Raw genomic sequence first — 137,642 nt, 5'->3', positions numbered from 1 at the left:
CCAAACTGGGTCTTTGACACGAGTGAAATAAAGTCGTTTTGCCCCTGCCCTATACCACCCCCAGCATCTGAAACACAAATGCCAGTCACTGGGGGGGAAATAGGGGGAGAGGGCTGTTGTGCTCATGTCCTGCAGGTGGGCTTCCTATCAAGGCATAAAGATAGCCACTGGGTGGGTTAAGGAAGCTGCACTAGATTTTGTCTGGCCAAACAGGCTGTAAAAATATATATATAGTCTGGAAACGGACATAAAAATATTCCAGTGGAGGGAAACAAGTCCTCTGTAGACCTAGCTACATGTTAATGATGTGATTAGTAATCACATCATGGGTTGAAAAAAATTAAATATGAGGCATGGGCAATAGCAGTTGTCTTCCTCATCCATATTATTGATAAGAGTCACTCCCCTGTGTTGTAATTAACACCAGAGAAAGAAGTTATTTTTACCAATAATAGGGACGTAGGGCAAGCCCTACCAATACTGCTGAATGTTGTGCTTCTGAGAACAACTCCCAAAACACTCTCTCCCTCTCTCTCTCTCTCTCTCACACACACACACACACATTGCATTAATTTTTAAAAGTCCCAAACATGATTAATATATTGTGTCATTAGGTTGTATTTCTTCCAGTTTCTTCGGTAAATCTACAGCTGCTGACTATTTTTCATTTCTGAAGGTTTGATCTGTCAACCACAGGAAGACAGAAGAGCTTCCCTGAAATCAACCCCAGATATAATATTTTATTCTGTCTGAGCCAGCATTTACCTATGTTAAATAGCAAGAGAGTATGTGCCAGTTTAAAAGATCGAGGAGGGAATCCTGCTACAATTCTCAGTCACATCAATGAAGTTTGCAATCCTTCAAGGACTAGAAAGTTGGATTCGGAGAATGGAAAGATTGTTATTGAATCTTTCCATTCTCCCAATCCAACATTCTCGTTCTCCCTTACGAAAGGCAGCGAAGATAAGAGGCACTCCAAAATGTTAAGTATGAGCAAAATAGCCACCATTATTATGACTGGTGTTTGAGCGGAAAGAAGGCTTGTACCTTGCAAAGGGATTCCTGCCAGTGTGGGCTGAGTCACCCACTGTCAGGGTAGGTGACTACCTTCCTTGCAGTAGCATTTCCAAAAAGATCTCTATCTTTACTTTTCTCCACAGGCCTGAATAACAACCATACTCTCAGAGACACTACTTCATGCAGTGCCTAGTTGAATTATGGCACTTGTTCCCACAGGAGGCAGTGATCACCACAAACTTGGATGTCTTTAAAAGAGGATCAAATAAAGGCTCCCAGTGATGATGGATAAGGCTCCCAGTGATGATGGATATGTTCTGCCTCTAGTGAGAGGCAGTAATGGTTCTGAATCCCAGTTGCTGGAAATCACAGAAGAGGAGAGTGCTCTTGTGCTTGGGTCCTGCTTAAGGCATCTGGGTGGCCACTGTGAGAACAGGATAGATCACTGGTCTGATCCAGAAGGTTCTTGTGTTCTGAGGTCCCTAGGTTCTAACTATGGGTGAAGGATAAGCTTCTCCCTACTCTTGTACTTTCCAAACACTGAGACTCCAGTGTGGTGTAGTGGTTAAGAGCAGTGGACTTGTAATCTGGTGAACCGGGTTCGATTCCCCGCTCCTCCACATGCAGCTGCTGGGTGACCTTGGGCTAGTTACACTTCTCTGAAATCTCTCAGTCTCACTCACCTCACAGAGTGTTTGTTGTGGGGGAGGAAGGGAAAGGAGACTGTTAGCCGCTTTGAGACTCCTTCAGGTAGTGATAAAGCGGGATATCAAATCCAAACTCTTCCTCTTCTTCTTCTTCTTCTTCATCTGTTTACATCCTGGTTACTGTTTTTGGTGCTGCTAAAATGGGACAGAATACCCTCCCTCCCCCTAAAAAAAGAAAGACTTTTTACAATAAGGAAAGTGATGACAAAATGTACTGGAAAATGTGAGATAACATTTCCTCAATGCAATGCCATCTAACTTCCCTGCTAGCAAATCAGGATTAATGTTAGATAAATAGCTGGTGTTGTCTAATCTCCCTGCAAACAGGATGAATGCTCAATAAACAGGTCATCTGGAAGTGATCAACGTCTCTGAGCATGTCAACAGGGGGTTGCGACTGTCCATATCCCCCTTTCAGAATGGAATCTTTATCCTCAGAGCACCATCTTTTTATACCACATAGCCATATGACTCTAAGATACTTCAATTCTTTTTGCACTGAAGGGACACAAGGGCAAGGCATGTTTCCAATCTTTGCACCAGAAGGACACCAACAAAATCCAGGTTTCGCTTCCAGTAACTACTGGCTTCTGCACACCAAACAAGAAAGCAGAAGACATTTCACACCTCTTCTGGTCGTTTAAAGGAACCCAGTGAGATGCTTGGCCTGCGCTTAGTCTAAGACGTCCCATATCAACTGTTCATTCCACCACCTGTTATTCAGCCTTCTCTGGTGCACTCAATTCTTTCACTGCATTTGGTCAGAATGCTTGCAATGCCCCATAATCTTTATAGGAAGGAACGTGCACTTTTTGTTTTGTTTTGACATAGTTTGTCAAAGGCTCTGAAAAGGGCGTGAGCAGAGAAATGTCAAAAAGTGCTGCTGAAATGAAATGCTAAGACACCAAATAAAAGTTTCAGAACAATACAGTATCTCTGGGAAAGTAGAAAGTGGCAGGTGATATTAAATATCCATAGTTCAGAAAGATTTTTTTCCGGTCAGCAATCACACTAATGACATAATTCTGTACATGTCTAATTAAAAGAAAGCCCCAGTGAGTTCCGTGGGGTTCACTCATTTTCTGGACTGGCTAGATCTTTGGTCTGTTCCAGCGGAACTCTTCTTATGTTCTTAAGACAGGATCCTTTTCAATGTAGTAGAAGATGCAACTGGACTTTGACCGGACAACCCTGCAAAAAGAGGACTGTCCTCTGTAAAGTAGGAGACACAGCCACCCTATCTACTGGTGAGCTCCCCACCCTCTTGCCATGTCCCCACTGAATAGTGTGTATTCCCAACTCCTGTTCTGTTAGTGCAACTTCAGTTATGCTTTATAGAAGAGCCTCCTGCATTTACATTGGAGTTGTGTGTGCTCCAGTTTCTGCAATTTCATTTTTCCCAGTCTGTCTGCTGCCGCATGCAGTTCGGTGGCACCCTTAATACCCTTACGCCTAGCCATGCTCTCAGGAAGGGACAGAGATAAGGAAAGATACTCTGAGCAACCTGGACCTTCTGCTGCCATCACAACCCGCTTCCTGGTCCTTATTGTGCAAGGTGCATATCCTGCGGCTCTTCCTCGCAGTCTCTTTGTGAGCAAGAAGAGCCTAGTGATAAGAGCTATTTTTAAATCCTTGTAGCTTTGAGCCACAGAAAGCTCATTTCCAAAAAAACAAAAAACCAACCAGCTCACACGCAATACTAGAAGTCTGTGTCTGGAATTACGAACACAGGAAATTAAACACAAAACTAGGTTACAATAGCAAGAAAAGAATCAGACTCAAACTGACCCAAACAACGGCAAACAGAGTTGACACAGGTTCTGCAAACCACATCCCACCCTCCACCCCATGACAATTTGTTTACATGAATAATGTAAATCAATTAAGGGTGAATTTATTTATTTATTTAAAAGTCTGCTTAAATTACCAGAACACTTGAATGCACTCTGTTGAACAGGTGTGGCATTTGAAGTTGTTACAGTAAGTGCCACACTTTTAACATTGGGTGGGGGGGGAGTGTCAGTACACCCCTTGGGTACCCCCAGAAAAAAACATTGAGTACAGTGTGGAGCTACAGTTTTCAGGGTGCTTTAACAATTAATCCCTCTTCATAGGCAACACTGAAAATTGTAGCTTTACGAGAGAGATAGGGGTCTCTTAACAACTCCCAGAACCCTTAACAAACTACAGGTCCCAGAATTCTTTGGGGAAAGCCATGCCTGTTTAAAGTGGTATCATGGCACTTGATGTTAATGTGACCTGATATTTTTGGAGCCAGTTAAAGATTTCCCAAACAATCCTGGTCTTCAGCTTTTCTTTCTTTTATTCTCAAACCGACACTCTAGCATCTCTGCTTTCTACTGATGCTGATCATTATTATTTATTTTGTGAGTGTGTGTGTGTGTGTGTTGCTCTTGAAAGAAAACAAAGGAACTTTGGGATGAGGATATGATGGGAGATTATTACGCTTTCCCCCTATGGTTCACTAAAAACAGGCTCTTGCGAAGCGGACCTCTTTTCTGAATGTTTTCTATAGCTCTGCAGAAGGTCCCACATCTCTTCCAGAAAAAGGGTCCACCGTCTTCAACAGAGTGTCCCCTCGCTTGCTGTTTCTGCATAAATGCGGCCCATATTGGAGTAAATAAACAGCCAGGCAGTGTCCCAGACAATGGGCCTTGGCGATGAATTAATAAACTCTGCCTCTTGCATTAGCAGAGTGTGACTGGAACTGGCAGGAGTCCCTGGCCGGACTCCAGAAACTATTATTACTAGACAGAGCCAAAGGAGACTTGGCACGAAACAGGGCCCACAGCTGGAGATTAGGTAACAGAGTCGGAGCGCTCAGTGAGCTGCCAGGGTGTTGGCCATTGTGCCTGAAGAGAGGGTCAAAATTCTGTTTCTGAAGCTCACAGCCGCACGCACACATTACCTTCGTAACGTGCAACAGTACAGCCTGTAACAAGCAGTGATTTTCTTTTTTCAAAAGGAAAGGGATCTGTTCTTCCAAACACCACAGGGTGCTTACACCAGCAATTTATCTCTGGTTTACTAAGTAACCTTGGAAAGGCTTGCCAAGGTACGCTTTGCAGTTCTCAGGTGATGCAGTTTGGTTTCAAGTGCAGGTATGTTAACTCTGGCACTCCCGAGTTTCCTAGGGAGAATCGATATTAAACGAACAATGTGGACATTACCTTTATTTATTTTTTAAGGGTAATTTTCAGTCCACCCTCCAGGGCTGGCCAAGGACAAGACAGCATTCCCCATTTCATGTACAGACTCTGGCTGGGAAAGAGGTTGAAACTCACTTCAGCGCTGTCAATGGGGCAACATCTTTCCATGCACCTGAGGGCAGTGGGCTAGTTTAGGTAGGGTTGCCATATATCCAGATTTTCCCATTTGTTTTCCCCAAAATAAGCTCAACAACTTTCCCAAAAAAGCCCAATAACCCTAATTGAGGGAGTGCATGGCACACACACGCAGGGTGTGGAATTTAGTGTAGCACTAAGTGGGGTGTGCAGGAAGAAAACAAGGTTCACTTGTGCAACAGACTTTTCCTTCCCCACTGCCCCCACAAACTTGTTCTGGGTTCCCCTGCAAACAACAACAACCAAAAACACCCTCTCTGGCAGAGGGCAGGGGAGTCTTGCTGCACAAGCAACAATTTAGCTGAATCTTGCCCACACTGGGAAAGGGTTAAGCATACAACTTGCCATTTCTCCATGGCAAAAAGCCTTCTTTCAAGGATGATTTGCAGCAGACAAGCAGCCCTCGGGACATGCAACTGCCTTTGTGAGGGAGTTTGAGCAGCAGCTTTCCAAACCTACAGTCACCGGTGTTTTTAAATCACACTGAAGATTGTAGAAGCCTGCTGGATCAGACCAATGGCCCATCCAGTCCACCTCCGCAGGGTCTAACCAGATGCCTATGTTATATTCAAATGCAGGACCAGAGCGCAACAGCACTCTCCTCTCTTGTATACTTCCCAGGAACTGGCATTCAGAGGCATGCTGCTTCTCTGACCCTGGACGTAGTCCTTCTTCCTTATGGTGGGAATGAGAATCTTGCATGAGAAAGTTTAAACTACTTATACCAAGATAAGGCACAATAATAACAAAGCAGTTAATAAAACAGATCTTGAAGGAATTCAAGCAAAATAGAGCAGGCCAGCCGTCAGAACCTTGGCCTCCTTTGTTTCTTGCCATGCTAAGCCCCGTGCTTCTTTAAACTCTGGAGGGAGCAGAATGCAAAGAAGGAATTTGGGGACATTGCTGGAGATACTTTTCACTTGGAGAAAGGGACATCACGTGTGCAGGGCCCTTTGGGCTGCAAAAGTGCAACACAGCTTTTGCCAACCTGACCAAATTTGTAGTTCAAAACATCTGAGGACACCAGGTTGGCAAGGCAATGGAAATGAATAGATCCACAATATTTAGAGGAGCAAACAGTGGCAGAACACCATGGAGAAACTCATCCATTCTGTTACCTTTGCTACAATACATGCCAACTCATCAAAAGTATATAAAAGCAGGGGCTTATGTTTCTTCCATTTCAAAACTTCCAGTGCGCTGCCCTCTGCACTACTGCCCCTAGCATAATGGTTAGGGTCCTTAAGAGCTTAATATAAATAGAGCCAGTGTGGTATAATGGTTGGAGTATTGAACTAGGGCCTTTGGTGACCAAGTTTCAAATCCCTATTGAGCCATGACGCTCACCAGGGGACCTTGGGGCAGCCACCATCCTTAAGCCTCGTAACCTACCTCACAGGGTTGTTGTGAGGGGAAAGAGAGCCATTATGCTGCACTGAACCCCTTGGAGGATAAATAAGTGTATAAGTAAAAATAAACAGTCCACCCTGCTATTCCCTAACACTGCCCACCAATTTTTCAGTCTCTCTCAGCAGCATAGCCACCACATGTAACGAAACACTGTGGTATTCTGTACATGTTATTTAGTTTGTACATTCATATTTGCTGTTTCGTGAGGCGATTTCCCTTGAAAAGCGGGATAAAAAATATTAAATAAATGAAAATAAATGTGCTGTTTAAAAACAAGAGCGGTTAGAGAGCTGGAAAGGCCTCCTAGCAAAAAGACAGGTGGTGAGTCTAGAAGATTAAAATACAAAGTGTGAAGATAAAGATATTGTCATAAAAATTGATAGTCTTCTAGCCCAAGTGGGAAAGTTGGCAGGTGTGAGGCCATCATCTGCATCTAATTGAGATCCATGGCAAAAGATCCGTTGGTTTTCATGGCTGTGGATTGTATTCCATGAGCTTGTAAAATATTCTATTTTTATCTGTTGAATATTGGGAGAGAAAGACTCTATAACCCCTCAGCTGTGCTGGAGGAACATTAGATTCTTTTCTCTTTTTTTGCGGTGAAACAAAAGTGATGAAGTTCCGTATTTATAATGAAAGGTTACATGGGGAACAGCCTTTCCCTCTGTTGGGCCCTGGCTGGGACATGAATTGTTGGAATCTCGGCACCTGGCCTAAACTCTTGGGAAAGGAAAGATACTCTGTTGATTTGCAGTGGTCCACTGACTCCTTAAAAAGGAGCACTTCCTGCCTGCCACCGCTGAAAAATGATCACCAGAAGGCATGGCCCTTTCAAAGAGGAGTCGTAAATATGGAGAAAGTGAGGCTAGATTAGGAGCCGTAACAGAACACATGCATAGCACAGAGAGAGAGAGGAGAAAGAAAACTGGCACACGTATTTGAAAATGCAACTTAATTTAGGAACCTGTTTGTGGCCAAATTTCCCCCCCAGTATATTCCCCATAAAATGCCAGCAGCGGTACAAAATACAGTGGTGCCTCGCAAGACGAAAATAATCCGTTCCGCGATTCTCTTCGTCTAGCGGTTTTTTCGTCTTGCGAAGCAAGCCCATTGACAGCTTAGCGGATTAGCGCTACAGCTGTCAAGCGGCTTCCAGCGATCAGCTGTTAAGCGGCTTATCAGCGGAACAGCTGATAAGCGGCTTAGCGGCTTAAGAAAAGGGCGAAAAAAGCGAAAAAAACCCGCGGGGGGATGCAAGATTTTTTTCGTCTTGCGAAGCAACCCCATAGGGAAATTCGTTTTGCGAAGCGCCTCCAAAACGGAAAACCCTTTCGTCTAGCGGGTTTTTCGTCTTGCGAGGCGTTCGTCTTGCGGGGCACCCCTGTAGATGCTTGTTTCTAAATAAAACTGCATGAAAAATCAATACCCAAAGGAACTAGAAGTACCTTCTTCTGAGTGAATTCAACATAAAAACACGAGAAGAGCCTTCTGGATTAGACCAATGGCCCATCTAGGCGAGTAATCTGTTCCCACAGTGGCCAATCAGATGCCTGTGGGCAGAGGCATACATAGGATCTCTTGCTCCTTTGGCAAGGAGTTCTATCTGTGCACCCCACTCCCGAAGAAACCACTTTACCGCAATAGCCTCATTGGAAATTACTACATTTTACGTGAGGAAAAGGCGAGGAGGAAGGGCAAAAAGATTCACACACCCTTGTTCCACAACGCAAGAAGGACAGGAAGCTTTTCCTGTGTTTGATCTTGCTGTGACAGCAGAGGCATGGCGCCACACACATAAACATCACACAGTCATACCTCGGGTTGCGAATGCTGCAGGTTGCGCGCTTTCGGGTTACGGGTGCGCTGAACCCGGAAGTACCGGAACAGGTTACTTCCGGGTTTCGGCGCTCGCACATGCACAGAAGTGCTAAATCGCTCTTTGCGCATGCGCAGAAGAGCCGAATCGCATCACGCACGTGCGCAGATGCGGCACTGTGGGCTGCGAAAGCTGCGGGTTGCGAACGTGCCTCCTGCACGGAACATGTTCGCAACCCGAGGTTCCACTCTACACTCCCGAGTCAGATAGGTGATTTTTGCACCATCCCCTAGCAGCGGCCGGTTTTGCCAACCCCTAGGTCATTGGCAGAGGAAGAGGAGTGCAGGGGAGCACACCGCCCCTGGCAGCGTGATCCCAGTGGGGTGCCATTGCGGCTGCCCCCTGCCCATGCTGGGTGCCACGCCCCCAGGACGCGCGCCAGCCCTGCCCCCACCTGCTCTCTGCCCCCCAGTGCCGGAGCATGAAGCTCCGCCACTGCTCTAGGTAGGCCTCTGCCTGTGGAAAGCCTGAAAGCTGAGCATGAGCCTAACAGCACTCTGCCTACCCGCAATTCTAAGAAGCCTCTCTGAACTCTTGTTTTTATTTTTTAAAGTATGTATAGACTCAAATTAGTAGCATGATAAAGAAATAAGCCATACATTACCTGAGCAAGACAGAAACTGTTGCCCTGCGGCTCTTTTCCATGTCCTTCCAGCTGCATCATTATCATGAAGTCATTTGTATTGCATTTGTCTTCGTTACAGTTGTATCTCCTGCCTTTCCACCAAAAATGTCTAGCTCCTAACTAGAGTAAAACCCGCAACCGAAGACATTACACATTCATCTACATGACAATGGCTGCTATCCTATACAGTATACACATAACCAATGAATAAGACCTGTTGAACTCAGTGAAGCTTCCTTCTAAGCATAGATGCATAGGGATGTGCTAATCCTAAACATTTTTTGTGTGGTTATGTTTTTGTACCCTTTAATAGCAATATCAATATTATCAGTTCTGGTCAAACAATCAACTATAAGGTTTGCATGATAAGTTCTACTCAGAGCAGAACCACTGGAAGTCATGAATCTCAGTTAGTCATGTTCATTCATTTCAAGGCGCCTACTCTGAGTATGACTATGAACCCTCCAGATGTTGCTGGGCCACAGTTCCCATCATTGCTAACCACTGGCCATGCTGGCTGGAGGAAGTTGTAGTATCATATGGAGGACTGCAGCCCAAGTTTTATATGTTGTCTGTAACACCCAATATATTATTTGTCCAAAGAAGATATTTTAAAAGGAGAAACAGGTTATTTTCCAGCTTTGGTTCTACTATCAGATCAGTGAAGGGAAATATTATAAACCCCTCTGATTTCATGAGATTTCACCACTTCCAAGATATTCATGGCATTGAACCAATCCTTAAATGCAGGACATCTGTGAACCCAAACAGCAACCATTTCTGAATCTAGCCATCATTTGCTCAGCTTTTCTCTAATTAAACAATCCACACTCCTCATCGGTTTCCCATTTCCTACCCCCAGACTGTTACTTTTATTTTTCCCCACTTTAACCCTCCTCGTGATTTCCCTTAATCTCCACTCTTTTCTTCTCTTCCATCAACCGTTCCTGTCATATAGGTGAAGATCTCCACAGGGTTCTCTCTCCTGCATAGTGTATGGTGCAATATGGCCTTGCTACACCAGCAGATAGCTTGATGGGATGAAGGTGCTTACCTGACCTCCCAGCAGGTGAGCCACTGCTGTTCATGGGCAGGGGGGATGAGGTGATGAGGAGGGCAATGAAATGCAAGCGTGTCAGCGTGGCTTGGCTGGAGCGCTTGCACTGCACTGACGTTGCCCCTCCCAGTAAGCAGCAGAGACACACCTGCTGGGAGGTCAGGTAAACTGCTCTGCCTCACCATGCCAGACACTTCTGCCTAGCTGCCACTGTACCATACACTGCAATATGCCTGCTACCAGATTTAATTCTTCCCTGGAATCTATCCATCTGAAGAAGAATGGGCTGTTTTATGTTACAGGATACCTACAACATACCCTCTATGCACCCCCACTTTTCTTTGATGTTTCAGGATATACCGTATTTTTTGCTCCATAAGACGCACTTTTTCCCTCCTAAAAAGCAAGGGGAAATGTGTGTGTGTCTTATGGAGCGAATGCAGGGGGGAGGCAGGTGGGGAAAGCCCCCAAGAGCCACACACAAGCTCCGTGCGGCTCTTGCGGGCTTTTCCCCAGGAGGGAGAAGGGACTGACTGGCCGCATCGGTCCCTTCTCCCACCTTGTAAAAAAGCCCGCCAGGAGCCACACGCTCTTTAAAGGGTGCACAGCTCCTGTGGGCTTTTTACGAGGTGGGGGAATTCCCCCACCTCCCGCAAAAGCCTGCAGAAGCCGCACGCTTTTTAAAGAGCACCCCTCTCTTGGGGGCTTTTCCCTGAGGAGGGAGAAGGGACTGACTGGCTGCGTCAGTCCTTTCTCCCACCTCATAAAAAAGCCCGCAAAAGCCTTTAAAGAGTACTCCACTCTTGGGGGCTTTTTCCCAAGGAGGGAGAAGGGCAGCCCATCACTGATGGGCTGCCCTTCTCCCTCCTCGGGAAAAGCCCCCAAGAGCCACACACACACTCCATACGGCTCATGAAAGGGAGCGCTGAGCAGAGCCTGGGATGCATACAGGCTCTGCTCAGCACTCCCTTTAAATATTTTTTCCCCCTTGAATTCCCCCTCTAGAAACTAGGTGCACCTTATGGTCAGGTGAGCCTTATGGAGCAAAAAATACAGTACTTCCAAGTATCAACACTTAGGTTTGTAGCATTGAATTCTCCACTCATTTGTGAGTTAGGCATACAAATGCTTTTATTATTTTCAACATAGATGCCTTCAGCTTTTTTCCTTATGTCTTCTTTTGATACTCTGCTGAGCTATGCGCTGCTCAACACGGCAGAGAAAATCTAAAGTGGGATATATGGAAATGTGCCGGGTGCATGAAACATTTCTGAAGCGTTTGGATCTGGCATTCCAAAACAAACAAAGGGGTCAAATGACCTTTCAGCCTGACTTCTCACACTCTCTCTCTCCCCCCCCCCCAAGACATTAAGAAAAACATTTCAGAAAACAATGAATGTAACCTCCCTCATGGCCTAGTTCCTGCCAAGAGCAACATTTCAATGGCTACAAGGTGTGGGTTTGTAGAAGGGAAGGAGAAAGACTAAGGGCATTTTCACACGTAAGGCTTCGTGTTAAACTCTTATTGCAAATGTGAAACTATACTGCGTTCAGTTACCCTTCTGAATTCTTCCTCCTCTCCCCACATTAACAGTGCATATACATGCTCTCACACGAAAAAGAACCCAAACCCATGTGTTCCAAACACACAATTTAGGGTCACTTGTGCAAATGCCTGAAGCAAATACTGGCTTTCATTCATCATTGGCCACCTTTGGCTGCAACAGGTCAAAGGTCGAGTCAAGAGAACAGATTATTACTAAATGACTTATTCATGTGAGTACCAGAAGGAGCATAATAACTAAAGAAGGGTGATGAAAATGTCCACTGAGGACCATTCAAGCTTGCCAGACAAAAGGATAAGGAGTATTGGGTGTGTGGTCTTAAAGGGGGAAAATGTATTTTCAGACTCTGCCAGACATCACAAATCACACTACATATCTATTGATAAGAACACTGGAAATGCCCATTGATCTGGCACACAAAGTCAGAGCTGTGCATATTCCAAAGACGACTGGCCTTTTAAGGGCACTAAGCCAGGTGGAGGTTCCACAGGCGCAGCTTCTCCCATCACAGTGTGGCAGTGGCAGGAAATCCCCACCTTGGCTGATGTTGCTCTGCTTCAAAGCTCTTAAAGGGACAGAATTTCTTTCCTTTTTGGAACAAAGCCACCTGAATTAAATCTGATTCCAGTGCCAGGTAGCAAATGCTACATGTGATGATATAGCAGAAAATCTATTTATGAAAATGTAACCACATGTTGGAAGGAGCCATGCTTTAGCACGAAGGGCGGGGGGATGCTTTTTGGACCATTTAGCAGCATCAGTTCCCACAGTGCGGACTGCAGCAGCTCTGGTGTAACATTCCCAGCTGCTAAAGAAATCAAGAGCTTTGAGGCTTGAGTTTGCTCTGGAGTCTGTAACGTTTTCTGGAACAAATCTTTGGACTGTATTTCTGCTGGAAAGGGTGGGAAGCTGCCTCTTATCTGTACCCAAGAGGGTTCCTGGTGGCTTTTGGTGCTTCCAGGCTGGTGGCTGTTAATGCTATCCCATTGCTCTTCCTCTGTAAGCTACATGGAACTGCAACTGAATACCCAAGCAATCCCCATTTTAGGCATTACCAACATGTGCACAATCATGCACACGGCGCCAAACCTGAAAATGGCCTGGAAACATCATAAAAGATGGCACTAAAAGGCAGATTTGGGGTGGAATGGGGTGTTTCAATTGCACATGATTTCACGCCAGCACACCATGACCCTGATAAAATGATGCCACTGGGAAGCGTAATAAAATGAAAATGCACCGAATAAATTGTGTGGTGACTTTATATTATTGGGAAAGTACTGTGATGGGGAAATGCAGTGAAAAGTATGAGTTGAATGAATGATGAAGGGCGTGCAAAGACCCTGCAAGCCAACCATGGTGGACAGTCATTGTCATATAACCACCCTGTAAACAGATCAGAACAAATGCTCAATGAAGACAGGACCTATTCCAGTGCAAGTTTTGTGCAAGCAAATCAGGATGATGAATTAACAGGTCATCTGGAACAGCCATAAGAAAAGACAGGAGAACCACAGAGGGGGGCGGGGAATGATTGAATGCCCCCATCATATAGTTGCCTCATAAAAAGCAAGTGAACAAAAGCACAACCATTCTGGAGTAAATGCCAAGTGCGGAAGTCAATTTTATTCGGCCACTTTGGTATCCTTGAAGGAAAGGTGCAGAATGCAATAGTAGCATTGGAAGAGTGGTGGTCCTTTCACGGGAATATAGCAAGTTGCCCTATACCAAGTCAGACTGTTAAAAAAATTAAAGATTAAAGATTATTAAAGATTTCTTAGTTTACAAAAACACGTGCATTGTCTCTTTTTTCAAGTTGTGTTTTCTACAGATCAGTTGTGAGACATTAGTGTTGTATGCAGTATTAGGTTAGGAAGGAAGGGGGGGAATGGTGAGCGGGGTGGGGTGGGGTGGTTATGCTTCCATTCTTGTACTTAGTGTATGTGTGGGGTTTTGTGTCAGCGTCACTTGTGTGGGTTCTTTTCCTATTCACTTGTGGTATTTCCTTGGTAGTGAGAGTGGTTGGGGTGGCCTAGGGTGTGGTTGGTTGTCTTTGGTTGGCTGTAGTGAGAACCAAGTCCGACTGTTGATCAGTATGGTTGCCCCTGACTGCTCCAGGATTTCAGACTGGAATTGAACTGTGGACCTTTTGGAGACAGAACATTTCAGGAATGCAATGATATGGTTTCTGTCATCTGTTCTTCAAGACCAGTAATACAAACACAAGGAAAGGACTGGCTAAATTGGGCATCTAAAACCAGCAACGCTGGGAATCTGTCCCATAAGTGGTAATCGGCATATTAGCAGGCCTTAGGTGCTGGTGCGGGAGTAGAAGGGAAGGTTAGGAAGGTTACATAAACAACTCATCTAGAGTCTTTTGTTAGTGTTCATTTTTATGGCTCCTCTGTGGCAAAGAGTTTCTCAGGAGAAACACGATTCTGTGGCTCTTCCTCTAGACTCAGTATAAACGTATTAGGCATTATTTTTATTATCTGAGCCCCAGTGAGTAATGTTCAGTTTATTAAACAGTGACTCAACCCCACGTTCTCCCTCTCCCTCTCTTTCTTCTTAATGGAACACTGTTTTTCCTCAGCGGGGGATTAAGCTGACCTGTTTCATCAGAATTTACCTAACAGTTGCCCTCATGTTGCAACAACTAGCTTCAATTTCATCCCACAAAACAAAACAAAACAAAATCTCTCTTCTATCGTATTGTAAATTATTTACAAAAGGAAAAAAAATGATGAATCATGATAACTCTGTGGCTGGAGACGAGGTATTTATAGCTTTAAATTGGTCTTTCCCACATAATAACAAGATCCCCGCCCCATACTACGGACATCTAGATTTGCCAGATTAGAAGTTCACAAAAGGGTCATTTGGGGTATCTGAAATAAGGGGCGCCCAGTCTGTTCTATGGCACTGTGGTGCTCATTAAGACTTACAGTACAAGAGGAGCATCTGGCAAATGTAGCCCAAGCTTTGGCAAAAGAAAAAAAAGCCCAACAACTTTTGTGTCCAGATTTTCACTTTTTGAAATATGGCAACCCTAAATAAGCTGAAGCTGTTAGTTGATGCCTCTGGGAAGCCTTTATAGGCCAAACTGCAGGCAGCAGATCCTGGGGAGGGGGACAAATCTCTCAAAGAATCTTGGGAACTGTAGTTTCTGCCTCATAGAGCTACACTGTAATTATCAGCACTTACCAAAATACAGATCCCAGGATTCTTTGGTGGAAGTCATGTGCACCGCATAAGCTTTGAATTTACCTGCATTTATGTGGGTGGGTGGTTGGGAGACACGCACGGCTGTATACATCAGTCAGCATGCGTGAAAACCACACAGCTGTTTACTCTGGCACTTATGTGTGCTGATGCTTCCCAACAAATGACAGTACACAGAATTTTGGGTATAGTTGTATAAGGGAAAATGTAACATATTAAGCCATCCTGGAGAGGGGCGGATCTACTATGAAACTAATGAATCTTAAATTTCAGGGCCTCTAATCCCAGAGGGGCTCCAGAAGCAACTTTAGTCCATGTTGCTTAATTTTTTGGGAGGTCTAGTAGACCCAATTTGAGTTACACAACTCAAATTGATTGCCATTCGATTCAGGAAATATAAAATAATGTTTTTCTTTTCATGCAGCACACAAGTGACTCTTAAATTTGACTCGTGATCACTGGCTTAGCTTTTAAAGAGGGGATTTAACAACTTCAGGGCAAGAGGTTGGGGCAGATACATCTCTCAACAGCTATTAGCCATGATTGATTGATTGATTTAAAAGCATTTCTAAGCTGCTTGATATTTTAAAATCTCCATGCAGCATACAAAACACAACATAAAAACAGGAATTGAGTAAGAACAGGGTTTTTGGGGGGACCAGGGAAAGCCTGAGCAAAAAGATAATGTCTTTAGTGGACACCTGAAACTGCCAGATTTTGCTTCAAGTATGGCAGAAGGTGGGTTTGTTCCTCGTACAAGGCATAAAAAAAACACCATATTGCAGAGAGAATGGCATTCCATGTGTCGGGGCAATGGCAAAGAACACAGGGTCAGGTGGTCTTTCAGGCTAGATCCTCCAGATGATCTAAGTGATCTTACAGGTCATCACAGGGTCAGGTGGTCTTTCAGGCTAAGTGAATGCTAAACTGGACCATGCACTATTAGTTACGTCCCTAAACGCCTCTGAATACTGGAGTGGATGGAGATGTGGGGGATTGGGTTGGGAGGGAGGTGATGATTCCTTGCCCTGGTTGTGAACTTCCCAGGAACATCTTTCTGACCACCATTGGAAGTGGGATGGCACTTTGGACCGATCCACTAGGGCTCTTCATCAGTGGTGCTATCAGTCTGGAACAGAAGTCCTGGGGCCCCCACACCCATCAGAATGAACAGCCTAGCTGGGCCACTGCTCTTCGTGTATTGTTAAGAATAACGGGCAGTGGCACCCTACAGCAGAGCAAAATTTGGGAGCAAATTCTGTTAAAAATCAAGGGGACAGATTTCTTTGTGAATTCAAAAAGAGCAAGCTGTAGAAACAAAGTCCTTTCTTCTAGCGTAATCTTTAAGAAATAACTACTCTGGGAGTAGGGATTTCTCATATAACTCTCTCTCTCTCTCTCTCTCTCTCTCTCACACACACACACACACAGAGAGAGAGAGAGAGAGAGAGAGAGAGAGAGAGAGAATAAATACTGTATGAGTGTTTTTCTCTGCCAAGGAAAAACTAGAAATGAAGAGGCAATAGTGAATATGAAACACTAAAACTTATGAAACTAGAAACAACCTTCTTACTGGATTTTTCTTTTCAGGATTGCCACACTTAGAGGCTGTATGGAGAATGTTCTTTTGTTTCAGGAATCCTGTGATCTGATTCATGAAACCAGTTAACATTCTGCTGAGGTGCTCAAGAACATGCTTCCATCACTGCCACCCTCAAAGGAACACTGCTATCATATAGCTGGGCTGCTGTTGCTGCTGATCCCTAATTGGCCGGGAAATTAATATGAATGATAGATGCAACTATAACCATTTCCCCACATTTTTAAAGTAATTAATTCCAAGCTGAGATGAGACCACAGCCACCGCTCATTTCACATACAGATTTATTGATGCAAAGTTTCCATAATGAAATCCTTTATCCAGCCTACTTTATGACTCATGCCACTATGTATCTGGCATGCTTTATGCACACAATCAACACACATACTCAAACACACAACATATACCATGTCCCAGGTGTCCCCTGACCATAGACAATTTCATGTACCTCGGCATGTCCAGATATTGGTGGCTATACTGTGAAAACTGTAAACAGCTGTCACAGTGATATTTCATTAGATCAGGGCCAGATTTGCTGCAATCAGACCTGATGATCTATTGAGGAAGGTCTGTTTCCTATTATCAGAACAATCTACTTTTCCTTTTCTGGATTTCTCTCTTATATTTGAACTGTGGCAGGCTGCAAATCTTATATCTATAGCAGCTGCCTTTCTCTATCCAAAACTAAACAATCCTTTTTAAGGCTTGCCTAACACACACACATTCTAGTCTCATCTATTCTGATCTAAACCTAGCAAGTAGCAACATCTGAAAATCAGGGCAGGGCAAATATGGCAAACAATATTGGGCCGGCCTTGAGAACAACATCTCTATGACAAATTATCACACTAGCAGCATGGCAGCAACCACAGTATGATCAAAGAATCATCGAATTGTAGAGTTGGAAGGGCCATCTAGTCCAATTCCCTGCACTGCAGGAATCTCAGCTAAAGCATCCATGACATGATGGGATAGTGTTTTCCTCTAGTCAGAAAGCAATGTGGGCCACCACCTGGGATAGGGCAGCAGAGAGATGTCTTCTCCTACCCTAGCTTGAGGGTGTGTGTGACATTTTAACGCAAAAGCATCATGTGGAGTCTTGCTCTGCCTTAGTTTGTGTGGACTGAAGAAGAAGAACGCCCCAAGTGGTCATAAACACTTAAAAAAAAATTATGCCTGGATAGCTCAGTTGGATCAGAGCGTGGTGCTGATAATACCAAGGTGGCAAGTTCAAGCCCCGTATGGGACAGCTTGGGGTTGGACTAGATGATCCTCAGAGTCCCTTCCAGGTCTATGATTCTATGTGTGATTTCAGTATCTGACAAGCTACAACCTGTAGACAATCTATGATGCAAATGTAGGCTCAAAGTTGGCTCTGATCCAGTGGAAGAGGCATAGCCTCCCCCCGCAACCAATTGACTAGAATAAGCACTTAATGGATGTGTTTGGACATTTATCTAGGAAGCCTTCCAAACAATGTTTTGATTGAACAAAACTACATATGGAAAATGAATACACAATATGGAGGGGGCCCCCTTTCATTGGCACGGGGCTCTGAGAACATTCAACAAGCCCAATTACCCTTCGAAGAGGCCGTGAAAAGCAACTGCACTCATGAATGTGCCAATGGAAACTCAAGGTGTGGGACACTTTATCTGCAAAACCAACATTTTGTACAAAGTAAACTGAGCCAGCAAACGGCAGTGCAGCTTGCAAATCTCGGACAAAAGCATTCGGCATAACCTATGGGTGGCCTTCGACCTTCCCACTGCTGCTGCTACGGCTGAGCCCTTTCCTTTGAGTTAGTTCATGGCCCTGAGCTTTTTAATAAGGGAGTTTCTGTTTTAGTGTATATCTGCTTCATTAAACAACCTATAGTGCACTAGACAAGGCAGAGGGTGGGCAGCTTGTTAAAGGTTTAATGAGTAAACACTCTTTCTCCCTTTCCCCCTTCAGCTTTATCCATGGCCACTCAGCCTGAAACGGGACTCTGCTGGGCAGCCGAAAAGGCTCCTGTGCTTGTCTCCAGCTCAGAGGAGACTGTGGTGCATCTCTGAATGAGAATGTCGCCACAAGGAGTACTTATGCATGTGAACATGAGAATATAAGAACAGCCTGCTGGGTCACAAAATCTCCATTAGCTTATAAAATACATAAAACAAGCCTGCTGTATCAAGCCAGTGGCCCATCTAGTCCACCATCCTGTTCTCACAGTGGCCAACCAGATTCCTGCAAAAAAGCTTGAAGTTGGGTCTGGACAATTTATATTCCAAATGGATTCCGTTTTTATGCATCCAATTGCTTCATGCTGCCCAATATTAATATCTGCAATAAAGGATACCAGTTAGATCATTACTGCTGCCTCAGCCTATACATTGTGACTGTTTATGTGCCTCAACCACTGCCATACAACCTGTTAGGAAGGGCCATGGCTCAGTGGGAGAGCACAGGCTCTTCACACATAAGGTTGCAGGTTCAATCCCTGGCGTCTCCAGGTAGGACTGACCCTGGAGAGAAGAAGAAGAAGAGTTTGGATTTGATATCCCGCCTTTCACTCCCTTTAAGGAGTCTCAAAGCGGCTAACATTCTCCTTTCCCTTCCTCCCCCACAACAAACACTCTGTGAGGTGAGTGGGGCTGAGAGACTTCAGAGAAGTGTGACTGGCCCAAGGTCTCCCAGCAGCTGCATGTGGAGGAGCGGAGACGCGAACTCGGTTCCCCAGATTACGAGACTACCGCTCTTAACCACTACACCACATTGGCTCACTGGAGAGCCACTGATGGTCAACGGAGACAATATTAAGCTAGATGGACCAATTCCTGCATTGCTGGGACTAGATGAGTCTTGGTGTCCCTTCCAACTCTACAATTCTATGATTCAGTGGTCCGACTTGGTATAAAACAGCTTCCTATGTTTGGTGATGATCAGTTTACCCTGTGAAGAAGGGGGGAAAGGGTTATGTGGATCAAATGCAGCTGGAGTTCACCCTCCCTCCCCAAACACACGTTACATTTATATGCTGAACATATTTACCCATCAAACAGAAAGCACACAATCAAACGGTGGACAGTTACTCCAGATTTCTGCAGGCCTGCTTGCTGATTCACTGCCATTTTACTGTTTGGTTAGTGAGTGCTAATGCTAATCATTTGCAGAATGAGACCCTGAGGGGCAACATATTGGCTGTGCAAAGGTACAGCAGGTCTCGGAACAAAACCAGAGGAACAAACACTCCGTCTGCCACCGCAGAGAGCTTTTCCATGGTCAAACTGCAGAGATGAAGGTGAGTTTACCGTGCAGCGAGTGCTAAGGCAGTTAATGTTTAACATGATTATTACCTCATCTTCCAGGGGCTGCTTCTAAGCATAACAAACCGATGACAGGCCCCTGATAGTTCAGAGGAGAGCAGGGAAGGCCGAAGGCGATGATGAGCGTAACTTCCCTTCCCCCCTGTTTTGATTTTCTGCTCTGTTACTCCCAAGCTTTGGCTGGGCATGACCCCTGGCTGCTTTTTCCATAATTACCAGCTCCTGCCAGATTTACTGTGGAAGTTAACGTCTGTTCCAGCCAAGTCAGCCCTCACTGACTATTACACTGCATCGAGACAGTAACCCCTTCATTACAAGGCTGGCCAATGCAAAAAAAAGAAAGGATGGCAGGCAGGGTGAGGGATGATCTGCAGGAATAAGACTCTGGAGGAAGCTGCTCTACCATCTGATGAAGGCCTTGAAGTATTGCTAACATTTCTATGCAGAGATTTCCAAGCAGATGCATGCTGGGGGAAATATTTCCCATAGAGTTTTCTAATCCTGAAAACAGTAGGTAGAATGCTGATAATCAAGGCCAAAATCTTCTCTCTATTCCCCCCACCAAGAAACCCTTTGGGTTTTTTTCCTCCCCATTGTCAAGTTATTGTGATGTTCTGCAACTGCAAGTTGTCCAAGGGAATTTCCTTCTAACCAGTGAAAACCCCACTGATTTCCCTCCAAGAGCACTGATTAATAGGATTTCTAAAATAATTCAACACACAGGGCTCTTGAACTTTCTTCGCCCCCTTGAAACTATTTATTTATTTTAAACATTTATATACTGCCCGTTGTCAAAAGATCACAAGGCGGTTTACGGCATAGAACATAATAAACAATATATGTCATTACACAACATACTAACCATACAATGCAAAAAAATAATAATTAAACAGTTGTCTAAATACAATACATAATAATACAAAATAGTTCATAATACATACTTGTACATTATGCATAATAAACGTAATGAAAATATAATAAACAGCAATGTCTAATTATATCCAATATCATCCCAGCAATAACCCCTGTAAAATGGTGTCTCGTAACTTAAGTGATTACCTGCTTATCTCAGGTGAAAGATAAAACATGATATACATCTAGGGCCAGATTCAACTAAACAGCTGTGCTAGCGGGAGCCAGTGCTAGAATTTCTGCTAGTGCAATGGGACTTTTCCCTCTCCCCTACCCCCCCCCGTGCATCCCCTCTACTCCCCCCCCCCCACTCCACCTCAGTTTGGCTCAGGGAGTCAGGAGAACTCCTAGAACAGCACACAGGGGGAAGAGAAGGGAGACGCTTCCATCTGACAAGCTGAAATGGCTATGCTGACGGTAGCAGGCTGTCATTCTGCAACGATAAATTCCACCCCTTTTAACATTAGCATTCTAAAAAAATAAATAAAAGGAGGTGGGAATCAGCTGCAGGATATCTAAAGTTTAGAAACAGTGGGCAAGTGCCTCCTCTCTGTACAAAACTAGTTCTTAATCCCCACCTCTGCAGAAAATAGCAAACTCTTTCAGCTCCCAGCTAGGAGCTTTCCTGTCCTCTCCAGGTCTCTCACCCTGAGACTCCACTTCCCCGCCTCTCTCACTCATGGTCCTTCCACCATCTATCTACAGTGATGCAGTGACTAACCCCATCTCTTCCACCAACTATCTTGGACTTGTTGTTGTTTAGTCGTTTAGCCGTGTCCGACTCTTCATGACCCCATGGACGAGAGCACGCCAGGCACTCCTGTCTTCCACTGCCTCCCGCAGCTTGGTCAAACTCATGCTGGTAGCTTCGAGAACACTGTCCAACCATCTCATCCTCTGCCATCCCTTCTCCTTGTGCCCTCCATCTTTCCCAACATCGGGGTCTTTTCCAGGGAGTCTTCTCTTCTCATGAGGAGGCCAAAGTATTGGAGCCTCAGCTTCACAATCTGTCCTTCCAGTGAGCACTCAGGACTGATTTCCTTCAGAATGGATAAGTCTGATCTTCTTGCAGTCCATGGGACTCTCAAGAGTCTCCTCCAGCACTATAATTCAAAAGCATCATCAATTATTCGGCGATCAGCCTTCTTTATGGTCCAGCTCTCACTTCCATACATCACTACTGGGAAAACCATAGCTTTAACTGTACGGACCTTAGTCAGCAAGGTGATGTCTCTGCTTTTTAAGATGCTGTCTAGGTTTGTCATTGCTTTTCTCCCAAGAAGCAGGTATCTTTTAATTTCGTGACTGCTGTCACCATCTGCAGTGATCATGGAGCCCAAGAAAGTAAAATCTCTCACTGCCTCCATTTTTTCCACTTCTATTTGCCAGGAGGTGATGTGACCAGTGGCCATGATCTTAGTATTTTTTATGTCATAGAATTGGTCAATTTCAGTTTCTTCAGCACCGGTAATTGGCGCATAAACTTGGATTACTGTGATGTTAAAAGGTCTGATCTTAGACTACGTATCCTAAAATATTCACAAGTCCCCTTGTTTCACTGGTTCAAGACAGAAGAGAATGATGGAGAAGAGTTTGGAATACCTTATACAGTCGTACCTTGGAAGTCAAACAGAATCCGTTCCAGAAGTCCGTTCGACTTCCAAAACGTTCGAAACCCAAATTGCGGCTTCTGATTGGCTGCAGGAAACTTCTGCAACCAATCAGAGACCATGGAAGCCCCGTCAGACCTTCGGGTTCCAAAGAATGTTCGCAAACCAACACTCACTTCTGGGTTTGCTGCGTTCGAGAGCCAAAACATCCGAGTACCAAGGCATTTGGGATCCAAGGTACGACTGTATTGTGACACTCACTTCACTTCTCTGGTCAGACTTCCAGGCATACAGTACGTGGGGCTGGGGCTTGCCAGGCCTCCCCATGGTGGCGGTGGGCTTCCGCATGGCAGCAGTGAGCCTTGTGGGGCCTCAAGGTCTCCTCCTGACGCATGTGCACAACGAGCCCCTCCCCATATGTCAGGTGGAACTCGGCGCCTCTACCTGCTATTAAATTTTGGGGGAAACTGAGATAGTTGCTGGGGGTACATTTAGCATCACACACAGTTTGTACCAGAGTTTTCTCTTTCTTGGTTTCAAACACTGCAGTCTATTGTTCTCCTGGTACACAGACACCTAGATTACATCATCCATAAAGTGGGGATGTCTAATATGCTTTCAGGCATTTCAGAAGTCTTAAGGAAAATGGCCTTATAATTAGTTCCCATGGAAACACATTGCTGGGCTATTAACTCTCTTTTGTCAAGTTCAAGGCTCTGGCCAACTATTGCCTCAGGGCAGCCCATACTGATAACTCTACCCACAAAAAACAGTATTTTAAAACAGGCAGGCAGAGCAGGTAAGAGGCAAGTAGCTGTTTATGTTGTTAGCTGTTATGAACATAATAAGCAGAAGGTGGCTGCACACATACGAAATAAAGCCAGCCAGGCGCTACTAGTCCCCAAACAAGTTCAGCCTCCAAAATCAGGATCAGTACCTCTAGCAAAGCAACTCCAAATTTTTTGGATTATAGTGTTCTCTTGCAAGACAAATTATTTTGATTTCTATCTTGGTTGGTCAGTGCTTCTCTGCAAGAAGGACATTGCAAGAAATCTGTTCTGAGAGGGGCAGTAGTTACACCTTTACTGAAGAAGCCTCCTCTCAACTTGGTGATTTTGGAAATTACGGACCGGTTTCAAATCCAACAGTTTTGGCTAAAATGGCTGAGCGAGCAATGAATCCGTCTCTTTATGACTTAGGGTTGACTTAGACCTCATCCGCTTCACCCACCACTTTCCCCAGGGCGAACACACTTTTTACCTCTGGACCAGATCAAAGTCAAGTGGGTTTTCTGTGGAATGATGTTTATTCTGATTTAGAGCTGAATAACAGGTTGGAAAGTCAAAAATCTCCTGGACCTGTGCTTTTCCTTCTCCCGGTGACCTATTGTGATTTGACATGTACCTTCTTTCAGCTGATATTATCCTTTAATATAGGGGTAGCCAGTACGGTACCCTCCAGATGCTACTGAATTACAACACTTCTAATCCCTGTCTAGTGGCCATGCTGGTGGGTTTGGGAGTCCAGCAACATCTGAAGGGCACCATAATGGCTGCCCCTGCATACACCAATGTCCTGCCTTTCTTTCATCACGGAACTTGAGGTTAGCATTCATGGGATTCTCAGGCAAACTCTCATCAAAGCGCGGACCAAATCCAGACCTGCTCAGCTTCAGCAACATGACTGCTTGTATCATGTGCCCTGATATTCTGCCTGCATCCCTTTCTGGAAAACAACAATCCTGCCTGGCCTGCATATCCCAGTGTCTTCTCAAACCTGATTACTATAATAAATCACCCCTTGGGCTGCCCTTGAAGACAGTTAAAAAACTTTACTGTTATGAACTTTACCAGTTCATAACATAGAGCAAAGCTTTCATCAAGTGCTAGCCAAGGGACTAAGATCTAATAATAAAAAAATAAAGAAATATTATTCCTGCTAAAGGTGACTTTGCAGGGCTTAATATAATTTTAAATATGTTTGATGTCTTTAGAAGGCTGCCTTCATGAAAACTATTCCATATAAAAAGGCCACATTTTGTTTTCTGCATATTCACCGGTTCTGTTCCCACAATAGTCCAAGTTGGGGAATTCTCCAGAGGCAACCAGTATGGTATGAGGGACTGCAGTCTGCAGTGAAATATTTCAAAAGCCCTGAAGCATCTATGTGTGTGCATGCAAGGATCTCTAGATTCCAACCCTTATTATTACTGTATTGTGAACCAGAATAATTGCTATAATTAAACAGGTATTACAAGCTCAGCAAGCTGTTTGTGCTCAGGCCTTGTTTGTTTTGTAGGTTTCTTTTTGTAAAGTCAGGAAACATCTTTTTAAAAGGACCCAGCCACAAGGTTCAAGAAGTTTCCCAGAATTAAAGGCTTTTGATAGTTTATGATGTTAGTTTTTGATCCATACTTGCATTCAGATGTTGATTTGGAAAATGCATCCACGTTGGGTCTCTCGCGGTGACTGTTATAAACAGGCGGCGACTCACATTGGAGGCACTAAACATGATTTAAGTGATTCAGTCTGGGAATCTAGCCAAACAGCAACTCCTTCTGTTTGCAGCGGAGCTTTCTCCCCTCCTTCTTGTGGCTTAAAAAAACAAAACAAGACACAAAAAAACTCCATATGCAAAATTCTTAGAGACTGTCCTGTGAGAGTTTTCCCCTCAAGCTTCTCAAAACAAGCTGCAACTCCAGATGGACAGCTGACCACTGCTTCTTTTGATGTGGCTTTTATCTCCTAGGCCAGGGCAGACTTGTCTCTCTCCCTCCCTCCCTCCTTCCCTCCCTCCTTGCCTGGGGCAGTGTTCCATCAGGGTCTCTAAGGAGCTTTGTCTTTCATACAAGTTTTAAAGGAATTGTAAGGCTGGTACAATGGCTCCACAACTTGACCTTTCACCCTTCCCAATTATGAGGGGCCATAAAGTGGAGGCCGCTAGTAACCGGGCTGGTGTCTAGGGCAGATCGTGGCTCTGGACACAGATCGAGTTTCTCGGGATTAATTTGGCCAAAAATAAATGAGAGGGGAAGGGGAGAGAATGGTCCAAAACAAATGTTTTTTCCCCATTGCCTTTGTTGTGGTTGGTCTCATCATGATTAGCTAAAATAAAGGGTGCCAGCATAGCAAAGCCACTAACAGATAGGAAAGCTACAAACTCTCCCTTTGGTATTCGCAAGAAAGGATCAATGTTAATATGGTGCCCTGTCTAGATTGCTGAAATGATTGATGGGGGAGTGAAACCACCAATTTGACTCCAACCGAAAGGACTCATGAAATTTGACATCATCTCTAATAAAAGTAGAAGGCTCCTGAATTACATAATTGAGATCCAGTTTAATGTACATGTTATTTTATATTATGCAATAATGCCTTGTTGACAATTTTATTTCTGTCTTACTGTTTTTATTCTGTTATTTTATTCCTGGGTCCAGATTCAACTGACAAGCCCTGCTAATAGAAGCCCTTGCATTGACTTCTGCTAGCACTACAGGGCTTCCCCCCTTGCCCCCCAAGGCTCGGGGGGGGGCTAGGGAAAACCCCAGAACAGGGGTCAGCAAACTTTTTCGGCAGCAGGCCGGTCCACTGTTCTTCAGAACTTGTGGGGGGCTGGACTATATTTTGCAGGGGGGAAATGAATGAATTCCTATGCCCCACAAATAACCCAGAGATGCATTTTAAATAAAAGGACACATTCTACTCATGTAAAAACATGCTGATTCCTGGACCGTCCGCCAGCCAGATGTAGAAGGCGATTGGGCCGGATCCAGCCCCTGGGCCTTAGTTTGCCTATGCATGCTATAGAACTATGTTGAATTCTGCCCCAATACTGTAAGTTGTTATAGAGCAGGGTTTCATATTTCAAAAAGTGAAAAGAACTTTTGGCAAAGTTGAGCTTTCAGCTATCGTCACCTGGACATCGTTTCAGATGGCCGAATCCCAGCCATGTCCGGGAAATTCTGGATGTGTGGCAACTCTACTAGAGAGCGACAACCCATAAATTTATGAATTGTTTGCACTTCTGTCTCACCAATGCCTGTGCTGCCTTGGTCACATACACAGAATGGAAGGTGGAAGGATCCCCAAGGATGTGATTTACAGGGAGCTGGCTTCAAACTAGGCCAGTTGGCAGACCAACTCTGTGTAACAAAGATGTCTGTAAACGTGAAATGAAGGCTGGCAACATTAACCCTGCCATGTGTGAATCCCTTGTGTATCCTTAGCAGTAATCAGAGGAGAAATGACCGCTGTGAGGAACACAGAGAAAAGAAGCGCACCTATAGCACCAAAACCAGATACCTTCATCTTCCCGGGCTACACTAAACATGCCTCTCCTGTATTGGTCTCTACAGCCACAGCAGACACTGTAACTCTCCAACAGCTTGACTGCCCCCCGAAGTCTCACTCTTTCATTGTCCCCCAAGATGGATGCCAACAAGATAATAACAAATATTTAAACCGAAACTCAGTTCTTTGATTCAGATTGGTGAAAACCTGGAAGGTTAGTCATACCATAATCCCCAAAATGTGTTTTATTCAAGAACAATCATATGAGTCTACCACCCTCATGAAGTTCTGGGTCTGTTCAATGCTTGCATGGGAACCACCTACACACTGCCTTCCATGGTTCCATGGTTAAAGAAATTGGGATATCCCCCCCCAAAAAAAAACCCTGAACACCACCACCTATATTTGGTTATACTTGGTTATACTATTCTTGGGTGTACTGTACTATACTTTGTACACTTTGTACTTGGTATACTTGGTTATGCTATACTTTGTTAGATGCCCACAAAGGCTCTGAACTCCCACTGAGTCAAACAAGGAACTCAGCATAACCCACCAGCACAAGCAGTATCTCCATTACACAGATGTATGCAAATAGAAGCCCTGTACACTCCAGTTATGAGTCATTTCAAGCCCAAAGAACTGAGGGGCTATGATATACCAGCAATATGCTATCTCTTTTGTTGTTTGCAGAGGAGAAGTATTGCATTCAGGCCCTGTGATTTAACTGCACATTACTCTCAGTTAGCGGCACTCACATGCTATATCTTCTGATTAATTCCTTAAAAGCATTTTTAAAAGAAATTAGAGATTAACAGCACAATCTTTTTCATGTTTACACAGAGGTAAGCTCTACTGTATTCAATGAGAGTTACTCCAGGTAAATGTGTACAGATTGCAGCCTGATGGCGTGCTCCTCTGCCATTAGAAATCAGTCCTGGAGTTTACTCCTTTGTAAGTGTCTAGGATTTCAGCCTAAAGCAAGCAAAGGGCCTGTTAACCCTAAAATATCTGTGCAAACAACCCTGAGATACACTCAAAGGCCACGTTGCAAGCCAGCCCACAGTGTACAATGATTACAAGTTATAACTGACACCCAGGGTGTGCACAGAAATGTCCAGCAGCTTTCAAGTGCCAAACACATTTGCTGTTGCTGTACAGGGACATGGGCATTTGGTTCTGAAGACAATATAGTTAGTGTAAAGGGATAATGGATGGTAGACCTCAAGGTCAAAGGGTCAGCCCAACAGCTGAGCCCTGAACAAAGACAAATGACTAAGAAGGTGAATCATCTTAGCAAAATATTGTGGGGCCGCCTTTTGGGCCGAGAGGCTCTGCAATGGGGCTGAAGGGGAAAACACAATCAGCTTTTTAGATGGGAATGCTGTAAATGCGGACAATATTTTGATAAGAGCTGAGAAGTGCACTTTATTGAAACTGCTTAACCCACAAAACCTCTTCTCTCTGATGACAGTGGTTTTGTTACCACAGCAATAGGCCCCTAGGCGGTCTTCGCGCTGCAGTGTCATGCCGCAAACTCTCCATTTACAGTTTTACTGCCTCCATCTCTGCTGCAGAATCACAGATGCAGCTGGCAGGAGAAACCACACACCACAGATCTGCAGGTGCGCCCAGGCCTTGTGGGGAAGAATATTAACTATTTCCTGTTAAACGGAACACAGACACGATCCTCCAGTATAAGAGCAGAACAATCCCAACAAGGCTGAGGGGCTGCACTGCAATGCACTATTGTAGTTTGAACGTACGGGAGACTGTTGTCTAGACTCTAGAGCAGGGGTGGTCAACTTCTGCATTCTCAAAGGCCCTTTAGCAAAAGTCTCCAGACAGACAGAGAGCCTGGACAATGCACAAGCTGACCCCCTCACAAGTAATAATCTTGGAGATAGCGAGCAGTAGGAGCTTCACATCTATGGAGCACACAGGTTCATCACAGAAAAATCCCACAGAGAGATTGGTGGGACTGGTAGGGCGAAAGGCAGGTAGACCGTCAGTACGTGGAGCCAGAGCCGATGGCAAGCTTAGAACCACCCCTGATAGGTTGTAAGTAAGAAGGCAAGCAGGTGGGGGCCTGGCTTAGAATGAACTGGGTTGGTGGGGCAGTGCCCCTTTTGTCCTAAGGATCAGTCTGCACTGGACTTTGGGTGAACTATTTTCTGCATGCCTTTTCTTTTCTCGCTGATGAATGAAACTATGGACAATGATGGGAACTCAAATTTCAGTAGCATCCTGTGCAATGCCAAAATTATGTGCCCCCTTGCCTCTTGCCTTCCATTCTGCATCATGCTTGTGGTTTCCCCTGCAACTGCCCTCCCCTAAATCTGCCTCTGTTATGGACAGGAGAAGCTAGTTGAGAAAAAAAAAAAGAAAGAAAGAAAGAAAGAAAGAAAGAAAGAAAGAAAGAAAGAAAGAAAGAAAGAAAGGAGTGCCAATGAGTTAAGGAGTAGTGGGTAGTTCTATCTCTGTATCTCTTCCTTCATTGTCCTTTGCTCCATTTCTTTCTATCCACCAAGAGAACATCACAAAAAGCAATGGAGGAAGAAAGCCCTAGCTACTAAAATCATAAAGAGAACCATCTCAGTGTCTGGATAGACCATTTGCTGGTTCTTACTGAGAGGCTTTCTCAAAAGTTTGACAGCTGTATACTAACCTCATTGATCTTTAGAGGTGTTTATGTACTGTATTGCAATATCTTGCCGGAATTAGAAGCTTGTTTAAGGGAGTGTATGAGAGGCAGAAATATAGCAGGTGAAGCTTTTCTTGGTAACTAGGCAAAACGGTGCTAAAAGTTTCACCTGCTAAATGCTCTGCCTGTTAGGCAACTGTAATGGCACAGGAGCACACCAGGGGGGAAAGTTGGCAATCCCAACATTTGACAAACTTTGAAGTCATTACTTGCAACCACAAAATGATGTGTGGGTAAATAATAGATGAAAGCATTTTCAATGAAAATCGGTTGTGTTTAGACTTTGCTGACAAACTATTCTGTTAACTGAAACTATCCAGGATTCTGGTTTTGGCTCACAGGCTTGGCAAGTTGTGTGGAGGATACATACAAGCCGATGAAAATATATGCCTTTCTGGGTATTATTCCCAGAGCCATTCCATGACTATGTTGGGACTGGCTTTACGTCTTCCCAGGGTGATGAAGATCACAAAAACATCCGACCATATTGGCTGGGAACTCTTAGAAAAGCACAAACAATTAAAACAATGAAACATTAAAACAAACACCTCAGATCAAACGTCTTCTTTAAAAAACAACAACACCCCAAACAGCAGAAGAGGTGTAAGAACATCACAGGAGGAGTATAAAATCAGTTCAGATTTTAAAATATCTTTGCCTGATATCAAAATAAAAGAACCTCCCACCCCACCAAAAAAGTTTAGTTATGCAATATTCACATCAGTTTAATTTGGATCATCACGACACATGATACCATTGCCATGCACAATGTCCTGGTTGACTCAGTCTAAAGCAGGTCTAATGGGTTCAATCTAGGCACATTTTGAACTAGATTAGACAATGGACACTCAGGGTGACTGATCTAGAAAATATTTGTCCAGGAATTGGGGGGCAGACATCCCAATACAAATGTTCAAGCCCCCCCCCCGATTTTCCAAGAATGCTGCCAGAACTCCTTTGTCTTTTCCAGCTTCTGATCTACCATCCTGAAGTAACTTTCTTGATGCCCCCATATTTTTGAGGGGTTCAGCTGCTGACACCAGCATCATATCCTCCAAGTGTCCCTATTTTCCAGAGACAGTCCCAGATTTACAGAAGCTATCCCGATTTCTGATTTGATCCCTGCTTTTCCTTAGAATGTTCCTATTTTCATTGGAGAAATGTTGGAGGGTATGTGGGACAGCCCTATTTTAATTGGAGAAATGTTGGCTCCTGAACCAAGGAGATAAGTAACTATACAACCTTTAGAAGACATCTGAAGGCAGCCCTCTATAGAGAAGTGTTTTTTAATGTTTATTTTTTTATGCTTTTATGTATGTTGGAAGCCACCCAGAGTGGCTGGGGCAGCCCAGTCATATAGGTGGGGTGTTATTATTATTATTATTATTATTAAGTAGGACGTCCTGTTTTTCATCAATGTTGGAGGGTATGCCCCTGAATATCAGGTGCTGGGGACAAACACCAACTTTGGCATGACAGCCCTACCATTAGGCAAGGTGAAGTGGCTGCCTCAGGCATTTGATTTCGAGTGTCGGGAAATGACAACAAATTGTTAGTGACTTAATTTGTCATTGTTTTTACTGACAGGAAAAGGGAAATAGAATTTGACCAATCTTGGGTACTGCGCACCTCACTTTGGGAAGGGTGGAATGTGCTGCTCTGCCTCAGGCAGCAAATTGTCTTGATCTGGCCCTGAGGTGAGGCCTTAAGAGTTTCCAGAGACACCTGGCCAGCTGCCATGGGAGACAGAGCGCAGGACTTAATGGTCCCTTGCCCTGATCTAGCCAGGGACTACTTCTGTCAGAGAATAACCCAACATAGCGTCAGCAGGAATTTGTTTTGTTCTTTTAGTTTCTTCTTTGTTATTTGTTCATCCTGAAAACAATGAAAGAGGACGAAATAAGATTGTTTATATCAAATAAAGCCATTTTTTTAAAAAAAAGAAAGCCAGCCCAAGTTGCACCTTGGACTCTCAGCTGTGTGCTCTCCTGTTCTGTCTGCTCTTTCACCTTTTTGTAACACTAAACTCCTGAAAACTTTACTGCGCTCGCTCCTTAAGAGGGGCTGCACTCTTTGCCCAGCTGTTGACTTGCCTGAAGGTGAGACCTCTACTTAAATTCATGGCTCCAGCTGTCAAAAGCAAAGAAAAGCAGCTTTTCCTTGGCGGCTCTCTGCTTTGGGTAGAGCTTGACATCTTCCTCAGTCAGCAGAATTTAATCAGCAATGAGTACCCACAGCTTCTCAGCTCCACCACAGCTCATTTGGGAGGGAGGTGGAGGTAGGGGGCAAACCCTCACTAATAGAAAAGTGGGGGGGGGGGGAGAGCTGAAGCCATGACATGCCTGAAGGCACGTGCTCACCCAGTGCCTGTAGGAAATCTAAAGCCTAGTGCTGCTGTCTAGAGGCAAGTCCCATTATGCCTTTTGATTTAGTAATTGCTGCTTCCATTATCCACAAAAGTGAACTCCCACCAGATTAGGGAAGACCTGCCTCCCTCGCAAAGAGTTTGCTGTGGTTCCATGACCTGCTTCAAGTCGCTCGTGAAATACTGCTTTAATTTGCAGATCGTGGTGATAACGATGAAGCAATTTTAAGAGAATCTCCCTGGAGCCACCAAAGAATCTCACTGGGTTCTAATCAGAGCTGGAAAAGCTCATGAAGACTTCTATTGTTTTTTTTTTTTCTTATTCTGATCAACTGGGTTCAGAAAATCCCTCCCCTCCTTGCATAGTTGACCTTGTTTTTTCACCCCTCTTCTGTCCAAGCATTGTTGGCACCCTCTGTCTTGGAAGACAATGGAGTTGTACACCTTTGGGGGTGAAGTCAAACCTTTGGAGAGTTACAGAGTCTGCATTGGCTGTAGGGGAGAGACATGTTTTGTTGCAGCTGGAGCCGATGAAGGCATCTGGTTGTGCTGATGCAGGTGTACCATGGCGTATCTCCAGGCACTGCAGTTGACCATAAGAGATTCCCACATGGTGGGGTTGATGTTGCCAGCCTTCATGTCTCATTTGCAGACATCAATATAACACAGAGTTGGTCTGCTAAGAGACCTGGTGCCTGAAGCCAGCTCCTCATAGAGCACATCCTTGGGGATCTAGTCAAGCCTAGCGCCATAACTATGGGTGATATTCAACTAAGCCCTACTCAGAGTAGACCCATTGAGATTAGTGGATCTAATCATTTCCATTAACTTCAGTGGGTCTGCTCCATAGCTGTCAACTTACAAATTTAAAAATAAGGGACCAACAGCCAAAATAAGGGACCTGCAGCCTCACCTGTTCCAGGCACTCCAGTCTTCCTGTCCTGCAGTCTGGTCAAACTCATGCTGGTAGCTTCTGTCCAACCAACTTTGTAACCAGAGGTTCAACTGAATAGAATCTGAATCACATGCACCACAAGGCCTATGCAGCCTCAACTTAAGATGGCTCCTCGGTCTGGCTTTGCATTGCAAAGTTTGCAGCAGCACGTGCAACAAAATGGCGTCCAGCATTCAAAAAACCCCTCAGCTTGCATTAACTAGCCACACACAAGGCATGCAAGCTCCACCCCCCAGTCGTTCTTAGACTTCTTATTGGGTGAGCAGCACAGTTGAAGCCTCCCTCCTCCCTGGCTGGCAGGGAGGGAGGGAGGGAGAGGAGCTGCTTCCTTTGAAATTTAAGGGACATCATTTAAGGGACATCTATCAATAAGGGACAGCGGCGGGACATGGCGCTGGAATAAGGGACTGTCCCTTCAAATAAGGGACACTTGACAGCTATGGGCTCTGCTCTGAATCAGAGTAGCCCTGAATACTGCCCTATGGGCAGGGTTCACCTAGTGAACCCCATCAGTGGACTTCGACTTGCTCAGCGCCTCTTTCCACCCTCTCTTCCCCCTGCAGACCCACCACACCCACAAAATTGGCTCTGGGAAGGTTGGGAGAACCCCCAGAGGAGCCTGTGGGGGGAAGGAGAGGGGGGTTGTTCCGTCTGGCAAGCACAACACTAAGTTGCACCCCAGGTATACTATCATTAGTCAGCACTGAAGATACTACAGGATGTGCAGTTTTGTTGAAAATATGCATACGTTGACCATGATCAAGGAAGGCTCAAGATATACTTACTGGCATCCAGTGATTGCAGAAACTGTGATAGTGTGGTTGCTACTGGTTACAATCTATACACATGTTATAAACGATGTGTAGCTTTGTTCTTGTAGCTTGCTTTCAGTAAATTTCCACAGGCCCAGAAGTACTGGAAGTACAAAAGTTAAACTGATCTTATCAAGCGCTGCCTAACCCACATCCTCCCCATAGATTTGGTGCCAGCTCCGCAACTGCTTTTGCTAAATAAATGTACAAATAGTAGGACCGCGGGGAAATTCTACAAGGTCGTAGCTCATGAGCTCATTCTTCAGTTCAAGACTTTAAAGAGGATATTGAACTAATTTTCAGTGGGATGGTGTCTGTGGGTTTTCTCCCAGGACAGCCAATTGGGAGAACACCTGACTAGCTTCTCAGCCAAACCCAATCTCTGCTTAATCTGATTTTCCCCCTCCTAAATCGTTTTACCGTTGTTTTAAGTTGTTGGTATAATTATTTTCTTCATGTCTTTATTGGAACCTTGGAAAGAACATCTTGTCTCTGAAATGGCCTTATTCCTATTCTTGTTCTGTTATGCTCACATGTTAATTTCTTTTGTTTTGTTGTACAGTCTGGGTTTTATAACCCCTAGTAAACTGGGTGTTTAAACAAGGCTCCTGGATTGTTCATTTCTCCAGGAGGCCACATGGAACAAAACCTTGGGAGAGGAAGGGAATATCTTTCGATGGGAAACACTCTTCAGAATTGCATGTAATAGCTCTGGGAAGAAGTGTTGTGTTATAAACCTATCATGAAATAACAAAATAGAGCAGAGATGGAGAACCTCAGGCCCCTGGTGCCAGAGGCTGTCCTCCAAGTCTTCCTATCTGGCCCTCAGGACTCTCCTCGGGCCTTGCATGCTCCCAAGCCACATCTCTCACTGGCCCTGCTCTGCATCCTCCTTGAGTGTTTTTGCCTGGCTGGAATGTGCCTTAGACCTCTAGCAACGCTTGTTTGCCTGGTTAGAAGACGGAGAGGGAGGTGTAAGTGTATGTAGAAACTAGGTGAGCACACAAGGGTAAATATACATTCAATGCCCTGCTCACTTTGGCCCTGCCCACTAAATGCATTGAAGCCAATGTGGCCTTTGTGCTGAAAAACGTTCCTCAGCTGCGAGGTAGAGGGCCAGTTTCCCATTACAGCACCCTCCTTCCTCCCTTAAAGGAGAGGATAATGGAAACTGATATTTGAGTTACATGACCTCCCAGATCCCTTGATTCTGTGGCTAGCTTGAAACACTTCTGCTGTGCCAGAACTCAACATTTTGCCTGTTGTTGAGTTAGGCTGTGGAGGGCTTGAGTACCACATGTTTTGAAGCAAAAACGAGTCCAACCCCAGGTTGTCTTGCAAAGCTAATGAGGGGGGAGGAAGTGCACTTTCAGGAAGAATCAGCAAGCAGGTCTTGGACCCCCTGCCCCCTGCCCCAGTCTGCCAATTATCTCCTGCAAATGCCACCAAGCCGCTTTTAGCAAACCAGTCATCCTAGCTAGGGGGAAAGTGGCTTTGGGGCAGGAGGAGAATCGGCAGGGCGAATTAGTGGGCACGGGATTGTTTAAATATCACCTTCTACCCCCTCCATTTCTCCCTAAAAATCTTCCCCCTGTGTTACCTGAGGAAACATGGATTTTGGAACATGCACCTGCCAAGGTAGCATGTAGGTCCACCTGCGAGTGCAAGCTGCCTGTGAATCCTCTGTACAAACTTTACCAAACCCATAAACTCACTAGTTTGCCTTAGAGAAGTCACTACTCCTTCAACCTGAGCCCCCAGAGAGAAAATGACACTAGCCAACTTTACAGGGTTGTTGTATGGACTAAATGCTAGGTATTATTTCAAAATACAAATCAAGAGATTTCTGGAGCTATTTTAATAGCTTTCTTGAGCTATTTTAGTAGGTTGGGCTGGGTGAGCAGGTCTGCAGGCAGCTTGGCATCCGTTAATCAAAATTGGTAAGAAACTCAAACACACACAATTAACAATCTGAGATACACTGGCACATCCATCACCGTAGTTATCTCCCAGAAATGCAAACTGCCCTGAAGTTCTGCACTGCCAGGCAGTCCAGAACGGTTTGCCTGTGGCATGCACACACATAAACCTCTGTAGATGGACATGCACCCCTCTTAAACTTCACAGGCCATCAATTAAGTTCAGTGGGATACACAGTAATGAGCTATGTTCTATTAGTCCCTCTCTGTCCTGTCTATTCCTCCTCCTCCTCCGAGCAGCGATGTTCTGCCAGCACACTTGTCTTGGCAGGAGTAAATCACCATAAAGCAAAACTAAATCCAGCTCCAGCTTGTTCCGTGATTCACACAATCTCTGACAGTTCTCTTCGCCCCCACCCGTGAGAGACAAGTGCAGATTGCGAGATACAAAGAACAGACACAAGCAGCAAGGATTCTGCGCAGCCCTCCAAACGGCACTTCGTAAAAGGATTTATACACTGAGCTTGCCTCCCATAAATCAGGGCTTGCACCTCAAGCATAGCTGTAAATGTGTGTACCACATTGACCGAAGTGCCAAGGACCCTTCAGTTCGGCGCTGAGAGATGACTGGTCATGCACCATCAGTTCACGAGGCAATTTTCCTTCCGGAGGCATCTCTTCGCACCTCTTGTTAACTAGTTATATACATAAGATAAAGGTAAAAGGGATGCAGGTGGTGCTGTGGTCTAAACCACTGAGCCTCTTGGCCTTGCTGATCAGAAGGTTGGCAGTGTGATGGGGTGAGCTCCCATTGCTCTGTCACAGCTTCAGCCAACCTAGCACTTCAAAAGCACAGCAGTGCAAGTGGACAAATAGGTACCGTTGCGGTGGGAAGGTAAACAGCGTTTCTGCGCACTCTGGCTTCTGTCATGGTGTTCTGTTGCACCAGAAGCGGTTTAGTCATGTTCGCCACATGACTCGGAAAGCTGTCTGTGGACAAATGCCCACTCCTTTGGCCTGAAAAGTGAGATGAGCATTGCACCCCATAGTCACTTTTGACTGGACTTAGCTGTCCAGAGGTTCTTTCCCTTTACCTATAAGTAGGTCACAACTAAGGCACTGATCAAATGAGAAAGGGTAGGTCAGTGGCAAAGCAGACTCTTTCCATGCAAAAGGTCACAGGGTCAACTCTCAAAAGTCTCCGGGTAGGACTGTGTTGGCCCCCATCTAAAACTGCAAAGAGCCACTGCCAGTCCTGAGTGATATTAGTACACTTCCATCTTGGGTCCCCAGACGTTGTTGGACTACAACACCCATCATTCCCAGCCCACTTACAAAATGTTCAGAGATTACAGGAGTTGTAGTCCAAGACCATCTGGGGACCCAAGGTTGAAGAATGCCCTGTCACCTGTGTGCTCCTAGCTCCCGCTTCATATATGGATAGGACAGGTATGGGCACTGGGCAAGGGGGTGGGATACACATGGAAGAGCCATAGCTCAGTTACAGAGAAAGTTCATTTCTCAGTGGTAGAGCATCTGCTTTGCATGCAGAAGATTTCAGGTTCACTCTCCAGGTAGGGATGAGAGATCTACTGCCAGTCAAACTTGGCCCACCACAGGTCCCAATTTGGTCTACGGGGCCAAACCCCATCCACTCATTTCTGATGTCAGGTGTGGGGCAGGAAGAAAAGCAGTTGGATCAGCTGCAGACCTGCGGGGAACTTGTGTGATCACACAGCCAACCCCTGTAGAAAGCAGCTTTGCCAGCCCAATGCTTGGCACTTTGTTGGGCATAGGGCCCGCAAAGGCCATTGTGCTGCAGTTCCCAAGCACCCAACATCCAATAAGCTGTTGGACACTTGGCAACTGCTGTGCAGGGGACTTTGATGGGACAACCCAACTGCCAAAGGTCCCATCCACCTGACAAACTTGTAATGGAGTAGTGGGGACAGATGATGATGATGATGGTTATCTGTCCCCTTTGGCCAAAATGGTTCCCCACCCCTGGGTTGACGGCCCAATGGTGTGACTCAGTATAAGGCAGCTTCTTATGTCCACGGCATCCCCAATATGTAGGTCTCCAGTCTTTGCTTAGAACCCTGTTACAAAGGAGAGCCTGTTGTAACATATGGGATCTGGTACACTCATGGCCAAAATGGTGGAAACCTTTTGGAGAAAGTGTATTTCTGAGGTTTGATGGCTCATAACACCTGATTGGCTCTCTAAACACTCATGCTCATTGGCTACATTCAAATGAAGGAAAGCTACTGTATATCAGCCTAAGCAAGTTGTGCTTCCTTTTTCTGGTTATTTGGCTATAACTTTTGATAGAATACGGGACGCAGGTGGCGCTGTGGGTTAAAGCCTCAGCGCCTAGGACTTGCCGATCGAAAGGTCGGCGGTTCGAATCCCTGCGGCGGGGTGCGCTCCCGCTGCTCGGTCCCAGCGCCTGCCAACCTAGCAGTTCGAAAGCACCTCCGGGTGCAAGTAGATAAATAGGGACCGCTTACCAGCGGGAAGGTAAACGGCGTTTCCGTGTGCGGCTCTGGCTCGCCAGAGCAGCGATGTCACGCTGGCCACGTGACCCGGAAGTGTCTCCGGACAGCGCTGGCCCCTGGCCTCTTAAGTGAGATGGGCGCACAACCCCAGAGTCTGTCAAGACTGGCCCGTATGGGCAGGGGTGCCTTTACCTTTACCTTTGATAGAATACAGATAATTGAACAAACTTTGTGGCATCACATTCTTCATTAATTTATCTTTCCATTGATATATAATTTTATGGTATTACAGTACTCAAAAAAAGTAGTGTTATGAGTCATCAAACCTCGGAAATACACTTTTTCCAAAAGGTTTCCACAATTTTGGCCACTAGTGTAGTTGTAAAGTAAGTGCAGTTACAGTAAGTGTCACTAGTTGGCGCGAGTGGTAACAGAGCTATCCAGCTCTTTGGGGACTACAGTTCCCATCATCCCTGACAACTGGTCCTGCTAGCTAGGGATGATGGGATTTGTAGTCTAAAGAAGAGCTGGAGACCCAAGTTTGGGAATTTCCAGTATAAGACATACCAAATGTGTTATTCAGCAACCTCAGAGTGTGTTTGTTCCTTCTTACATAGCACCAATGATAGAACATTACACACCCCAACTGTGAGGAAAGCTTTGAAGCATGCTAGGCCAATAGGCCCTCTTTTTTCTGCATCTTTGGGATTCCACCTTTCCTTTATCCTAGCATTTCCTTCCTTCCAATCTTCTGTCTTGTTACATCCGCAATTGCCCATTCATATATGGAACTTGTCACCTGATGTTGGCATTATAAACATGCATGTGTGAACCAACCCACATGTGTGAAAACAGGGAGACGTGAAGAGACGAATCATCTAGACAACATGAAATCACAGTACCAACTCTCACCTGTGGCAAACCTATAACCAATTCCTCTGAAAAGAACTAGAAGAGATGCTTTAGGCATGAAGTTTCATTTTATTTATTTATTTTTTAAAAATATCCTGCCTTTTCTTAAATATACTTCAAGATAGATAATAACCATATATTTAAAAAATATTCTGCCTTTTCTCAAAAATACTTCAAGATAGATAATAACCATATATTTAAAAAATATCCTGCCTTTTCTCAAAAATACTTCAAGATAGATAATAGCCATACATTAAAAACTTTACCATAAGAAATAAAAAGCAGAAGTTAAAACAATAATCAAAACATATCCAGCAAAAAAGTTTCAAATGCTTCCAGTAAATTTGAAACACTTAATCAAAAGCTTTATTGAAAAGGTGAGTGGGCTTGACTAGCCGAGGAGATGTGCTCTTGAACGTAGGGCTGCCAACTTTTGTTCTGGCAGGGCTTCTTTGCTTTCAGCAGCTGAACAACAAGCAGAAATTTAGCAAGTGACACTTTCACAGCATCAGCAAGCTTCTCCTGGCAGGAAGAGCATTGCCTGCAAATATGTTTGCTTGGCACAGAGCTGTTAAAGTCACAGGAGCCCTACTAAAGGCGGGAGTGGGGGAAAGGGCTGCCTTGCATGTGGCCCCCAAGGCCTTTTTGAGGCAGCCCTCTGAAACATTTGACAGCCCCAGCCCTCATGCTGCCTTCCCAAAGCTGGGTAAGTGAGCCACTGGGCTTTGGGAAGGAGGTGGGAGGGCTAAGAGGGGCATCAAATGTTGACTTTGCTCCTCTTGCCACCTTGCATGACAAGGCCGTGTGTTGCCCATGAGTTCTGTGTCAAAGTACACTTGGTATGAAAACCTGGACCACCCTGCTGTAGATCATATCCCAGCTTCATTACCAGGGTGGAGTGGGGTGACACGCCATTATTGCTCTGCATGTTGGGCTGGCATAGCTTTGACTCGAAAGGAAATTGTTATAGCTAATAATGCAGATCTACACTGACTGCTTGGCCAAAAGACTGATTTAGCTCCAAACAAACAAAGGGCAGACACGCCACAAATACACACACACAAACACACTTTTAAGCATCTATTTAAAGAGGCTTGGGCCTGGGTAAACAAGTTTAAGAGATGTATCCAGTGGTACCTCGGGTTAAGAACTTAATTCGTTCCGGAGGTCCGTTCTTAACCTGAAACTGTTCTTAACCTGAAGCACCACTTTAGCTAATAGGGCCTCCTGCTGCCATTGCGACGCCAGAGCATGATTTCTGTTCTCATCCTGAAGCAAAGTTCTTAACCTGAGGTAATATTTCTGGGTTAGCGGAGTCTGTAACCTGAAGCGTATGTAACCCGAGGTACCACTGTATAGACATGTGTGTGATGTCCACTTTGATCTAGCATGCTAGAAGAAGGCAGCACAAGAGTTCCCACTAGCCAGCGGTGAATGACGTAACACATGCGACACCTCCTCAAAAAACCAACCAGGTCGACTTGGCCTGCCACCCCCTGCCCACCGCCAGACGCCTAACTTTTGCGAAAGGGACATCTAACTGCTGCAGCCCTACAGACAACTCAAGCCTTCTACAGACAGGCTGGCTCTGAAATCAGGCCCTGGTGGTTGTCAGTTCTGAATTCCGATACGGAGGCTTAAGAGGAAAACTCTAGCTTGAAGATCAGTGATAAGCAAGGAGGGAAAATATTATTGTTCTACGTGACTCATATATGCACCCCCCCCCCAATGTACACTCAAAAAAAGTCAGAAAATAAAACACCAGCTCCCACTCCTTTTTCAGCACCTTGCGTGCCTCACTTTCCCACAACTGTTTATTTTTGCAGAAAACGAAGCAGCCAAGGTCTGAGTCTCTTCAGGAAGATCAACTGTAGTCTGAACTGTTGTGAAATGCAAGCCTTATTTCCTATTCGGTGATCAATGGAGAGCAAGGAAACACTGAGGAAGTGTCTCTCGCATTCCCAATCCATTCGGTGGTGCTTAGTTTTTCAGGCCTGTTAATTGCTATGGGCAAATTTAGGGGCAGGGGGAAATAGCTGGCCATCATTCTGACAACCGCATTCAATATATTTGTTGTTCCGTTGCACACACAAATAAGTCAGGGGATTTATATTCCCAGTTTTCCATCACATCCCATTACAACACTGCGTGCCGAGTTCCACTGTGACATTAAGAGAATACGAATAGAATATATATTTCATTTATGCCGCTGATTCCATCCTGTTCCATAATGAGCGCCAGAAGACAGGAAGAGGTCGAGCAGCGCCCTTCCCCAACAAGCAGTTATTATTATTGCTGAAGCATAAACTAAAATGTATGTATATACCATACATTTAAGCATTATTGTGCCACTTTTAACAGTTACAGCTTCTCCCAAAGAATCTTGGGGACTGTAGTTTGTTAAGGCTGCTAGGAGTTGTTACGAGACCCCTCACAGAACTACAATTCCCAGAACCCTTAACAAACTACAATGCCCAGGATTTTGGGGGGAGCGAGGGCCATAACCGCTTAAATGGCATAAGCGTGTTTTAAACGTATGTGTAATGGATATATGGGGTTGCTCGTGCGTAAGTTGCCGCCACTCCTGGCTAGGTAGCCTGGTTAAACCTTTCCTGGCTAGACAGCCCTTCACTTTGTGGCTGTTCAGTCGCTAGCAAAATCCGTCAGTGGGCGTTTCTTGAACTTCTTCCAGCAAAGAAGTTCTTTGACGCCAAGTGTCCGCCTACTTTCCCTGCGTGGAAGTCTTCTGCGCAGGGTGGGTGTGGGTAGCGGAGGACCTGTGCTCTCCCCGCTGGTCTCCAGTGAAGAGTCCTGGAGCCCCCTCTCCGATCCCCCCATCTGCCCCCCTTTATCCCTGGTGTTACGCTGATTCCCTTCCCCAGCTGCTGAGTCCCCTCTCTCCCTGCTTGGCCCTTCTCCGGCATCGCTTGGGAGCCCTGCCTCCACTTCTGGCTCCGATGTCAGTTCCCTGAGAGTATGGCATGGATGTGACCTCAAATAAAGCAGCAATAAAAGAATACAGTAAAATTGTTGTGCTACAGTTATTTCTCTTTCAGAATTCTAATGTGGGAGCAAAGCTTTTCCTCCCGCCAATGCACTTTGCCTCTTACGTGTCCCCAATATATTTTTTCCTGACGCTCTGCCTATGCTGTTCCATCACCCACTTCACTTGATCAGTTGCACAACTTGGGCTGGACGAGTCATGAAGGGTTGCACGAAAATAGAAATGGAAAGGACGTGAGAGACAGTCAGCAATGAAAGAAGAAAGAAATCAAATATTAAAAGGGGCGGGGGGAGGGAAAGCAGAAAGTATCCCAAAGCTATAAAACAGGTTAACAAACAGGGAGCCCAACACAGGAGTACAACTGCAGTATTTGACTTAAATCCCCCAAAGTCCCAATACTTAGTTACGTCTCCTCTTTCAATATCAGCAACAAGGCATGTTTCCTGCAATAGCAGAGGACATCTCTGTGTCATGTATTCCACTTCCATGCCATAAAAACCCAATAGCGGTCATTTCTTCAAAGCAGCAGCATAAAAAGGTAGGATGCCAAAGGGAAAGGAAGAACTGAAAATATTTTATTGTTCATCTACAGACGTTTGTTGCAAGGACTCAGCTATACAGCTGCAAATAAAACGCTTTGTGTGTGTTGTAAAGTGCATTATGCAAATGCGACACTAGATGGCGATGGTGAGCTCTGGCAAATTCAATACATAATTTGCACCATAAGAGGTGGAGAGATTTAGGAGCCAGGAATAGATTATTGAAGTCTAGCAGGGGGAAATGTTCATAGATGATGTTCCTGGGTCACATTCCCACAGCAGCAGCAAAAGCAGGAGGAATTTGGGGAAGGTTCGCTTTCGCTGTCCTTTCAACCACAGATGTGATTCCACAGACACAATCCCACAGGCAACAGGTCTTCCCTCATGGAGTTCCATAAGCTTCCCGCCTTCCAGGAAGCAGAAACTTTATCTACAGTGTTTCCAAATCTGTCTGCTTCAGAGGCCAAGGTCAGCCCTGACATCTTTCATCACAGCGAATTGATTTAAATTTCTGCTAAATATCCCGTCCCTTCGGCTGGCCAATATTTGGAAAGCATGAAATTGTGCACTGTAAATGGAAAACCACTTGACCTTTGTAAGGGGTTGGGGTCTTGTCCCAGGCAGCTTCCAGCCACAGACTGTGCTGCAGGAATCATTTGTCACTTAGGCAGAGGCCAGGCATTAGATCTGCTAATCTCCTTCAGATTTAAGAGGCTCTGCGCTGCCAGGACTTCTCTGCCAAAAAGATAACTTTACAATCCTGATAATAAGGCACTCAGCTATACTTAAATGTTGGCTGCTTGAGTTTGTATGAAAATCTGTATTCTGACAAGCTTAATAATAATAATAATAATAATAATAATAATAATAATAATAATAATGGAAACTTTTTTTTGTTGTCCTTTCAGATAGAGAAAAACAGAGGCCAAATCCTTTTACCCAAAGGTGCCTGGGTGCTACAGCCAATATGACAAGAGAAGTAGCGGGAAAGAGACCAAAGAGATCTCCCAAAGGATCATGGTCCCCCCCCTGCAGTAATAAGCAGCTGCATTGTAAAATAAATATTAAATATATACTTGACTCATTTACGATACTCAAAGGTAGAGGAGTATAAACGGGCCTGGACAAATGCTCCAGTTCTGGCATTGCACAGCAAAGTTTTCTTTTTTTAAAAGCTAATTTTAAGTAGGGACATAGGAAGCTTTCTTAAACTGAGTCAAAAACCATTGGTCCATCTAGCTCAGTATTGTCTACACTGGCAGGCAACTCTTCTCCAGGCAGGAGTCTTTTCTAAACCTGTCTGGAGATGCCAGGGATTGACTGCTGGCACCTTCTGCATGCAAAGCAGTTGTTCTACCACTGAGCTATAGCTTTCCTCCCATGCATGCATATAGCCTGTTCAAGAAGTCAAGTGTTCCAAAATGATGGAGATCTGTGAGATTGCCTTGCTGACATCTGGAGCTTTCAGGCAAGGCTGGGCTTCCTATTTACTCCACTGTGGGGGCAGCACCAGCATACCCTCCAAATTTTATACATCACTTGGAAATTTTACACATCACTTGGGAAGACAGGCAAACTAATACCAGTGTATTGGAAGAAGCAAAGATCACCAGTGTTGAAGCAATGATTCTTCAACATCAGCTTCGTTGGACTGGTCATGTTGTGTGGATGCCTGATTATTGTCTTCCAAAGCAACTCCTCTACTCCAAACTTAAAAATGGAAAGCGTAATGCTGGTGGTCAACAAAAGAGGTTTAAAGGCTGTCACAAGGCAAATCTAAAATAATGTAGTATAAACACCAACAATTGGGAAACACTTGCCGGCGTGTGCTCCAATTGGCGAACAGCCTTTACCAAAGGTGCCATGGGCTTTGAAGATACTCAAACTCAGGACACAAGGGAGAAACATGCTAGGAGGAAGGCACGCTTGGCAAATCCACACCGTGATCAACTCCTGCCCAGAAACCAATGTCCCCACTGTGGAAGGATGTGTGGATCCAGAATTGGCCTCCACAGTCACTTACGGACTCATAGTTAAAACCGTGTTTATGGAAGACAATCTTACTCGGCTATGAGGAAGAAGAAGAAGAAGAAGAAGAAGAAGAAGAAGAAGAAGAAGAAGAAGAAGAAGAAGAAGAACCACCTCCAAGTGTCCTGATTTTCCAAGGATAGCCCCAGAATTATGAAAGCCACTCTGGCTTCTGATTTGATCCCATAATCTCCCTATTTTCCTCGCCAGTGCTGCTGCTACCAAGCTCAGGGAGAAGGAGGAGCTGGCACTTGTTGTGAGTGAAGGAGCATCCCGTTGCCTCTCCATGGCTGCTGCTGCCAGCCTCCTCCCTTGGGCAGCTCATAGCAGCTGCTGGAGAGCAGGCCCCGCCCCATGTGATGCACTGGCTCTGAGGGGCAGGCATTGGGCAGGGCTGCCCTGGCTGGGAAGAAAGGGAGAACAGAGTACAAGAGTCTTGATTTTTGTTTCTTTTACAAATGTTTTGTGTGTCCATGTCTAATCTTGCCCCTTTCTAAAATTTATTTTTGTGTGCTTTTCTTTTTGTAAATGTACCAAAGAATACAATATAGCTGTACCTTGGTTCTCAAAGGAATCTGTTTCGAAAACGTTCAAAAACCAAGGCATGGCTTCTGATTGGCTGCAGGAGCTTCCTGCACTCAATCGGAAGCTGCGTTGGATGTTTGGGTTCCAAAGAAACCGTTTGCACTTCTGGGTTTGCGGCGTTTGGGAGCCGAAACGTTCAAGTCGTAAGGTGTTCGACAACCAAGGTACGGCAATCCAATCCAATCCGGATTAAGGGGTTTTCTCGGGGCACTGGAGAGAGTGTGTGCTGTGTCCCATTGGTATAGTTGTGCTGGCACTTGCCCTTCTTCTGCTGGGAACTGCTTTGCAAGGGGCAGATGGGGGTTGAGGAGGATCAGTCTGGCAGGAAATGAGAAATGTCCCTATTTTCATGGGAGAAATGTCTGAGGGTATGCGCCATGTGTCCAGTGACGATTTGCATGTGATCTCACTGAAGTGAATGTGGAAGTTTTTGCTGTGCGAGTGAGTCAGATCCTCCCTTGTGTGCAAGGAGCTGCTGGGAGGGAGCAGTGATGTCCTGCCTTAGGGCAGGTTCCTTGACTGGCTCAGCCACAGCGGCTCTTCCGGCCAGACCTTGTTTTCTCCTATAAATATGCTACGAGCAACAAGAAGTTAAAGGAATGTGCAGGCCCATTAGGCAGCATGAAAGGCAGGTTAATAACTGATGGGGGAGGAAGGAAGAGCATGAAAGTGTTTGGCGCCTTCTTTCCTCCAGATCGTTTCAAAATTACAACCAGCTGTTCTGTACATTTGAGACTAACAACAAAACAGTAAGGCATTTCCAACAGGGGAAGTACCCATCAAATATACAGGGAAACAATATCTATGATTCAATTTGTGGCGGCATGGTGAACGGAGATCGTTTAAGAGGCACCTTTGAGATCTCAGGCAACACAGGTGAAGTCCACAAGAGCTGGGGAAGAGTGAAGACGTTAGTAATTATTAAGGGGGGGAAATGTCAGAAGGACCTAAGAAACTGCAAACCACCAAACCTTGATTTCTAGGGTGGGTAAATTAATAGAATTAATAGCAATTAGGGCAACAGACTGCACAAATCCACTTTGCTTGTGTGAATCTAAAGTTCTGGCCTGGCTTAAATCCCTTCCACAGAACAGCAGCCATTCAGAGGCAACTGTAATCAAGAACGAAAGGAACAAATGGTTTTGAGATGACTGAGCCAGATACATTGGATGAAGTGGCCTGTAGACGACAGGTCTGCGGCATACTGAATTTGTCAGCCTTCTAAAGTGCTACAGGAAGCTTTCGTTGTTTTTGAAATGCAGGTACGATATCAAGGAGGCACCATATGGAGATCTGGATCACAGGGAGCCATGATGAACAGGGCAAATAGGGATAATTGATGGCGCCTCCTGTTGGGCTCAAGCCTAAAATGCCTGCAGACAGCAACCAATCGGGGGTCCACAGAGCATTCTGTGGTAGGCAGGCATCAAAATTCAAGATGAAACTCTGGTTCAGGACAGGGCCCAATCAAAACAATATGCAGGCACCTGTCTTATTGCACAGGAAGTTAAAGTAAGCAAAGGGAAGTGAGGAGGTTGCAATGTTCATGTTTACATGAACGAATTCATGTTTACAGAGCTTAAAAAGTGTTCCTGGGCATTCCTGGGCAAGGCCATGGAGTTACAGCCAGCAACCTTGCATGTGAGTCACGCTGCCCTCAGCCTGGCCTTCTTTTTCCCTTCTCATGTCACTTTAACCTGATCCCTAATCAGTTTGGAGAGCACCAGGAACATTTGATTTTCTCTGCACCCTCCCAGCTGAATGTTCTCATTCCATAATGATGCAACACCGTCTCAGTTTCTGATGGGTGTTCCATAAAACACAATAATGCTTTCTGAAAGGGAGCCAAGAGCCAGCAGGACTGTTTGTGATGATGTTGGGGTTCTTTAAGCTGCTTCTTCTTTTTAAAAAAATGAAAAGACATTTACAGCCTTTTGTTCCACTCCTTTAGATTCCAATGACTTAATTGTAGGTTACCTAATTCTGTTAAGTAGAAGTGATTCACTCTCTCTGTGGGTCAGGTGATGAAGAAGAGCCTGCGGACATTTTTGGGTGCCTGTTTTTTAAATATTTGAAGATATATGCTCAGCAGTAGCTGGTAAGGCAGTGGTTCTCAACCTTCCTAATGCCACGACCCTTTAATACAGTTCCTCATGTTGTGGTGACCCCCAACCATAAAATTATTTTCATTGCTACTTCATAACTGTAATTTTGCTACTGTTATGAATCGTAATGTAAATATCTAATATGCAGGCTGTATTTTCATTGTTACAAACTGAACATAATTAAAGAATAGTGATTAATCACAAAAACAATATGTAATTATATATTGTGAAATATTTATTTCTAATTACAAATAAATGAAATTTTGTCTTGAAGCATGGTGTAGCATGGATAACAGTCTTAATATAACAACAGTAAACTACATTGCTACATTTTGCAACAGTATGTGTAATGATTTTACATTTACCCAGTAATTATAATTCATGAAGTGTCATTTTACCTCCAATACTGCTGCTTTCAACACAGTAGCTGCTCTCTACATTTGTGACTGGTCTGGATAAGTACATTACGGCGCCAACCCTGTCACATATACCTGTATTTGTAAGAGGTGTATGTGATGGGCTTGGCACAATGACATCATCACGCCGGATATGTGGGCATATCTGCATGTGGGCAGACCCGCCTGGAAACGGATAGAGGAGCGGTGTCTCAGTTCCTAAGACCATCGGAAATATGTGTTTTCCGATGGTCTTATGCAGAGGTTGGCAACCTAAGGCTCATAGGCCGGATACGGCCCATGGCTGGTTCCGTTGATTGTACCAAGTAAAAAGCACACCAAGAACTCAGGCCAATGTGAGTTTCAACAGTGGGAGTGGTCCCTACTCGCAAATCAATAGTCAATAGTAACAAAAACTAATCCATTCAAAAGTATGTATTCTGACACGGATTACAAATTCAAATAGAGATAGCAAACTCAAACACATAAAGATATGTATAACACAATAATTCGTTACAGAATTAGAGATAAGTGTTTATGAATAGAGATAAGTTTATGTTAGTCCATAGTCAGATTCAACATGGAGGTCTTGTGAAGGTCTTAGTTTCAATCATAAAGCAGAAATGAGAAGTCAATTATGGATTAGAAACCAGGACAGGGCCCTGTTTCGATGTATTCACCTTCATCAGCTGGAAGTATCAAATATTACATGAAAATACATTTAAATTCTAAATTATCATAAATTATAAAACAGTCATAAATTATAAAACAGTATTATATAACATTTGGTTCCTTACCTAATTCCTTACCTAATTTTTAAAGGGTCGTGTAAGTTTAAAGACTTTCGGATATCCTGTTATTTTCTACATTTCTCAGGGATAACAACTGAAAATAATCAGTATTAATAATAATTACAGTACATGTGTTGAATCAAATTAAAAACTCTAAGGTAGCAAATAATCATGATTCCTCACTTACATGTGGGTAGATCAACGTGTGTCTTGAGCTTTTCTGTGCGTTTTCAATTTGGAAGTGAGCCTATCACCTTTTATATGCACTTAAAGGGGTAGATAAGATCCCCAAGATCTTCTTAAAGGCATAGAGTTCTAAAGTTCAGAGGACAGCTGCAGTTTAATTTGAGGTCTTAAAGAAATGATGTATAATCCTGATAGCTATTCAGACCCATTGGGGTCATGGTCTTAAGTAAATGGATGTACCGGGCTTCCTGTTGTAATAACAGTCTATTGATATGTCTCCGATTGAATGGGTCTACTCTAGGCTTCCAGATAATGAAAAATACAAAATCATCTTCCTGCAAGTGCTTCAATTGGAGAACAGCCTTTACCAAAGGAGTCATGGGCTTTGAAGACACTCAAACTCAGGATGGAAGGGGAAGGCAAGCTTGGCAAACCATCACCGTGATCAACTCCCACCCAGAAACATATATCCTCATTGTGGATCCAAAATTGGCCTCCACAGTCACCTACGGACACATCATTAAGACCGTGCTCATGGAAGACAATCTTACTCAGCTATGAGTGATCACCGCAGAAGAAGGGTGTGGACCTGTTGTTCATTCTCTGGTAGACCTGGCATCCAGACAATATCTTTCCACTCACTACTAAAACTCTGTTATTTCCCTTGCTCCCTTCATATTTACAAGCCATTAATTAATTGCTTTGCTGCTGCAGTCAACTTCACAGACTTTCCCTGCTGTTAAAGGCACAAGAGCTCTGCCCAGAAAAAGAGTTGGCATTCCTCCTTTAAGACCAGGAGGAGAATGGGTCCCAGACCCCACTTGGAAACCATAATGTACAACAGCTCTTTGCCCAACTTCACACTCACCATGGAAAGAAAATGGACAATGAAGTGATGGTAATAATTAGCACAATGTGGTAGCTCACAAACCAACAGCATTGCTAAGTTAACATAACATTGTCAGAATGGCTGTAGGTAATATTATATTGCAATTCCAGAAGGATTTGTGACACACAGTGTGTCATTGGAAAAGACATTCCATAAAATGTGATCTCAGATGAAAACATCTTTGAATGCTCAAAAATGATGGATGCTTGTCATTTTGCCTCCTGGGCAGTGCTGTATTAAGTATTTTAACATAAGTTAAAGACCAGATATAAATGCTCTTACACATCAGGACAGAGAGGATTAACTTTAGTTATTTTATGCGGTCACAGTGCCTCCTACTGCTTTTGACAGCAAAATGTGAGCAGATTTTGATACAAAGCTCAGTCAGAAAGGAGTTTTTGAATTCTCATGATGTTTTAGAAAAATTAAAACAGCTTTTGCAAGCCAAGCCCATAGCTGAAAATTTCCTGGACACAGCCGGAATACGACAGTGTCCAGACAAAAATTGCTGAAATGTCCATTATTATTATTTTTTTAACTTTGCCATTCAACAACTTTTGTGTCCGGGTTTTCACTTTTTGAAATCTTAGGCAATTCTAAGATATGCAGTATTTATTTTGTTTGTATACCACCCTATACCCATGGTTCACAACATAACATTAAAATAGAAAAAAGCACATAAATAAAAACAATAAATTAAATAAGGCATTCCGCCGAATGTGCAGCCATCAAGGTGTAGTTCCATCCCCCCCCCCCCGTCTCCGTCCATTTCCTTTGACAAAGGGGAGGGAATGGCTGGAAAACCTTCCAAGAAAGTCCGGCATTTCGAAGGACAGACATTATGCTTCTCATACTGAGTTTTTTGAAACCAAAGGAATGCGCTTGAACGTCAGTCTAATATCCAGAGATGCCTTTGGAGAAGATGCTGCACTTTCTCAGTGCCGGATTTATGTATAAGCTAAACAAGCTATAGCTAAGGGCCCCACTCTCTTGGGGGCCCCCAAAAAATTTAAAGGGAAAAAAGGGGATGTACATTCCCAAAACATAAGATAAAAAACAAATAAAATAAAACCTACATACAGCATGAAATATACTCAGAGTCGCAAAGTGATTTCATGCTCTTTATTCAGCTCATAGTGGTGAGGAGGAATGAATGGAAGTCCCCTCAAAGTATCTGCTTTATATACATTATTTACACAATGGGCTGCACATGATTGGCTAATTCTGGAATTCTACTGTAAGCCAATCAGGTTGTGGATTCACTTCTATCTGGAGCATGATTGGGTGGTTCCTGCCAACCAATCATATTGCTGCATTGTTCTAGGACCAATCAGACTGCTGCATTCTAAATCCTATTGTTCTAGGACCAATCAGACTGCTGCCTTTTGGATCCTATTGTTCTAGGACCAATCAGACTGTTGCAGTTTGGATCCTATTCACTCAGTACATAACAAGCAACAGTGGCAAATGGTTTTAGATACCTATTAGGTCCATAAATTACCATATAGCATATATTCATCACAAAAAGAGTGACAATTTGTTGTTGACAAAGGACAGCTGGACATATAAAGGGCCCCATTGCCTTCAGTAGCTTAGGGCCTCATCAAACCTAAATCCGGCCCTCACCCTCCCTTAACGAGCCTATAAATGACAGGTTCGGTGGTCGCTCTGTTTGAAACCCCGGCTTGCTCCTCCGGAGCTAAATCGGACGGCGGAGCAGTATCGCTTGCAGCCGAGCGGGGGCAGCAGCGAGCCAGATAGTGGGGCGGGGTTTCCCCTCTAGCCGCACCGAGCGCTGCGTCCTCCGTGGCGGCGAGAAGCACTTCCGTTTCCGGGCCGCTCCTTCGCTCCGCGGAATTGTGACGGGGCTTTTGCAGGCGCTGAGCGAGCGAGCAAAGGAGCCGGCTATGGTGCTGCTGGAGAGCGAGCAGGTGCCGCGGCCTCGCGTTTTCCTGGGTCCCTTGAGTTGGGGGTCGCGGGCCGGGTAGGCAGAGCCGGGCCGGGTCCACCCACCCGTTTTCTGTGCTTGGCCGCCTCATGGGGGACGGGGGCGGCATGGCAGTTCCTGAACGTGGCGGTGCCTGTCGTCAGGATTCCGGTGCAGAGATCCTGGCTCGCTTTAATGAACCCCCGAGTTGCGTTACCCTCGCTTAGTTAAACCAAGATCCATTCATTTCTCAGGCGTATCGCCCCTGGTTTCTTAAACGAAGGTCAGCCAGGATTCCCACCTTTTGGGGGCTGGGGGGGGGGGAGGAGGGATTTATCAGCCCTGATAAATTGCTGCTTTGTGAAGGTGGGGATAGAGACCCAAAAATTCAGGCATTGCAATCGGATGGCGTCACTGGAAACTGCAATAAGGAAATAAAGAAAACAAGGGTTGTTTCCCAGCTCTTGATTGTGTTAAGAATTACATAAACGTCATTCATCCGCGATTGTTCTTAATCAGAAAACGGGTTTCTCGTTTGCAGTTTCTGACGGAGCTTACAAGATTGTTTCAAAAATGTAGGAGCACAGGCAGCGTCTATATCACGCTAAAGAAATGTAAGTATTATGTTAACTATTTCAGCAGTTGTGAATGGCGGATATGCCAATACTTTGTTTTTTCAATATCGCCCCTAAAAAAAAAAAGCGTCATGACATGAGCCAGTTTGTACTGCAGATGTTAGCATAAATGAAGTAATGCTCAAATGGGCATGTATGAGAACTGAAAAATGTGTGGTTAGTCAGAGAAAACCCTTATCTGTAGCTCTCAGCTTCTTTAATACATGCTTTATTTTTGCTAGATTGAGGAAATTCTAAATGCGGGACTGGGAGGTGCAGAGCAGTGAGTACACTGTCACATCCTAGGTCCTGCCAACTCAGAAGGGAGGGAGCAGGTGGCACAGCTGATCAGGTCCCTAACATAGATTCAAAGTCTCCAGTGCCCTATCCAAAACAACCTGTTCTGAGCTTTTGTAGAATGCCCTCAGCAGGAAAAGTGCCTGCAGAATTGCCCTGTAGTTTGGGCATCCACTACAGTAGAGCTCCCACCCTAAGTGCAGGTCTCTGCCAGCCAAGTCTACAAAGAAGCAACCACACTTTTACTCTATAGCCTGCTCCATCCCAGAGTTAGAAGCAGAGAACAGTAGATGGGGGTATAAAATTGATGAGATCCTCTTTTAGCACAGTACAGTGGTACCTCGGGTTAAGAACTTAATTCATTCTGGAGGCCCGTTCTTAACCTGAAACTGTTCTTAACCTGAAGCACCACTTTAGCTAATGTGGGCCTCCCGCTGCCACCACGCCACTGGGGCATGATTTCTGTTCTCATCCTGAAGTAAAGTTCTTAACCCAAAGTTCTTCTCATCCTGAAGTAAAGTTCTTAACTCCACTAACCCTGGGTTAGTGGAGTCTGTAACCTGCAGCGTATGTAACCCGAGGTACCACTGTAAATACAAAACCTCAACTGACAGCTGTTTGCACATTGGAGCCCCAAAGCAAAGCCAAATAAAATCTTTAAAGACTTTTAGGGGGGGGGAACACCATTCTGGTCTGAGCAACCTTATTGGGGGGGAGGTACCCAAGAAAGAACTAAGGGGTTGCTGTGGAGTCGTTGGAAGAATTAATGTGGCAGTAGTGATCTTTCTGAGCAGTCTGATGCTGCCACTTTTGAGCTGATTCCTACCCTCCACTCCATGCCTGAATCATTAAAAACTAGGCTAGGTTGGCCATACCTTTCCTTATTCCCCAGTATTTGCTTTTAAGCCAGATATTTGAGGCACTCTTAGTGGGATTGGGGGATGAGATGACTATTTGTTTGCATCTAACCGTAGCCATTATACACTTTAAAGAACCACAAACACGTTTGTGTCCAATTTAAACATAGCAACACTATTGTTTCTCAGCTTCCACATTCAGGTCTCCTAAGCTTCAACACAAACTTCAAAGCTGTAAAAGTACAAACCTGCATTTCAGCGTTCTCTCGCCACCGTTGGATGTGTATATGTATATATGTTTAATGCTTCTGTTTAATATAGATGATGGTCGGACAAGACCCATCCCACGAAAGGGCCATATTGAGGGCTTTGAACCTGTAGACAACAAATGTCTTCTTAGAGCAACAGATGGGAAGAAAAAGATAAGCACAGTGGTAGGTACTAGGTAGGCTTCACTCAGTTGGGTCCTAACATGACTGAAGATAAATGGAAATTTCTTTTTAGTGTTGGCAAGAAATTACTTGCTAATTGTCACAAATTAATTTTGTTTAATCAACCTTATTTTAAGTGTTTATATGTAGATTCAGTATGTTCATCCTAGAGACTATATGGTTCCACTGTCATAAGGATTGAAGTGCAGTTTCTAAAGATCTTAATTCCATTGGCAAGGAGAGTCACAAAATTAGCAGTTGGTAGAGTCTTTGGTGCTAGGTTACCTGGAAACAAAAGAACAGCAGCAAAACACAATAAATAGGAATGCCATTTGCTTGCAACATTGATTAGTGCAATTCTTTCCAAGGCGCTGCATATATAAGCATCAAAGAGAGAATTTAGCCAATGGCAGTTTAAAATTTGAGACTTTCTTTAAAAATTCATTTGGGAAGTCTTTTTTCAACTCTATAACCTTTCAAGTTGCTATCTGAAGCTCTTTGAGAAGCAATTGTCCCCATTTCTCCAAAGCTCAATTCATGGCATTAAGCCATAAAGATGCTGTAACCCTTATTAGACTATAATTTGATTTATTCAGCTGAAAGCGGTGGTCACTGGGACTAATTCTTGAAGAGGTTGTTGATATTTTATCTTGTAATTTTTAAAATAACATATGACTAATTTTTTTATAGGTGAGTTCAAAGGAAGTCAACAAATTCCAGATGGTAAGTGTATACTGGATTCACTTCCATTTCAGAACATTTTATGGATTAACTTCAAATTACAAAATCAATAAATGAAGTGTGGCACTCTGAGAAAGATGGGCACTTCTAACTACAATATTTTAATTCTGCAAATGAATTGCTACTGTTTGTAATCCTTCTATGGAATTTGAATGCATTCTCTGAAATGTTTTGATTGTTTTGGTTGCAGGCTTATTCAAATTTGCTCAGAGCTAACATGGACGGTTTAAAGAAAAAAGACAAGAAAAGCAAAAATAAGAAAAGCAAAGCAACACAGTGACAATACAGAATGTTTCTACCCCTACAGTGGATCTGAATTCTAGCATGTAAACAGTTTTTTCTTTATGTTGTTACTTAACTTTTGACCTTACTTCTGGTGGATAGCCAGAATCTAGACATCTTAATTTGAAAACACTCTTTGGATTGTGATATGTGGGATAGAACCACAATACACATATTGTAGATGCTGTTGGATTTTGTATCTGCTCTGAGTTGTTGTTGGGCTGAGTGGTTGGTTGTTGGGGAGAACCCATATTTTGGGTGAAATAGTACAAAAATAAAGGATTAATATTTGAAATTGTCTTATACTGAAACTTTCTGTCTGCCTTTAATACTGATCAAATGAGGCCTAGTGTACAGCAAAAGTTGCAATAGAAATGAAACAAGATAAAAAATTGCTTTGGTGTTTCTCATATTAACAGCTTCAAGGTTTTTTATGATTGGAGTTAAGTTGGAGGTTTGTGAGCCACAAGAATTTGACAAGGAATTGTGCTGCAATCTGCGTTGAAAACTTGACTTTAAATAGTTTATGACTCATGTTCTAAATCACTTTTAGTATGCTTGTGTTTAACATCATTTTTCAGTATTTGTGCTGCAGTGACAGATACTTTTGCATTGACAGATACTCCTGTGCAGCATGGTGCAAGGCAAGTGTTATGTCAGTCAAATTTATTTTGCTGCTTAGTTGTGGTGTGGCAAGTAAGCTTTAGATTGTGCATTGCTGGAATGATCTTCAGGCAGTAATAGTAGAATATTAACTCTAGCCAGTGCTGCTAGCTTCTTAAGAAGAACAATGAATCCACATTTAAGATGTATCAATGACTTAAGGAATAGCAAAACTTTCTTCCTTCAATTAGATAAAACTATTAGGAGGAGTCATTCTTAAGAACATGTACATACTGCAAGAGAGGCTGTACTGAACTATCCTGATTCTAAATTCTTGTATAAAGTACATTCCATTACAAGTCAGTATTACGGGTTTCTAATTGTGCCTACACATAGGTTGGATGTGTACAGGAAACACAATAGGAAACCTACATTGTATTTGAGACTGCTGGATTTAAAATGGATGAACTTGGGTCACAGTTGTTAGTATGACTCTTCTCTCAGCAAGCTAGAACTAGATTGCTTAGCAGTCCTTATGGTGTCAATTGGGCAGCTAACCGGCAGTCCTCCAGATGTTGGATTCCAAACCTCATGGCCAACCTCATAGGGATACTCTAAATGTTACCTTGTCAGCCCTGATCGATCCCCAATGAATACTCCCATTTACAGTAGCGGATTTTTGCCAACAGAATGAGACAGGCAGTGCTTAGAGGGCACGTTCCTTACTGGGCTGTATAGGAAATTTGTGGAAAAATTGGAATTTGTGGCCTCTGCTGCTTGCCCTCTGCAGTAATTGAGGGCCACTCTCTTCACCCTTCAAGTTCAGGGCCAGCAGTAGTGGCAAGTAGAAAACAATTTAGATCCTCATAAGGGGGAGGGTTTTCTGCCACTATAGATTGCAGCCATGTCCTTGTGATGAATGAGAAGACTCCTTCAGACAAGGAAGGGGGGTTGTTGAGATTCTAGGGCTTGGTGCTATGGATACTAAAACTCTTGTTTAAGTCACTAGTTGAATCTTCCACCCACTGCTTTGCTTGAAACAATGACAGCAATACAGCAAGATACTCAAACAGGACTTTATAAAAAAAAGGCTACTGTACAATACATTCTGGAAAGATTTACAGCTTTAAAGGAGGTAAAGGAAGTATGGCACAGGAGCTAAATCCTTAATACTTCAAAAGTTGTCCCAACATAGTCCCTGTAACAAGTGTGCGCAAAACATTTCTTCACATTAGTGTGATTGGAAGCATGTATTGGTTCCAAGTAGTATTCCAGTTCATTCTCTTTGAACATTCAGTACTAAAATATAATTTTGTAATAGTCATCTCTGTAGGTGTAGAGGATAAGCACAGGCACTCTGCAAGAAAGAAAAAGGCAGAACATTTAAAGTATTACTCCCAGTCATTTAGAATATTCAATAGCTTGGATAATCCGCTCTTACAAGAGAAAGTAGACACCTTAATTTCACCGGCTGACAAACACTCTATTCCTTCAAATACTGACCACAGGGTATTGAATGAATTATGTTCATATACAGCAGCCACTCTTATGGATGAAGGTTCTACGCTGCACTTTTATTTCCTTCCTGTCAAATCATCATACTAGCGTTGGGTATAATGATGACTTTGTTGGGATACAGCCCAATGGTTTAACAAGCCAAGCAACTGTTGTTTGTTGTAAACCAGGATTCCTGGTTCACACAAAACAGTAAGCTGAGATTTTTTGAAGCCACAAGTAAACTGCAGAAGTCCTCTTTCTGGTCCTGTGGCAGGGAGGAATAGGAGAGGACCCTGTGAACTGAATGAGCCTTTATCTGACTATCCCTATCGGTGTGGCATATTGCCTGACCCTTAATGAAATTTGCAAAATGACTTGTAGGTTTCCATATGAGAATTCCACACCATCTAATCATGCTTACAAGTATGCTTACCTTTTTTTCATTTTAATGTTGTGGATTTCATCGCAAATTAGTTCAATGTATCTTTGTTTCGGCAATCGTGACATCAGCTGTTTGACAGTTGAATAGAAGGTTTGTTCATCTGCATCACACTGAGAAGAGGAAATAGTAATTAACCGGCATATATTTTATTGTGGAGTAGGAATGGTGTGTAATACGCTGAGCACCTAATATGTTGGTATGATAGTGTGCACTGTGTTGAGAATGTCAGCTTGATTGTTGATATTAGCTCTTCCCACAGTGTAGTGTATATAAACATCCAGGTCTGTTTTGACAGGAAACTTGGAAAGGTGGAGATTGGGTTGTGAGGACAGTTATACATAACCATTCTGTAGATGTTTGGCTCTAAGTGGGCATAAATTCTACAGAGGGAAATATTGCTTTCCTTGCTGTACCTGACAAGTGGGAATTTCAAGCCTATTTAAGTTAGCATGAGCTTTCATTAAGAACTAGACAGTCATAGGTTTTTTTACCTCTAATGATAAAAAGTGCATTATAGATTCCTTCGGCAGATCCACCTGCAGGAAAAACAAAAATTAAATCAATGTAAGTTTGGAATATGTATGAAAAGCAAGTTGCATTTGAGTTAATCCACTTTGAACTTCTCAAATCTTTCATCTAAATTTTTAATTCTAAAGACTGCATGGCCTTGGAAATAAAATTAAATTGGAACGGGGAAATGGGAATAATAACTTGAACACTTTGTTCCTCTGTTTTCCCCTAAATTTATTTATTGCTTTTATATCTCATCTTTTTCTCCCAAGGAGCTCAAGGTGGCATACATTTAATTTCCACAACAAAGTTACTTACTGCTAAAATTTCAACTTCACTTTTCTGTTGCAGGGCAGCAATGCAGGTCTGGAGTTTGGTTTGTACCTGGAAATTACATTTGGTTTTAAAGATGCACACACAGACAAAGCTGATGATTCCTTTTCATATCAAAACAAAAACAAGCAATCCTGTTGAACTGTATACAGTCGTACCTCTACTTACGTATCCCTCTGGATACAGAATCTTCGGGTTACAACCATGGCAAACCCGGAATTGTATACGTCCTGGTTCACTGTGCGCATGCGCAGAAGCGCTCAAATGCGCCATGTGTATGTGCAGAAGCACGCCTATATTTATGTAATTTTTGGGGTGCGAACAGACCCCCTGGAACGAATTAAGCTTGTCTCTGGAGGGTCCACTCTACTCTCAAGCCAAGTCTCTCTCACTGAACTGTGCTACATGTTACAATGTTTTCACAGAAGCATCAAAATGAAAATCCACATGTATATCAAACATCCAACAGCCAGGTGTGCAGGGGGTTTAACTGCATATCCACTTGCATGTCCACCCATACAATACATTCTACAAATTAGATTGTTTAAAGTGTTCAAAGGGCTGGGTATAAATCCTTAAAATAAAAACAGCTCCCCCTTGTGTGCAAATATTATTGACTCTGTCCTGAAAAAGCCTTCCAAACAACTCCATTCACTAGGATGGTGAGCGGCAATGTGAATTGCACGCCTCTCATAATCATGGATATTTTGATGCACACATGCCTCTATATTTATTCTTCAAAACAATATAAAAGCAAAGAAGATTCAACCGACTCGAGTTGTCAGTATTGCTTCTTGATCACATTCACTAGTTGGAAATAATGTGAAGCACCTTGCTGGCAACCTATTTTGCAAGAGAATAACCCTGAACAGAAACCACAATCCAAGATGGGAGTTCAGTATGCTTAAGCCGGCTGAAATGATGAAGCTTAAGGGCTATGTATTAGTTTGAAGCTAGGCATTTTAAGACAACTAGCAGCCTGGCAGGCAAGGTTTCATGTGGCAAGTTTCAGCCATGTGCACTTGCGTTCCATGCAGATGGTCTTGGGTTTAATCCCTGGCATCTGCAGGCAGGGCTGGGAAAGGTTCATGTCTGAAACTGGAGAGTCGCTGCTAGTAAATGTTGACGAGAGATGGGGAACCTCTGCCCCTTCAGATGTTGCTGTACTCCAGCTCCTCTCCGCCCCACAGAGCATGGTCGATTGTCCAGAATTATGGGAACTGGAGTCTCAACAGCTTTTGGAAGTCATATCCTGGTGTAAGTAGTACTGAGCCTGATTGACTTGTGACGGTTTGATTTGGTGCAAGACAACTTCCTATCTTCTTTTCTGTGTCCCTGACACATACACCGTTTGTGGTGAGACCTCACTGCTTCGGAAACATTGGGATGTAGCTACTAAAAGGAGAGCTGCATTCATGATACCTGAACTTCATAGCGCCGCCTGGCACTTGCAGACAACTTCTCTGATGGTACAATGCAGACATTTGGTACCACTACAGTTCCATGTGGCTCAGACAAACCTAAGATGATTCAAAATATTTAGTTAGAAACACCTCTCTTACACATGCACTTAAAAGAGACAAAAAAGCTATATAACAAGTCTTCATGTATTATGTCCTTGAAAGCATTTTTAATGCTAGCCTGCACTGAACTATTGTAGTTTCTTGCAAAGCTGAATACACACAAAAAACTAGGTTTCACTATTAGATGAGACTTCATATCTCCCCTTCAGCAATAGGTCTCAGGGTGGCTACAACAATTTATATATACAATATTAAAATCAGTGGGGGGGAAATTGCAGTTGAAAGAGCAGGGTAGGTCCTGAAATATATATAATTTAGGTGCCAAAGAACTGCATTTTCCATGAAAGAACTTGCTAAAATATAAAACTAGTTATGTTCAATATACAATTAATGTGCAGCATCTGCTGTAGTGTACATGATCTGTGCAATGAACACTACTAAATTAATATATAGTCTAACCGTTAGCATATACCTGTGTATAAAGTACATACCTGAAGTATTAGAAAATGATCCTTTTAGATTTGGTGCTGGCAGATTATCAGAAATTTCCCTAAAACAAAAACAGAGCAAACAGGTTGCTCAAAACATTTGCTATTATGAACTGCTTTATTCAATATTACATAAAAGTAAGACGCTTTGAACAATGGAACAATCCTCTCAGATTTGCTGGCTGGAAAGGGTTAGGAGCAACTAGCTTCACTGGTGGAGGGGGGTGTCTCCTACTACACCTCTGAATAGATCTGCAGGTGAAGATCTACTACCAAAAGTTCTTTTGGTGGTGGTAAGGCCCCAAATGGGGCATTCAAGGGGGTGATCTTTGATCCACTGGATCTCTAGATTCATGAGCGATGTCTGATGACTGCCTAGCTTTGCAACACCTGGGATAGAGGGAGGAACCAATGGTGCAGGGTTGAAAAACTAAGGAACTGGAGGGGGACCAAAGTATGGCCCTGGCCGATGTGAGCCAGAATGGCTCTGGAAGTGGCAGTTCAGATGCTCCTTCCACACGATTGCCAATTTAGGTAATAAATCAAAAGGTGATGTGATAAATTGTTATGTTGTTCAACACATGACAACTTCTGCATTTTACGCCAAACAATATGCACTTATTTATCCTGAGCTGTTTGCAAAATCAACGAGGAAGGCTGCTGTTCAATGAGCTGCACCAGAGACTAACGACACTGCTGGAAGGGTTATGCCTGTGACTGTCTAAAACAAACAAACACATATAATCAAAATGTGGTATTTGTGGCCTTGTGTTTTGAAATGATTTTGCATTTGATTGTTATTGTAACAGTGTACTGATTTGTGTTTTTGTTCTGTTGTGAGCCACCTTCGAACACATTTATATGGAAAAGTGGCATACAAATTTTACTCCTACTCCTACTGCAATTAGTGTCTTATTTCCCCAAGTTACTATGCATTATAGCTACCTGTTGCTTCTTTCATCACAGAATTTGGTCCTCAGTTTCTGAGCCAGATGATCTACTAGATCAGATTCCAAAATCCTTTTCTCTGTCTGCCTTTCCTTCTCAAACGATTTCACCTGCAAAAATGCAAAACAGGTGTTTGATTCCCCTTTGAATTACTCCCATCCAGACACTGACCAGACTTAGATCTCCTTTAAGCATCATCAGCAAGGCGAAGAAAAGCAGAAGGGGAAAGATGCAACCCAGGCACTTTTTACCTTTACATGATTTCCTTCTTTATCAGAGACGAGGGCCACGTAGGTGATCCCGGAACACCTGCAATATTCCTGCAGTTCCTCCTGGGACTAAAATTACACAAAAAAATAAAGATTAGATTTCACAGCACTGAATGTTTTCTGGATAGACACACAGAAAGACAGTGTGGCTGAGAATGAGGCACTTGAACTGAGGAGAGGCGGGTTCAAATCCCTCCCTTCCCACGAAGCTTGCTTGGGCCAGTCACGGTCATTCAGCTTGATCTACTTCATAGAGTTGCCGTGGGGATAAGGGCGGGGAGGGGAGGAGGGATAATTTTGCACCCCTCTAAATTCTCAGGGAAGAATGGAAATATTTTTAAAAATGTAATAAATATAATCCACACCAGGCAAAAGTATCAAGTTTTCTCTGCTTGGGCAAACTTGAGGAGTGTTCACACAAGATATGTTATTGAGCTTTATAAGGTTTCAACAATTTAAAAGTGAGACCCAAGGGGTGGGATTCAACTACAGTGGTACCTCAGGTTAAGTACTTAATTCCTTCTGGAGGTCTGCTCTTAACCTGAAACTGTTCTTAAACTGAAGCACCACTTTAGCTAATGGGGCCTCCCGCTGTCGCTGCGCTGCCAGAGCACAATTTCTGTTCTCATCATGAAGCAAGGTTCTTAACTTGAGGTACTATTTCTGGGTTAGCGGAGACTGTAACCTGAAGCGTATGTAACCTGAGGTACCACTGTAAATCCTTGTACGGGTGGAACAAGTTACACAACAGGAGTCGCTTCCTCAACCATCCCCAAATCTGTTCCAGGGGGACAGAACAAATCAAGGGTTTTTTTTTGGGGGGGGGGAGTTCTGCTGTGCAGCTGGAAGTTATTGAGTGCTATGATGAATATATGAGGCGATTTACCTGGGACCAGTCGTACATGATTTCAGCTGCAATTCCTGCAGCCCAGAGCTTCTGAACAATATTGAGAGCTCTTGCCATTGACGTCTGGCCAACACTAACGACTAACAGGTCGCAAGAGCTCACTGTAATCTGGAAGAAAAGGAAAAAGGGGGGGAGGACCAAATGGTTAGAGGCCTTGAGGAACTGCCCCACCACTGTTTTTGAAATGATTAAGTCAGAATGGCAGTGAACTTTGCTTTTGATAGAGATAAAGCAGTCCTAGCTGCTAAATAATGGTCATATTCTTGGTTAATAATCATAATTATTTGGGCATCTTGGAAGGTGCATAGGCTGGGGGCAAACAACAATTTGGAGAAGCCGATAGAGACTTTTTGGAAACAAAAAATTTAACTGTTTTTTCCTCAAAAAAAAAAAAAGGAAAAAAAAGTTTAAATGCATATCTACGTTACACAGTTGGAAGCATCCAGATATTAGTTCAGGTATTGCATGACCCCAATTACAGCAATGAAAATCTTAAGTGAAACAAGCATTACCAGTCTTAAGACTATTTGCTATATTTTCATGTCATTGATAATGTTTGAGAGAGATTAACACTACTGCAGCTTAGTTACTCTTTACTGAGTTTACATTTAAAGGATTTCAAAAATGTAATGCAGAGGAATGCAAACGTACAGGCTCTTCCATACTCAAAACTGCTGAGCTTATTCTGTCTATAGCTATGCTGACTCCAACTGCTGAGGGAACTGGACCAACTGCTTGTGGGCCTCTGAACTGTGGAATCTGAGAAGACAAAAAGCAGAGGTATACTAGAAAAGTATCAATCACAGCTTAAATTTATAAGCACAAATTTATAAGCACTCACCAAATGATCATATCTTCCCCCAGCAGCGAGAATGTCAGTAACTATCCTGTGTCTGCGTTTAATATATGCAATAAACTGAAAAATAATTCCATTGTGTTGCTGTATTTTATAAACCAGCCCCAAATTTATGGATACCTGCAAGATAAAATGTTGAGTTTCTGTTGTCATCTTAGACTTAAGGCAACTGCAGGAAGCAGAAATGGTACAAATGTTCAAATTAACAAGCATGTAAAGGTATTTCAGGTACTAAAATGAGAATTGAAATTCCCTAAGGAAGGCAGCAGTGATCCTAAACAGCATCTATCCCCTCCTGCCTGGCTTTTCACAGGGTGGGGTGTGCAAGAGCTATTGTTATCCATCTGTCTCAAGCTTATCCTCTGCACTGGTGTACAACTGGTCATTTTCTGGTCAGATCTCCAACCCCCATTACTACATATTGTAATTTTTTTGCATGTTGCGCATTTAAGGTGACTAGCTTCAGTAGGTGCTTTCTTTATGGCAATTAAATCCAGAAGATCTGTTATGATTAATCATGTTTATGACACATAAGAAATACAGTGGTACCTCGGGTTAAGTACTTAATTCGTTCCAAAGATCCGTTCTTAACCTGAAACTGTTCTTAACCTGAAGCACCACTTTAGCTAATGGGGCCTCCCGCTGCTGCCACGCCGCCGGAGCACAATTCCTGTTCTCATCCTGAAGCAAAGTTCTTTACCTGAAGTACTATTTCTGGGTTAGCGGAGTCTCTAATCTGAAGTGTATGTAACCTGAAGCGTATGTAACCTAAGGTACCACTGTACCGTTCTAACCTGTTTATTTTGACTTTTTAAACACTCTTACAAACCTGAATTTTTATGCCAAGTTTCTTTAGCAGACCCACTGTTTCCTCAAGCTCTTTCATGCCAAGTTTCACCAGCGAGGTGGCTCCCGTCTTTTGCTTCAATATCGTGTTTAATAATGGCATCAGATCTTGCAACTCCCCTTTCTGTTCAATGAATTTGTACAGTTGAGCAAGCTGAAAGGCAAGAGATGGTTATAAATAAAGCACATATGTAGGAATTGCTACGTGCTGGTTGGAACTAAAGGCACAAGAGCAGGAAGGCCTATCAGCAAAACAAACTGGCAAACAAAGCAGCTGTTTTAAACCGGGACTATGTGAGTTCTAAATGGAGCCACAGCCAGTATCCTGAGCCAACATTTTGTACCAGTTGAAGTTTCTGCATCATTTTCAAGGGCAGCGCCATCGAGAGTGTGTTGCAACAACCTATTCTGGGAGTTACCAGAGCATGGAGTACAATGGACAAGTCATCTCCACCCCAAAGTAGCCAAAGCTGGTGAATCAATTGAGCTGGAAAGAGGCACTCCTGAGCTTCCAGTGACCATGCTGGAGCATATCTGCTTTTCATGATTCAGCTTCCAATTTACTGGCCTACTTCCAGCTCACTGCTGCCTCCAAGCACTGAGCTTGCACCTTAATGCCCTTTCCCGATTTAGATAGAAAAATGGGTGTGATCTGCATATTGGCAACAGTTCCCAGTGGTTTCAGTGTGTTTAAATACTGTCTGTTTCCAATAGAGAAATCTCAGCTAAGTTAAATATAAAATACATGCAGGTCAAAGCCAACCAATGTAAAAGACTGCAGTACTGGGAGGGAGTAGCTATGTCCTGCCTGTTATAAATGGGAAGAAGGAGAATATAAAAACAAAGGTTAAGTAAAATGCTCATGGAAGTATTTGCACTCTTTCCTGAACCTCCGTAGTACTATGAAAGAAAACTGAACATGTTGCTTTTAATTTTTAACCACTCTGAGAATCTCTCAGGGCTTGAGTGGGGTATAAATGTATCTATACATAAAAAACAACACACACACACACACACACACACACAACCAAGGCATTTTCATATTACTTACACTGTTTGATGATAGAGAAATGTTGCAGAACTTGGCTTCCACTTCTCTTTTAGTTAATTTTTCCGTCTGCAGCAAAATAAATGATCAACATACAAGCTGTTTGATATTCTCTTATTTCTAGTTTGGGAGGGGGACTTAAAAGAGAATTTGTGTTTTTAAAAAACCAAGCAGTGCTTAAATTTTATAAAATAAAATAGAAATGTGACATTTAAATTTCTGCCCTGTCACCCGTAAAATGTTCAACATTTATATGCAGATTATTATTAAACTTTATCTACGTGTCTCCTTATATTGGAAGGTCTCAAGGAAACTTGCATAGAAAATGAAGAAATATTAAAAACCACACACCAATTATAACTAAAAGTGATCACACTAAACATCCCCCAAGTACATATTTCCCACAAATGATCACTGTGACAGAACATTTTGTTGTATTTGCAAATAAAAAAATACAAGAAACAGTTAAAAATAATCCACTGAGTGAGAGACATACATCAACATTCAAATGCTTGGGTGTGTTAAAAAAAAGTCTCTGAGGAGGTTTGAGGCAAGCATAAAGGAAAGTATTACCGCTACGCCAATGGTACACCACAACTATACATTTCTTGCCCTCTGAAACCCAACAATTCTGTCTCTGCCCTCGGAGGAAGGTCTGAATGCAAATCCTGGAATTTGGTGTTGCACCTGAACTGATCTTAAGTCCTGCTCTGGTTATGCTTTGGATGAAGGACTGTATCTCAGTGGTGAAGTATTTGCTCTGCATTCAGGTGGTCCCAGGGTTCAAGCCTCAGCATCTCCAGGTAGGGTTGGAAATATCTCCAGTCTGAAACCCTGGAAAGCCACTGCCAGTCACTGTGGAGTATACTGAGCTAGTGTCAGGGACCGTGCTGCGGAGGCTGCACTGAGGAGGAATTGGTGGGAGTCTCCCCCTCCTGCTACTCCTGACCAGGAGCCAGAATCTTCTCAAGAGCAGTGGGACAGTATAGATTTGGAACGGTGGTTCGCAGAGGGACATAGTTCAGAAGACAAAAGTTGGGAAGAACTGGGTGGTGAACAGGAGGAGGAGAAGTGGGAGAGAGAGTTAACAGACTCTCTTTTGCTGGAAAGCATCCATCTGCTCAGGCCAAGGTCAAGGAGAGCAGATAAGGTGGCAGCACAGAAAGCAAAGTGGTTGCGAGATCAGGTTGCAAGGTGCGGAAGTGACGTGGATGGCGAGGGGGGAAGCAGGTGGAACCCTTAATTGGGAGCGCCTTCATTCCTAGAAATGGATTCTTTGTTCTCCGCTATGAGCGTTAAAATTTCTAACTGGCAAGAGACTCCTTTTGCTTTGTTCTGCTTATCTACTGCCAAAGAGGGGAGGTAGCCGAGTCCTTGAAGCCTGATAGCTAGATGGACAGGCACAAGGCAGCTTCCTATGTGAAAAAAGCTTTACATGCAACATGTGCCAGAATGTCGCTGTGGACAAAAGCTGCCCACAGGAAAACCAATGCTGTATGAAGAATAAGCATCCACACCATCTCCAGGGTTCCTGAACCAGCAAGACGTGTGGACAAATCTCCTTTGCTGAATCACGGCAAGCAGAGCTGGTGCATCGCAGCCTAAAGGCAGTTGGGGACATTTGATCCAATGTTCACCTTAACGTTACTTCCCTGCTACTTGAACCCATTGTCTTTTCCTCCTCTGTCTGATCCTGGTGAATGCCTTTTCCCACTGGCCACTCCTTCAAAACCTACTGCAATGATTTATACAGCTTGTCTGCATCCAATAAAGTAGTCTTGTGGTTACTGAACACATAAATGACTTACCACAGCATCGTAGAGAATGATGTAAACTTGATTGAGTTTATCTTCAGGTATCCCGCAATGCAGGAGGATAGCTTTCAGTAAGGCAGTGTGATTCAAGAAGATGCTATAGTTTCTTTCCTAAGAAAGAGCAAAGTTTGGTGTTTATGCCCATTACCTTTTTAATGATAGCCAAATTTGAGTTTCCTTAAGTCAGCAAAAAAAAGTTCACTAATCATTCGATCTCCTAATACAGTGGTACCTCGGGTTACATACGGTTCAGGTTACAGACTCCGCTAACCCAGAAATAGTGCTTCAGGTTAAGATCTTTGCTTCAGGATGAGAAGAGAAATCGTGCTCCGGCAGCGCAGCGGCAGCGGGAGGCCCCATTAGCTAAAGTGGTGCTTCAGGTTAAGAACAGTTTCAGGTTAAGAACGGACCTCCGGAATGAATTAAGTATTTAACCCGAGGCACCACTGTATATAGCATTGTGTCTTGCAAATCAGAATGGAGGTGTACTTCAAACTTGGAGGAACTCGTTTGAAACGGCACTTAAGCCGTGCTAGCTGTGTACAACTTGAAAACAGTGGTCAGGATCCAATGAACCATGAAACTTGTTCTCTGAGTTTAAGCAGGCTTAGATTCATTCATCTGCGACAGAAGCCTTCTTGCTCTACCCTGGCACTGCAAAAAGTGGTTTTGAAATGGAGTAGTATGGAAAACAGCTTGGACTATAGTATTGTGGTGTGAAGAGTGTGTGTCAGAAAACATCAAAAACTCTGTTCAGCTAATGCAACTTCACTGCATAAATCTAAGCAGTTCTTGGCATCCTAGCTAATTATTCAAATTTTGTATTTAATTTATAAATATTTGTAGAATCATTAACATATCAGCTTCAGTAAATAAAAATGAAGGCTACGTTTATGCCATGCTGGATTGTGGCTGTGTTCTCGGCGTGATTTTCCAGTAATTTTAGCTGGTACAAGTTCCCTGCAGTTTCATAACATCTGCTTCTGCTCTGCAAATTTTTTTCTTAAAACGTTTTGAGATTTTTTCAAAGGGAAGTATGTCAAAATCTTTGGGAAAATCCAACATTTTCTCCTTAATGTCTTGCTTACAGATACTAAACAGATACACTCCATGATGAGAAGTCTGGCAAAGATATGTTACAATTGGGTAGAGAGGCAAGAAAAACTAAACTACATAAAACTTGAAAGACTTCTATAAGGCAAGCTATAAAATGGACCAAATTCATTCCTACTCTGCCCTAACATTAAAGGGCTAAGTGCAGGAGGAGAAAGACACTCCTTCTTTTAAACTAAACAAAATCTAAAACACTGTATGTTTTGGAAAAAAAGAAAACAGAGGAACACTTGCCTGCAACACAGGAAACTCTTGGATTATTTCAGAAATTGTGTAGATTGCTTCTGCAATAGGTAGAAAACTGTTGCCAGCAGGAGTGATTATATCCAAAGCACATTCTAAGAGCTCTCTTGGATGACAGCGGTCTAATTTCCGAGGCCTGAAAACCCGCTCAATACAGTATCTGGGAGGGCGGGAGGAAAATGTGAATATTTTACCTTTTAAAGCATTTTTATTTATTTTTAGTTATTTGACATATTTATTGCTATTTTGGGGGGAGGAATAAAGCTCAACAACTTTGCGGGTGTCAGGAATTTTACTTTTTGAAATATAGCAACCCTAGGTTCCAGGGACAATTGCAACACAGAAAACCAGCAATGTACAATATATCAACAGCAAACAATTAACACAGCCAATAAAATCATGTGCAGAGATCAACAATTACTGGACATTCCCAAAAGTCTGGGCAAATAGATATGAAGCTGCCTTTTACAGTGCTAAACATTATTGACTCATCTACTCCCATTCTGCTTGCAACAATTGGCTGTGACTTGAGACTTCTCCAGTGCTGCTACTCAAGATTTCTTTTGTAAATGGAAATGCCAGGGAATGGTACAACATGCAAAGTGTGCACTATGGCCTCTCCTATATAGGTTAGATTTATTTTTAAAGGTACAAAAATTAGACAGGCAGGTACTACATTTGAAGAAAGAATGAAATGATTCCTGGGCCATGCCCTTACCTTTTCAAATTTGTTATGTTATTTCTAGCTACATATCTTGCAAAAGGAATCTGGAGGGGAAAATGTAAAATGCAGATTGTAAATAAAAAAATAAGCATATCAAACAAAAGTAGTTGAAATGATTTTGCAGTGAACATGGAACTTAATGAAATAGAGAAAATTAGGTTTCTTATCATTATAGGACTTCAGAAATGATTTCCATTAACTGTCAAAAGTTCATGTTAATTCCAAATAGGCAATGCTAGTGAAAGTTTCCCACCAAAATTTCCAGTAGGTTCATCTATCATTCTAATTTATGTGGTTTCAGATTTTGTGAAATTCTTCCAGTAATCAATATTTTATAGCTAAATGAACAGAATAACCCTTTGAAATTGTTGCTAGTTTAATGCTCTAAATGAGCGTTTTATTTTTAGCAGAATTGGCCGGAACGATGACATGAATAAATAAGGAGGTAAAAAGGAACAGGCACGTCAGAGCACCTTTTTGATTGCAGCTAATAAAATTATTTTAAACACTTCCTCCAATCAGACTGCACGATCATTCACTATTACTATTATTGTTATTTTACTATACTGTAGTGACAAAAATACTAAATGGAGCTCATTTGTCACGTTGGGAATGTGTTGTTGACTACGTAAAGACAATTCTGAGTTAATCTGCCTTTTATAAACCCTAGAAATTGTTTCCTTAATGCGTCAGGTTTCCGCATGAGAGAATATTTTAAGAGGGAAGGGAGAGTGGTTGCAAAGTAGTGAGGTCTTACAGGAATTCAGCTGCATGGAAGACCACCCTACAATGCCAACATCAATGTCTGAATCAGCCCCCAACGTCAATGAAGAAAAGTTGGTAAAGAGGCTGGGCAGAAACTCTTAAGATCACACAATTCCACACTAGTACTCACCCTGAGATCATAAGGAAGCATCACCAGCATCCCACTGTGATCCATTAAATATGAAGCTTCATTGTGTTCGTACAGTTTTCTGTTCCTAGGCATAAGCAAGGGGGTGTGCAGCTTGATAGCTCCTGTTCAAAAATGGTTGAAAGAGTCTAATTTCTGCACCACAAACAGGGAACTAACAGACAATTTTAGAAAGCCAATGCACTCTATGTAACATTCCTTTTTTTCTTAATAAGAACGCTGTATGTTCATGATTGGCTGGTCAAGACTCTGTAAGAGATATTGGGCCTAAACTTGTAATAGGTGCAGAGAAGAAAGAGGACTCTCTTATTGCTAAAAGATTGAATTGCCACTGTAGTTTTGGTGGCCACTTAAATTCTCTTTGCATAGAATTCACACATACTTTTTCTTGTGAAAACCTTACTGGAATAAACTGGAGCATTATGGGTTCCTGGGCAGAGTCCATTAATTTCAATAGAGATCATCCTGGAAAATAGTGCCTACGAATGCTACCTGACGTAAGAAAATTTAGAATATGTGCCAAATCTTATTTGGCAGAATGAGCCTGCCAAATCGTGCTCTGTTGTAGGGGAATTAAAATTTCCACAGTGGCCCATAACAGACAGTGTTTTTGGACTGGCTCTGGAAAGGTGAACAGTTTGATGTTCAATTATTTGCCTTCAGTTTATTCAATTACTCAAACAATTTTTAAAGATAGAAGAAAAACTAAAAAGGCAAAATCTTTAAGCTGATCAATCTCTCTGTAATCCAACCCACTTTTTTTGTGAGAGAGAAAATAGTTCCCTACCCCAATTTACGTATAAAAAAATTCAAGAACCAATAGTGTAAACATACATACCATGTCTTTTAAAGATTCGGCTGACTGTCTCACATACATGTTGCTGAATCTTGATTGACTGCACTGAAAAACTGCCCTGGAATCAAAATGATAATGATGCATAAGGAATTCTGAACACTGGAAACGTCCAAAGTACAAACCACCTCAAATCAGAACAGCCATACTGTCACACCATGAGAAAGCAATATGGATCAGTTTTAACTAGCAGATCATTTCATTGAATATTGGTCCCTTTGCACTCTGCTGGGTGTTTTTTATACTAATAATTTAAAAATTAAACATTACAGTATTCCTGGAAATATGATGGTTCTTTCAGAAACATGCCTCAGAATTTCTGTCCTATGTGAGGCTCCAGGATTAAAAAGGAGAGAATCCAGATAGTTTAAAAAACAAAAACAGGCCCTAGGACATAAAGGGAAAATGCAACAGAGGTTAGAACAGTGCCATTTGCTAAAAACGCTGCTAAAAATAATGTCTTCCCTGCAACACCTGTTTTTCACATTTCTAGTCATGTAGAAAGGTATTAAATTGGAAGCAGGAGTCTTTATGCCCTCATGCCTTAACAGTATTTTACATCTATAAATAAAAATAAGAGCGGCATTGGAGACAGGGCACAAAAAGCTTTTGCAAATGTTTTGTGTCTCCTCCATGTAGCCTGGTAAAAGGAAAAAACCATGAACTGCATGTTCTGTGCTTTTGGCATAAGAAGGGGACATAGATATTGACATCTTTAATGCCAACGTTGGAAGCACTACTACTGCAACTTAGTTTTATATGGCACATTGTCAAGTGTTGAAAATGCTTAATTCCCATAAGCTTCGTTCCTAGCAAGAGTAGAAAGCAGTTCTGCTCTCGCAAGGTATATACAAGACGTTTTCACCAATTTGCCCGAGCTGCTATTGTTCCACAGGTACCCTCCTGAACCTTCAGAAACATATTTATAGGAAGCTGCAGTGGGAAGGAAAAATTGGGAAAGTCTGAGATCTTAAGTTCCAAGCAATTCTCTGTTACCTGCTATGCAGATAAGTTGATCTGCTCATTGGAAATGTACATCTATGTGCAACCATCACTGGTGTGAGGCATTTGGGGGCATAGTCAGGAGTAGGGCATTTATTCGCCCATATCATCATCTAGTATCTGCATAGGTGGACATGCATAACCTTATGTTGAGATATCAAGCAAAAGTATTCAGTTCTGGATGAGTGTGACACCTGAAGACATTCATATAAATTGGACTGCAGCATCGCCTGGCCCTAGCCTAACAAAGGAGTAAATTGTAAGACCTCAGATTTCAACAGCAGCTGTGGGTTATTTATTTTATTATTCCAGCAGGGTATTAGTCATTAAATTTAAAGCAAACCTTGAGAATGTCACTGTCATAGGTGTAATCAATTGCAGGAGAGATGCGCTGTGAAAATATCTGACCCATCATTGTCCGGTAAGCTTTCCCATCCACATTTGCTAAAGTATGATGAAGCACTTCATGAAGTTCAGACTCTTCCATCTGAGGTGGAGGAAGGTGTTCACTTTTTAACAACTCCATAGCAGTTGGTCTTTTGGAAGGATCATGGTTCAACAGCCAAGCAATAACCAATTTCTAAAAAATGAAGCAAAAATATATAGTCCTGTTTTGTTTGTTTTTAAAAAATATTATTGCTCTTTTTAGTCGCATCTTCCCAACACCACACTTAACGTAAATAACTGTAACGTCAATATTCCACAAGTGGCATAAGTTCCAGAGTAAAACATAAATTAATCTTCTGGAGCCATTCTAATGAGCTCTGCAGGCTTAACACTTCAGTGTCAGTAGTTTACTTCCCCTTTCTATAATTTGTTTTCCTATGTCTCTAGTGCTATATTGTAATTGCTTGGGCATGCACTGGTGTGAAACAAAGAGGGTAAAATTATGATTAAACTTTGAGAACACAGAACACAGCAATTGAAAAAGGTTTATGAATACCTGTTTTGCATTCTTCACTTCATCAAAGTCTTCTGGAAATTCAATAGAAGGCTGGGAAATAAAGCAGAGTAGAATCAAACAAGAAGAAAGTTGCAAAAGATATGCTTCCCCAAAACCAGATTTTTTTTTGCATTCAGAACAATATAATTTAAAGATTGCAAATACTTCAGTCAAATGCCCGAGTGTATGTTTCCAGGGTTTTAACAGCTGAGGGATGCCACTCAAAACTGAGTTTTCATTGTTGGCAAAGCAGTCACACCAGCAATTCTGCCAGATGGTGGTGTAGATTCTACAGCTATTTATTTGTACCATTGCACAGCAAACATAGATCCCACATGTAATACAGGGCAGACACTGGCTCATTATGCATTGCATCAGGTAAGGTAAAGGTAAAGGGAACCCCTGACCATTAGGTCCAGTCATGGCCGACTCTGGGGTTGCGGTGCTCATCTCGCTTTACTGGCTGAGGGAGCCAGCGTACAGCTTCCGGCTCATGTGGCGAACCAGAGCAGCACACAAAAACGCCGTTTACCTTCCCGCCAAGTATTTATCTACTTGCACTTTGAGGTACTTTCGAACTGCTAGGTTGGCAGGAGCAGGGACCGAGCAAAGGGAGCTCACCCTGTCGCGGGGATTCAAACTGCCGACCTTCTGATCGGCAAGTCCTAGGCTCTGTAGTTTAACCCACAGCGCCACCCGCGTCCCCATTGCATCAGGTACATGTCTATTAATGTGCAATACCACTGCAAATACTTTCCCTTCATGCTTTTTACAAGTAAAAGTAAGAGCAGTAGAGTTCTCCTCCCACCCCAGGCAACATTGAAAGTAGCAGCCTCCTTTCTCATCACAAACAATTTTTGTAGCAGGTCTAATGTATTTTACTTAACACAGCAGAAAATAAAATCTATGGTCTACAAAGACTTTGCATTGGCTTAGTGGGTGGAGGGACATGATTAAAAACTAATAATCTCTGGAAAAGGTCAATAGGAAATTCTGGTCTAGATATTTATTTTTAAAAATATATTTGCATTAAGTTCTGGAACTAGAGTTTTACAATGGGTTTAATGCTGGATCCAGAGAGAAATCTGTACGTGACATAAGCAACAAGTCATGTTTGACAGGTTATTATGAAGCCTTCATACATACAAGCCTTAGCTGACTGAGAACAAAGATCCTTTCTGATGCAGTCGTCAACGGATGGTAAGACATCTCAAAGAATATTATGCCCAAACTGAAGAGGTCCACTTTCTAGTAGAAAAAGATTGAAAGTATAAGTAAGTGTAGTTGCAAAGAGGGAAATAATACATCGCTGCCCATTCCCCTGAGTTTACAACCATTCTAATAAGGCTAAGCACGCAGCCACAATCTTACTGCAGACCCATTCTTTTTGGGTGTCCTTACTGAGACTGTTTTCTGATGTTACATTTAAGTAACATTTTGTGCCTGCTGAATTTGATTTAGGTAAGGAGAGTAGAATCTTAAGATCTTCATGTGCCAGAGGAGGGGTCAGCAAACTTTTTCATCAGGAGGCCGTCCACTGTCCCTCAGACCTTGTGGGGGGTTGGACTATATTTTGAAAAATATAAATACCCTGTAAGTAGATTTAGTATTTCCTTGGTCCTGCAGCTGCCTCCAGACCTAGAGGAGGAATGCACTCTGCACGCGCTCAGGAGCGTGTCTCGCCGTTGTTGACAAGCAGCAGTTGCTCCATCGGCTGGTCCCCGCTGAGCTCCCAGGCTGCGACCGTCATCCGAGGCCAGGTCGTCCGGCAGGCGGCGCATGCGGAGTGCCAGGCAGATGGCACGCAGCTTGCCCTCCAGCTGCTCCAGCGTGGCCGCCAAGGACACCACCACCAACAGTGCCGAGCTGGGCGCCAGATGCTGCGCCAGCAGGCGTGCCAAGCTCTGGCTGAAGCCCCGCAATGCGCCCATCACGATGCCCATGGTGCAGCCCAGACCCGCTGCCTGCCTGCCGGCCTCTCTGTCCATGGCCGCGCCAGGGCAGTGAGGTTTTGGATTGGCTGCAGGAACTTCCTGTGTTGCCGCCTGCCCAGAGCCATCTGCGGCTTCGGATTAGCTGCCAGAGCTTCCTGCAGCCAATCCGAAGCCACGCCAGCATCGCCGCCTGCCCAGAAGTGTAGCGGAAGTCAGTCCCCGCGTGATGAGGCATTTGCAGCAGGGGACTGGCAGGGTCCGCGGGCTGGATTTACGAGCTTGGGGGGGCCACATCTGGCCCCTGGGCTTTAGTTTGCCGACCCCTTTGCTAGAGGAAGTCACATCTACAAATATTCTCTCTCTCTCTCTCTCTCTCTCTCTGTGTGTGTGTGTGTGTGTGTGTGTGTGTGTGTGTGTGTGTTGCCAATCCTCTCTCTCCTTGCTGGGCTCCCTTGTCATAATGGACAAATGAACTTCCACAGAGCTTTTGGAGGGAGCACAGGAATTTCAGCATGGAAAAATAGCAGCAGGCAGGCACCCTACGCACAGAAAGATCTCTACATTCAACTCACAAGACCGGGATCAAAAAAGCCCTAGGACCTAACACAGTTTCCAAAGGGACTTTTACCTGATTGTAAGTAGATTTAGTATTTCCTTGGACCTCTGGGCTAACATAAAGAGCGGTGCCAACCATTCCTGTCAAGTTACCTATTAAGGACAACACTCAGTTATCAACTGCGCCGCAGAAGCACTATCAAAGTCAAGAAAAATCTAGGCATTTCATAGTATTTTCTTTAAATGGAGAAGTTGGTTGTTGTTTTTAAAATATTTGTCCAAATAGTGGTATTAGTCCAACTTTTTAGCAATCCTGTAATTACCATCTCTCTTACAGTACATTACCAGCAATTAATGTTTTGTATTAAAAATTTGCTTATATAGTGGTACCTCGGGTTAAGTACTTAATTCGTTCCGGAGGTCCGTTGTTAACCTGAAACTGTTCTTAACCTGAAGCACCACTTTAGCTAATGGGGCCTCCCACTGCCGCTGCGCCGCCACGCGATTTCTGTTCTCATCCTGAAGCAAAGTTCTTAACCCGAGGTACTATTTCTGGGTTAGCAGAGTCTGTAACCTGAAGCATATGTAACCCGAGGTACCACTGTACCTACCAGAAGGATCACTTTTCGCCAAACCATCCTCTCCTTCTCCTTGCCTTGTGTCTGCCTGAAAAAGAAACCCCAGAAAACCTAAATTGTATTCCTCACCAGATTGTTGGATGGTTCAAAACTGTAGCTATTCTAAAATCTATGCAACAGACACAAGTACTAGATTCAACTCTCTTCTCAGTTATGAAACTCACAGGGCCAGTATGTACAGGATAGCACTAACTCAAAAGGATTGATAATGTGAAGGTACAATGTACAGAGCTCTGAGTGCCTTTAAAGAACAGTAGAATTAAAATGTAACACATACTACTGAAGTGACGAAGTACAAAGAGACAGTGCAGTGAAAAACCACAATTATCTTTTATCAAAAAGAGGCTCTTCCGCACTGTGCATACAAACAAAAACTAATATGCAACCTCTTTTATGAAACAATAATTATTTTTCAAGATGGCTTACATTATACATTTTTATAGTTCAACTTTTAAAAAAGCACCTACTACATATGCTGGGTGATCTGTTGCCAAACCAAAATCACCAATTTTCACATGGTCTTCGGAATCTAAAAAAATGTTGACAGGTTTCAGATCTCGGTGAATCATTCCCTTTTAATAAAATAAAACAGAGTCTGATATGAGAGAATTGGTAATGTATATGGATCACATATCAATATATATGGTACAGGCCTAGGATACCTAAGAAACTGTATATTTCTATATACGTATTCCTGCTGATTAAAATTTGCAGAGGGGACTTCTCTCTGCATCCCAACAGTGGCCGGAAGTGCAATTTGTTGAGAAGTTGAAGAAAGCTATGTCCCACTGAAGCCAAGTGGAGCTTCTCAGTGAATGATGTAATTTTATGCATGTTTATTCAGAAATAACTCCCACTATGTTCAGTGGGAGTTACTTTCAGGTAAGTGTGTATAGGACCATTGCTTATGTTAGCTTCATCAACTCAAATCAATAGGAAAGTTAGTCATGATTTACTTCCCAAGTACAGTGGTACCTTGGTTTACAAACAGCCCTGTTAACAAACTATTCAGTTTATGAAGAAGAGTTTGGATTTGATATCCCGCTTTATCCCTACCTGAAGGAGTCTCAAAGCGGCTAACATTCTCTTTTCCCTTCCTCCCCCACAACAAACACTCTGTGAGGTGAGTGGGGCTGAGAGACTTCAGAGAAGTGTGACTAGCCCAAGGTCACCCAGCAGCTGCATGTGGAGGAGTGGGGAATCAAACCCGGTTCACCAGATTATGAGTCCACCACTCTTAACCACTACACCACACTGGGTCTCCGCAAAACCAGAAGTAGTGTTCCGGTTAGCAAACTTTACCTTGGTCTATGAACGGAAGCTGAACGGTGGAAGGGCATTGGCAGTGGAAGGTCTCATTAGGGAAAGCGTGCCTTGGTTTAAGAACGGACTTGGTTTAAGAACGGACTCCAGGAACAAATTAAGTTCTTAACTGAGGTACCACTGTACTGGTATAGGATTGCAATGTAAGTTTAGGTTCTACTGATTTCAAGGGGAACTAAGTGCAACTAAATTAAATTCAGATCCAATCTTTAAATATTCTACACGTTCCTACTTCATGGAGGAGCTTTTTTTAAGTTTCTCTAAGAATTTGCTATTGCTCTTAAGAAGGCAATGCTAAACATATACACTTACAAGGGGCTTTCCTTGCTGAAGGCATCTCTTTTTGAAAGGATACCCTTTGCTCTAATTAAAACACAATTGAATGAGGTACTCATTCCTTAGAAAACTCCTAACAATCAACCAAGTCTCTTGCAACTAATGAAAAATATGTGCCGATCAAATAGGACAGGGATGTCCAACTCCCAACAGACTGCGATCTATTCACAGTATAAAAAAACTGGCAGTGATCTACTCATTGTCGTAAAAAGACTGGCAGTGATCTTCCCAAAGTTGTGGAGCTTTTTTTAGGAAGCCAAAGTTGTGGAGCTTGAGTTTTTTTTAGTAAGCCAAAGTTGGGGTTGTTGTTTTTTTGTAAGGAGATCACTGAGCGGCCAGAGATCAACCAGGATCTACCAGGAACACCCTGCAATCTACCAGTAGATCACGATCTACCTGTTGGACATGCCTGAAATAGGATATTGTTTGTATTGTAGAAGAACCAGTGTGGACCAGTGGGTAGAAAGTCAGACTAGGACTGGGATATTTGTACTACAACTCCAAGCAGCCCCTGACAGCCTAGTGAGGGATAATGGGAGCTATAGTCTAACAACATATGGAAGGTATCAGGTTGGCGAAGATTGTGAAATTCCTTCTCTCTCTCTACAGTTTATTGTGGAAGATAAAAATCTATGCAGCTCTGAGCACTTTGGAGCATGGGCAGGGTAAAAGTGGATTAATAATAAGAATAATAATATATATTTTTTATTTATATCCCACCCTCCCCAGCCAAAGCTGGGCCCAGAGCAGCTAACAACAGTAAAATAATACAGCAAAAACAAAAACAAACAGGAATACAAGCCCAATTATTTTAATTGATTGAGTTTGGCATGAATGTGGCTCACCTTTTCATGGATATAAGCTAATCCATCCAGAATTTCCCGGAAAAATCTCCAGAGGCGATTGGTATCTTCATATAGGCCTTGGTCAATGGTATCCCGCAAAGTGCTCTTTTCACAATATTCCATCTTCAGATATAAGATGAAGAAACAGTTGAAAAACAGGAAGCCACATTCACTTCATGGTTATGCTTAGCACTGAACACATTTCTTACTATATCACTGTGATGGTATTAGCATATATAAACATTTACTGTTCAAGTTTGTAGTCTACCCTTTTGATGAACATGTGTGATTTTAATAAACCTTACTAACCGGCTACACTTCATATGTACCATGTTTGAACCCTAAATGCAATGAGCTTTTGTGATAATAGAAATCTAAGCCAAACAGTTTTTTCAGTCATTCAAAAATCACCACCACTAAATAAATGCTGGATACGGAGATTAAAAAACAAAAAATGCCAACCCCTGTGAATTCATCCCTCCTCACCACGGAACTAAGATAACTAGGGGAAGTAGGTTGTGGGAAACATTTGCACATTCATAGTAAACCATTAACTATGATCTACCTGTGATGTACAAATGCTGCCTTAGGCTCAATTAAAATGCAGTCTTCTACAACATAGTCTAAGAGTTTCTAACCTGAATGTACAGATGGTGAACAGTCTGAATCGCTGATGTTTCATCCTCTTCACTGTGACTATTTTTCCCTTTGTAGCCTTCATCCTGTGTCAGATAAACACAAGAGTAGAATGCAAGCAAACAGAGATTCTCCATATATCTAGCGATATTCACAAACCAGGTGAGTGATCATACTTTTTAAAACCACAGTGGTTTTTATGTGCCAAATCAAATTGTGCTCTGTTTCTGTTTTTACTTGGATTGAATTTTATTTTTCTTGACATCAAGCAGTGGTTTGAGCCCCCACCACATCACTGCATTATACTTGCATGTATGGCCACATGAGCCTGTATGCTAATATCTATGCCTGCTTGTAGGATCACTTAACATAAGACTGGGGTGGGAGCACTGGATTCATAATATTAACAGTATGTACAAATCTACCCTCAACCATGCAAACCTATCATCCTGAGATCTGGACCATTAGCCTGTCAAATGTTTTACCTTCATAACTGGAGAATGCTGCCATGTAAAACACAATACTAAGGAAACACTCTTAAGTTTAAACACCAATAAAAACTATGGTGCAAAAATGCTGGACTCATTATTAAAGGTAAAGGGACCCCTGACCATTAGGTCTAGTCGTGACCGACTTTGGGGTTGCGGCACTCATCTTGCTTTACTGGCTGAGGGAGCCGGCGTACAGCTTCCAGGTCATGTGGCCAGCATGACTAAGGTGCTTCTGGCGATCCAGAGCAGTGCACGGAAACGCCATTTACCTTCCTGCCAGAGCGGTACCTATTTATCTACTTGCACTTTGACGTGCTTTCGAACTGCTAGGTTGGCAGGAGCAGGGAGCGAGCAACGGGAGCTCACCCCGTCACGGGGATTCGAACCGCCGACCTTCTGATCGGCAAGTCCTAGGCTCTGTGGTTTAACCCACAGAGCCACCATTATTAGGTAGTTACAATAGATTTGGCTGGACTTGCTGGCAGGCGACCGTGGGAGGAGGTTTAGTCCACCTGCCCAGAATATCCAAGATACATTGCCAGAAACGTGAGCTGTCAATCAAGGATCCAGGCAGAATGCTTAATTCTTTGTTCTTTGTTCTTTCTACAGCCAGAAATCTAACTGGAGATCTAATCAATATTTTTATGGCAGGCAGAAGAGGTTTTCTATACCAGCCCTTTGGAAAGCTCTACATTCCAGAATTCAAAGGCACAGCTGCTGCTCTCACAGCGGAACAAGAATTTGACTTCGCTCCAGAAGAAGTAGTGTCAGTAATGCTCTTGCGTAGAGCCCCAACTGCATAGGGATGCAAAGAAGGGTGTTTTGAGACAGTTCTATAGGCAGTATCCTAAGGAACACTTAGGGATGTGAAACTTGAATTGTCAAATCTGGTCAAAAACATGGCCAGTTTTTGTCCCTAAAGCATTGACTTTATTAGAACATTTAAAAAAAAAAAATTCTGGAAACTTCAGAATTTTGGGGCAGAAGGGTGACTAGTAGATATCAGCATATCGTGTCAATGTTTCATCATTTGCATGGGCTTCCAGTCCATTTCAATTCAAAGAGGTGGTAATAAGCTTTAAAGTCTTAACAGTCTTGGGGCCAGGTTGCCTGAAGGACCCCCTCTTCCTGGATATATTGGCTCAGACTTTAAGATCTTCATCAGAAGGTCCTCCCAACATACAAAGGTGGATAGGCACACTGGTTATGGAATGCCCTCCCCAGTGAGGCTTGCCTGGAACCTACCATATTTTTCCGTGTATAACACCACCCAGTGTATAAGATGCCCCCTATATTTGGGGACTCAAAATTTGGAAAATGGGGGGACATTGCCCCTGTGTCTAAGACTATCCTCCCCTTTTAAACATTATTTTTAGTAAAAAAAAAACAAGACCCTAGTCTTATACACGGAAAAGTACGGTATATTAATACATTTTGGGCATTATAAGAAAACATTTAAAGTTTTTTTTTTTAAATCATGTTTCAGTATCTTTAGTCCTTGGGTAAGTATTTGTAGGATGTTTTAATGCCGTGTTGGACTGATTTTGTGCCGCCTGTGTCAGTTATGCAGATAGTTATATTGATCTTGGGTTTTTTAAGGGCGGGATTCACTTAACAAAATCCCAACAGCTTTATCGACCACCTCTATTTAAACCTGGCTTATTTTGTATAGCATGCAGGTTTTAATGCAAAGTGACAGATGACAAATTACTGGATGCTATATTAGTTCATGGTATCAGAACGGCTGCAACTGATGAATAACATTAGAGATCAGAATTGTTCGTAAGAGGACACAGAAAGGTACTTTTAGTTACAGTATTTACCACCATAGGATTTTTGCTGTTGTCATCTTCATGATCAAAAATGATGTCACTTTCAGAATCCGCTGCTGGCCTAAATCAACAGATGAAAAGGGAGAACATCAAAATCCATGAAAAGCAGCGCTTTTCAAGCAACGTTCCATGGATACCTGAATTTCTTCAGAAGCTTATCAAATGTATCCTGAGGGAGCTTTTGGCAAGCAGAGTCAGGAACAGAGTGCCCTTCCAACATAAAGAGGAATCCCACTTAATTCCAACCCCTTCAAAACCAGTTAACATGTGAATGTCCACCACTCAAATGTCTTCAAATGAAAAACTGCACGTACAGAAATACCCATCAAGAGATTAAAAATTGCAGACAGAACTTTCACATCACCTCAAAACACAACCTTTTATAAGAGAGGCAGTTCAGAATTCCGATGCACAGCATTTAAGTGATAAAGTTCTGAGCGATTAGGTACCGTGATGTGTAAATACATGGGCAGATTAACTTTAAGGAGGTTTCCAATGCATTTCATAGCCTGATATGCTAATAGAACGAAAGAAAATCAAGTCAGTATCCAAACCCTATGAAGTCAGATACATTTGCTTGGATCTAGCGTTCCTGTGAGTGGAACTCTGCTCACTGGATGCTCCTACTAGTGGGAGATGGAGACACGAAGTAATCTTTACTGATTCCTTCTTCCCACCACAAACCCCTGTAAATCTGTTCAAGAGGGTTGAGAGGAAATCAGCAAAAGTCTCCCTGGTCCTTAACTAGAGCGAGGACCACTGAGTTTCCACTGGACTGCTGTCCCTTCACCCTATTTTGTTAATATTGCTAATGTTGTTTTGTAGATAGGAATGCTGTAGGACTTTGTGAATCCTACAATATGATTTTTGGTGTAGCTGTGATGTTTAGCTTATTATTTAGTTGTTTTGTTAATAGTGTTACATAGATGGCAATTGTTTTATTTGGGATTGTTTTGCTGATGATTTGTTAAGTATTCTATACGATTTATGATGTATTCGTGATGTTCCATTACGTTATTTTAATCTTTTGTTTGTAAGCCGCTTTGGGATTTATTTGAACAAAAAGCAGCATAGAAATAGAATCAATCAATCAATCAAAACAGAAGGAGCCCTTCCATCCCTGGCAGGGCAGCTCAGGACCCAATCTACCAACAGTAAATGCCTTATAGGAAAAAGCAAAGAAACCCACACCCCTACTCACAAGAATGACTGTGCAAATACACCTCCATCTTCATCCTCGTCATCATCACTGGATTCCTGATCCCCTCCACTGAACCTGGCACTTGATGATCTCTCACATGAGGTGCTCCACTCCACTGAACTGGTCAGAACAGGGGGAGGGGCGTTTGCTTCTATGTCATCCATGGACTCCGCTTCACCCTTCCCATTCTGAGCCAGCTTGTCAGCCATTTTCTTCCCTTCCGTGGTTTCCGATGTCGGCGTACTGAGCAAAGGCCTCTCGTGCTTCTCTATCCACGCGTTGTAATAGCGCACAATGTTCTCATGGTTCAGGCGTGATAACAAGGTCACTTCTCCTTTAATTCTTCGAAACTGCTTGCTTGTGGGATTGATGTGAATTCGCTTTACCGCGTAACAGCAGCCATCCAGTTTGTTCTGCACCTGCCCAATGGAAATTACACGACAGATGTTTTAATCAAAATCATAAAAGATGCTCCTTCCGGGAAACTCCTCATCCCCTTATCAACCAATTGCACGCTCCATGGAACAAAATCTGTCTGACGCAGCGTACTGTATGTACCTTGATGACAGCTCCAAAGGCCCCTTTACCAAGCAATTGTAACTCTTCAAACTCATTGTAATAACGAGAAAATTGCTTCTGTGTTTCTGTGACAAAGACATCGCTTGCATACTGACTGCAGGGGATAACGGTTTCAATATCATCTATTCCTGTTGAATCTGAAACAAAAGAAAAAAAGGCACTGAGAAGGAAAGAACAAATCAGCAATTCCCTGTTAAATGAAGACAATCAAGAGTGTGCATGATGCATAATGTGATGCATTAAGAACCTCTGTTGAGCTGCAGGTCTATTCTTCTCCATGTGCTGTGTTTGCTGCAGCAGTCATTGCCAAGTCATATTGGCAGATGTTTCAAACCACTTCAATCAATATAAGAGGCAAGTTGAAGCCAATTCGTGAAAGGAAATGCTAAGGACCATGTAGAGATTTATATTTTATCGCCATCTCAGCTGTGTTTACAGTTTAAATTTAACTCAGTTGACAGACAGGTGCCAACCACCAGTACTAAACCTGTCGATCGAACACAAAAGCATTGAAGCTCCAACAATAGATAACACTACCTGGCTAAGCCATTCCCACAGTCAAGGCTCAAAACAAGGTATCCTCCTTTAGTTACCCAGAAAGACGATGGACTGGCAATATTTTCAAGCTGATTATGGAAGGAAGGAAGGAAGGAAGGAAGGAAGGAAGGAAGGAAGGAAGGAAGGAAGGAAGGAAGGAAGGAAATTATCACCACAGGCAAAAAGATAAAGCACTAGTGGTAGCAGGCGCAGCCTATTCTGTTTCATCACCTGAGGCAAAACAGGAAGGTGCCATCCGCTCCGCTGCAGCCTCACTTAGTGGAGCTGCGCACCTGCAGCTTCTGGGTTCTGGCAAGATCTTGCGAGAGGTCCACAAGATCTTGTCAGAACCCAGAAGTTGTCAATACTTCTTGCTTCTCTGGTGGCACGCACCTACGGAGGCAGTGCCCCTTGGATTCCACTGTCTAAAGCAGCTGCCGGAGGCGGCGCAAAACGGCAATGGCGGTCCTCTTTACCGTGTGAAGAGGGGCTCCGCGAAAAAGGGTCGTCCGCTGCGGCAAAGCGGAGACCCATTAAGACAAACCGTAGGCAGAGCGAGCCTGCGGCCGTGGGACTCGGCGGGTGCCAGAAGCCCCCCCAGAAACGAGGAAGGGACCTCGTAAGAGGCTCCGGAACGTGAAAGGGGGAGCGGCGCTGTGAGTTCATCGCTCTTTTCGCGGAAGTGAAGCCGCGCTGCTGTTGCTGATGAGCGTCGACCTTTCTTCTTGAAAATCATCAGAATTGGCTGCAATTTACCCGTGAGTAAGGGGTACTAAAGATTGACTCAAATTTATTTAATTCGGCTGAAAACGGGAGGCGAGTAACAGGAAGTCCGTCTCCCGATCCTGCTAATCAGAGCAAAGCAAAGAACCCGATGTGGGCTGAAGCGCTCAAAAGAGACTTTGAAATTAGTATGAAGGGGCATTAACAGACTGTGTTCTTCTAGAAATCAAAAAGATTGAAGGATTAAATCTTTTGGTTTACTGCGCTAAGGAATCTTCCTCCTATTGTGAAGTGACGTGGAATTGAAGGGATAACCGAGCTATCGGACTGCCAGTGTTGCAAAGGAGTACTGTCAGGCTGCTGAAACTTTTTCTCAAGTACAAATTGTTGCATTGATGGATACACTATCGCTTTAATACTGATATTGGAACCTTTCTGCTACCTTGTGGCACTATTTTGAAACAGAACTATCTGAAAGCCTCCTTTTCGAACTTGGGGACTATAAAAGTTGAAATAGGAACTTTGATGGTGGAAAAGAAACTTTCTTTCTTTTGAAAACCCCCCCTAGTGGATTTGCGGAGGCATAGAGGTCTGGGAACTGTACCTTATTGGGATTTTTTGTGGTTTAATTGTTTACATTCTGGACTTGCCTTTCTCATGGACTGAAAGACTATTTGACCTTGAACAGAGGCAGCTGGGGAATGAGTGGCCCAGGGAAAACAAGAGCATCTAAAGCTAAGGAAGCCTTAGCTGAGGAAGCTAAAGAAAAGAAAAAAGATAAGAGAGCTGGGCAGCTTGTTCAAACAACGTTGACTCATCAACGCAGATCCTCGGTACCAACTGTGCTGACGGCGCAGGAGGAAGAAGTTGAAACGCTTGCAACAGAAGATATGGCAACTGGAGGAACTGATCCAGTCTTGAAACAAATTTTGGAACAACTGGCACTTTTGAATAAGAAGGTGGACGATCAGTCATCTAAAATTGACAGAGCTACATCTACTATCAGTAAGTTAACAGATCAGGTTTCCCAGCATACTCAGGCTATTGAGAAATTGCAAGGAGCTACGGCGGAGAACTACAAATTAGCTGCGGAAGCCAATCAAAAAGCCGAGCAAGCGTGCAAAAAGGTGGAGGAGATCAAAGGGGAAGTAAGACCTCTGAAAAGACAGGTAGGAGAACAGCAAGCCTACCTGTCAATGGTGGAACTGAAAAGTAAGGAATGTAATCTTAGGCTGAGGGCCGTCCCAGAGCTGGAGCAGGGCAACCTAGAGGAATTTTTGACACAGTTTTCTAAATTTTGGGGGGTTGAGGAAGATAAAGACTTCAAAATTGTGACGGCCTTCAGATTGGGAAGATCGGTTAAGAAAGACAAGTCCAGAGACTGTTTGGTTTGTTTGAGAACAAGAGAGGAAAGAGACAAGATACTAGGCCAACATTTTAAAAAATCTCTGGAAGTTGAAGGCAAAAGGGCAGAAATTTATAGAGACATTCCTAAATATCTGTTGGACCTTAGAGCTTCATATACAGACTTGGCTAAATTGTTAAGGTACAACGCAATCCCTTACAGGTGGGAATTTCCTCAAGGTTTATCATTCACCTATAAAGGAAAGAAGGTAAGAATTAAAACACCAGAGGACCACCAGAAGTTCCTACACGACAACGAGGAGGACCTCCAAAAGAGAGCTGTAGATTCTTGGCCTCCACCACCGGGATCACCACCAAGACCCGTACCATCTGGAGGCGGACCGGCACCACAGCCTTCGGGAACGGAGGACAAATTAGATACCCAACTGTGATACTTAAGAAGTAGACCAGGATGTCTCTACAGCTTCTTAGTTGGAACATAAATGGCGGGAATTCTCCAGAAAAACGGAGAAAAGTATTTCATATTTTGAAAAAAGAACAATTGGACATTATTTGCCTGCAAGAAACACATGTGACAAGACTCCACAGAAAAGTGTTAATCAACAAAAGGCTAGGCCAAGAATTTATCTCATCGGACAAAGTTAAGAAAAGAGGAGTGGTGATATATGCAAAGGAGAACTTGTCACCAAAATTCGTATTTAAAGATGAACAGGGTAGAATTTTGGCAATTGAAATTCAGACACAAGGAGAAAAGTTTTTAATTCTAGGAATATACGCCCCAAATGATGGAAAATCGGAATTTTTCAAGAAGCTGCATGAGACTATGCTGGACTATTTGGATTACAACAACATTATCATGTTGGGAGATATGAACGGAGTCGCCTCAGTGAGTATGGATAAGTCGCAAAGTGCTAATATAACGAAAGACGGCAGACTACCAAAAACCTTTTTCGAAATGACTGACAATTTGGATTTGATTGACATATGGAGGATCAAGAACCCCCTAGGGAAGGAAGGAACTTTCTTTTCTGAGGCCCACATGACATGGACGCGAATCGACCAAATATGGATAACTAGAGGGCTGGCACCTAAGACCAGAAAAGTGGAAATCTGCCCAAAAACCTGCTCCGACCACAACGCTTTGAGAATGGAATTGAGATTAAATACAACCGGATCTTTCAGATGGAGAATGAATGACGCTTTGTTAAGAGATCAGGAGATTATTAAGAAGGCCCAAAAAGTTTTAAAGGACTATTTTGAAATAAACTTAAAGACAAATGTGGAAAAAAGAACAATCTGGGACGCAAGTAAAGCAGTTATGAGAGGGTTTCTAATACAGCAGAACACGATTAAAAAAAGGCTCTGGAATGAAAAGAAGGAGAAGATTTTGGAGAAAATAAGAGAAGGAGAGAAAAAACTGAGATCCAGGCCTAAATCAAAGGAAGTATTGAGAGAAGTGAAGTTTCTCCAGGCACAATATTCGAAACTGATAAATCAAGAGGTGGAATGGAAAATTAAACAAATGAAACAAAGATCCTTTGAATCTGCTAATAAGTGCGGGAAGTTGTTGGCTTGGCAGTTGAAAAAGAGACAAAAGCTTAATACAGTTACAAATCTAGAGATTGAAGGGAGAATGGTTCAGAAACCCGAGGAAATTAGAAAGTGTTTCCAGAGATATTTCAAAGAACTTTATTCACAAAGGCCACAAAAAGGCTCGGAGGTGGACCAATTTGTCACAACTAATGGATTACAAAAAATACCCCAGGAAATGAGAGCAACCCTGAACTGTAATATTACAATCCAAGAAATTGAATGCGCCATTCAGAACCTCCAACTGGGCAAGTCTCCGGGACCTGATGGACTTACTTCCAAATATTATAAGGCATTGAAGGATTCATTGATACAACCATTGTTGGAAGTTTGTAACCAGATTATGGAGGGGAGGAAGGCACCGGAAACGTGGAAAGAAGCTTTCATCACGTTGATACCAAAATTAGAAACTGAAAAAACCCAACTTAAAAACTACCGTCCTATTTCACTCCTAAATGTGGATTACAAAATTTTTGCAGACATTTTGGCAAGCAGGTTTAAGAAAGTATTAAATGAAGTGATTCATAAGGACCAAGCAGGCTTTCTCCCTGGCAGGCATTTATTTGACAACACAAGAAACATCATTGACATTTTGGAATTTTTACAGACAAACTCGAATACAAGAGCGGTGTTGATCTTTATTGATGCGGAGAAAGCCTTTGACAACATTTCTTGGATGTTTATGAAGAAAAATTTGGAAAGGATGGGAGTAGGGCGGGGGTTTGAAAATGGAATAGAAGCAATTTATTCAGAACAAAAAGCTAAATTGATAGTAAACAACGTGGTGACAGGAGTTCAAAATTGAAAAAGGGACACGACAGGGGTGCCCTCTGTCTCCTCTGCTGTTTATTTCAGTCCTGGAGGTGCTATTGAACATGATCAGAAATGACCGGTTGGCACAGGGAATTGTGGTCAGAGAGAAACAATATAAACTGAAAGCATTCGCAGATGACTTGGTATTAACATTACAGGAGCCAGCCTCTAGTACTAAAAGAGCGTTAGAATTAATTTCTGACTTTGGTCGGGTGGCGGGATTCAAGCTGAATAAACAAAAAACTAAAGTTTTAGCAAAAAACTTGACAACTACTGAAATAGAGGAGTTCAGAAAAGAAACAGAACTAAATGTGGTTAAAAAAGTAAAGTACTTAGGGGTGCACCTGACCTCCAAAAATTTGAATTTGTTTAAGGACAATTATGAGAAATGTTGGTCAGAGATCAAAAGAGACTTGGAAACATGGTCAAGACTGAAACTTTCCTTGTTGGGCAGAATAGCTGCTATAAAGATGAATGTTTTGCCGAAAATGCTATTTTTGTTTCAGGCCCTCCAGATCGTGGATAAGGTGGAATGTTTTGGAAAATGGCAGAGGGATATGTCTAAATTTGTCTGGCAGGGCAAAAAGCCCCGAATAAAGTTTAAAATACTAACAGATGCGAAAGAAAGAGGGGGGTTTGCCCTGCCGGACTTGAAGTTATATTATGAATCTGCAGCCCTCTGCTGGTTGAAGGATTGGATTTTGTTGGAGAACACCGATGTCCTCGACCTGGAGGGATTTGATAATGCTTTTGGGTGGCATGCATATTTGTGGTACGACAAGGTTAAAGTTCATAAATCGTTCAAAAACCATATTGTCAGAAGGGCAATTTTTATGGTCTGGTCAAAATATAAAGACTTATTGGAGAGTAAAACTCCGAGGTGGCTCTCACCGATGGAGGCCAAAGCACGTAAAAGACTCAATATGGAGGCCCACTGGCCTAAATATTGGGAAATAATTGAAAAAATTGGAGATAAATGGAGGTTGCAGAGTATGGAAAAGTTAAAAAACAAGGTGCGAGATTGGTTGCATTATGCTCAAATCCAGGAAGTTTTTAAAGCGGACAAAAAAGTGGGTTTCCAGGAGGAAAAATCGAAACTAGAGACAGAGTTGCTTGAGCCAAAATCTAAGTTAATTTCGAGAATGTACAACTTGCTGCTTAAATGGAATACACAGGATGAGATTGTTAAATCCTCCATGATAAAGTGGGCGCAGGACTTGGGGCACAACATTATGTTTGAAGACTGGGAAAGGTTATGGAACACCGGAATGAAATTCACGGCATGTAGTGCCTTGAAGGAAAATATTATGAAAATGACATACCGGTGGTACATGACCCCAGTCAAGCTTGCAAAGATATATCACCTGTTTGATAATAAATGTTGGAAATGTAAAGAGGAGGAAGGGACATTTCTACACCTCTGGTGGACCTGCCCGAAGGTGAAGGCCTTCTGGGAGATGATACATAATGAACTAAAAAAGGTGCTTAGACTCACCTTACCCAAGAAACCGGAGGCCTTCCTCCTGGGCATGGTAGACCAGAGGGTGGCTAAGAAAGATAGAACTTTCTTTATGTACGCTACTACAGCAGCAAGGATCTTGATGGCAAAGCACTGGAAGACACAAAATCTACCCACACTGGAAGAATGGCAGACGCAGCTGATGGATTATATGGAACTGGCTGAAATGACTGGCAGAATTCGAGACTCGGGAGAAGAAGAAACGGAGGAAGTTTGGGAAAAATTTAAGGACTATTTGAAAAAGCATTATAAGTTGTATGAATGTTAAAAAATGCTTCTCTCTAGGAAATTATAGCTTCAGTATCGGTAAATCTTTGAATTGGTAAATAAGGCACAACAAGACAGAAGTGGTGTAATGAAATAATTTTATTGTGTTGAAACTAAAAATTAATGGATTCGGATTGAAATGTTTTGAGACCAGATATCACGATAAAATGGAAGATATATTATTATGTTTAAAATAAGTCAACAAATTGCTGAGGTTTTGGTTTTACAGAGAATGCAGTGTTCGGAGGATGGGGGGAGTCCACTAGATTTATGGAAACATGTATTTGGAATTTGAATTTTGTATATTATAAACCTAATAAAAATTATATTAAAAAAAAAAAAGCAGCTGCCTCAGCCTGCCTCGTGGATGAGGCGGCCCTGTGGGATAACAACCCATTCAAGAAAATAATGTAGTCAGGAGCCAAATATCATTAAATGACTGAAATCTGTTTCAGTGTCTTTTAAAGAAAATGTCTTATTTAAGTTTAAGGCTGACTATGACTGCATTGAAATAGCATGAGCTTTCATGGATTCTTCCTTTCTTAGATGCCAATGTGGAACAGCAGACTAAAGTTGGAGGTTGGTTGATATACTTCAACAATTTTGCTTTTTAATGAGTTATTTACTTGTAGGGCTTTACTTTCTGCCTCTGGGAATATTTTAAAGTTGCCATCAAGGAATAACAACAACAACAACAACAACAACAACAACAACAACAACAACAACAACAACAACAATAATCTTATATGATTGACTATTTACCTTCTGGGCTTTCTTCCATCACAACTACCTGTGGTGGGTTTATAAAAGTGTGTTGCAATAGCTGCTGAGGGCTCCACCTTTCTTTATCTTCCAAACAAACACACCTGAATGGAATTCAAAATAATGCATGTTTAACGATGGTTTTAGGAACATGGGAAGCTGCTCTGCCAAGTCAGATAACTGGTGACCCATTTTTGCAGAGCGCTGGGCATGCAAGGGCCAACAATCAGCTGACCACCAGAGCTTAAGAAGTGCTGCGCACATGGCCTTGAACCTGCACCTGATGCCATAAACAATGTCAGGTGCAAGGCAGGTGGGCATGGCTTGGCGAGAATGATTTCATGGGCCAAATGAGGGCCTGGCAGGCCTAACTAGGCCTGTAGCAAGAGTTCCCTACCGCCAACCCAGATCCTGAAATAGTTCCTTTGCTTTGTAATCTTTGAGTACATCTATGATTCGGGGTTCTTCCAACTCCACAATTCTATGATTCTATCTTTAAAATACAGTCGTACCTTGGAAGTCGAATGGAATCCGTTCCAGAAGTCCATTCGACTGCCAAAACCAAAGTGTGGCTTCTGATTGGCTGCAGGAAGCTCCTGCATCCAATCGGAAGCCTTGGAAGCCCCGTCGGATGTTCAGCTTCCAAAAATAGTTCGCAAACAGGAACAGTCACTTCCGGGTTTGCGGCGTTCGGGAGCCAAAACATTCAGGAACTAAGCTGTTTGACTTCCAAGGCATGACTGTACCATGAATCCTCATTTATGCTGGGATTGTAAGCATTCTTGTTAAATGTATATGCTTTTATTTGATGGCAAAGCGTAAAAAATAATAGATAGGTGCATACTTTTTCAGAAAGTCTTGAAAGTCAGCAGGCAGATCATTTGGAATTGTGACTGGATATTCCTTAGTCATTTGTCCCTGGCTGAGGGAAAGCAGCATCAAGCCTAACCGCCAAACATCTCCTTTCTTCCCTGGCTTGTTCGGCAAGGCATCCTCACTAAATCGAACTTTGGGTTGTTCAAAAACATCCTCCTTGCAGATATCCGCCAAGCGTTTGGAAATACTGTAGTCTGTCAGTTTGATATTTCCTTCACTATCCACCAGAATGCTGGACGCGCTCAGAACCTTGTGCACCACTGAACTGCTGTGTAGGTAGTCAAGAGCAGACAAAACTTGCTTTGTGTAATGACGCAGCTGATCTATAGCAAGGGGGATCTCTTTGTCCAAGTACATAGAAAGGCTGGCCCCACCAATGTGTTCCACCAAAATGTCCACCACGATTGAGTCACTGTGCTCTTTAAAGGCCATCGACAGGTAACGGACTATGTTGGGGTGGTTTAACTTCATCAGAGAACTGAACTCCGATTCTGCTCCCTGTATCTGTTCAAAAGAAACACATCCAGTGACTCACATTTGTCTCACCTCTCATTTACCCTGATGCCCAATGGTGGACAAAATCCTGTCCCAGATGCACTTTTCACTGCAGAATTTACACAGAAGTAGTCTACAGTGAAGTCCATCTAGGGCACCGATATCTGCATAGGAATAAGCCACACCACAAATTCCAGCCACATGGGGCCAAAATAAAAGTTAAAAATCCCAACTGATTTTGCATTTGGGGTATTTTTATTTTGGTCTAAGCCATTTTAGCAGGCTAAAAGTAGTTTTACAGTAAAAACTGACCCAGAGCAGCAGTTTTAAGTACCCATATACAAAGGTATTTTTTCTGAATCCACAACCTGGGACAAAAAATAAATCCAAAGAGGTTTATCGATTTTGGCCATTGGGGTGCTTTTTTGTTCTACCCAATGGCAAGTATTCAGATTAATAATAATAATACGAAGCAGCAGCAGCCTTGTGGAGTTTTACAAACAAAAACTGATCCCAGGAAGTAGATTTACATGCCCTTCTGGAGGCACCACACACGCGTGGATTTGTTTGGGGGTCATTTTACTGCCCAGAGATATGTTGAAATTTGGCTTGGAGTAGTAAAATGTCCCCTAAGTCTTTGTGTGTGCTTTTTAGTTTGAATCATGAAGGAGATTTTCATACATGGCTGCACCTCTTACAGGTAAACTGATCCAATACAAAAAGCCAAAATATACACCTGCATCCCTCCAGGTTTTAAAAGCCCTTAGCAAAAAAACTCTCTGGACTCCCTAGACATTCCTCTCGTGTTTTATTATGATTCTGTCCAAAAACAATTGATGCAGGCTTCTACATAAGTGCTCAAGAAGCCGAACAATATAACATCATTTTCAATGAGGTCGTTTCAACTTCTCAAGGATCCACTACTATTTCAGTCTTAAGAAGTGCCCACATGACCACAAGGCAGAGCAACACACACAAATGGGTGATTACCTGCTTTTTGCATTTTTCAACCTTTTCCTGTTCTTGACTTGTGAGGAATTTCCCCATTTTCTTTTGCCACTGAAGTACCCACTCGTGGACCAGGACGAAGTTGCCAGTGTACAACTCCAAACCATTGTAGACTGATTTACCAAGCTGCTCATCCTTGTCTGCACAGAGAAATACGAAAGGCTTGTGTGTGGATGCTTCAGCTTTCGAAGCAGATGCTTACAGATTAACAAAGATCATTATAATGAGCTACTCCTGTAAACCTCTATGTTGGCCAAGACATCCTTTCAACATTCCTTCCAACAGTTAAAAGCCACACAGAAGGAGGTTTGTTCAACATTTGTATGGCTTTCAACAATTCTACCAAACTGGTAGAATTTGGGTGCTGCATTTGGGGCAAAGGTTCATAAAAATCTTGGAATGAGAAATCTTAAATCTTCACTGTCAAAAAAGGAAAAGAAGGCCACACAGGCAAGGGAGAGAGCTGCCACTAGGCTTTGCTGGCCATTACTGCCAATGTTTCTAATTGCAAGAGGGACAAGCCACTATTCAGTTTAAAATGCGGTTTGTCTCTTCAGCAGCAGCAAAGCACTGGCTACATATATAGCTCTTTCTCCTGCATTCATTCCTTTCCTTGGATCCTTGGCACATATACTCCCCATATATATGTGGGGAAGTGTGCTAGAGAAGTGATCTTTAACATAAGTAGAAGTTTCTTAAATTGCACCTTAGTACAGTCAAACCTAGGCTCCCTAACACCTCCGTTCTGGAACGTTTTGGCTCCTGAACACCAAAAACCTGGAAGTAAATGCTTCAGTTTTTGAACATTTTTTGGAAGCCGAACGTTCAAAGCGGCTTCCGCTTGAGTGCAGGAAGCTCTTGCAACCAATCAGAAGCCACGCCTCGGTTGCCGAACATTTCGGAAGCCAAATGGGCTTCCGGTGGAAGCCGAGCGTCCAAAGCGGCTTCCGCTTGAGTGCAGGAAGCTCCTGCAACCAATCAGAAGCCACACCTCGGTTGCCGAACATTTCGGAAGCCAAATGGGCTTCCGGAATGGGTTACATTCGACAACTGAGGTTTGACTGTATTTGTTTCATTGCCTATCACAGCAACTCACTAGTCAAAATTACTTCAAAAGTAAAGCAAATGTGTGTCCTTATTAATTAAATCACAATTAAAGTTTCAGCTGTTTTTCCCCCCAAAAAATCAACTAAAACCATTTAACTCTAATATTAACAGGCTGTTTCACATGGTTGAACAGCTTCGACTCCGTACTGGCAGTGAACGAACCCAATACAGCTTTCATTGCTCCCTCATTTCTATATAGAAAAAAAGGCACCAATGGTTCTCAATGCATGGCAGTTCTTCCATTTACCTATGCACTTTCCTTTGTGTACCCTGAGTAGACCAATACTACTGGCATTGAAATTCAGAATTTCAGGAGTTCCCGGAGATTCTTCATTACTGCATGCCGAATGCTGACGCTCTCTCCTACAAAGCAATCAAACACAATTATGTTTTGAGGTGCTCATATATGCTCAAGAAAAGCAATTTAATTCAGCGGTCCTAAGTACTACTACAAGTGAACAGTCTTAATAGCAAGTTCAGGCATTTTCCATTGTTGCTATTTAAAATGTTCAGAAAAGCCACAGCAACACATTCATCCCACTTGACTGCAGCTGTGGCATGAGGTGGGTTGGGAATGGAGTTAGTGGGTTGGGAATGGGGAGGGTTTGACAAGGTGGAAAGTGGGGGGGGGGCTGACAAGCAGGGACGTGGCCCCTAGTACTCCACAGAAACATACCCGATAAAAGTTCAAATGCACTCGCTCTATTTGTAAACCAAATAATGACTTTACATCCCCTATGTATAGTTGTAAGATTGCTAGTGCTATGCATAAGTACAGTATGCCTGCCTACAAATCAATGTGCACAACTAGAGGCTGATAACTTTGTATGTGTGCTTGTACATCGTGTGTAATAGGGTGCAAGTGCACACATTTTCACTGAAACACTCCCATTCCATTCAGAAGGACAGCTATACATACTTGGAACGCCCTGTGGAATTTGCACGGTATTTATTGTTCCCTCCATGTTCTGTAACACCTCCATTTAAACTGGACGTTACTTTGTTCCCTGTGATATCTCTACCGACAGATATTTCCTGGTTTGTCAAAGCAGCACTTTCCAAACGCTCCTGGAAACACAGAAACACAGGGGATAGCTTGATTGCACCCCAATTCTTTAAATACATAAACATGCAAAGTCCCTGTGAACCTCCACTTTGGGTTTTCTGGAGAGGGGGTTGGTCAGCATCTCCTTAAAGATTCAGTATTGTTTCTTCTGCAGTATTACTTGCAACGTCATGATCAATAATGTGCACTTCCAGGTTCACAGTGATGTGCGCATGCACGGTCGTGCGTTCTTTGAATGCACAAGAAGGGGGATGCCTGTATATTTTGTAGACCGCCTTGGGACATACGTGGAAGGTGATAAATAAACAACAACGGCAGCAACACCAGAGGGAATAACAGAAGTAACACTACTGTGTAACATCCAAGGGTGAAAGCAACCCATGCTAGAAGCATCTGGGGACTTTAAGCAATGAATAGATGGATACAGAATCCACACCGCACAAAATCTACTTGACTAAATAGTATATATTAAGCCATAGATGGCAACCCAATAGGGACTACAAACAGCATTGCTTCTCTGCCTCAACCCTGATACACACTATGATTCTGTCACATGGGGATAGGGAATAATTATGTCTTCATAACTCTGAAATCTCACTGTCCACCTGCTTCTGGTATGGAGAAATCTTTATTTCTGTGTTTACAGGCTCCAAAATGAGATTGTAGACATAGAAATTTCAAAGCAATTTGTAAGGAATTCCAATAGTTACAAAAGCAAGATACAACCACTTCTAGTAACTTGGCATAACAAAAGAAGAATGTTGAAAATACCTGTTTTGCTATTTCTTTCCTTTTTCTTTCTTCTCTCTTTTCTTCTTCCCTTCTCTGAATCTCATCAAGAATTTCACGTTGCTGAAATAAACATTACTGCAATGAAATTTTCTGTACTCTTGCTTCAGTAAGAGTTTATTGAGAAAACTTATCTGCTGAAGAAGACACCCTTAAACAGTATAAATATTGCTCTGCCAAGAGAGAATGCAAGGAAAAACTTGTCACCAAAACAGAGCTTCTTAACTAAACTTAGTTTCAAGTCTACGTGTTAAAGACAGGCTACTACAGAAATAGTGCAAATAATAGTACTGGGTCAAAATCTTTGATGAAGTTCAAAAGGTCACCTAAAGTTTAACTTCCTTACATCAGCAAAGAGGAATGCGGATGACCACATGGGCTTGATCTGCAGGCACAATAGGCCATGACTTATTTTGAAAACAAACAGGGCCCACTACCATCTATCTCTCCCATTTTCAAATCTTGGTGGATTCAAAAACAACATGAAGTTAGGGGGTTGCTGTTCTGGAAACACAACAAAAGCATTTTTTTTTTTAAAGGGACTCACTAAATGAGTTGTGCAATCTTCATCCCACTGTTTTCAGATACAAAAACAATTTTAATAGTTCACAACTGGAGATTCCAGGTGATTGAGGGCTCATATGAAATGGGTGGGGCAGGACAGAAATCTTAAATTTCATGCTCTCACCATCTGCTCTTCTTTCCTCCTAAGGTCTTGGATTCGCCGCTCTTCTTCCAGAGCGAGCCTTTCTTGTTCTTTTTGTTGATTCTTTAGCATTTCTTCATGGAAAGATTTTAAAGGTGGTTTATTGTATTCACTGAGAAATGATTGTACGTAATCTGCTAATTCAAATATCATCACCTGGAGAGGAAAGGCAAATGCAAAATCTGATTTTAACAAACTGTTCGCAGCGTGTTCTAAGCCTATTTTTGTGTGAGCAAGTACCAGTGACTTCAGTGGAGCTCAATGCCAGTGCCAGTAAATCTCTGCCAAACATAGCAAAATAAAAGCCAATGCACAACCACTCATATTTCTTTGCATGTATTTTAGTTCTGAAAATCCAAACTGCTTCTGCTGAATGCATTACTTGCCACTAAAAACAGCCATGCATGAAACCAATTTAGTATTATATTTATATGTGCCTAAATGATGCTGGTAAAAAAGCAGCAGCACCACTTCTCAGCAGTGTGTTTTAGAGCATAGTTATAGGGGGGAAAGCCACATCTATTTTTTCCTCCCTTTTTAATCTGATCATCAATCAGTATTTGACATTCATGTTAATCATTAGATAATGTATGTGGAACATTATTAATGATATTCTGTCAGAATGGTGACAGTTATAGATGACATTATAAACACTAATCATATCAGCGAAGAGAAGAATTTAATTCCCAATCACACTAATTGAATTCTTTAAAATTATGCAGTCTACCTCGTGAATAAGATCTGAACATGCATTCATCTTCATCTAAGTATAGAATTAAAAGTATTCTGAATAGATAATCAGGATTTTCCACGTACCAGGTGATTAGCAACATTCTTTTCTGTAAACGATAATATACTCTAAATTGCAACTGCTGTAGGAATTAAAATATCAAGGCCAAATCTGTATTTGTAAGTGTGGGAAATTGCATTTGGTCACAACCACACCACTCAAGGCACACTCAAAGGACCAAGGTAACTCTAGTGTCACTCTCACAGAACTACAATTCCCAGCCTCCTTAACAAACTACAGTTCCCAGGATTCTTTGGGGGAAAGCCATGTGCTTTAAATGTATGATATGGATATGACTCTAGTTCTGACTGGCTGAAAACATTCGGATGGACTAGGGCGGTTAGCGAGGCTTCTGCTTAGTTCTGAAAAGTAACATTCAGCTGGTACAATGCTCATTTCCTCTAGCAATAAAATTGGATTTTCTAATTTATCAAAATAGATACAATCCAGATGGCTGCTAACAGGAAAGGCTTCCTCCGACATGCTAGCTGTAGCAATATTAAAGCAGTTGCTTGCAAAACAGATCTGTTCCTATTTTTGCTAATCTTTTGATTTTTATATTGCGTAGTAAAAAAGTAGGATGGAGATGCTATGTGAAGTAGCAAAAAAACCCAAAAACTTTTTCTTCTCCTGTCTTGATATGAGGGAAGCTAGTATCATTTGTATGTTTCATACAGCTATGAAGTACTTCTAGTAACAATATCCAAACACTGTTAATATTTTGCGACAATTTATACTATACATTTATATCCTTTTTTCCCATTAACACCTTTAATACTTTGATATAATAATACTATAATATAACAAGCCCCACCAACCTACAAAGCATCCAATTGAGAGCAATATAAAAGTTAAAATGTCAAGCAGTACAAACAGGTCCTCTGGGAAGATAGTGCAACAGTATTATTGTCATGGCCAGAAAAGGCTCTGCATCACGTCCCTTAACTTTCTCAAGCTTAACTTTACAAACAGTGGAGAACGAAGCACGTCTACTTTCACACTGAGATTAAGTTCCACTGTTCTTGGCTAACCATCTAAAGACAAACTCCACATAATGGGTTCGATTTGTTTTAAATTAAGTCATGGGATTAACCTAACCTCATTCAATACAGATATATCCCCTGACTCTAAACCAGTTATTATGAATATGCTATTGTGTGATTTATGAACTGAAATAACTCAATTCATGGGGTGCCTAGGAATGACGTCATTCACTTTTGCTTCAGACAGACCTTTCTGTCAACTTTCAATAGGGTCACTTTCTATTAATCATGACCATCTGAAATGACATGTCAAATGAGCTTTATCGTGCTAGGCCAAGTCTTGATATGGCCTCCCCTACACCTAGCTAGGCACAAACCCTGCAATGGGGTGGGTACCATCAAAATGGTTAGAAGAACACAGTGCCAAACATAATAGCACTAAAGGTACACACACAAAATTTGCTATAGTGACAATGTCACTCAATATCAAGGGCAAAATCAACACGCTCACCTCTCCGCAACGTTCTTTTGCCAATTCCTCTAGTCTGGATTTTAACAAGTTAATGTTTTCATTTGACAACCCCTTTGCATTTTGAAGCTCAATTTCTGGAACCCTAGAGGGGAAAGAGTAACCAGAGACAAGATTTGAGATTTGCAGATCCTTGGGCAGTTATATGCTAGCATTCACAGCACATCATCCAAATAAGCAGTACTTCAAAAGTGTATACTTTTTATTCACCCTGTTTTTATAAGCAACTGGCTCACAAGAAATCTTGTCAAATTACAAAAACTGACCAGCATTCTATGGTAAAGACACACAACACACATCTTCTAAGAAGACTAATATGAATTCCATCATGTTTGTAACCTGTGCATGCTAAATTTCTAAATATGCACGGCAGCAAGTATGGCAGGAAACAACTCAGAGAGGACACAGGATAGGATTTTAGAAGGAATTGACTGTGAATCCTAATAAAAGAGAAACTATTCCGTTTGATGTTGTAATATCAATATCAGCCTCTTTGATTTGGGAGTCGGCAGTATGAAGCACTACTTCAGTTATTCCACACACTCAGAAACATGTTTTGAATAAATTTACAGAAATGCGACTCACACAGACATCTTATTTCAGTATGCCTGATTAAATGACAAAAACTGGGCAGGTGTATTATTATTCTTACTTAGGGAAGTATAGAATAGATTTGCCATTTACTTACATATCAGGGTAAGTTTGGGGACACTGGACCCACAAGTCAACTTTGACATAGACTTCACAGTCACCAGTCAAGCCCTGAGGGCGCAAAACTAGTTTGATTTCTGGAGGCTGCTGTACCTGAAACAATTTTAAAAGATATAAAAAGAATTAACTACATTAGAGGAAAGCAGCTGGCAGCCTGGGAGCTCATCGAAGCCTTCAGGGGCTTTGTGTCTGGCTCCCAGCAGAGATACTGTCTTGTTAAGCAACCTCCACGGCTTTCTTCAACACAAGCAGAGATAAACTGTGCATGACAGACAGATATGCCTGAAAACCAACCACAGGAGCCTGAAATTAGGAAAAGGCAGTATCAGGCTGTTCAACTATTTTCCTACCAGCATTTGTCCATCTAATTGACCATCTAATTGCCCTTCGTGTGTAGTTTGACCCAGAGACATAGGTAGAGCTTTAACTCCTCCTTCCCCAGTGTGAACAATAGAGAATTTGACAAAGCCCTCCTTTTAAAAAATATGTAACAAAGGATGGAGTTAAAGAGTTCTTTCATCCAAGATGGATGGGTCAGAAAGCAGCGCCTGTGTTGTTAGCTCTTCAGCCTTTGTCCAATGCAAATTATGGCCAGTTAAAAATTAGCTGCCAACCACAGATATATGTACGAAACCCAGAAGTAATTGAGCACTTCCGTTTTCAAACGAGTCTCGGTTTTCGAACGGCTTCCGCTGCGGGTTTTTCAATTTTCTCAATGGAAACTGCAGACGGCCCTTTGCGCCTCGGTTTTCGAACGTTTAGGAAGCCAAATGGTCTTCCGGAACAGGTTACATTAAAAAACGGAGGTACCACTGTACTCACAATATTATGTGGTCACATTATAGAAGAGCAAGGGAGTCCTTGACCTTATTATTGACTTGTATAGGATTGTGTTTACTGCTGTCACTCCCCAGTCTTGCATTCTCTCTGTCCACTACTGCATCAGCTCAGATATAATATTTTTAGTCACAGTGCAACTGGCTTCCTTACCAACAAACCACCCTGTACTCATACAAGAGTCATTTCAGCAGAAAAAGAGGTTGGGACACTTCATAATCCAAATGTTTATGCCATAATAAATTTTAAGGTGCCACAAGACTCTTTGATAGTTTCTGCTACAAGAGATTAACAGAGCTATCACTCTATAATCTGAGTATCTTAACTGATTTGTGGACTGGGCCAGGTACTACAGGTACAGATATACTCAAAGTCAAATGCCAAAGAAAGCAGCAAATTATGTTTAACTAGCAAAATGCCTGTGACTATAACAAGCAGGATATAGAACCGTACAGAGGAAGAATGAGCAATTCATCTCTCTCAGTGCACCCCTGCAGAAACCCATAGTCAGTGAGAGATTTACGCCACCCGGTGTTAGGGAGGGAGGGTGCCTTCACTGCAACATTGCCCCTAATTACACCTCTCTATTTTTACTCTTAAAAATGAAAAACACTGATATGCATGGAAGCAGCAAGAGGAGAACACTGTGGTGAAGGCTAAACCTTCTCCTCAGTATCCCTAGTCATCAAGAATTAATTCTGCTCCTATTTGAAAAGCTCTGAATTCTGTTTCCTAGTTACATTAAGCTGCAACAAACCCTGTAAAAATGTTTTAAAATAGATAACCACTGTTTTCAAACAAGACTCCCAAAGTTTAACTTCAATTTGGGAGAACTTGGGGGGGGGGGACTATGCCATTTGTGGGATGGAATATGGTTTTCTGACATACACATGTAATAGTAGTTTAATAACTTGGGTGTTTGCATTCAAGGAAAATCATGAGCAGATTATGTTAAAAAACACGTGTTTCGAGTGTCACACACAAATGTTATGGGGTTGGGAACATAGTCTTTGGGGAGACCAGAATGAATAATAACCTTTCTAATTATGCCTAACATAACAGCACACAAGAGAAGTTATTAGTGTTCACTTTAGTACATACAAGATGCTTCACAGTTTAACAAGGGCACTTGGGAGGAGCAGAAAATGACAATTCCCTTTGATACTTATTATATCACTGCTCACTTGGGGAGAAAGCAAATGATGGCTAATAATAACCATACACTGAGGTACCTCAGGCTTAAGAAAGGAGGAAAATAGTGGAAATGCTAGGTTGTGTACACTAGAAATGTTTGCTTAAAATGATCAGTGTAGAGGCACCAACAATGATAACCCTAGGCTGCATTTTCAAGGCAGTTCCCCCCCTGCCCCGGAGTAGTTACTCAAGGTTGAATTTCAGGAACAGGCAGGTTCCAAAACCTGTTTTTCTCTGCACAGCATGCGAGATGCAAATCTGGATATAGCCCACCAACCCTGAATGATTGCCAACTAGGATTTCAATTAATTTCCTGCTTTTGCTGCCTGCCTGTGACAGTGACTATGCTTTCTAGATGACTGACATGTCTCCTAATGCACAAGAGCTCACCGATGAGACTACATTAAATTTGGTAAATCACAAATTGTGAAACTATGTGATAATCTGAGTTCTGTGAAGATTCTGAGAAAAACTCCAATACTGAATGTGTGGATACACTGACTATGTGATGTGGCCAGACATCTCCAAAGCATAATTAGTCAAAAATTGTCATCTTATGGAACATTGATAAGGCAAGACGAGACAATAAACTCAGGGCTTGCAGTATTAACATGCATTATTTGCTAAACTATTTAAAATGTTTTTTTAAGATTTAAGGCATGGTCCAGAAGTTGTGACTGACTTTTGTTAGCCAGCTGAAATTTGCGGCTGAAAGTAATATAAAGAATAACAGGCCTCTAACAATACAAGAAAACAACTGGGAAAGGGCGGTGGCTTGCTGGCAGATCACATGTTTTGAATGCAAGAGGTCCCAGGTTCAATTCCCAGGTATCCCCAGGTGAGAAAGATGGAGAGCTTTTGGCAACCAGCATAGACAACACTGAGCTAGAGGGGACCAAGGATCTAACTTGACATAAGCCAACTTCCTCTGTTCCTAACCGTAAGCCTTCCATGATGACGCACACTTTGTGTTTACACTGCAATCATTAAAAGGTAAGGACGTGTCGCCTCCAACGCAACTGTTAGGACCCGTTACCAATAAAATGAGTGATGCACAGTCAGAGGGAATTTCTGCCCTGCCCTTGGCATGCCTTCTGTAGCACACGGCAGGCGCTGGTTGCTTTTGCATTCAGAGGAACGCGGATGTTAAGCTTCCCCGGGGATCGAAAAGTGAAGGCAGCAGCAGGGCCTCGGGTCTTAAAATACGGAACGGATGCCGAGCGCACCACCTTAGGAAACGCTACGAGGCAGCAAGATCCGTGAGGCTGCTCAGGCAAAGGCCCTGCCTCTCGCCCCCCGCCCCGAAATGAGAAGCCAACCCTGCAGGAAACTGCCCGCGAGAGGCCAGCCTTTTACCTTCCACGGCTTGCCGTGGCGCAAGTCCTGGAAGTCCTGCCCGTAGATAGATTCCAGCACTTGCAGCTCGTTCTCCTGGCGAAGCTGGTAGCTCTCGGGCTGCTCCGGAGACGCCTCGGCAGCCTCCCCCCGCGGCTGCCACAGGCCCCTCACCTGGGCCATGTCCGCTCGGGGAGGCGGAAAGCGAAACCCCCCCGCCCCCAGGGAGGCCGGCTGCACTTCGCCGAGCCAGGCCGCAGCCGTCGCGGTGGGCGGAACCGCGCGGCCTGCTATTCCCGCCCTGCTTTGCAGGCCCCACCAAACACCGCGGCTGCCCGTTGCGGCAGCGCGAGAGGAAGCCCCGGGAAGGCGCTGCTGGGCCGAGGCCCGGAGTTACCACGCCGGCCCCACCTCCCGTTGCAGTTTGCAAAACGAAACTAAGGGCTTCTTTCATAGCCCTTCTTCAGGTCTCTGCACAGCCCAGCAACAATCATGCAAATACAGTGGTACCTCGGGTTACAGACGCTTCAGGTTACAGACTCCGCTAACCCAGAAATAGTGCTTCAGGTTAAGAACTTTGCTTCAGGATGAGAACAGAAATTGTGCTGTGGCGGCAGCAGAAGGCCCCATTAGCTAAAGTGGTGCTTCAGGTTAAGAACAGTTTCAGGTTAAGAACGGACCTCCGGAACGAATTAAGTACTTAACCCGAGTTACCACTGTACTGTAAAGAAATCGACCGCCTTTCTCCAAGCTGGTGCCCTCCAGATGTTTGTTGGACCACTACACTGCCATACTCCCTAACTACTGGCCCTTGTTCTTTAGGGCAGTGGTAGTCCAATATTTGGAAGGCAGCAGGTTGAAGAAAACAGCTCTTGATTGATTCGAGGGAAGGGCTGGGGACCCATCATCCCAGGAACTCACCCCCTCACTTCTGGATAGCATAGCATACGGGTTCACGGTCATTTCTAACGATAAAGCATTTCCCTTTATTAAATTAACATTTTAATGCAATAGTCATGGCAGATCTTTCAACCACTAAACATGTCGTAACTGAAGTGGGAAAATAAATGATGGTGTTATATGGCAGCTACTGAAATTTCTTTTGGTTTAAAAAAAAGCCCCATAGAAAACTAAATTAAAGTTGCCTGGCTTAAATTATTTTCTAAGACTTAAGATATTTCATTTTTCCTAGTGTAAATATTTTTAGATTATACTATTATTGCTCTATATACAGTATTCCCAGACAAATGTTATGGATGCACGATAGTTTCACATTATTTCAGAGAGCTACCATTTTAATTCCTTCATATTAGATTTGCCCCACTTTGCGACAATTAGCAAAGGTCAGTGTACATTTTGCATGACTTAGCTCTGGACATTATTGGATGGTGCTGATAATCTTGGTTCATTTAAATTTGGCTTCTTGACCATCTTTGGGACAGAAACTGGTAGTCATCCTCCTGAATGATCTATGCCAGGAGTAACAGAGGAATGCACCTCTACTGATTCTCTGGGACATCCTCATTAAGCATGGTTTCCTTCTCAGCTGCCTGTTTGAGATGTGAATGGAGCCATTGTTCTTCAGCAGTTCTGACATATCACTTCTGCAAAGCTAGATGGTTGCTTGGGAACTTATAGCACGATAATGAAACCCTGATAGCTCAGAATATATCTAACGGAGTTTTAAGAATGAAATACCCATCAGCGCTTGAACCCTAGAGTAGGGACAAAGATGCAGCATAAAGCAGTGCAGTTCACATTTTAAACTAGGAGAGAAACAGCAGCGGTCGATAATTTTCTAGTTAGAGTTAGCTGGATTCTAGGGTGCAGTGGGCTGCTGCACAAGGTATCTGGGTATCTGCTATGTTATAGGGGTTCTTATTTGCTTCCACTATGTTATGCAGGCATGTCTGGAAACAAAACAAACCTTCCAAGACATCTTAAGTGTCCAGTGCTCTCATCCAAAGGAAAACTTCAGGGCTATCCCTAGCACCTCTATTCATTCGGAGAACAATATACTGTTGGAAAAGTCTGAGAGTTTTCTAGTTGTAGTTGGAGGTTATTGCCTACATGCTCCTAGTAGTCAATTGCAAAAATAAAATTGTGGAGGTCCATATCCACATTAGACAACACATGACCTATTTTGCAAGTGCAATATTTTAAAAGCTTTTGGTGTACAGTACGTGTTTTGCAAGGGGGGGTAGTCCAGAAAGTGTTAAGTATTCTAAGACACCTGTATTGTATTTAAACACACAAACCCCTCCTTTTGAAAAAATCAACTAAATGTAACGCTATGAATTACATATCCTTCCCTTTTCCCGTGCACTGCTATTTAAGGAACTTGCATAAACTTTCTGAATTCTGAAGACGATCCCCCCACCCTTGGGTCTTCCTCAGACATTGACCTGACAGCTCCCAAAAAGCAAGATGGCTGCCACACACACACAAAAAAAAACAAACCTGCCCCTCCCCTACCACAGCTGAGCGTCACATGACCCGCTCTCTCTTTCTGGCTCTCTCTATGAAAAACGGCAGCGAGGAGCCCGGGCGGCCGCGCTCATAGCAAACGAGGCAGACGAGAGTTGCTCGCTGCTCATTCTGCAGCCTGTCGAGCGGCGCAGATAGGGAGCTCTGCCAATGCAAAAGGAGGCCGCGTTCACCCAAGCGCTATTCGTTCCGAAGAGAACTGTGGCACAATTCAAATGAGAAACAACATCCCCACATGGGAGTTTGGGGCTTGCTGAGCACCCAAACGGCACCTGCCTGTGAGGATGCCTAAGGCAGAGAGATGCCGCTTCCCCGTGCAAAGATGTGAACGCGAAGCAAAACCTTGGCACTGGAAGGCGCAGCACCAACTGGGTTAGAGCTGGTGTTTCCCTTTTGGATGCAAGCGCGGTGCGATCCCCGGAGCAGGAGCATGTCGCTTGGGCTTATGTTTGTGACACGCTGAGGATGGACAGGGGCAAAGGCAGATGGGGCAACCACGGAGCTACAAGCAGCTTCGCTTCTCCTCTTTCCCCCATTGCGCCGTGAAGGCAGCCCCTTGCTAAGACACCGGGCATGAAAAGCCAGACGCGCTTCTTCCCCCGGTCCAGCAATCCAGCGGCGATCCAATGGAGCAGCCTGCCGGGCGGACAGAGGCGGCTCCTGCCGGCCGCGTGCTTCCTTCGGTGAGGAGCGCTGGACCCGCGCGGGGGGCTTGCTAGGTAAGGCGGCCCACGAAAGAGACCCCTCGCCATGGGGTCCAACGCCAGCTGGGCTTCCGTCAACGCGAGCGAGCGCGGGCCCTACCACGCCGTCGCCAGCGCTTTGAACGCGTCCAGCGCGCAGATCGCGGGGATCAACAGAAGCGCCCACGGCAACGGGACTTCGCAAGGGGAGGCATATCGGGACGAGCAGACCTACCGACATTTTACCACCGCGGTGCAAGTTATCATCTTTATAGGCTCTCTGCTAGGTAAGCAAAAACTACAGAGGCAGGTGGTTGGTTTTTCCTGGCTGTGGGCTTCTTTTCTACCTTGGTGCACAGGGGGTGACGCCAGAACTAAAGCTAACCAAAACAGAATTACTGGGGTTTTTCCTTTAGCAAACCAGCAGGAAGGACAATTCTGCTTTGTTGCATTATCTCTTAAGATAAAAACATTGGGTGCTGCACTTTCAGCCGCCTTGAGTCCCCTCAGGGAAAAAGGCCGAGGTATAAGAAATATATAACAATAGTAATAAACTTTAGGCGTGTGACAAGTTGGTATTGATTGAATATGTGTCAGTTTTCCTTGACGTAAGCACATGTGTGTGGGTTTTTTTGACAATATTTTTTTTTAAGAACGCAAACTGAAGAAGAAATATGTTTGTGTGCTCTTGGTTCTTCAGTACAAAGGAATACTTTATTGTGATAATGTTTGGGACAATTATACAAGTGCACCTTTACGTTAAACAAAATGCTCTACTTTGCGTTGTACAAAATAGCTTGTTGAACCTCAACTCTGTCCCTCCCCCTGTAAGGTTGTGCAAAAATGGGTTTGAATGTTTTCACTGAAATAAGAAACATAATTGGGTAAAACAATGGGTAAGGCCTAGAGTTGCAGAATTCAACTTTTTAAGTTCACTCAAAGGCAGTGGGATTTAAGCAGGCTAACGTGTAGAATTACAGCCTAAATCTTTGCAAGTCCAGTACAATTTTTGTACTTTTGGAGGGATGTATGTTGAGGGATAATGGCTTCTCAAGACTACCCCTGTGATTTCAACAGGAGAATCCCTGTTCAAAGTCAACCTGCTACACCAGTCTCATGTACTATAGCTCCACTAGAGAGAAATTTATGGGCAGCAGCAGACTGACTCTTGCGTTAAGATGATCTTCCCCAATGAACATATATGTGGCTCTGATTATCTCTTATGAGGTCAGGGGAAAGTGGGTGGCTGGAATTTCCTCCCGCCCCTAGCCCCCATGAGTGTTTATAATTGACTGTACTGATAATGTGTTTAGCAATGTGTACGCTCTGCGGGAGCATCCTAGACACACCCTTAGGTATTGAGTGCCATTTCTCTCTCCATGCAGTGCCACCCTTCTGCATATTAAATATTAAATATGTGCAAGCCACTTGGGAACACCTATTTTGGTATATGGAGATCTCTTGCTGAATAATGACCTCCCTCCTCCCCATGAACATTTTAAAATCCTGTGGATATTGTAGGTTAATTGAACTGGCTCCTGAAGAATGCCACAGTTTCTTCGTTTTTAGGTAATATTTGGAGTAAACCATTGTATTTACTTTTTTATGCAAACATCCAAAACTTTTTTTTTACTCTCTAATGCAGTTATTTGGAGTTTTCACGGATTTTCAAACCAAAATAAATATTGTGGATTGTGAATTTATTAAAAACTGTTTTACTGACTGGTACAGTGGACCCTCTGGGTATGAACTTAATTCATTCTGGGGGTCCGTATGTACCCCGAAAAGTCCACACCTAGAGGCACCATGTCTGCGCATGCGTGTGGCGCAATAGAGCGTTTCTGCACATGTGTGCGGTGCGCAGAGTGTTTCGCGTGTGTGTTCACAACGCAGAATTATACACTTCCGGTTTGCTGTGTTCGCAATCCAAAAGTTATGTTACCCGAAGGTAATGTAACCCGAGGGTCCACTGTACTGTATAATTTGGATTCCTTAATATTGTTACATGCCACCCCAATCTCTGAGCATGATTCCAGGGGTACCAGGGTTTGTGTTTCCTTTTGGACAATTGTAGAGATGGAAAAGCTTTAGAAAAGAGTAACCAAAATGATCTAGGGGTCAGAGCAACTCCGTTGTGAGGAAAGCTTATGGCATTTGCGATTTTTTTTAGTTTAGAGAAAAGGTGACATGATAGAAATTTAGCATGGCATGGAGAAAGTAGATTAAGAAAAGTTTTCTCTCTCTCTTTCATAACACTAGAACTCGTGAACTTCCAATGAAGCTGAATTCTAGAAGATTCAAGACAGATAAAATAAAAGTACTTTTTCACGTAGCACATAGTTAAACTGTGGAACTTCCTGCCACAGGAGGCATTGATGGCTACCAATTTGGATGGCTTAAAAAGAGAATTGGACAGATTCTTGGGGGATAAGGATATAAATGGCTACTAGCCATGATGGCTATGCTCTGCAGTAATACTTCTGAACAACCATTGCTGGAAGCTATAGGAGAGGAGACTGTGTTTGTGGATTTCCCACAGGCATTTGGTTAACCACTATGAGGATAGGATGCTCGACTAGATGGGCCATTGGCCTGATCTAGCAGGCTTTTCCTATGTCCCCCCCCCCCCCGACAATATTTTTGGGGCCACATGCCAGTACTAGCCAGGGCTAGAGGCAGTGAGTGGTGCAGTTAATGTAAATTTCACCTTTGTAGTTTGGATAGTTTTTACACATACTCGCAGAACCCTCTCTATTCTTGATCCAGGCAAGAAAGAGATATCATCAGAGTTTTGTACCATTATCTGTAAAAGGGCACATTGAGGTGGTGAATGATTGCAGGCTATGCTAAATATTCTGGTTGCTCTGAGACCATTGCAAGGCTCACATTGGTCAAGGGTCATATTGGTTTTCGAGCATAGCGTCACACAAGAAGGTCGTGTGGCATCTTAAAAAGACAAACAAATTTGTTGTCCTGCAAGCTTCCTTCATCTGATGACGCAGGCTCTTGCCAACGAAAGGTCGCGCCACAATAAATTTGTAAGACATTCATGTGCCAAAAGGTAGTGCTGGTTTTGCTGCAAGAGACTGTTATGAACACTCATCTAGAATTTCTCATGTTGCTGTTTCATATAATCTCCATTCATTTTGCTAAATGTTTTTTTTTTATTATTCAAATGATTAACTAATTAATGTGGCCCTGAGTGCAATATGTGAGCGAGTGTTCTGGTTCTGTTTCCTTTTTCTTGAACTTCTGGTTCCTGTACCGAGAACAAGACCCGAGCATGCTTAAGACCAGCTATGTATTTTACCCTAATTTTCTCCCTTGCTTTGTTCAAGAGAGTCACATTGATACAGAATTCCACTCTGAACTCTCTGGCTTAATCTATACTGAATACTACATTAATAGAATCATAGAATTGTGGAGTTGGAATGTACCCCAAGGGTCTTCTAGTCAAACCCCCTTCATAGCCACATAATTCAGATTATAACATGATTTTTAACGAGCTTTGTCGCTAGCTTCCTCACTAACTAGTTAAGAACATAGGAATTGCCTAGATAAGATCAGGGACTGGCTGAGATAAAGATCCATTTCCATCACTCTCAAAGCGTCTTGCTGAAGAAAATCCTGAATAACAAAAAACTTCTTTTGATTCTCTAGGTTAGAAGCATCTATTGTGAAAGACAATCTAAAGGAAGTGGGGGTTAAAGAAAGGAATTCTGCGATCTTTCCTGGCTTTCTGTTGCTATGGGAACACTTTCCTCATGTGCTTCACCAGAGATGTCTTGTCCAATATTCTATTGAAAGGCACTTCTGAATTGTATTCACTCATTAATGAAAGGATGGCCAAGAAAGAACCTCCTTTTGACAATAAAAATGTGCAGAATTTAATGCCATGTATATAAGAATTATGTGTCAGTGTCTAATGCAGTAATAACTATGTGCTTCTGGATTACGCATGGTAATCATTAACACCACTGTGGGGCAGTCATGGGATATGAGGTTGCAGGAATATGATTAAATTTGCTGTCTTATAGAGGAAAAGAGAAGGAAGTAGGCATTTAGTCTGTGCTATGTACATTGCTGGAAGTCCAGGAATGGAGCTGGCCAAAATACAGAATTATCAAGAAAGAAGAACGGAGGCAAGATGGCTAGGAATGTAATTATTCTCCCTGATATATCAGGAAACAGCCACACAGATATATTGTTTGTTGACCTCTAGTAGTGTAGTAGTTGGAAACCTAAGCTATGAGCTGAGAAGGTCTGGGCCATTTCCAGCTTTTGAGTTCTCCAGCCACAGTTAATATAAAAATGACAACAAAACAAAAACCAACTAAGAAAAACAACAAAACAACAAAACAATGACAACAAAACAAAAACCAACTAAGAAAAACACATATTTTGAAATTCTTATTTACTTAAGAATTGCTTCTCTAGCTGAAGTCACATTTTGGTCAAATGCACATAAAAACAAATTGCAAAACTTATCAAATGCCTATAAAGTAACAAGTGTCTCAATTTGAGTCCTCCTTGAGGATGAGGCCCAGGTTACATAACTCTCCTGTCCTGCCCTCTTATTGCCCCTGGAGCCGAGATGTCTTTTGTTTAGATACTATGGGTTATATACGGAGTAGTACTAGGTAACCTGGATCTCCATCTGTGCAACAGGATATCTTCTCTTCTCCCCCACATGTCCCCTAAATCTGTTCTGGGTTTCCCCTCAACCCTCTGGAGCAAATTTGGGTAGGGGAGCAGGGTGCACACACAGGGAGGAGACGGGCGAGATATTATTGCAGAACCTGGAATCCTTGTCTTAATGGAACGAGTGTATTGCATATTGCCCCAACTCTGTAAAAATCATATGTGGGAGAAATAACCTAGGTTGCTCCCACACCAGCTATTTCCTTTTGAATCAACATTGATGTTTGAAGACTTTGCCCAGGAAACAGCTAGTGGAAACAGGCAAGGGAAGCAGCAGCTGCTTTGAAATTAAGGCAAGCGGTGCAGAGAGGTACCGCCTCCTCCTACCAGGTAACTCATAAGCCTTTTGTCAGTCTATATAAACAGTGGTGCTATAACTGTATTTTCAAAGTGAGACTTCTCTCCCCCCTCCCCAAAGGATATTGAAAAATACAAAAACAAATAAACGGGAAACACCAAAATGCAACTGCTATATCTATATCCCCCATATTAACTGAGCAAACTAACTTTGTCTAGATGCCTGAGGAAGGATGGGTAGGTGGAAGAGGGTTGCAGAAAAGGGCAGAGGAGACAGGAGGGAGCTGAGGCCAAGGAGAGGAGAGGCTCTCATCACAGTGCTCAGGGCTGGTCCAAAATGCTTTGCTGCCTGACTCATGTTCACCCCCAGTCAAGGGACATGCAAAATACCTATGTTGGCCAAGTTATTTTGGAAATCAAGGAAGAAACTCCCACAACCTTTAAAAAATAAATAAATCATTTGCTGCCCTTTCATGACACTAAAAGCTGGCTGCCTGAGACAACCTCACTCTGTCCAATGGTAGGGCCAGCCCTGGGTAAGATGAAGGTGGGGTTGTATGCTTTGGAATGGGTGACACCAGAGTACTAGAGAAGTTAGGTTACTGGATAAAGTTTGCAGTGGCCTGAAAAGCAGAGACTTCTTGGGGTGGGAGTGGGGACATAAAGTTGAAGGAAGGAGACAGGAAAGAGAAAGTATGACTGGGGCAAAACTACATGTTGGGCCCATAGACAGGGTGGCCTGTACACAACTGGTAGGAAGGAAGAGTGCAGGGAAGGGTATAGGGTTGCTAGGTCTACAAGAGCCTTTTCCAACCTGGTGCTCTTCAGCAGTTCTGTATTCTAACACCTATTGGTCCCAGCAGTCCAAATCAGCTGGAGGGCATCAGATTGGGGACAGCTGCTTTAGAGTCCAGACCCTGGTGGGAATTCTGTCAATTCAGGCTTCAGCGTTGTGATCTAGCAACCCTGAAGAGGCAGTGAAGGAGGCCAAAAAACAATGTTTTCTTTCTCACCCCTAGAATTTCACAATACTGATTTGACTTTCTGTCCATAGTCAGAAAAAGTGTAAAAATAATCCATCAAATCATCCGAATACCCAACTACAGGACTGGAACATTCACAGGTAAACCAAAATGCTTGTTTACAAAGCTATTGTACTGCCAACCTTACTATATGCCTCTGAAACATGGACCACTTATAAACGCCATCTCCAGCTCCTTGAAAGATTCCATCAACGGTGTCTCTGAAAATTTTTACACATCACTTGGGAAGACAGGCGAACTAATATCAGTGTACTAGAAGAAGCAAAGATCACCAGTGTTGAAGCAATGATTCTTCAACATCCTCTTCGTTGGACTGGTCATGTTGTGCGGATGCCTGATGATCGTCTTCCAAAGCAACTACTCTATTCTGAACTTAAAAATGAAAAGTGCAATGCTGGTGGTCAACAAAAGAGGTTTAAAGACTGTCTCAAGGCAAATCTAAAAAAAATGTAGTATAAGCACTGACAACTGGGAAACACTGGCCTGCGAGTGCTCCAGTTGGAGAACAGCCTTTACCAAAGGCTTTGAAGACATTTGAACTCAGGATGCAAGGGAGAAACGTGCTAAGAGGAAGGCGTGCTTGGCAAATCCACACCGTGATCAATTCCCGCCCAGAAACTAATGTCCCCACTGTGGAAGGATATGTGGATCCAGAATTGGCCTCCACAGTCACTTACGGACTCACTTTTAAAACCGTGTTTACGGAAGACAATTTTACTCGGCTACGAGTGATCATCAAAGAAGAAGACAGGCTTTGAATCTTCCATGTGATTTTTAATATCTGGCAACTTAAGTTTTTCTTCCAGTCGTATTCCTAGCCTTGTTTCCAGTGTAACTGATTTCTACTGAGCATGATACAGATAGAGGCCCAGAATAAAAGAATCTATACAGGTCAGCATAATTTTGTCTCAGCTAAGAAGAACTGGTGACAGATACCTTATTTAAGCCGCAGTTGACATATTTTGGTTTTCACTTTCCTGCCAACAGCTGCGATACCTGAGGCCATATAGTTTTTCTTGCCAGAGGCTATTTTTGTGTGAAAACTAGTTTCTCTGATAATAGAAATAGAGCTTGGGCGTTCCTTGTGAGAATTACAAACTGTCTTCCAAAGCACTTATGTGGAAGTTATTTCAGAAGCAATGGGAATTGCTTCCAATTAAAAAATACTAAAATTGGGATGTCAATTGTGTGACAACCCTTCAGATATTTGAAGACTGCTCTGTCTTCTTTTCTCCAGGGTAAACATACTCAGCTCCCTCAACTGTTCCTCATAAGGCTTGGTTTCCAGACCCTTTATCATCTTAGTTACCCTCCTCTGCTCATGTTCCAGATTGTCAATATCCTTTCTCAAACTGCAGTGTCCAGAACAGGACACAGTACTCCAGGTGAGGCCTGACCAAGGCATAATAGAGAGGTACTATTACTTCTCTTCTACTGTTGATGCAGCTTACAAAGTCTCCTAGATAATTTTTACATATACTGCAGTCAAGCCTGGTGTCCCCCATCCTATATTTGTGCATCTGATTATACCTGTGTAAGTGCAGAACCTTGCATTTGCCTCTGCTGAAATTCATTTTGTTAGTTTGGACCCTGAATCCTGAATCTATCTTTGGAGGTATTAGCTACCCCTCTCAGTTTGGTGTTGTCTGCAAATTTGATGAGTGTCCCCTCATTTCCTCAGTTCAAGCTGTTTATAAAGACATTGAACAACAATGGCCCAGGGTTAAACCCTGTCACTTATTTTCCAGGATGAGGAGGAAGCATTGGTGAGCACTCTTTGGGTTTGTATTTGCATGGTACCAGTATGCAGGTCAAACAGCAACGGGGGTGGGGGGTGGGGGTTTAGATCAGGAAAATGGTATTGGGAAGTGGGGTTAGCACTCCTTTTCTCAGCACCTTTTGCCTCAACCCGTTAATGTCTCTCGGGAGTTCTGAACTATTTTTTAAAAGGTGAGATCCTAATTATGGATCTCCTATGTTGTACAGTGGTACCTTGGTTTACAACCATAATCTGTTCCGGAGGTTCGTTTGTAAACCCAAACCGGTTGTAACCCAAGGGACGCTTTCACCAGTGGGGCCTCCAAAATAAATTTGTTCGTAATCCAAAAAAAATAATGGGTTGTAATCCCAAAAAAAGGTTGCAAACCGGGACACACACTTCCAGGTTTGACATGTTTGTAAACCAAAACGTATGCAAACCAAGGTACCACTGTATTTAGTTTGGCTAGTAGAAATTTCACCCAAATGCTCAAGGGACTGGAGTTGTGCCCATTTGTCCTGCGATTTATCGGTTTCTCTTTTGTCCCAAGCCTTTCCCTGAGAAAATTCACTGCTTACTGCTGAATCAGAACAAATATTAATTTGCAGAAAACCTGATAGCGGGTTTTCCTGGGCAAAGTGGTGGGACAAAAGAAAAACCTCTTGGACTCCTAGAAATCACAGGACAAATTGAGTGTGGATGAGCACTGAGCAGGGTCCTCCTGCCTGGATGAAGTGAAACATTGCATTCAGAGAGCACACCGTGCCCCCTAGTGGGAATCTGCTGCTCAGCTCTGCAATCCTTCATTCACCATTAGTTTGCTGAGCGGTGGGGATTGCAGATTGTGCCAGGTCAGGGACTCAGATCAGTCAACCCATCAAACTTCCAAGGACTGCTCTGGGCAACTGTCCAGCCTTACTAGGCTATGCAAAATGTAGAAAATATTGCAAAATACTAATCTCCTTCAAATGGCATGGCGTGCTGACCCTCTAACGTTGTTGTCCTTTAACCCAGAGGTTTTCAACCTCTTTGAGTCCACGGCTCCCTTGACCAACTACAGTCTTTCTGTGGCACCCTGTGGGGCTCAGGAGCCCAGTTATCTTACCCCCTTGCCTGCAGAGCTGGCAGCCTCCCACCCTTTTTTGAACACCCTCCCTTGTGGAGTTTTCCCTCAGCCTCCTCTCCTCTCCCCTCTCCTTGGGAGTCCTCTGATAGCCGCTACTGCCGCCCCTGGTGACTGAGTTGTCTTCCCTGCCCCAAAGAGAGATGCCTCCTCACGCCTGGGGCCTGGGAAGAGGAAGCTCCCCGCCTTAGTTACCCAACGGAGACTGGGCAAAGGTGAATGTGAGGCTAGAACCTTACGCTAGGTGGCAGCACTGGGTGCTACTGGGCCTGCATGGCAGAAAGGCTCTCCTTCAGCACTGGGCACTCAGCTCATAGGCAGGCCTTACACACAGAAAGCACAAGAAAGGCCAATGCAGCGTCTGTCTGCCTGGCCTCCCACTTATCTGTCCATTCCTAACAGCAAAGGCTGGCTAACTGGCTGGCTGGGCTTCCTCACACACTAGCTTGCTAACTCTGAGGCTGCCTCAGCTCCTGGCAACCAACACCCCCTGGCCAGCCCCAGAGGCACTATTTGCCTAAGGAGCTTGTAGCCAGGGCTGCTGCAACAAACAGCCATGCAAGCCTTTGGGAGGCAGAGACATGAAACGGTATCAGAGGAGGGAGGGAAGGAAAGAGGAATGGAGGCCAGTGTTGTCCACGGCACCCCTGACCATCATTCAAGGTACCCCAGGGTGCCATGGCACACTGGTTGAAAACTACTGCTTTAACCTTTAGGACATTTTGTTTGTTTTTTTCTGTGCCTTTTGCATGCAGCAAATTATGTGTAATGAGTCTTAACCACAGTGTAATACAGGATCATTGCAGAGACAATGTATGGCAGGCAGCAGTCACGAATACCACATTTTAGTAGTCAATAGGGAGCTCTAAATGATAGCAGAGTGCTTTCTCAAAACAGAGCATCAAAAAAGCATCATTGAGAATTGTAAAGATTATGGATTGATCTCACTGTGTCTGAAAGCATTGCCTATTATGATTTTCCAAATACATTTAACTTAATTTCTCTTAACTTCATGGAAATCAGACTGATGGCATAGAACAATATTCAACTTCCTCATTTATCCTCAAAAGAAATCTGCCACATAGGGCATTGTTTGTCCCATTTGGGAACAGGACTATATAGATAAAAGCAAATTGGATTTGTATTAGCTGCCCATATGAATCATTTTTGCCATAATAAACTGCACTGTTTAGAAGGATATCAAATGCTGGCATGAATTAGTGATGTGAATAATCCGCTCTGAAGCTTGCCAAAACTGGTTTATGGGTGGAAATTTGCTATGAGATATTTGCAAACTGTGTCATATATTGGTGGACATTTAGGAACATAGGAAGCTGCCTTATACTGAGTCCATTTAGCTCAGTATTGTCCATGCTGACTGGCAGTAGCTTTCCAGATGTTTAGACAGAGAGTCTTTTCCTACCTAGTGATGCTATGGATTGAATCTGAGACCTTCGGCTTGTAAAGCAGATGCTCAACTGCTGAGATAGTGCAGAATATAGCAAGTAACTAAAGAGTGCTCTTGTATCACCCCCCCCCCCAACCTTCTGTGGCAGGAAAAGTAACAGAAAACTACAGTGGAAAGTGCAGGATAACCACCACTTGATGGTGATGTCATCTATCCTCCGTGCACATTTTGTGAAAACAAATCAGGATGATTGCTAAATATACACTTGCTTTGTGGGTGATTTGTGTCTCAGCATGGAGCATATTTCATTTGCTGCAGGGGCGCTGCTAAAGTGGCTTCCCTGTGGCAAGCCTTTCTCTGTTTCGTCGATGACGTTCGCAAATACTTGCAAAACAACTTGCTCCGTCACTTTGAGAATTTCTCTGTTCCCAATCCGCATTCCCAGGAACAGCTGGGAGATTGAGGTATGTCAAGACTCGTGGCTTAATAAGTGGGCAGCTGCATATTTGCAGACATTACAGTAGGTTCATGGACCACGTGCCATGGAAAGACCTTTTTTCGCCACATCCCCATGCAGATCCAACCTGATGCATACTTCTGCCCTCAATTATACAATCTGTTCCACTTGGCCCATAGCAGTATTAGAGACAATGAGTTCAACTATGTTACCTGTTTTGTGCTTCACTGCCGTTTCTCCATTATCTCTACTAATGGGCAATGAAGCAATCTGTTCAGGCTGATTTGACTTTGCATGGAGGTCTACGCTTCTGAAACCAATTTCCCTCGGTGGTTTCCAGTTCTAAAACACATGGTGGATGTCCCTTTGTTTCCTTCTTCCTACCACTGCTACACAATAGTTTTGACATTGTGATTGGGGCTGTTGTTGACTTTTGCTGTGTGGTTATTGCTTAACGGTGTCTGATGAAATATGAAACATTGCTAAGAAATTATGTATCTTAGCCATGGAAATTCAGCTTCCTAGTTCATATAATTCAGACATTTAAAGTGCAAATCAAATCAATTATGTCTGTGGACAGGATGCGTAGGGGAGATGGACAGAGCTAATATTTTCTGGAGATAACATCTTGAATGAAGTAGAAAATGTGCACATATTCTTTATGATATGTACCAGATTTCTGTACTTGGGTATTGGGCTAGATCTGATTTTGGTTCTTAAGGCTGCAGTCATTAACACAATAATAAGAGGCTCTATAGTAAGTTCCACTGAATTTAGAGGAATTTACTTCTGAGTATAAATGCTTAGCATTTCACTGTGAGAAATCCAGTCTTCTACCTCTATTTTCTTTTGCAGAATTCTACGGCTTCAACACATCTCACCCTGATATCCATGCTAGAATTCTGTGGTCCAAATGAATATGCTAAAATCTCTTTGGATGTTAGCATATTCCATGCAAAACCCTGTAGCTGCTCATCGCTACACTGCTGCAGCAAAACCTAATTGGCAAGGAGACACTCCAAGCCTACTGGGCCCCAGTTTGCATCTAAGGGCAGTTGCTCTGGGCATGAATGGCACCCCAAGTACTATATTAGGTGTGTTCATGCTGCTGTGTTCATGGATGTCTGACTCTGGGCCACACAGCAGTAGTCCTTTATGTGCAGTGCAGCATAAGTAAGCCATATGCCGAAACCATGCACAGATCACTGTTCACTGAATTGGGGCCATTGTCTTTTCCTGCTTTAATCTCCGTGCTCTTGTTTATGATAAGAAGAAATATTGGGAAGTAATGCAAACTCTGGGCAGGTGTGTAGGTGTGCATAGGGGCGGGAGGGGGGAAATTATTTGATTCTGTTGTTGGCATTTGTTCTCCAACATGATGTTCTGTTTCCTAGCAACATGAACTAAATTGAAAGGTATCTCGTCATCTTGAATAAGATAACAAAGTAAAGAGTGAAAAGGAGAAAAATAAACAAAACTTACCCTGAAATTGATTTCATCTTGATATACATGCATACATATTTCGCTAACCGGTTCTGTTATCTGCATGCTGCTTTTAATGGCAATGCTTTTATGTGAAGTAATCAGCAGTGCTGCCAATTTTGTAGGTGAAGCCTGTGTTTCGCTTTCCACACCAGTTTTTAATAAGCAAAGTGGAACGCAGGCACTGAAATCTTGTGTGCCAGAAGAAACTGGAATGATTTTAATTGGCATCAGTCAATTAAAACATGTCTCCTTATAGGAGGAAAATCTGGAAAAGTCAAGTCCTGTGTACAGGAAAAGGAAGTTGATAAGACTGGGGTATTTGATTACACAGAATAGGAAGAAATAATCTGACACAAAAATCCCCTTTCTTCTCTGTTGTTGTTTTTTAAAGAGGGCATTTTGGTTGTATAAGGATCAGGGGAGGTGCTCAAGCTCAGTATGAAAAACTCGAACAGAATTCAACTCAGTGGGGGTGCTAAAGATATTAATGTGCCATGCCTATATTCAGATTTAGATAAATCTTGTCAAGTGAGTAGCAGAGTCACACTTGTCAGTCCTCTCTCACCTTGTGTTGGTGTTCATTTGTGCTTGCATATGTTGGGCATTGACGTTACAACCTTTTCTAAACAAGTGCATAGTTCTAAGGCACAAGTTGCTGGTTGGGGGTAATGGGAGTTGTAGTCCCAAAGTTCTGAAGGCTGCCCTGAGATCATTTCCCAGTCTTACTGCCTGAGATCCTCGTAATTGAGGGTGCTGAGGACTGAACTTGGAATCTGATGCGTGCAGTGCATGAGTCTGACATCTCTATATTTACAAAAAGGCTAAAAATGAAAACGTCATTTCTTTTTAACTGAAGCTCTTTCCAAGTATTTCCAGTGGAATAGCCATGATTAGTCTGCTGCCTTAAAGCAGACTTCAGCAACCTGCTGCCTTCTGGATATACAGTTCCCATTAGCTATAGGAAGGCCACAGGCTCGCCTGGCACTTTCATTACCTATATTTAGGTGCCAGGCAAAAATGTTTCTTTACAACCAGGCATTTGACTGATTGACCATTCTATGGCCTCTTAAATGAGTTTGTGTGAGGGGGGATTATTTTTTGTTTGTTTCTTTTATTATGTATTTTGTGTTCTCATGTAGTTTTATGTTGTGAATCGCCCTTTGATCTTCGGATGAAGGGAAGTACAGAAATTTAATAACAATATATGGTCCATAACATCTGGAGGGTACCAGGTTGGTAAAAGCTACCATAAAGACTAATAAATGTCAGCTATAAGGCAGTAGATCTTCAGATATTTGTAGGCAGAAAATTATCTGCTGGAGGCTCATTAACAAAAATACACGCTTTTACTCTCAGACGCTTAGTCAATCAAAGATATGCAGTAATAATCAACATAGTATGCTTTCCGTAATCATTTCTTGGACTTTTAAGTAACTATTGCAGTAACATCATTCAATATGCTGTATGACTATTACAGTGATCATATTGTTTTTTGCTGCACAGCAATTCAGAGGAAGCAGCCCTCTCAAATCCAGCAGATCAGACAACTAGAGCAGAAAGCAATTGAAACACAAGCAAGTTTAATTAAAGTTAATCCCATGCAACACTCTCCTTCCAGAACAAAGTGATTGCAAGTTAGCTTTTGGTTTCTCCAGCACACAAGAGACGCTCATGTGTGCATTTTAGGTCTCATGTGAAAATGGACTTAGTATATGATTTGTTTAATTGGATTAAATTGCGAAGCTCTTACTATCTCATTTCCTAATTAAACATTTACCGTACTTTCAGCTAGCTATCTTTGATTATTTGTACCAGTGAAATTTTTGCTTGTGTCAGTATCAATTCTCCTGATATGTAATTACATAGTTATTAGATAATATATTGTTCGTACATATTACATGAAGGCCAAACTGTACAATGAGATTATCAAATGATCAAACTGTTCCTGTATTGTAGGCTGCAGGTATGGGATGCTAGCTGCACTGCTTGGCTTAGAATAACCTGTAGCATTTGATAGCAGTAATGTAATATACAGCTTCTGGGCACTTCCAAAGTATATGCTGCATTGCTAATGAAAAATAACTGCATTAACTCAGAGGAAGAAATAGCACCTCCAAGCAGTGCTCTGGGTTTTCATTCTTTCTTTCTTTATCTATTTCTTTATTTATTTATTCAACGCCCACAGTTCTCGAACAAAAGTGCAAATGGAAAAACAGAAACAATTGACTTGTCTCATTCTTTTCTTTCTTTTTTCTTTTTTCTTCATTTCTATACTGCTTCATATTTTTCGGAGGGGGTGTGTGAAATCTCGTCTCGGTTTACAGCCTACATTAAAACAATGCAGAATAAGGTATTAGAGAAGAAAGTCAAAAACAAAGTATGCATTCAAAGCAAGACAATGAACAGGAAACTAAAATGCTATCTTAAAGATTTCAAAATAAAACATTACAAAGGAGGTCAAGTGCAGAATGCACATTCACCGCAGCAAAGTTAACCAAAAAATTACGTATCTTCAGAAAAAACACTAAAGGAAGTCAAATATAGAATGCACATTTAAAACAGCACAATTAGCAGGAGAATAAAATATAAGATGCATAGAACATAATCTGCTGTTCCTGCTGCTAATCCTGTTAATCGTGGTTCATGGTGGCTGTGGAAGCTCAGGCTTGAAGTCCTGTGTCTGCATGAAGAAACAACCAAGATGGTCTCTGGCCTCTTCAGCAGCCTCAGATTTTGTAGCTGGAGTCAGTCAGGGCCATCCCCTCCCGGGCCAGGTGGGGAAAAACGCATTCAAGGCAGGGAGCAGGTGTTCCAAGACTCACAGCCAAGATGATTGCCACACTAGTAAATTAGTGATTATGTAGTTCTGGAGCAATCTACTGCAACGAGCAGTTTCTCAGAAGAGTATATTATGCTGTGAAAATGAACAAGGAGCAGCGCCTACAGAAAAGCTCTGTTGAATTTTGGGGGAGAGGTTCCAAATAGCAGCTAATGCCCTTGAAGCCCCCTGGGAAGCCCCCCAGTGGTGTCACATTATGAATCATGCTGCCACACAAACAGTGTTATGGTTAGTTGCTTCCACAGAATCTGGACAGCATCTCTGTGCCTAGGTGCCTATGCCTACACAATAACACCAGTTTCATCACTTGCAATCAGCTCCTCGGTTTTTCTTTATTTAATTACAGGTGGTGGGATAATTTTTATGGGGACACAGCACATGGGAAGGGGTTCATTAAGCCTTCCTCTATCGTTATTTTGATGAAAAATCACCTCTACATTGCAAAAAACGGTGTTTTCTTATCATGACTTTCCCCAGTACTTCAGAAATTTTTGTCTCATGAGCTCCGGCTTTGAGTCTCCCCTGCCTCCCCCTTGAACATTTTAGACATCTCTCATGCTTTCATTAATACCTGCGAGCCGCTTTGGACATTAAGGAAGATTCAACAGCTTGTATCACAAAGTGGGTTCTCCTTCATGGAGAGCACTTGTTGCGGCAGGGGCAACCATGACATTTCCTGTTGCTGGGCGGGTTAGTATGGATGGCCACGAATCTGATAGGGCACCTCCAATTGTTGCTGGGGAGAATTTAATGTTGCAAAGTTGATTGACTGTTTGGGGTGCTATTTATTCCCTGCGCGCAGCGTTGAACTTCCTCTTTTCGCTGCGCGCATTGGATCACCCGCCCACCCTCCCTATATTTAGGGTTGTTCGTGCTGACCTTGCTATGCCTGTCATGGGGTCGTCTGCTTTGGAGCAGGGGCCTGGTAGGAATTTTACCATTTGGCTGATTAGCTGTGCCATTTGGTTTTTACCTACTGCATAGCAAATCGTTACAACTTGTAAGGTTGCGGTTAGGCATTGGTTAATTTTGGTTAGTGGAGGGGATGTGGTTGGCTGTGTCTGCCCCTCCAATGCTGCTGCTGCAAGGGTATTCCGTTAAAGGAATCCGCCATGCTCTTATCCGAACCCCTGGCAAGGGGCAAGAGCCCCTGGGAGCATTTGGGGAGAGGTGAGAGCCTGGCACCCACCTCTGTTCTCTCCCCAAAAATGTTTACCCTTTCTGACTTTTGCAGGCTTGCTGTTGTCAGTTCTGTTCCTACCTCTAAGTGGGAACAGATAGTCACTAACCAATGTCTAAGCAACCACTCACATGCTGTAATCAATAAAGTTGTGGCCAAAATTATGCCAAAAAACCAAAACAAAAATTGTGTGAACTGTATCTTTGGGGGGGGGTGTCCGGGGGGGGGGGGTCCTCGACACGCAACTACATTTGTCTTGCAGCATTTCTGTCTGATGTCTGAAACAGAACATCTTCCTCAGAAGGAGATGTCTAAGTTCCCCTTCAAATATTATGAAGAATGCAGAAGTGACCGTGAATTCAGTTCTGCCAACATTTCTTAAGGAGTCTTGAAGCTGCTCTTATAAAAACTATATTCTTCCTGTATAGTGCTATCATCTTACATGGATATAGTTTCAAATAGAAAGGATAATGGTTTTTTTCTAATTTGTAAATTTTGGGTTATTTAAGATTAAGTGATACTCCATGGATAAGACACAGGCTGAAATATGTGGGTGACTGGCAACCCGTGTTCTTAAAGCATCCAGTGATTATTTTGAAATATATTTTCACAGTAAACCAGTGGTGGTTTAGTGATCAGAGTGCCTCACTAGGACCTGCAAGACCAGGGTTTGTATCCCCACTCAAACACGAAACTCACGGGGGGGGGCATGGACTAGTCCCTGCCTCTCAGCCTAACCTACCTCACAGGGTTGTTGTGAGGATAAAACGGGGAACAGTAGTATGTATACCACCTTGAGTGCTTTGGAGGAAAGGTGGGATATAAATGCCATAAAATAAAATAAAATAAATTATGTTCTTTTACTGAATTGTTTTGTATTATTACTCTCAGGAAGATTTATATACAGTGTATTTCCTCCCATTTATTTTACAATCGATGGGTTTCCTCTCCATTTTGTGGATTTTAACGTTAAGGATAGCTATCATTTAGTTATCTCCCCCCACCCCAAGTGCATTGATGTCTGACACACGTTCAGCTTATGGTAGCTCAGCATGTCTTTCACCTCACAGTATGTATTCTTTGATTCAACAGCATCCTTTGGAAACCATTTTTGTTCTCAGGAACTGCAAAAATAATCCTGTTACAAAAACAGCATGAAATCAGAGAATTGACACAGGTCTGATATCTTTCTGCTGAGCTCACAAATGCAATATGCTTAGATATTTCAAGTTTAAATAATCCTTCATATAAGTGTGTGTGGGGGGGGGTTGAATCAAGCAATTTTAAGGACACTAGCCAGGATATTTTTAAACAAGATATCACATATTCTTCAAAAGTTTACAGCTTTTGTTTTGCTGTTCAATTAGTGTGACATTTGGGGGCGGGGGGGGGGGCAGTCAGAAACAAGTCAGTTTTCTTCAGAATTGGCACTAGTTTTTCCCTTTGCTGAGTTAGGTGTAAAACAGAAATAAATGACTCACAAAGTCTGTGATCTGACCAAGAAAATGATTTTTGCTTTCACGCAGTAGTTGTTGCTATGGAAACTGTGAGTAGCAGCCTGTCTTGTTTGTGCTCCTAAAGAGAATAAAACTTGATGCTAATGGGTGAGAATTAGACAGTTTTGGAGAAAAAGAGGAAATAATATTGGAGGAGCTTGATTTGACAATTCAGAATGGACCTGATCCAGCCAAACGTAATCACTTTAATTCCCATTTCTTTCAACAGGAGAGGCAAACCCATGCTTAACCCTGCAGTTATTCTTATCTGGGAGGGATGTAGTTTCCTGGTAGAGCATCTGTTTTGCATGCAGAAGGTCTCTGTTGAATCCCAGACATCTGCCTGTAGAGCTAGGAAGGTCCCCTGCCTGAAACCTTGGAGAAGGAATTGTCATTTGGTGTAGACAACACTGAGCTATCTGGAAAATGATATGACTCTGTATATGGCAATTTCTCATATTCTTCATATAGGAAGTACCGTGGCTCAGAGGCAGAACACATGTTTGCATGCAGAATGTCCCAGGTTCAATCCCTGGCGTCTCCAGGTATGGCTGGGAGGGACCCTTCCCTGAATTCCTGGAGAGCCACTGCCACTCAGTGCAGACAGTACTGAGCTAGATGAACCAATAGGGACACAGGTGGCGCTGTGGTCTAAACCACTGAGCCTCTTGGGCTTGCCGATTAGAAGGTCAGCGGTTCGAATCCCTGCGACGGGGTGAGCTCCCATTGCTCTGTCTCAAATCCTGCCAACCTAGCAGTTCGAAAGCACACCTGTGCAAGTTGATACAGTAAATAGGTACCGCTGCGGCAGGAAGGTAAACAGCGTTTCTGTGCGCTCTGGTTTCCATCACGGTATTCCGTTGCGCCAGAAGCGGTTAAGTCATTCTGGCCACATGACCTGGAAAGCTGTCATGCTGGCCACATGACCCGGAAAGCTCCCTCAGCCTGAAAGTGAGATGAGTATCACAACCCCATAGTCGCCTTTGACTGGACTTAACCATCCAGGGTCCTTTACCTTTACCTTTTACCTAGAAGAACCAATGCAGGGGCAGACTTTGGTCTTTCAAATGTCAGTGGCACCCTGTGTGAGCCCAAAATTTGGCACACACCTCTCGCCTCCAATCTGCTTTATTCACTACTTAATAATAACATTGCCCTGCAGTGTCCCCTAGGCTCGGTGCCCAGTGTGGTGGAACCGGTCGGGGTGCCCTAAATCTGCCTCTGACCAATGGTCTAATTTGGTATTGGACAACTTCCTATGATCCTATGGATACATATACACTGGACTGCGTGTATCTACAATTGAAATGCACGTGCTTGACTTTGGATGGATGTTGCCCAAATGCCCCCCCCCCTTTTTAGCGTAGTGGTCTTTACAGATAAGAGGTCATTTCATAAGAAAAACTCTTTGCTTTATAAATCATCTCCTGTGTGATGAAGCGGAAAATTTGTATGCAGGTGCCTTGGCTTAAAAGAACATTTCACCCAGTAGGCTGTTAATTGGTACCAAGTAATTCCAAATCTTTATTAGTATTGTGGAGAGTGTAGCTTGTAAACAGAACAGCACAAGCAAGGCGTTATATAAAGGATGTGAATAATCTCTATTTAAACTGAGTTCAGATCAAAAGTGTATTCCAAACAATGGCTTAGTTCAGCCTGATGCAGCAGCAAAATGATCAGGGTGAAGCGAATCAGCTGTGATCTAAGATCCCAAAGCCCATGTGTTTGCTCTAAGCCATGTGTTGGCTTAGTGTGACATGTGAACTAAGTTATGGTGTCTTCATCACTCCATTTGCACATTTGGTGTGCCTATTTGAGATGGTAAAGTTGTGAGATTACAGCATCTCATTTTTACATTTAGAGGCATGTCTCTGAAACAACATTCCAGAATGAAAATCATTAGTGATCACATCAAATAAACCCATCTGACATGGTAACAATTTTCAGAGTTTTCAGGGAAACGTATGAACTGCTTGCTCACGTGAAAAGGATCTGGCAAAACCACTATTCAAGGATATTATCACTCAAATGTAAACACATGAATCAGCTTTAAGTGAATAATATCTGTTATAGAATAAACTTAACAGCGCATTGTATCTTAACTGTGGAACAAGGGAAAAAAGTAAAGGGACCAGTAAACATATCCAATTATTTCAGGAGACAGCGATTCAGTATCACAAGTCACAAATAATATAGTGGCAGTACACATAAGAGATGAAAAACATACTCAAGTAAATTGTAACACTATGGGTCAGAAATAGAGGAAGAATATTGGATTAATGTGACTCATAGGACAAAAGGCAAGCTGAACTCGACCCACATCAATGTAAACAAGAACCCCGTTGAGTTACAGCACAGTGCTGTGTGCCAGCAAAAGGGGAACCTGGCAGAAGTTGGAGTGGATGTTAATAAGCCTCTACTAATTCAGTAGTTGGAATGTGGAACATTCTTTGGGGTGTTCTTGTAAGGATTGGTACAAAACAAATTAACTTTCCAGGTTCACAGAGGGGAGCCTATTGAATGCACTTTGAGTCAGGGTAGTAGAGACTTTTCAAAAAAAGATCTGTGCCAGTTGTTAATTGTCGACATTATTCTAAGTTGACTGGCAACAGAATCTGGGCCAGAACAGAGGTGTTATTGAGGGGAAATGCCAAATTTGCCTCTAGATTACACTCAACGTCATTTTATTGTGTAATTAGCAAGCTTATTGGGATTTAAAAAGTTAATACTAGGCACATTTTAACGGGGCGGAGGGAGCAAGATGTTCGTCAGGACCCCAGCATACAGGCACATGAGGTTTAACCCTCAGCCAGAATCATGTGGAAAATGCCATTGGTGGCAATTGTTACTCCCCCTTCACTAAGCTAATTGTCTTGGGGCGGGGATTTTTTGTAGAAATTTACCTGGTGACGGAAGGCTTAACTGCCCCACCCCTACCCAGCACTGCAGTCCTAGTGAAAATCTAGCCATAAACAGTACAGTCATACCTCGGGTTATGGACGCTGCGGGTTGCGCACCGCACTGAACCTGAAAGTACTGGAACTGGTTACTTCTGGGTTTCGGCGCTCGCACATGCACAGAAGCGCAAAATGACATCATGCGCAGAAACGCCGAATTGTGCACTGCGGGTTGTGAACGTTGCAGGTTGTGAACGTGTCTCCCGCATGTATCACGTTCACAACCCGAGGTATGACTGTATATACAAACCCTGGCTTGGTTCCTAACCATGCAGTGGAAGTAACATCTAGTGTGACCCTTAGAAAAATTAGAACGACATTAAAAAATCGAGAACTTCCCTTGATGAAGCACATATCCCTCTATTTCAGATTATTTATTTATTTTATAATTTTTATTGCAAAGTAAATACATCGCTACCAAGCCATACATAAAGAATAATATAAAGGGGAAAAAAAGAAGAAATGCAAAGAAAAGTACAGTAAAAGAGTAAAGAAAAGTATAATATTTCTATACAATAAACACTATTTTACAAAATAATAATAGTAATAGACTTCCATCACTCTCACAACACTTCCTTTCACTTTTCATATGTTATCTGTATTTCAGTATTATTTTCATCTTAATATATAGATATGTGTATATGTATATTTGTTTCGGAGCGCGTTACTTCCGGGTTTTGCCGCTCGCGCATGCGCAGACGGTCAAAATGATGTCATGCGCAGAAGCGGCAAAATGTGACCCGTGCACTTGCAGATGCGCTGTCGCGTCTTACGTTCCGTTTGGGATGCGAATGGGGCCCCGGAACGGATCCCGTTTGCATCCCGAGCTACCACTGTATAGCATCAGAGAGATAGTCATAAAGATATTGTTACTTGAGGAAATCTTTTAGTAATATGTTAAGCTTACAACACCACAACAGATTGATTGAATATGCTTTTAAACCACACTTCATCCCTTAGGATCTCATGGAAACAAAATGTTAATAATGAAAAAACCGAGGGCCCACAGCTCACAAAAGTGGCTGTCCTCTGCAGAAAACTACGTGGTTCAGATTATCATAATTGGCCTTGTTTCAGTATGAGCCACAATATGAACATGCAGCCAATGGGACTGTGTGTATTGGGGTCAGGGCTAGCTATCATGACCCCACAACCCTCCTCTCACATGTTTGCAATGCACACCTTTTCTGTGCAGTTAATACGTGTGAATTTACTACTACAATTCATCGTTCCCATTGTGCACATAGGATTCCTGCTTACTCTTGTTGTATGCAGAAAGTGATCAAAAATCAGTTCAACATGTGCACATTACATTCAGCTCAAAAGATACTGCTGCATGTGCTAGGGAGAAAAAATCCAGTTTATGGCTATGTGAATTTGCTCTGGGGGGGGGAAACCAGTATTGTTCAGTTATTTAAAACTGCTTTTCAGCCATAGCTTCTTTCACAGTTTATTTGTGTTGAAATATGTTTTGACTAATTGATAGTAAGCCTTCTGCGCTATGAAAAATAAGTAGTGTTTGTTTTTAAGATGCTGTGAAATCTGATAGTGTCAATATCACAGAGATGATAATTACTGCCACTATTCCAACCACTTCTATACCCACCCACACAGATGAAGATCCTAGTAAAGATTTGAATAGCCAAAGTAATTCTGAGGCACCTTGAACATTGGACAGCCTTCCTGACTCATTGTGCCTCACCTTTAATACTGAACAGAGCTTTTTTCAGCCAGAACTCACCAGAACCCAGTTCCAGCACCTCTCAGGTGGGCGCCATTGCCATTGCCATTATAAGAGAACAAGGGAGGTGTTCATGGTGAGTTCCGGCACCTCATTTTGTATAAAAATAGCACTGATACTGATATTTATCATAGTCATGTACATTAGAATTCAATGAGCAAAATAAATAGTGTTTAACAAGCTATGTTAGGAACTTTCAGGCCCCCAAATGCTTGGAAATTACAACTGTTGAGGGCCATGCCCTTAACAGATGCATTAATTAGTCAATATTGATATAGTGTGATAAACTATCCCATAGTTAGCTCCAGCTTCACTCTTGCCTTGTAGCTGGATGGCTGTCAATGGCAAGAGTAGTGGACCTATGTCTCAAACTTCACTGGAATAGACACATGGGGTCCATGCGTTGCAAATGGAAACTGTGGGAAGATGATTACAGAGCATCTGAATTTATCTATTTACTTATGTCAAAAAAATTAAAGCCTGCCCTTCTAGTTAGTGCTTTTGCACCACTCAAGGTGGTTAAGAACAATTAAAACAACATCAAAAATTAAAAAAATGGTAAGGAAGCTACAAACAATGACTGTTTAAGAAAGAGCCTGCATAAGTGAATAAATTGTATGCTCAAATCTTATTCAAATATTTTAATATATAAATATATGTGTTTATATGTGTGTGCCTATTACGTGAGAGAAAATCTTTCATGGTTTAATTTTGTTTCCCTTCGTCTAGGAAACTTCATGGTCTTGTGGTCAACGTGCAGGATGTCAGTTTTTAAGTCGGTAACCAACCGGTTTATTAAGAACATGGCCTGCTCTGGGATCTGTGCCAGCCTAGTCTGTGTGCCTTTTGACATAGTCCTCGGTGCCAGTCCACACTGCTGCTGGTGGATCTACACCATGGTCTTCTGTAAGATCATAAAGTTCTTGCACAAAGTCTTCTGCTCAGTGACCATCCTTAGCTTTCCTGCCATTGCTCTGGATAGGTAAGACTGTGAAGTTACTCGTCAACTGACATTTACCACTTGCCCCTAGCAACAGATATAGGTTCTACATTGCTTGTTGCTTAATTGTGGGTTGCTGAAATGGTTCAACTGCCCTCTTCCTTCAGCGCTAAACACATTTATTTTTCTCTTTGGTCAAGTCACTCAGAGCACCATTTTCACTTTGCAACCAACCTGTGAGCTGAGTTATTCTGAAAAAAATGACATACATTGGCTGGATTTTTAAGGTCTAGACAACTTAGCCTGAATAGCTATTTGCTTTAAGGCCAAAAGTTCAATTCTCAAGTATCCTTATTGCCAATGTATAAATTTATTTGTGTGTTCTTCCTGCCAGGGGAGCTGATTACACATTTTGAGGTCTTTTTGGGAGGTATGGCTCCCTGCCACCATTTTAAATGTTATTCTACCGTAGTTACTAGGCAGAAGTTCTTGGTAGATTTCTACTTTTAAGTTCAACAATCTTTCTGTAGTGCTCTGCACACGATTGATACTACAGTTATGTAATTTTCTCCAGAATCATTTCATTTCTCTGCAAATAATTCTATAAACAAGTTAATCTGCAAAAATGATTTGCCCTATTTCCCCCTTGCTGTCCATGGTTTAAGAGCAAGTCTTTGGAATGAAAAGCTTTGCTGACCACTGACTGGCTCATCCTTTGTATCAACAGTGTCCCGCTGACTTGTAAATTATAGTTTTATGATAGAAAAGAAACTCACTTAGGATCTGAGGAGAGGGAAGACTTTACTTACATCTAACATGCTAATGAGAGTAACAGACCTTACTATAAATTAGATCAGATTAATATTGGGTAGGTTAATTGCCAATTCCTATGGAGTGTGATATTTTGTAGTAAAGGAAGAAATCTAGCTGCAATTCAGTGGAGGATTTGGGATTTTATATATATTTTTCTTTTCATAGCAATAAAATTGCTATGAAAAAGGACCTCTGCTGGTTAAATGGGGTTAACCCGCCCTCCCAGAAAAGTACATGGGTCAGGGGAGAGGGGGATCATTCTATCTGACAAACTAAAGTGCTTGCACCGATGGAACATTCATCATACTGCAAGGCTGAATTCTACCTATTGGCTTTATATTTTTTTACAAATGGTGCGGTCTTTGAATACAGAACCTTAAAAAAACATAGCATGCTTTAGGAAAAAGATTTGATACTACTTGGATTAGATATTCTTTCATGGAAGACAGAAGTTGTACCACATCTAATTTGGCCTTTTCCATTGATGACATATTTTTATCAAAATAATGGCTAGGGCAATTGATTTCTGAAGGTAAAGAAAGAAAGAAAGAAAGAAAGAAAGAAAGAAAGAAAGAAAGAAAGAAAGAAAGAAAGAAGACTAACTTCTGCATAGACATGTGTAAGACTGTGCTGTTGAAGATCTGGTGATAAATGATACCGTAGATTCCAGTGTATAAGAAAACTTTTTAACCCTGGAAAATCCTCTAAAAAGTCAGTCATCTTATACGCCGGGTATGGGTTCACGTGGCAGTGGGTGGCGGGAGGAAGCTGCCCAGCAAAGTTGCCCAGTGATGCTAAGCCAGCTTTGCTGGGCGACTTCCTCCCGGTGTGGAATGGAGCCCGCTGCCCAGCGAAGCTGCCACGTATAAGACTGGGCGTATAAGTCAACCTCCCAAATTGGCATCTGCCAATTTGGGGGGGTCGTCATACGCCCAGTCACCTAATATGCCAGAATCTACGGTACTTTTATATCAAGGGAAGAAACAATTTAAAATACAGGGCTGCTAGTCAAGACCAAATCAGTGATTTAGATCATTCAAATTTAAGTCAATCTACCCAGGGATAGAGGGGAGGTAGGAAGAGTTGCAAATTTCTCTTTACGTGCATTTGTTCATCTCTTACAGTCTCCTTTCCTTCTTTTTTTGTAGATACTACTCAGTTTTGTATCCACTAGAAAGGAAGATATCGGATGCCAAATCTCGAGACCTGGTGATCTACATCTGGGCTCATGCAGTGATAGCCAGCATTCCTGTATTTGCTGTGACCAATGTACTGGATATTTATGCTATGTCCACTTGTACTGAGCCTTGGAGTTACTCCATTGGCCGTTTAGCATATGTCATTATTTACAACATTACCACTGTGATTGTGCCGGTGGCTGTGGTCTTTCTCTTTATGATCCTCATCCGCAGGGCACTGAGTGCCAGTCAGAAGAAAAAAGTCATCATAGCTGCCTTAAGAACCCCTCAGAACACTATCTCTATCCCTTACGCCTCTCAGAGAGAATCTGAACTTCATGCCATGCTGCTCTCCATGGTTATGGTTTTCATTTTCTGCAGTATCCCCTATATGACTTTGGTGATTTACCGCACTGTGCTCAATGCTTCTGATGCTTCTGTGTACTTGCTTCTCACTGCCATCTGGCTGCCCAAGATATCACTGCTAGCCAACCCTCTGCTCTTCCTGACTGTTAACAAGTCCGTACGGAAATGTTTAGTAGGGACAATGATGCAGTTACACCGAAGGTATAGTCGGAGGAACACAGTCAGCTCCGGAGGCGCTGGGGACATGAGCCTGGAACCTCATGTTCGTTCTGGTAGCCAGCTTCTGGAGATGTTTCACATTGGGCAGCAGCAGATTTTCAAGCCCACAGAGGATGAAGAAGAGAACGAAACCAAATCCATTGGCTCCAGTGGCTACCAACAGAAGGAGATCCCCACAACCAGCTTAGACGTGGAGCAGACTTTGGTTCAGAGGCCTATGCCTCACGCCATTGCAGACTCGGCCGCGCAAGTGGCTCCAGCGATGCCAACAGAAGCCGAATTGGCCAATGAGAAGTATTCCATGCAGCTGGGCTTTGGACCCTTTGAGTTGCCTCCACAGTGGCTGTCAGAAAATCGGAACAGTAAGAAACGACTCCTGCCTCCTCTGGGGAATACGCCCGAGGAGCTAATCCAGACCAAACAGCCCAAGGGTAAAGCAGAAAGAAAAATTAGCAGGAACAATAAAGTCAGCATCTTCCCCAAGGTGGATTCCTAGTCAAAGCAGGAGTGCTCTGTGGTGAGAGGCGGGACGGCCTTCTTGCATACATGTGATCCTATGGATCTTTGTTAGGTTAAAATTTAATAAAGGCTTATTTTTTGTGCCAATTTATGTAAAAGCAAAGCGAAAGCAAGTGTTCCTTAGGAATGGGTTTCGATACAAATATCTCGGCCTACCTGTTTCTTTATATTAATTTATATAGACTTGTTTAACTTCCAAAAAGGCGTTTTTGGACCCTTTTTGCCCCAAAGACTGCTTTCCACATTATACCTTGTTGTGATCTCCGGGACTGGCCAAATGCAGCAAGTCTTTCTAATGTACACACAGAGACATTGGGGTCACTGTTCTGTGATTATGGAACTCGGGGGAAGAGAGCATAATAAATATGAAGCTCCCTTCCCTGGAGGTCCATATCTCTTTCTGCTCTTTCACAGAAGCACTGAGCATCTTCTAGGAGCATTCCATGGCCTATACAATTGGCATGGCTTCAAGTGGCCAAGAATAAACAAGGACCTGACATTTCAATTATATTTTATAATTTAATGAGATTTTTCTTCTTCCTTTTTTTTTTGGTATGTTTATCTTAAAAGTATTTTAAGCTGTTTCATGCTGTTCAGACAGTTGTGGGCTAAATACGATCTTGGTTACTATCTATGAAACACTTCCATTCAGGGGCTGACATTTAGTGGGCTGAGTACTGCAGGTTTTCAGCAAAAAAAAAAAAAAAGGATTGGGGAGAAGCAACACCTTAACAGAGGTAAAATATACTACGCACTTTCAACCACATGGAAAATGGCACAGCAAATGTTGAGACTTCTTCATGAAGTATTGGCCAATGTGACCCTTAATTTAAATTTATCACTGTGTTATAAAGATTCCTGTGCTTTTTTTATACAGAGTATGTTCTGTGCCTCCACAATGTAGCATGGTCAGTTCTTTGGTGAACTGGCACATAGGTAATGGTTGCTATTTGTCTGGCATGTACTGCATTAATAACAGGCTCTACGGTGCAAGTTTAACTTCTCAACTGTAACACACTTGCAGGTCCTCCATGGATTCCATCTAGAAAATGCTTCTTTGGTTGGGCTTACGAGCCTCACGCCATGTGGCTGTTCAGTTATCTGCTAAGTAATGGATGCATTTTGAATTCTAACTATTTGCACACACTGATTCTTTTGCATGCGATTCTCCTTGTTTGATTTATCTGAAATTTCACCCGCCTTCATTGGGTAGGGAAAGGAAAATGCAAAGTGGATTTCATTCTGAGTTTTGCCTTCAACCAATCAGGTATGCAAATAGAATATGCAAATACAAAGCAGAAGACCGTGGATAATTTTTTGCACCATTGGAATCATATTTGCAAAATTGTAAAATCTGTAGGGAAAGGTATCGGGTTGTATCCAATGAGGTTTTTCCTCAGAGTTGATGCATTACAATGAATTGACCTCACTTAGTCACACTAATTAATTTTAGTGGTTTACTCTGAATATGACAAACATTGGATACAACTCATTAACTGTACACACCCAAAGGTTTATAAGACCAACATATTTATATATTTGAGCAGAACCTGCAGAAAGAACGAGAAGAATTTTCATCTCAAATGTGCATTTTTCAACGGTTTTGTGGCTATGAACTTACATGCCATTGTGAGGACAAAAAAATGTTGAATTCCATGAGTATAAAAGCATAGCATGCTATAAATAGCTGAACTGGTAGGGTAAGTTCTTGTTTAGGTAAGATTCCTGGAGGGGTTGGGACAGATGACCCTTGCGGTCCCTTTCAATTCTACAATTCCATGATTCTATCTCCTTTGAATTCCAAGAGCAATTTTCTTGATCCAGCAAAATAGATCTGCATACCAAAGCAGTCTTATTTCTGGATGTTCAGCCATATTGGAGTTGTTGGCTGTCTTAGGAAGTGTCTGGGGATGCACATCTGTATCTATAGCCACCTTTTGTTATGTGTGGCAAGCTATAAGTGACCAAAAGTAAACTGGGCCACTTTCTTTTATTTGCCTATTTTTCCTTTTTTATTTTTTAAAAAACCAGCTTCAAACATTAAGACTTTTATTTCCTTTTTCAAAATACAAAACATGCTATATATAGTATATATACTAAATACGGATATATAGAATACTAGATTATAAAATATATTATTTCTACATATATATTCCCCTATACATGCTATACATGAAGTAATATAATCATAATTCTATCAATAAATACTCTACAGCATAATACAACCAATCCTAAATTCTTCAGATCCGAATTCTCCCTTAATGTACTATATCACCGAGTACCAATTACCTAGGGTTTCTTCATATTTTTTGTCTTAGGACCTGAACATCATATTTAATGTAACAAAATCTAACTTTTCCCATGCCTATCTAACTAGCTCAGTTTCCAGAATGTGGCAAACAAAATTCTAGCTAGGGCATGTATATAATAACACCTACTTCTAAAAAGCCACAGGAATACAATTTTAATGTAATTTGGTAAACATGCTTAAGAATTCAAAGCTAAATCTATCCAAAAGATAATCTGCAATGGCTACAGCTGCCAGTGAGCAGGAAGATGGGTGTTGTAGTTTAGCAACGTTTAGATTGGCACAGGTTAGCCTCCCTTACTTTAGAAGACCAATTTTTTTACCATTGTTCTGCATTTCCACCTCAGGTGAGAAAAGTCACTCTGAAAAATTTAAAGAGAAAGGTCTCCATTAGCAGTTAGTGAATTATACAAGATTACAGATGCCAAGGTGTCTCCTTCCTCCCTCCCACCCACATCATACCTGGGGAAAAAATAATCCCTACTCCTATTCTGTAAAATAAGTATACATCTAAGTATAGATATGTAAACCATTCCTGACTAATGCAGTGATCAAACTTCATAATGTTAAACACTTCACAGATCAAAACCTGTCATAACAAGAAGAAACTTATGTGTCCAGGGCAGTCTCCTGCATACAGTATCACGAACGTTGGTTATTAGATGCTGCACCGTCTAATTCAGTCAGAAAACTAACATGAGTTGTCTGGCAAGCTGAAATGCTTATGCAGATGAAACAACTGCAGGTTGTTTCACTTCCACACTGTGTCTGTTCCATGGTTTACTTTGCAAATTTACCCTTTCTTTTCCATAAACGTGGCCACTGTGGTTCTGCAAAAAGCACAGCACTAATAGTTTTTCAAGCACTTGCATTCTGCGCTAGAGTATTTTGTGCATGCTGAGCCACTGGGCGAGATTCTGCTTGTTTTCCTTGAAGGGTGGGTTTGTCACAAGAACAAATATCTCTTTGCCACGTTTGAAAAAACAATCATATCTGAGCGGCACAATCTTAAAGCAAGAGCAGGGGGGAATATTACATAAGCATTCCTTACGGCACACAGATATTCTTCCTCAAATTTCAAATGGATCTACAGATTCTAAGGGATCTTAAGAATTTTTTTCTATATGTTACTGATAACAAACTTGCAATAAAATATGTAAATGCTTTATTAATACAGTGCTCTTCCCCTCTTTGTTTTGCCCCAGGCAGTTTTCTATCTAGAAAATGCATACAACTTCAGAATATGACCACTGATTTCACCATTGCCTCCCTTATCTTCATTTTTTAAGGAGTTTTAATAGATTTGCCCTGACTGAATAAAGTGTAAGAACTCAATCCTGTAAATCTTTCCTTTCATCATGTAGATTATCTGACGCTACAAACTACCTGGACTGCCTCATTCAGTTGTGATTGATCTATCTGCAGTCTCAGTGTTTGAGAATCCAACCTGCTTTTTTGGTTTTGCTAAGTGAAGACAACATTCTAGAGAAAACTTACTTCTGAATTCATATCCTTCACTAGAGATAGTTTCTAGACTTGGTGGAGTAATCTCTTTCTACCTCCAGGTAAAAGGTAAAACCCCTGGATGGTTAAGTCCAGTCAAAGGCGACTATGGGGTTGTGGCACTCATCTCGCTTTAGGCTGAAGGAGCCAGCGTTTGTCCACAGACAGCTTTCCGGGTCATGTGGCCAGCATGACTGAACCGCTTCTGGTACAATGGAACACCATGACGGAAGCCGCAGTGGTACCTATTTATCTACTTGCACTGGCATGCTTTCAAACTGCTAGGTTGGCAGGAGCAACGGAAGCTCACCCCGTTGCGGGGATTCGAACTGCTGACCTTCTGATCGGCAAGCCCAAGAGGCACAGTGGCTTAGACCACAGCACCACCCGCGTCCTAATAATATTGCATACTTAGCACAGTCAAATGAAAATAATTGCCAATATTTGGTCCCTAGGTGACCAGATTGCCATGTTCACAGCCCCAAAGCTGCAAGCATCACCAGTCCTCTTCTTAGAATCAAGTCGACTTCTTTGTCAAAGCAATGCCAATGCTTGAGCTGCTCAGAATCACAGCAAGTCTAGGCGTCCAGAGATGTCACGCCCACTGTGGTTGCAATTAGCTTACTGGTTCTGCCTTGAGGAGTTATATGGCTTCAAAGCTAGGCAGCTGGGTGGAAAGGGGGCCTGCAGAAATCTTATTACAGAGGTGGGGGGACTTTTCTTACCACCCTAGCTCTGGCCCACCAAATTTGACAGGTGGGCAGGACTGTCATATTGTCAGCAACCTCTGCAGGTGAGGTGACTGCTCTACTTCTAGAGGCTTTCTGTGCTATAGGAAACGGACACATATGGGGAGCTTCCATTGTGTATAGTAGGCTTGCCCTGTATAAATTAACCCTCCCCTGGGTGGTGAGTGGTAGGACACAAGCAATGGGAACACAATTTTTTGTGGTGGTGGTGGGGAGAACTAGGAATGACTCTCCCATTTAGTTTAGTTCACATTTAAAGGTGGACCCTACCTAACAGCACTTTCCAGAACAATGGAAGAACCAAAACACAGCCATCATTTGAAGCTCCTTTGAATTTTGCAATTCTAAATCGTGTTCCAAAACTCACAGACTGAGGGGAAGTGTCCATAAAAATGCTCATATTTGTGAAAATAGTCTACAGAATCCCATTATTTTAGAGAAACTTGCTGTCCCAAGGTGTGTATATTACGTATCACACAAATGGATGTGGAAATGTGGAGAACTGAATTGAAGATTAGAAAAATTAGAAGCAGAGAAACCAAAATGGACAGCTTCATTTATTCCTAGCAGAAACACAATGGAAGATGTGTGTCTGCTCTCTCCCTCATGCAATACTAATCTGTGAGGAGAACTCCTGCTTAGGGCTACCTTCTGATCTTCTGCGGGGGTGGGACCAAACCATTACTTTCCACACATAACAAGTCGTGACTATTTACATGCCCTCTTGAATTCACTTCCAATATAT

At 42.7% G+C, this 137,642-nt stretch overlaps 3 protein-coding genes across 4 annotated transcripts; 2 read left to right on the top strand and 1 right to left on the bottom strand.

Moving 5' to 3' along the window:
• Positions 1-51,024: 51,024 nt before the first annotated feature.
• On the top strand, positions 51,025-54,695 carry SRP14 (signal recognition particle 14). The gene is made up of 5 exons (XM_081887760.1): positions 51,025-51,181; positions 51,719-51,791; positions 53,267-53,379; positions 54,067-54,099; positions 54,308-54,695. Exons 1-5 carry the CDS (start codon positions 51,158-51,160, stop codon positions 54,395-54,397), a joined length of 333 nt encoding a protein of 110 aa, XP_081743886.1. The 5' UTR covers positions 51,025-51,157; the 3' UTR covers positions 54,398-54,695.
• A 1,369-nt stretch (positions 54,696-56,064) lies between these two features.
• EIF2AK4 (eukaryotic translation initiation factor 2 alpha kinase 4) lies at positions 56,065-102,863 on the bottom strand. Its single transcript, XM_081886382.1, has 39 exons — positions 102,668-102,863; positions 99,258-99,373; positions 98,552-98,654; positions 96,250-96,423; positions 95,544-95,624; positions 94,626-94,774; positions 93,954-94,069; positions 92,582-92,739; positions 91,065-91,600; positions 90,221-90,324; positions 82,624-82,781; positions 82,066-82,484; positions 80,856-80,925; positions 78,544-78,627; positions 77,906-78,028; positions 75,869-75,973; positions 75,375-75,429; positions 74,837-74,916; positions 73,421-73,522; positions 72,275-72,325; positions 71,675-71,911; positions 70,315-70,390; positions 69,459-69,580; positions 68,558-68,607; positions 67,831-67,999; positions 66,478-66,594; positions 64,673-64,738; positions 63,605-63,775; positions 62,761-62,895; positions 62,571-62,678; positions 61,899-62,027; positions 60,995-61,081; positions 60,741-60,853; positions 59,799-59,857; positions 59,207-59,304; positions 57,770-57,835; positions 57,433-57,477; positions 56,933-57,051; positions 56,065-56,359 (listed from the first exon to the last, which is right to left on the bottom strand). Exons 1-39 carry the CDS (start codon positions 102,827-102,829, stop codon positions 56,302-56,304), a joined length of 4,971 nt encoding a protein of 1,656 aa, XP_081742508.1. The 5' UTR covers positions 102,830-102,863; the 3' UTR covers positions 56,065-56,301.
• On the top strand, positions 102,029-134,354 carry GPR176 (G protein-coupled receptor 176). Of its 2 annotated transcripts, none has more exons than XM_081886905.1 (3): positions 102,029-102,304; positions 129,032-129,284; positions 131,204-134,354. In XM_081886905.1, the coding sequence occupies exons 2-3, from the start codon at positions 129,040-129,042 to the stop codon at positions 132,312-132,314; spliced, it is 1,356 nt and encodes a 451-aa protein (XP_081743031.1). In that variant the 5' UTR covers positions 102,029-102,304; positions 129,032-129,039; the 3' UTR covers positions 132,315-134,354. The 2 variants fall into 2 exon arrangements, with proteins under 2 accessions (XP_081743031.1, XP_081743030.1); XM_081886904.1 differs by lacking the exon at positions 102,029-102,304 and adding an exon at positions 105,214-106,103.
• Positions 134,355-137,642: the final 3,288 nt, after the last annotated feature.

The sequence above is a fragment of the Podarcis melisellensis genome, assembly GCF_964234715.1.
Source record: "Podarcis melisellensis genome assembly, chromosome: 1".
NCBI classification, from domain to species: domain Eukaryota; kingdom Metazoa; phylum Chordata; class Lepidosauria; order Squamata; family Lacertidae; genus Podarcis; species Podarcis melisellensis.
Note: the sequence above shows the minus strand (reverse complement) of the source record. Positions and strands in the feature narration are given on the sequence as shown.

What these genes read in the sequence shown, in the direction of transcription:
- SRP14 (XM_081887760.1), top strand. Translation starts at nt 51,158, where the DNA reads ATGGTGCTGCTGGAGAGCGAGCAG. An exon ending in CTATATCACGCTAAAGAAAT is followed by an intron (nt 51,792 to 53,266) that starts GTAAGTATTATG and finishes TGTTTAATATAG; the next exon opens with ATGATGGTCGGACAAGACCC. An exon ending in AGAAAAAGATAAGCACAGTG is followed by an intron (nt 53,380 to 54,066) that starts GTAGGTACTAGG and finishes ATTTTTTTATAG; the next exon opens with GTGAGTTCAAAGGAAGTCAA.
- EIF2AK4 (XM_081886382.1), bottom strand. Translation starts at nt 102,829, where the DNA reads ATGGCCCAGGTGAGGGGCCTGTGGCAGCCGCGGGGGGAGGCTGCCGAG. An exon ending in AAGAGTTTCCTGTGTTGCAG is followed by an intron (nt 66,595 to 67,830) that starts GCAAGTGTTCCT and finishes GCTCTTTCTTAG; the next exon opens with GAAAGAAACTATAGCATCTT. An exon ending in AACATTAAAATGAAAAAAAG is followed by an intron (nt 56,360 to 56,932) that starts GTAAGCATACTT and finishes TCTTTCTTGCAG; the next exon opens with AGTGCCTGTGCTTATCCTCT.
- GPR176 (XM_081886904.1), top strand. Translation starts at nt 105,884, where the DNA reads ATGGGGTCCAACGCCAGCTGGGCTTCCGTCAACGCGAGCGAGCGCGGG. An exon ending in CTTTATAGGCTCTCTGCTAG is followed by an intron (nt 106,104 to 129,031) that starts GTAAGCAAAAAC and finishes CCCTTCGTCTAG; the next exon opens with GAAACTTCATGGTCTTGTGG. An exon ending in CCTGCCATTGCTCTGGATAG is followed by an intron (nt 129,285 to 131,203) that starts GTAAGACTGTGA and finishes CTTTTTTTGTAG; the next exon opens with ATACTACTCAGTTTTGTATC.